At 39.1% G+C, this 144,179-nt stretch overlaps 5 protein-coding genes and 2 long non-coding RNA genes across 11 annotated transcripts; 5 read left to right on the forward strand and 2 right to left on the reverse strand.

Moving 5' to 3' along the window:
* Positions 1 to 5,134: 5,134 nt before the first annotated feature.
* LOC123729332 (uncharacterized) lies at positions 5,135 to 6,341 on the reverse strand. Its single transcript, XR_006761099.1, has 2 exons — positions 6,043 to 6,341; positions 5,135 to 5,853 (listed from the first exon to the last, which is right to left on the reverse strand). It is a non-coding gene; the product is annotated as an uncharacterized lncRNA (long non-coding RNA).
* A 6,183-nt stretch (positions 6,342 to 12,524) lies between these two features.
* Positions 12,525 to 37,790, forward strand: LOC106581166 (serine/threonine-protein kinase TAO1). Of its 2 annotated transcripts, none has more exons than XM_014163039.2 (20): positions 12,525 to 13,053; positions 17,387 to 17,643; positions 17,748 to 17,819; positions 21,918 to 22,019; positions 22,136 to 22,181; positions 22,294 to 22,390; positions 22,526 to 22,639; positions 22,793 to 22,884; positions 23,155 to 23,248; positions 23,372 to 23,453; positions 26,273 to 26,443; positions 26,962 to 27,162; positions 28,369 to 28,509; positions 29,047 to 29,283; positions 29,421 to 29,549; positions 30,039 to 30,242; positions 30,492 to 30,731; positions 31,061 to 31,273; positions 31,675 to 31,857; positions 32,136 to 37,790. In XM_014163039.2, exons 2-20 carry the CDS (start codon positions 17,512 to 17,514, stop codon positions 32,667 to 32,669), a joined length of 3,084 nt encoding a protein of 1,027 aa, XP_014018514.2. In that variant the 5' UTR covers positions 12,525 to 13,053; positions 17,387 to 17,511; the 3' UTR covers positions 32,670 to 37,790. The 2 variants fall into 2 exon arrangements, with proteins under 2 accessions (XP_014018514.2, XP_014018515.2); XM_014163040.2 differs by having other exon boundaries at positions 12,525 to 12,939.
* A 667-nt stretch (positions 37,791 to 38,457) lies between these two features.
* LOC106581165 (uncharacterized) lies at positions 38,458 to 40,836 on the forward strand. Its single transcript, XR_001323026.2, has 4 exons — positions 38,458 to 38,852; positions 39,216 to 39,353; positions 39,467 to 39,511; positions 39,728 to 40,836. It is a non-coding gene; the product is annotated as an uncharacterized lncRNA (long non-coding RNA).
* Positions 40,837 to 40,983: 147 nt separating this feature from the next.
* LOC106581163 (RNA polymerase II-associated factor 1 homolog) lies at positions 40,984 to 46,411 on the forward strand. 2 transcript variants are annotated; one of them, XM_014163035.2, is made up of 14 exons: positions 40,984 to 41,377; positions 41,574 to 41,609; positions 42,105 to 42,197; positions 42,378 to 42,499; positions 42,615 to 42,681; positions 42,796 to 42,897; positions 43,013 to 43,118; positions 43,531 to 43,599; positions 43,806 to 43,909; positions 44,022 to 44,138; positions 44,377 to 44,505; positions 44,739 to 44,844; positions 45,080 to 45,161; positions 45,282 to 46,411. In XM_014163035.2, exons 1-14 carry the CDS (start codon positions 41,328 to 41,330, stop codon positions 45,713 to 45,715), a joined length of 1,617 nt encoding a protein of 538 aa, XP_014018510.2. In that variant the 5' UTR covers positions 40,984 to 41,327; the 3' UTR covers positions 45,716 to 46,411. The 2 variants fall into 2 exon arrangements, with proteins under 2 accessions (XP_014018510.2, XP_014018512.2); XM_014163037.2 differs by having other exon boundaries at positions 41,580 to 41,609.
* Positions 46,412 to 46,677: 266 nt separating this feature from the next.
* On the reverse strand, positions 46,678 to 48,658 carry LOC106581164 (glia maturation factor gamma). The gene is made up of 7 exons (XM_014163038.2): positions 48,374 to 48,658; positions 47,823 to 47,919; positions 47,643 to 47,692; positions 47,476 to 47,525; positions 47,269 to 47,351; positions 46,982 to 47,055; positions 46,678 to 46,828 (listed from the first exon to the last, which is right to left on the reverse strand). Exons 1-7 carry the CDS (start codon positions 48,374 to 48,376, stop codon positions 46,757 to 46,759), a joined length of 429 nt encoding a protein of 142 aa, XP_014018513.1. The 5' UTR covers positions 48,377 to 48,658; the 3' UTR covers positions 46,678 to 46,756.
* Positions 48,659 to 49,518: 860 nt separating this feature from the next.
* On the forward strand, positions 49,519 to 75,258 carry LOC106581162 (protein Smaug homolog 2). Of its 3 annotated transcripts, XM_045703795.1 has the most exons (14): positions 49,519 to 50,272; positions 53,509 to 53,651; positions 56,014 to 56,490; positions 56,667 to 57,143; positions 57,412 to 57,642; positions 59,107 to 59,237; positions 59,528 to 59,614; positions 59,916 to 60,180; positions 69,490 to 69,575; positions 69,902 to 70,017; positions 70,199 to 70,400; positions 70,851 to 70,977; positions 71,439 to 71,522; positions 71,741 to 75,258. In XM_045703795.1, exons 3-14 carry the CDS (start codon positions 56,295 to 56,297, stop codon positions 71,767 to 71,769), a joined length of 2,031 nt encoding a protein of 676 aa, XP_045559751.1. In that variant the 5' UTR covers positions 49,519 to 50,272; positions 53,509 to 53,651; positions 56,014 to 56,294; the 3' UTR covers positions 71,770 to 75,258. The 3 variants fall into 3 exon arrangements, with proteins under 3 accessions (XP_045559751.1, XP_014018507.1, XP_014018509.1); XM_014163032.2 differs by lacking the exon at positions 53,509 to 53,651; XM_014163034.2 differs by lacking the exon at positions 53,509 to 53,651 and having other exon boundaries at positions 59,107 to 59,216.
* A 1,540-nt stretch (positions 75,259 to 76,798) lies between these two features.
* LOC106581160 (suppressor of cytokine signaling 5) lies at positions 76,799 to 83,540 on the forward strand. Its single transcript, XM_014163031.2, has 2 exons — positions 76,799 to 77,075; positions 81,427 to 83,540. Exon 2 carries the CDS (start codon positions 81,595 to 81,597, stop codon positions 83,248 to 83,250), a length of 1,656 nt encoding a protein of 551 aa, XP_014018506.1. The 5' UTR covers positions 76,799 to 77,075; positions 81,427 to 81,594; the 3' UTR covers positions 83,251 to 83,540.
* Positions 83,541 to 144,179: the final 60,639 nt, after the last annotated feature.

Below are 144,179 nucleotides of genomic sequence, written 5' to 3' on the forward strand. Positions count from 1 at the left end.
TGATTGATTGCTTCTGTGGACAGGTGTCTTTTTTACAGGTAACAAGCTGCGGTTAGGAGCACTCCCTTTAAGAGTGTGCTCCTAATCTCAGCTCGTTACCTGTATAAAAGACACCTGGGAGCCAGAAATCTTTCTGATTGAGAGGGGGTCAAATACTTATTTCCCTCATTAAAATGCAAATCAATTTATAACATTTTTGACATGCGTTTTTCTGGATATTTTTGTTGTTATTCTGTCTCTCACTGTTCAAATAAACCTACCATTAAAATTATAGACTGATCCTTTCTTTATCAGTGGGCAAACGTACAAAATCAGCAGGGGATCAAATACTTTTTTCCCCCACTGTATGTGCACACTGCCCACAAAATGAGGTGGAAATTGAACTGCATTTCCTAACCTCCTGCCAAATGTATGACCATATTAGAGACACATATTTCCCTCAGATTACACAGATCCACAAAGAGTTCGAAAACAAACCCAATTTTGATAAACTCCCATATCTACTGGGTGAAAACTACAGCGTGCCATCACAGCAGCAAGACGTGTGACCTGTTGCCACAATAAAAGGGCAACCAGTGAAGAACAAACACCATTGTAAATACAACCCATATTTATGTTTATTTATTTTCCCTTTTGCACTTTAACTATTTGCACATCGTTACAACACTGTATATAGACATAATATGACTTTTGAACTCTGTACTGTTTACTTGTAATTTTTATTGTTTATTTCACTATCATTTATTATCTACTTCACTTGCTTTGGAAATGTTAACATATGTTTCCCATGCCAATAAAGCCCTTAAATAGGGCAGAGGCAGCCCACTCAGACCTATATCAGGAAATGCCTAGAGGCAGAGATAGGACGAAGGAAGTTCTAGGCAGGATAGCACTTCTGAGCTCACAGTTTTCTTCTTCTTAGCAAACACTTGAACAGCTTTGGGATAGGCTACATCTAGCGCCCTATCATCCAGCCTCTTTCTAAATGGTGTCCTCTTGTAAAAGGGTACATTTAATAGGATTATCTTTCAAAATCCTCTTTATCTTAATCTGGATGCACCTTTCATATACAGCATTGTATTCTTCATGATCACCTTTTTTTCTTTGGCATCAGAATTTTTACTTGCAGTAGCAATACAGCACTTTTGTATCTCCCATTCATGATATGGCCTGAAAGGCTTCCTGTTCATTTTCATAAAGAGATGCTGCAGCCTTATTGGTAGGGCTGGCCATCTGGTTGGGAGCCAATCAAGAGTATAAACTGCTTATCTGGAGCACCGATTGGTTCACTGTAGTTTAGAAGAGAAAGTTGTCACCAGCTTTTTTTACTGTTTCACATTCCGTATAATCATGAATTAGTCAAAGGTTTTCTTAATGTAGGATAAACTGGATTAGCCTGTAATGCAATTAATTCTAATTTGCTATGTTATAACTAGTGTGATTACAGTGTTATTACACAAGTCCCTAATACTCCATTAGGGTTTTTTCTTGTAAAATATTACAGACATTGACTTCACTTTACAAACCTAATTTGTGAAGGCTGATGTTCAAGGATGGAATAATGTGTTATAATATGGTCATATGATCATAACTCATTATAAGTTGTTGTAGACATGTATAATCATGATATGCCCTACACATGAATAAAAATGCTTCAAGAGCAGCAAACCAAGAAAAAATCTTAGCCTAGATCTGATCAAATCAAATCAAATTGTATTGGTCACATACACATGGTTAGCAGATGTTAATGCGAGTGTAGTGAAATGCTTGTGCTTCTAGTTTTGACCGTGCAGTAATATCTAACAAGTAATCTGACAATTTCACAACAACTACCTTATACACACAGGTGAACGGCATAGGCAAGATGCAGTAGATGGTATAGAGTACAGTATATTCATATGAGTTGAGTAATGTAGGATATGTAAACATCATATAAAGTGGCATTGTTTAAAGTGACTAGTGATACATTTTTTACATCAAATTTTCTATTATTAAAGTGGCTAGAGATTTGAGTCAGTATGTTGGCAGCAGCCACTCAATGTTAGTGATGGTAGTTTGCCCCGGGTAATGCGTTGTGCAGACCTCACTACCCTCTGGAGAGCCTTACGGTTGTGGGTGGAGCAGTTGCCATACCAGGCGGTGATACAGCCCGACAGAATGCTCTCGGTTGTGCATCTGTAAAGGTTTGTGAGTGTTTTTGGTGACAAGCCAAATTTCTTCAGCCTCCTGAGGTTGAAGAGGCACCTTCTTCACCACGCTGTCTGTGTGGGTGGACCATTTCAGTTTGTCCGTGATGTGTACGCCAAGGAACTTCAAACTTTCCACCTTCTCCACTACTGTCCCGTCAATGTGGATAGGGGGGTGCTCCCTCTACTGTTTCCTGAAGTCCACGATCATTTCCTTTGTTTTGTTGATGTTGAGTGTGAGGTTATTTTCCTGACACCACACTCCGAGGGCCCTCACCTCCTCCCTGTAGGCCGTCTCGTCATTGTTGGTAATCAGGCCTACCACTGTAGTGTCGTCTGCAAACTTAATGATTGAGTTGGAGGCGTGCATGGCAACACAGTCATGGGTGAACAGGGAGTACAGGAGAGGGCTGAGAACGCACCCTTGTGGGGCCCCAGTGTTGAGGATCAGCGGGGTGGAGATGTTGTTTTCTACCCTCACCACCTGGGGGTGGCCCGTCAGAAAGTCCAGGACCGGGGGCGGAGCTAGCATGTTGGAGTGAACGGCTGTGTGTGAGAGGCTCCTGCAACTTTTTTGCAAATAATCTAACCTAACCTACTTTATAGCACTTTTTACAACAAACGTTTCTTTCTAATACAATATTGTAACTTTCTATGTGAAAATGCCGAGTAATAAGCGACCAAAGGACAATAAATCCACTTCGGAGGCCTACTCCCCGCCAAACAACGAGACAGACATGGCGGAAGGCACAGGTAACAACGTGACACTTACAGAACTTACCCGGGCTTTGGGAGAACTACGTGTTGCTATAGCTGAGGATCTTAAGGCTACTATCGCTGAACTGGACACTAAAATTGAGAGCACCATTCGAACGGTCGCCTCGCAGGGCCAGAGTATTGTGGACCTTGAGAAAGCTTCTGAATTCAACGCTGGTAGGATCGACGAGTTGGAGAAGCTATGCACGTCATTGCAGGATAGTGTGCAGAGGCTTTCTGTGAAAGTGGTCGACCTGGAGGGCCGATCCAGACGTCATAACCTTCGCGTTGTTGGTCTGGCAGAGGGGGTAGAGGCTGGCTCTCGCCCCACCGACCCCTTTGCCAAGCTATTGAAGGATGCAATGGGATCAGATGTTTTGGCTTCAGATCCCCAACTGGACCGTGCACATCGCGCCCTTGTCCCAGTGCCTCGACCGGGCCAACGTCCTCGCCCAGTAATCATCTGTTGTCACAGTTTCAAGACCAAGGATCTTATCCTGCGCGAGGCTCGAATGAGGGGCAACCTGTTACATAAAGGGCACCCCTTACGTGTCTATGAGGATTATGCGCCCGATGTGGCAAAGCACCGCGCCGGCTACAGAGATGTCATGACCAAACTCTACAAACTCCATCTTTGCCCAGCCTTGCTCTTCCCTGCAAGACTAAGAATTACCCCGCCTTCCGGAGAGAAGATTTGGCTCTCCTCGGTTTTGGACGCAGAGAAGTTTATCCGGGAATATACGCCAATCCCCCGTACAGGTTAGAGTGCCTTGTCATTGTGTGTTAGGGTCTGCTCATGGACTTGAACCCATACTATACCATAACGGGTGAAACCGTACTAAACGGTCTCAACAAGGCCTGCCGAACATGTAACACGCTGAGCTGACCAATGGAGGGCGGTTAGAGCTCTCATTTAACGTCAATTTCACTTTAATTCCGACTGGGTTCGGGGTGGTGCCTGTTTGGGAGGCCTTCCAGGTCTGATCATTGACACTTTCGGATGGATATACTTATATTCCCCCATTTTTGTTTTGTTTCGTTATTTATTTTTCAATTCTTACATTATTCCTTTTACCATACCAGTTATTTATTGCTTGCGGGGGTCTGGGGGTGATGGCTCGGAAGGGGCAGACGCAGACACCTGGATAGCAAGTTCATGTTTTGTGCTGTTCTGCCTTTGTCATAGCCTGGCCCGCCCTCACGATTAGATTCCCACCAGACCTCCGTGGTGCTTGTGTCTGTGTAGGTGTGCGTACATGTAATTACTATGTGTACTTTATTATTATTTTCTCTTAGCATTTTAGTATTAGGTATGTGTATATTTTAAATTAGTGTAGATTACTTTTCTGGGGTGTGTATGTAGATTTTTTGGGATGTGTGTGTATGTGTACGTAGATGTGTATGTGCGTAAGTGTGTGTATGTGTATGCACGTGTGTACGTATGTGGGTATGCGTGTATATACTTGCGCGTGGGTGTGTGTAGGTAGGTATGCACATGGGTGTGTATATATGTGGATGTGTGTGCACGTGTGTGTATGTATGTATATGTACATGTGTGTATGTGTATGGATGTGTGTGCGTATGTATATGTACATGTGTGTATGTGTATGTATGTGTGTATGTGTATGTATGTGTGTATGTGTGTGTATATATATGTATATATATGTGTATGTGTGTGTATATATATATATATATATATATATATATCTCACTATTGTTTTTTTAGTTATTAAAAAGATAATTTGTTCAATTTTCTTTTTTTCTTTTTTTTTTTCTTCACAAGAAAAACTATATATTTTTTTATTTTTTTTATTTTTAATTGTATTTTGTTCCCTTGAATCCTTGTTCCCATCTCCTAACCCACAATATGTAATTGTACTGCTGTCTATGTCGGTTGCTGATGGTTTATGTTTAGACCGGAATTGCTTAGCAATGTAATCTTGTGATACTATATCTTGCTTATCTCAGGGATTGACCCAAGATGAAGCTTAAGTGCACAATATGTTTAAGTTGCAACTTATTCTGTTTAGGTTTAATAGATGCTATCTGAACACTTTAAGCGCGGGAGCCTCCTCAGTTCAGATGTTAGTAGAAGTTCTAGGATAGTGAGAGGTGAACGTACAGTTGGGATTTTATTTTTGTTTTACCTCTTGTTCGAGGTGGCGCCGTGCTTTTTTGGCATCGGCCAGACAATGTGTTAAATGTGGGTTGATGGGAGGGGTAAATGTTGGGGAAAGTAGGGGAACAGGGTGGAGAGTAAAGGTGCTTGCAGGGGGGGAGGGGTGGGTTGGATACTGCTCGGGTGTAGGTGCTACATATGCTGATCGTGATGATTTGGTGCGCTTTCTTACCTTTTTAGTAACTTACATGCTATGCAGGCCACCATAGGAACTACAAATGAGAGGAGGGCGGGGCTTACATTCACTTCCTGGAATGTCAAGGGTTTAAATGAACCAATTAAGAGAGGCAAGGTCCTAGCCCACTTGAAAGCACTCTCGTCTGATATTATATTTTTGCAAGAAACCCATCTGAAAAACAATTCTCATAGCAGACTTAAATGTAAGTGGGTGGGGCAAGTGTATCACTCTAACTTCTCTGCCAAAACGAGAGGCACAGCGATTCTGGTACGGAAAGGAATTCCCTTTCAACATAAAACCACTATTGTGGACAAAGAGGGTCGTTATGTGATCGTAATAGGAGAGATCCACTCTACTTCTGTAACTCTACTAAATATCTATGGGCCAAACATTGATAACCCCTCTTTTTTCAAAAGAGTCCTTGCCCTGATTCCAGATATCTCCCATACTAACCTGGTCATTGGAGGGGACGTCAACTGTGTACTAGACCAATATTTGGATAGATCCTCTACCCGGCGAACCCCTACCTCCTATTCAAGCGAATTCTTGAATACCTACATAAAAAATTCGAACTTATTTGATATATGGAGGATCTCTAACCCTACGGGTAGGGAATACTCCTTTTACTCTCATGTTCACAATGTTTATACTCAAATTGACTACTTTTTGGTTGATGCTAAACTCCCCTATACCTGTAATGTGAGATATCATGATATTATAATCTCTGACCACAGTCCACTCACCTTCTCCCTGAGATTGGGTGACATCGTACCAAACGAGAGGGTCTGGAGGTTGAATCCTCAGCTCCTCACAGAACCAACATTCTGTGAACATCTTAAAGACCAAAATACATTTTTCTTTGATACCAACGACAACACAGAGACTTCCCCAGAATTACTGTGGGAAATGCTGAAGGATTATTTGAGAGGCTGTATCATCTCCTTTCAGACTGCCAGGAGTAGGCAAAACAGAAGAGAATTGGTAGAACTGGAGGGACAAATTCACTTACTGGATAGGGAGAATGCTAGACACCCATCTAGGGAGAAACATAAAAAAATGATGTCTTTCAAATTTAAATACAATTACCTTAATTATGCAAAACTTTTTGGAGGACTGTAATCTTCCCGCCCTGAACCAGGAAGACTCTAACTTCCTGAATAAGGAAATATCTCTTGAAGAAATTAGAGAAACAATAAAATCTCTAAAGAGTGGCAAGACCCCGGGCCCAGATGGATACCCGGGTGAATTCTACAAAACATTCAGCAACATGCTCTCTCCCTACCTACACAAAATGCTGGTTCAGGCCAACGAGGATGGAGTGCTCCCATTCACTTTGGATGAGGCGTTTATTACAGTTATACATAAGAAGGGTAAGGATCCGGAAGAGGTAGGGTCATACAGACCAATATCCCTCCTTAATACAGACCAAAAGATTTTAGCAAAAACTTTGGCTAACAGGCTTAGCACTTTAATTGGCAAATTGGTCCATTCAGACCAGACTGGCTTTATCCCTAACAGAAACTCATTCTTCAATCTCAGGCGCCTATTCAACATTATGTATTCTCAGAGGTTACCTAACGTGGACCTTGCCGTTATATCTCTTGACGCTGAAAAGGCCTTTGACCAAGTTGAGTGGCCCTATCTATTCAAGGTCCTACAGAAATGTAATATTGGGGATGGGTTCATAAAGTGGATCCAGCTTTTATATAGGAACCCCTGTGCGAGAATATTACATTACATTTAAGTCATTTAGCAGACGCTCTTATCCAGAGCGACTTACAAAATGGTGCATTCACCTTATGATATCCAGTGGAACAACCACTTTACAATAGTGCATCTAAATCTTTTAAGGAGGGGGGGGTTAGAAGGATTACTTTATCCTATCCTAGGTATTCCTTAAAGAGGTGGGGTTTCAGGTGTCTCCGGAAGGTGGTGATTGACTCCGCTGTCCTGGCGTCGTGAGGGAGCTTGTTCCACCATTGGGGTGCCAGGGCAGCGAACAGTTTTGACTGGGCTGAGCGGGAACTGTGCTTCCTCAGAGGTAGGGGGGCCAGCAGGCCAGTGGTGGATGAACGCAGTGCCCTTGTTTGGGTGTAGGGCCTGATCAGAGCCTGAAGGTATGGAGGTGCCGTTCCCTTCACAGCTCCGTAGGCAATCACCATGGTCTTGTAGCGGATGCGAGCTTCAACTGGAAGCCAGTGGAGAGAGCGGAGGAGCGGGGTGACGTGAGAGAACTTGGGAAGGTTGAACACCAGACGGGCTGCGGCGTTCTGGATGAGTTGTAGGGGTTTAATGGCACAGGCAGGGAGCCCAGCCAACAGCGAGTTGCAGTAATCCAGACGGGAGATGACAAGTGCCTGGATTAGGACCTGCGCCGCTTCCTGTGTGAGGCAGGGTCGTACTCTGTGAATGTTGTAGAGCATGAACCTACAGGATCGGGTCACCGCCTTGATGTTAGTGGAGAACGACAGGGTGTTGTCCAGGATCACGCCAAGGTTCTTAGCACTCTGAGAGGAGGACACAAGGGAGTTGTCAACCGTGATGGCGAGATCATGGAACGGGCAGTCCTTCCCCGGGAGGAAGAGCAGCTCCGTCTTGCCAAGGTTCAGCTTGAGCTGGTGATCCGTCATCCACACTGATATGTCTGACAGACATGCAGAGATGCGATTCGCCGCCTGGTTATCAGAAGGGGGAAAGGAGAAGATTAATTGTGTGTCGTCTGCATAGCAATGATAGGAGAGACCATGTGAGGATATGACAGAGCCAAGTGACTTGGTGTATAGCGAGAATAGGAGAGGGCCTAGAACAGAGCCCTGGGGGACACCAGTGGTGAGAGCGCATGGTGCGGAGACAGATTCTCGCCACGCCACCTGGTAGGAGCGACCTGTCAGGTAGGACGCAATCCAAGCGTGGGCCGCGCCGGAGATGCCCAACTCGGAGAGGGTGGAGAGGAGGATCTGATGGTTCACAGTATCAAAGGCAGCAGATAGGTCTAGAAGGATGAGAGCAGAGGAGAGAGAGTTAGCTTTAGCAGTGCGGAGAGCCTCCGTGACACAGAGAAGAGCAGTCTCAGTTGAATGCCCAGTCTTGAAACCTGACTGATTAGGATCAAGAAGGTCATTCCGAGAGAGATAGCAGGAGAGCTGGCCAAGGACGGCACGTTCAAGAGTTTTGGAGAGAAAAGAAAGAAGGGATACTGGTCTGTAGTTGTTGACATCGGAGGGATCGAGTGTAGGTTTTTTCAGAAGGGGTGCAACTCTCGCTCTCTTGAAGACGGAAGGGACGTAGCCAGCGGTCAAGGATGAGTTGATGAGCGAGGTGAGGAAGGGGAGAAGGTCTCCGGAAATGGTCTGGAGAAGGTTGGGTCAAGTGGGCAGGTTGTTGGGCGGCCGGCCGTCACAAGACGCGAGATTTCATCTGGAGAGAGAGGGGAGAAAGAGGTCAAAGCACAGGGTAGGGCAGTGTGAGCAGGACCAGCGGTGTCGTTTGACTTAGCAAACGAGGATCGGATATCGTCAACCTTCTTTTCAAAATGGTTGACGAAGTCATCCGCAGAGAGGGAGGAGGGGGGAGGGGGAGGAGGATTCAGGAGGGAGGAGAAGGTAGCAAAGAGCTTCCTAGGGTTAGAGGCAGATGCTTGGAATTTAGAGTGGTAGAAAGTGGCTTTAGCAGCAGAGACAGAAGAGGAGAATGTAGAGAGGAGTGAGTGAAAGGATGCCAGGTCCGCAGGGAGGCGAGTTTTCCTCCATTTCCGCTCGGCTGCCCGGAGCCTTGTTCTGTGAGCTCGTAGTGAGTCGTCGAGCCACGGTGCAGGAGGGGAGGACCGAGCCGGCCTGGAGGATAGGGGACAGAGAAAATCAAAGGATGCAGAAAGGGAGGAGAGGAGGGTTGAGGAGGCAGAATCAGGAGATAGGTTGGAGAAGGTTTGAGCAGAGGGAAGAGATGATAGGATGGAAGAGGAGAGAGTAACGGGAGAATACTCACTAACCAATCATTGTCGCCCCGATTTAACCTTTACAGAGGGACAAGGCAGGGTTGTGCGCTGTCGCCTATGCTCTTCGCCCTAATTATTGAACCTCTCGCTCAAGCGATCAGATCTCACGCAGCAATACACGGCTATAATACTAAAGATACTCTAAATAAGATTTCCCTATACGCAGATGACATTCTCCTCTATGTAACAGAACCCCAAGATAGTATTCCAGCTATTCTGGAGGTGATTAATTTGTTTGGTACCTTCTCGGGATACAGAATAAATTGGAACAAGAGTGAATTAATGCCCATACGGTTGCAATAAACCTCCTGGCTAGAACATCTTCCAGTTAAGCTATCTTCAGATGAATTTACCTACCTTGGAATTGTAGTTACCAAACAATACTCCTTACTATTTAAAGAGAATTTCCCCTCTCTGATGCAAAAACTTAAGGCAAACATACAATTTTGGAGAACTCTCCCAATTTCTCTGCTCGGAAGAATTAATGCCATTAAAATGGTCTTCCTCCCACAACTGCTCTACCTATACCAGAACATCCCAATATTCATACCTAAATCCTTTCATAAACAACTGGACTCTATTATCAATCCTTTCATCTGGGATTATAAAACACACAGGATAGGTAAAAAACACCTCTGTAAATCCAAGATGGAAGGAGGATTGTCTCTCCCAAACTTTATATTTTACTACTGGGCCGCCAACCTCCTCGCTGTTACGTTTTTGCTGGATGACGCACACCCGCCACCCAGCTGGCTTAGTATGGAGCGTGAGGAGTGTCACCCCTTCTCTATTGGTGCTGTGATTTTGTCACCTGTCAATCTGGAGATGTCACTTTACCGTAACAATCCTATTATACATAGCACAGTCCGAATCTGGAAGCAAATTAAAGTCCACTTTGAGCTTAGACCAATATCATTCATGCTTCCTGTTGCCAGGAATCCCTCCTTTGCCCCCTCTAACCTTGATAACACCTTTGAGCGGTGGGGAGAGTTGGGGATAAGTACCATAGGTGATTTATATATAGGGGGAACCTTTGCTTCCTTTGAATCGCTGAGGGAAACTTATAATCTTCCCAGAAGTAACTTTTTCAGATACCTACAGATTAGAGACTATGTTAGAAAACACCTCCCAACATTTGGGAATGCTAAACCTTCCATGTTTGACGGATGCATAAAAATATGCCCCACCTCAGACAAACTGATATCTCGTATATATGACGCTTTTCAATCTGTTAGCGCATCCTCTACTGATGCCATTAAGGCAAAATGGGAGGAAGAACTAGGGACTGATATTTCGGTGGCAGACTGGGAGGACAGCTTGGAGTATATCCACACATGCTCCATCAACTCCAGACATCGTCTCATACAATTCAAGGTATTACACAGATTACACTATTCCAAAACCAAACTACATAGGATATTTCCTGGTACATCCCCTATGTGTGATAAATGTCAGGCTGAGCAGGGTACACTACTCCACTGCTTTCCCTATGCTCTAACTTGTATGGGTATTGGTGTGGAATTTTTGGGGTCCTCTCTGAAGTTCTGGAGACTTCAATAGACCCAGACCCGCTTCTGATAATCCTGGGAGTGTCCGATTCCCTAAACGGATTAACCAACTCCCAAAAACAACTCATCTCTTACAGTCTCATTTCGGCAAAAAAACGAATCTTGTTGTTTTGGAAAAAGAGGGAAGCGCCCTCTACCAAATTATGGCTCAGCGAATTGGCAAACACTGTACACTTAGAAAGAATTAGATATATTCTGAACAATAAATTATCAACATTTGAACAAATCTGGCAGCCTTTCCTCTCTTACTTGGACCAGGCGGTGCTGTGAATTTGCACTTCATAACGCACTCTCAATTGTCATATGGTAATCTACCTTTGGGCAGCATGTGTTGGCCCCGCCACCCGAGCAGATGGGAGGGGTATAGGGTGGAAGAAGGGGGGGATAAAGTGGGGGGGCTACATCGACCCTTTTTTCTTTCTACCTGTCCTTGTTTTGTATGTCTTGTTTTGTAATATTTGTTTTGTGCCCAGAACTCTGGGTCTTTTGATTAATGTCTGTTCTCTTATGTTTAGATAAGAACTGTAAACTTGTCTTTTATACCTATACACCATTCTTGAGTATGTGTTCAATAAAAAAAATATTTGAACAAGAAAGTCCAGGACCCAGTTGCATAGGGCGGAGGCCTGACCCAGGGTCTCGAGCTTAATGACGAGTTTGGAGGGTACTATGGTGTTAAATGCTGAGCTGTAATCGATGAACAGCATTCTTACATAGGTATTCCTCTTGTCCAGATGGGTTAGGGCAGTGTGCAGTGTGATTGCAATTGCGTCGTCTGTGGACCTATTGGGGTGGTAAGGAAATTGGACTGGGTCTAGGGTGTCAGGTAGGGTGGAGGTGATATGATCCTTGACTAGTCTCTCAAAGCACTTCATATTAGGCCTACTAATATCACTGATACAATACATGGTCTGTTTTCCTTTTCTTTGGGGTGTTGACATAGAATAGTAGGACTCACAATTGGTCAATCTGTAATAGCTTAGTTATGACCCTCGGCATAATTTGTTAGATATTCCAATAATGTATCTGTCTGAAACTAAATTGCACTAATTGAACCCAACTTCAGTGATGTTCGTGGAAATGCTTTGCCCTTATCATGACTCCAACTGCATCGCATTTGGGACCGGCTGTAAACCACCTTTGGTCTGCTTGGGTTCTCGAGAGCTATGCTATGTTGTTGTCTTAGGTCTCTTTATGTAGTGTTGTGGTGTCTCTTTTTTAATTTTATTTAACCTTTATTTAACTAGGCAAGTCAATTAAGAACAAATTCTTATTTACAATGACGGCCTACCAAAAGGCAGTCTCTCTTGTCATTTTTATTTTTAATCCCAGCCCCCTTCCCCGCAGGAAGTCTTTTGCCTTTTGGTAGGCCGTCATTGTAAATAAGAATTTTTTTATAAAGATGAAATAAAATACAATTTTAAAAGAGCTACATCATGCTAAGCAATACTGGGGAAAAGTTGTTAAAAATAATGTCCATAGCTTCAGTAACTTGTTATGCTATGGGCATGCCATTTTATTTTGTCCATGGTAATTAGAGAAACTATTTAGTCTGCAGACCAGTAACTGCATTGTCACCGCTCATTGGGTTTTGGTAGCTTTGCTGTTTCATGCGTTTAGGTCAGAGTATTGGGTCAGAGCGATGACTGTATAATTATGAATGGGTCAGAGGGAGTTTACAGCGATAGGGCGGAACTGGCGTTCCAGGAACAGACTGAATTGAAAGAGGACGGGAGAGAATCCCAACATAAACACTGTGAAATATTGAACATATTCCTACTCTCATTCAAAGAAAAGGCCTCTCCAATTTTCCGACGATATCAAGGGTGCGGTCGCTTTCAGTGTAGTTGTTTTCGTGGTGTTCCCTGAGCTTCCCTCACATTTTTCCCCGCCGTATTTGTCACGGAGGGAGGCGGTGGAAAGCACGGCCGCCATCTTTGGGATCTGCCTGTAGTACGGGATTCGACAATCTGGGCCCCCGTTAGTCCAAGGCAAGGGTGGAGATTTTTTGCCAACTCTACACAGCCAACCTAAATCAACAAATCGGTTGGCAACTTTGAAAAACATCAGAAATCAGTGTAAGGAAAATATAATACAGGAAAAAACACACGTCCAGTACTCTTCCTGTCCACAATTGGTTGAACCACACGACATTCTCTGCTCGGCTCAAACCAGCCAGGCCCGTCGGAAGGGTGAGTTTAAACTGGCTAGCAGCAGCTAACGATAGCTAGCCTCACATTTTTAACGGGTTAAAATGTGAATGATACGGTGGTAAACAGTACTTGCAACGTTGCCCTAAAATGCACTTATACCTACGACACTTGTCATATCACCATGTATTGCTTGCTCACCACATAAGAAAGTTGGCTTCTATGGCTAGCTAACGTTACTAGTAACATCAAGTTAGCTAACAGTAGTACTAGTTAGCTGCTTCACGTTTTCTTGGCTGCATCGACCAAACTACTCGAATGGGGTGTAGGTAACTAGCTAGCGGTAACTTCCAGTTTGTTGACATTAGTAAAGCAACTAGCTAGCTGGCTACTAAAGTTGGCTGCATTGTCTCGTAGTAACGTTAAATGTTTTGTCGATTGGATTTTGGGGAGTTCTGACAGAACTTTGAGCAATGTCTTGGCTATAGCTAGCTAGGTATGTGTTAGCTATGCCACTACTAGCCTTGGCTGGGCAGCTTGCCAGCGAGTAAGCAAATGGTTAGGGAGTCTAGGGACGTTTCTCAATGATGAGTTTGCCTTGAACGTCATTCGTCAATTTACAATCTTTCTACTGTACTGTCACATTAACTAGGGTACATATTAGGTGTATGTTGCATCTCTCGCAAAGATCAGATGGTAAACAATAGTCTGTTTTGTTATGTTATCTGTTTCTTTGATCCACACAACATTTGTTTACAAATGCTGGGTGTTCCAGTCCTTATGCAATAGGTACACATCATTAATAAGAACAGAACACTACTAAATGCATTTGAATAAACCTAAAATTGCACAAGCCTGGCAATTATTATTTTTAAGAATGAGACAACACTTGGCAATAGCTTGCATTCCCATCCAGCTGCTATGACCCTAGTTTAGACCCCTCTATGATTGGATTTGTTAGCTGTGACATTCATATGCCCCAATCCATTAACGTTGGCCTAAAAGGCTCCATAAATGCTGGAAGGCACATTAAATCTGATGTCCTCCTTGCATATTGATTAATAATTGTCATTTCCCTGGTTTAGTTTGTGTGTGTGTGTGTGGTGTTTTGGTCAATTAAATGGGTGCCACTTTACCTTGTGAACTGAAATGAGTTGGCTATGTGTTCATACTCATTTCATTTGTTTATGGGGCTCTTACATAATCATGAAAATAAAGGGGTTGGGTCAATTCAGTTTTCAAATCAGCAAGTTAATTGAATATTGCTAATTGTTTTCTACTATGATGATCAATTCATGAATTGGATTTCAATTCACTTCGCAAACAGTGTACTGCATACTCCAGAGAGAGACACAAATAGGTCCCAGGGATAGGCAATAAGGATGGCCATGTTTGTATCCACACCCTTGCATTGTCAATACATGACATGATTGATTAGCCTATCACAGACCACATTACACTTACACAGATAATACAATACAGTTTTCCCCTCTAAGAGCTCCAAAGCAACACCATTGCTAGGGCTGTATAAGCTACGATAGAATAGTCTTACTGCCTGAAACAATTCCCAGCAGGGCCTATAGCTGAGCGAACAGGAAATGCTGAGAAATGCAGTGCCGTGACAGTATGCAGAGGGAATTCCATCCCTCCAGCTTGTTGTCCTGTTCGGCTGTCTTCTTGCTGCCTCTCTCTGTGTGTGTGTGTGTGGCACGCCGAAGTGTTTCATTAAATGTATCAGTTACCATCGCTGTTACTGCTCTCACATGCATCCTGCCGTTCAAAACGTCATCATCATGAGAGATAGGCTACAACAACAAGGCTCATTCATGAACAACAATGTAGTAAACAACAATGGCAATAACTCCACAGTCCCATGCCGTTAATGAGACTTTATTTCAGGGCTGTGGCTGCATCTGTACAGCAGGGTAGTGAGTCGTCCAGTGGGACAAAGGATGTCTGCCTGCTGTGCCTGAGGGACTGGAGTCCGGCTGTGCTGTTCCTCCCAGGCCAAGAAGGAGAGGAACAGTCTTGTGACTCTGGCGTCAGAGAGGGAGAGTGTTGCTCAGTGTGTCTGTGTGCAGCTGATCATCTGAGCTGGCTGGGCACAGTCAACCTTCCTCAGATAACTAGTTAGCTATCAACAATTACATCATGTTTAAGATCCAGCGATAAGTTACATGTTTATTGAGGCATACAGACAGTGACATATTGTGTTACTGCCAGAAATGTTTTTGAATTACAAAAAAAAATTGGCACTGTAGCCGACTCAATTTTCTGGTGTTGTCGAGGAGTGGCTATGCAGCTATAGGAGCAACATGTTACTACCACACTTGTTGGTCTTCCTCTGGCAATGTTGGAATAGGCCTAGTAAAAAACAGAGTTTTGTTTTTTTATTTGAGGATGGAAAATACCCCCTAAATATATATTTGAATCAATTGACTGAGGAAATGTCTGTCTTGGCCGTACAGGTCTAACAACTAGCCAGTTTTATGTTATGGATGGTATGGTGCATAGCTCATATCATCCATTCCTTAGTCACCTACTGTGTTGTAATGTTGGGTTTTCTTTGTGTGAGGTTATCAGCTGCAGGGCTATTTTCTTTGTTTCCTCCTTACATCTGTCTGTCTGCATACCTCTGTCTATCAGCCAGGACACAGCCCACTGGCTTTCTTACAGTAGTTGCTGTTTCTATGGAAACAGGAGACTGTGGTCTCTTCCTACTTCGTTTGCCAGAATGGACCAAGAGCTATAACTGGCCACTCTCCAGAGCTCAGCCTGACGTCACTGGCCAATGTGCCCATCCCTCGCTCCTATTATTAGGCTCTCCTGTGGCAGCCAGGGATGCTCAGAGGGCCATGATCCTACAGTAATGGGCTGGACATGGCAGGCACACTAGTTTCTTTCTCATCGTCTGCCTAAAGCAGCCCATGGCGTGCGTCATATCCGAGGGAGAGAACACTAGACTGAGCCAAAAAGTTGAAAGCACAGCACTGGTGTTTTTTTTTCTCTCAAACCATTGATGACACAACTGAATTTGTACACCTGAGGAAACCCTTCAGACCGAAGACTGCACACAACTCTGCCACTCGAGGGTGTCTCCTTTGCACTTCCTCTCCCTGATGCATAAATAATAATGACATGAACCATGTTTCCATCTACAGTTTTTATGCGAGTAAAGTCATACCATATATATAATTATATATTTTTTACGACAGCTGTGATGGGAACAGGAAGTTTCGGTACAATTTTATAAATGCAGACATAATTTGTTCGTTTGACATGGTGGGATCTTTTTGTGTCTGTAAAATATATTATGTGAGAAATGGTGGTGGAAACACCTTTATGGGCAATATTAACCATCATATCGAAGTAATCTTGGAGTTTGGCGATGATATGGTGTCGAGTCGTAGATTTTATTAAGCTACAGATGAAAAAATGTATGAACTTCACAGGGTCATGAAAGTGCACAATGATCTTGATGCTCCTTTCCAATAAGTATCGAGGGTCTGATTCTGGTGACATGATGATCGATGCATGACTGCAATTTGACTAATAAATATTCTTGCTCGTATCCATAATAATCTTATGTAGACTAGCCTACCCGCACTGTATCTGCGAGCTGTTGGCTTAAGCACAAGTGACAAGACCAGAGTAACACAACTATTGGTAGAGTTGAAAATGTGATGGAAACACATTCAACTTTAGATTTTTATTCGGTACATGAAAACTTAAGTGGAAAAAGTACATTTTGTGTGCATTATGTCATCACGCTGATTTTTATCCTCAATAAGTCAGTTTGATGGAGACACCACTGGTGGGAAAATGCATATTTTCTTTATGCCGATTTTAGAATATTCGCATGAAAATCTGTCGCCAATTGGATGGAAACCTAGCTAGAGACAGTGTTTTTTTTTTTTCTCCGAATAGTGCCTCTTTAGTTATCATGGTTACATGGACCGATGCTGACTGTGCAGGAAAAGGGTTGAAAGGAGGCTTACTCTGAGTGTAGGGCTGCCCCGTCCCCCATGTAGGCTTTTCAGCATTAGATAATCAGTATTAAAAGTCCTATTCACTCTCTCTGTTTATGCTGTTGTATCTTCTGTGTTCCGGAGAATCAATTTCACCATTCACCCCCTCTCAATATCATAACTTGATTGATTTTGGGTCCCAGTTGGTAGAGCATGTTGCAATGCCAGGGTTGTGGGTTCGATTCCCACTGGGAAAAATAATGAAAAATGCATGCACTCACTAGTGTAAATCATTCTGAATAAGAGCATCTGCTAAATAACTAAAGCGGGGAAAAAGTATGATATTAATGTGCTCGCTTAGTGCTACTTTGCTAGTTCTCACTCTCTGTCCTCTCCATCCCCCCCAGGTGTGTACACGTATGAGGCCACTGTCCTGCAGATGAACCGTCGGTGGGGGCTGTCACGTCGCTGTCGCATATCCAGATAATCCCTGGCCGCGGCGGTGGCGGCACTGGCACGTCCCCCCCTCAGCATGCCCAACACTAGTCGGGCGGGGAGCCTGAAAGACCCCGATGTTGCTGAGCTCTTCTTCAAGGAGGACCCTGAGAAACTGTTCTCAGACCTGCGAGAGATCGGACATGGCAGCTTCGGTGCAGTCTACTTTGTGAGTACTTGGACCCGCCACTCTGTGCTCAGTAACAGAGCTGGACTTCCATTCAGAACTGTTTAAGATATAGGGCAGGGTGTTGACTTTGTGTTTTTCTTCAGGCACGAGATGTGCGGACCACTGAGGTGGTGGCCATCAAGAAGATGTCGTACAGTGGAAAACAATCCAACGAGGTAAGAGAGTGACTGTGCATCAAATGCCGTTGATGTTACAACAAACAGTTATAACCAGTGTTGTACGGTATACCGGTACTATGATAATATCACTGCACCAAAACGTTATGATACCTCATTTTAGAATACCGTAGTACTGTTTCATATGATACTACTGGTCCAATGATATCCACTTCACTTTCATGCGCATATCACGTAGCAGCTGTAATCAGCCAGCCACATCCTCTACCAGCCCTGTCACCTGCTTCTCTCCGTCCGCCCTCCATGCACATCTATTCCTCCGTAAGGATTTTGAAATATAATTTAGCCGTGATGGCAAGCGGGGATGCTGACCCAGACCCTGATGAGTCTTTTGTTAGATTTGTACATTTGTTACATTGGAGCAGCATGCAACGCAAGCAATGTTGGTACATTCTATAATTTCATCCCTTGTTATGACCAAGAGCACACAGACCAGTCTGAGTAGACTTTGCAAGTTCACTGTCATGCAGCCTCTGAGTGTCAGAGGGGAATGGAGCAGCGCTTCGCCCCAGGCATGCTTGCAGCTTTACAGCAACGAATACGGCTTGTCTCTAGCCTAAATGGTTCAAAAATATCACCCATATTACCGGTTTTTCTTTCTATCAGGATTCACGCGCATTTAAAATTATTTCACAAACCATGTCGCGGGCTGTTGTTAACTAATCCTGGGTTTCTAATTATTGGTTTGATAACAAACAACGTTGTTCAGTCATGTTACCTAGCTAGCTAATAACCTGGTAACTTGACTGTAGGTTTAAGCTCATTTGATTGGCACAGGAAGAAAGCAAAAGGTTCTGCTACTCATGAGGTGTGCTTCAAAGGTAGGATTCATATAGGCCTAATGTAAGAATAAACTATATCAACAACCTATTTCTTTCTGGTGCTCCTTAAATTCTGCTTAGTGCCTAATGTTTTAAAAGTTGGGAGAGAGAGAGAGTGGTGTGTGTTTTGTTTGGGCTTCCAAGTGGCGCAGCAGTCTATGGCACTGTATCTCAGTGCTAGAGGCATCACTACAGACACCCTGGTTCGAATCCAGGCTGTATCACAACCGGCTGTGATTGGGAGTCCCATAGGGCGTTGTCTGGGTTTGGCTGGTGTTTGCCGTCATTGTAAATAAGAATTTGTTCTTAACTGACTTGCCTAGTTAAATAAAACAATTATGAGAGTAAGGGGGAGAGAGTGTGTGTTTATGAGAGTGAGGGAGACTGTGAGGAAGGGAGAGAGAGAGAGTGTGTGTCTGTGTTAACTGAAGAGTAAAGAAGGTTTCGTGCAGTGTTTTCCCCGTACTGACACAGTGACATGCAGATCATTATGCAGTGTTTTCCCCGTACTGACACAGTGACATGCAGATCATTATGCAGTGTTTTCCCCTTACTGACACAGTGACATGCAGATCATTATGCAGTGTTTTCCCCTTACTGACACAGTGACATGCAGATCATTATGCAGTGTTTTCCCCTTACTGACACAGTGACATGCAGATCATTATGCAGTGTTTTCCCCTTACTGACACAGTGACATGCAGATCATTATGCAGTGTTTTCCCCTTACTGACACAGTGACATGCAGATCATTATGCAGTGTTTTCCCCTTACTGACACAGTGACATGCAGATCATTATGCAGTGTTTTCCCCTTACTGACACAGTGACATGCAGATCATTATGCAGTGTTTTCCCCGTACTGACACAGTGACATGCAGATCATTATGCAGTGTTTTCCCCGTACTGACACAGTGACATGCAGATCATTATGCAGTGTTTTCCCCGTACTGACACAGTGACATGCAGATCATTATGCAGTGTTTTCCCCTTACTGACACAGTGACATGCAGATCATTATGCAGTGTTTTCCCCTTACTGACACAGTGACATGCAGATCATTATGCAGTGTTTTCCCCTTACTGACACAGTGACATGCAGATCATTATGCAGTGTTTTCCCCTTACTGACACAGTGACATGCAGATCATTATGCAGTGTTTTCCCCTTACTGACACAGTGACATGCAGATCATTATGCAGTGTTTTCCCCTTACTGACACAGTGACATGCAGATCATTATGCAGTGTTTTCCCCTTACTGACACAGTGACATGCAGATCATTATGCAGTGTTTTCCCCTTACTGACACAGTGACATGCAGATCATTATGCAGTGTTTTCCCATTACTGACACAGTGACATGCAGATCATTATGCAGTGTTTTCCCATTCCTGACACAGTGACATGCAGATCATTATGCAGTGTTTTCCCCTTACTGACACAGTGACATGCAGATCATTATGCAGTGTTTTCCCCTTACTGACACAGTGACATGCAGATCATTATGCAGTGTTTTCCCCTTACTGACACAGTGACATGCAGATCATTATGCAGTGTTTTCCCCTTACTGACACAGTGACATGCAGATCATTATGCAGTGTTTTCCCCTTACTGACACAGTGACATGCAGATCATTATGCAGTGTTTTCCCCTTACTGACACAGTGACATGCAGATCATTATGCAGTGTTTTCCCCTTACTGACACAGTGACATGCAGATCATTATGCAGTGTTTTCCCCTTACTGACACAGTGACATGCAGATCATTATGCAGTGTTTTCTCCTTACTGACACAGTGACATGCAGATCATTATGCAGTGTTTTCCCCTTACTGACACAGTGACATGCAGATCATTATGCATTTGTATTCCTTCCTCCCATTCCTCCAGCCAAATCACAGGTAGGCCTTTGCAAATATGAGCTAATCAGCCAGTCTATGCAGTATTCTATTATACACTGAAAGTGTGAAGTTAAATTCAATATGTGTTGTATTGAGTAGAAGTGTGAATTTCAGTGAAAACGTGAACAAGGGGTTGGGGTACATGGGGAAACGGGATGCTAGGCCACAGATTTTTTTTTTTCTCCACATGGTATCGTCACAACACTAGTTATAACACAACAGATTCAGCCAAAAATGTCACACTTGTTATCAGTTACCAGGTGAAGCTTACTTTGTTATAGATATAATCCAGCACCTTTCATAATTCTAGTTTTGTTAGTAAGCATCTCTCACTTACTTGCAAACAGCATAATTTTTTTCTGAAAAGTGCACAGTTAGCTAAAAAATATGTAAATCAACTAATTGTGTGACAATGTCGGCACGGAGTACAAACAATATGATCTATTAATCCCATGACATTGTATTTAATCAGTGGTGTGATGACACATCGTGTTCTCCAGGAAACAGTTGCCTCGTTTTAAAGGTTACGCAACTTCAATGAGTTGAGACAGTGCAGGGCTGTTACAGATGTTTTGTTTGTTGTCTCAATATCGGTTTACCGTGAAAAGGCTCAATAGCATCTAATCTAACAAGACCTATTCCTTCAAGATCCTTTCCTCAGTGAGTTTGGAGCTTTAGGCCTATAGTTTCTCTAAATTTTGGTCTTCAAAGGGATTTGTTGTGTTTCTCAGCAGTTTCGAATTAAAACATCTAGCTTATTTGCTTAAAGTAGTGGAACTGCAAACCTGTTCCCTGAAGCGCAGTCTAAAAACAGTTGATAATCAGATTTGAATCTGGCAAAATGACTGGATTGGGTAATTCATTAACCCAAAGAAGTGGAGTGGAACTCAAAGGGAAGTAACTAAAGTTCAATGTAGAACACCTAATAGTTCCAGCCTGCGTCTCTGTCCTTATTGTTGAAATGGGCAATCTGCAGTTGCTACATCCATTTTTGGACTTATAAATGAATGATATACCTATTGATTCTTGAAGAATATAACTTTTATGAATACTTAATGAGCTTAGTTAAACTGTCGTACCCCATTAGAACCCCAAATATAACCTTGTTTTTCTCCAGTATTTGTAAGCATTGTAATTTTAAACAAACTGTATAGCGTCGAAACATTCTTAAAACTATAGATGTGATATCTTGGATGGTCAGACTATGAATTTGAGTGGTTACATTTCTCCAGGCGCATCCCTCAGCTTTTTACCAAAACAAGAGGATGGGTGACTGCTAATTGCCTGAACTGCAGATTGGCCCTTTTAGAGCTTGTTACGCAAGCATGATGTAATCGTTCCACTGTTTTACCTTACAGAAATGGCAAGACATAATTAAGGAGGTGAAGTTTCTGCAGAGAATACAGCACCCAAACAGCATAGAGTATAAAGGATGCTATCTGCGAGAGCACACTGCCTGGGTAAGAGTGTTATCTGAATGGAAAATATAAACAATAGGTCAAAATGCTATGTTGAATACTCTGAAACAGGTACATTAATTAACCCTGTATAACACTCTCTCTTTCTGTCTCTGTAGCTGGTGATGGAGTACTGTCTAGGCTCTGCCTCTGATGTCCTGGAAGGTAAGATGGGAGTTTTTATGACACTGTGATGATTTATAAGATGAGTTCTTCTTTGTGGTTTTCACCATGATTTGCAGCACTCTCATCCCCTCTATCTCTACATCTTCTGTAGTTCACAAGAAACCTCTACAAGAAATGGAAATAGCAGCGATTACCCACGGTGCTCTACAGGGGTTGGCTTACCTTCATTCCCACAACATGATTCACCGGTGAGTAGTGCTAGTAGCTGTATGTGTGAACGTGCTAGACTGACTTCTTTGTGCCCTTAGGGAGAGAGTGTGCCTGTGCCAGTGGAACAAAGCTCTAATGCCATAATCACTCTCCTCTGTTTGTCTGTCTGACAGAGATATTAAGGCAGGGAATGTCTTGCTGACAGAGCCTGGCCAGGTGAAACTTGCAGATTTTGGTTCTGCCTCCATTGTCTCTCCAGCCAACTCTTTTGTGGGGACGCCATATTGGTGAGTGGCAGAATTCCAATGTACAAGAAAAATGGATGGTGTTTGAAATATGGGGAAGAATTTAGAAATGGTTCACCCTCTATAGTCTCATTCAATATTTTCCATCAAATCAAAAGCGATGTAACGGTCATTAACATGGCTATGTTTCCTCAGGATGGCCCCAGAGGTAATCCTGGCTATGGACGAGGGTCAATACGATGGGAAGATTGACATCTGGTCTCTGGGAATAACCTGCATTGAATTAGGTAAACTCTCTAGTCCATGTACTCTGCTCTGGTTCAACTCTAGCTCTCCTGTTGTTTTAATGTTCTCCTTTGTTCATTCCATATCTCAAACCAATATCTGGCCAGTAAAGAAAGTATACCTATTTTTATTTTTTTCATACTGGTTGAAATAATACATGTGCTAGGTTTTGTCTGTCTTCCTAGTTCTTCTCCTCCCCACTGTCCTCCTTGTTATGTTTGGCTTTTAGTGGATCCTGGTAACCTATTGTTTTCTCTGATCTTTTTTTCTAGCTGAGAGAAAACCTCCACTGTTCAATATGAATGCGATGAGTGCCTTGTATCACATAGCGCAGAATGAAAGCCCCACACTGCAGTCAAGTGAATGGTACGTCATGTAGCTTCGTCGGAGTTAACTTACTCTTTAGGAGAAGGCATTTGTCCGCTTTTAAAGTGTGTCATGGTGAGAACGAAACTAACTCTTCCCTCTTTTCCACATCTCTCACTTCAGGACGGATTACTTCCGAAACTTTGTAGATTCTTGCCTTCAGAAATTCCCCCAAGACAGGCCCAACTCTGAGGAACTTTTAAATGTAAGACCTCTGATGTACACTACATGATCAAAAGTATCTGGACACCTGCTCGTCGAACATCTCATTGTAGAAATCATGGGCATTAATATGGACTTGGTCCACCTTTTGCTGCTTAAACAGCCTGCACTCTTCTGGGAAGGCTTTCAACTACATGTTGGAACATTGCGGCGGGGACTTGCTTCCATTCAGCCACAAGAGCATTAGTGAGGTTGGGCACTGATGTTGGGCGATTAGGCCTGGCTTGCAGTTGGTATTCCAATTCATCCCAAAGGTGTTTGATGGGATTGAAGTCAGGGCTCTGTGCAGGCCAGTCAAGTACTTCCACACTGCTCTCGACAAACCATTTCTGTATGGACCTCGCATTGTGCACGGGGGCATTGTCATGCTGAAACGGGAAACGGCCTTCCCCAAACTGTTTCCACAAAGTTGGAAGCACAGAACCGTCTAGTATGTAATTGTATGCTGTAGCGTTAATATTTCCCTTCATTGGAACTAAGGGGCCTAGCCCGAACAATTATTCCTCTTCCACCAGACTTTACAGTTGGCACTATGCATTGGGGCTGGTAGCGTTCTCCTGGCATCAGCCAAACCCAGATTAGTCATTCGGACTGACAAAGACCGCGTTTCCACTGCTCCAGAGTCCAATGGCGGTGAGCTTTATGCCACTTCAGCCGACGCTTGGCATTGCACATGGGGAGGTTGGGCTTGTGTGCAGCTGTTTGGCCATGGAAACCCATTTCGTGAAGCTACCGACGAACAGTTATCGTGCTGAAGATGCTTCCAGAGGCAGTTTAGAACTCGGTAGTGAGTGTTGCAACCGATGACAGACAATCTTTACGCGCTACAGCACGTGGCAGTTCCGTTCTGTGAGCTTGTGTGGCCTACCACTTCGCGGCTGACTCGTTGTTGCTCCTAGACGTTTCCACTTCACAATAACTGCACTTATAGTTGACCGGGGCTGCTCTAGCAGGGCAGACATTTGACAAACTGACTTGTTGGAAAGGTAGCATCCTATGTTGGTGCCATGTTGAAAGTCACGGAGCTCTTCAGTGAAGCCATTCTATTGCCAATGTTTGTCTATGAATTTTGCATGGCTGTGTGCTCAATTTTATACACCTGTCAGCAACGAGTGTGTCTGAAATGGCCAAATCCACTAATTTGAAGGGGTGTCCCCATACTTTTGTGTATACAATGCATTCGGAAACTATTCAGACCCCATGACGTTTTCCAAATTTCGTTACGTTACAGCCTTATTCTGAAATAGATTCAATTGTTTTTTTTCCCTCATCAATCTACATACAATACCCCATAAAGATGAAGCGAATAGTTTTTTTTCTGCATTTTTACTAACTTATACAAAATTAAAAACAGAAATACCCTATTTACATAAGTATTCAGACTCTTTGCTTGGAGTCTAGAAACTGAACTCAGGTGCATCCTGTTTCCATTGATCATTTGGGGCGGCGGGTAGCCTAGTGGTTAGAGCATCGGACCAGTAACCGAAAGGTTGCTAGATCGAATCCCCGAGATGGAATCCCCGAGCTGACAAGGTAAGAATCTGTCATTCTGCCCCTGAACAGGGAAAACCCACTGTTCCTAGGCCGTCATTGTAAATAAGGATTTGTTCTTAACTGACTTGCCTAATTAAATATAGGTAAAAAAAAAAAAAAATTTATCCTTGATGTTACTACAACTTGATTCGTCCCCAAGAACCCAATGGTCACTATGACAGAGCTCCAGAATTCCTCTGTGGCGATAGGAGAACCTTCCAGAAGTACAACCATCTCTGCATCACTCCACCAATCAGGCTTTTATGTTAGAGTGCCCAGATGGAAACCACTCCTCAGTAAAATGACACTCCTCAGGCACATGACAGCCCGCTTGGAGTTTGCCAAAAGTCACCTAAAGACTCTCAGACCATGAGAAACAAGATTATCTGTTCTGATGAAACCAAAATTGAACTTTGGCCTGAATGCCAAGCGTCATGTCTGGAGGAAACCTGACACCATCCCTCCGGTGAAGCATGGTGGTGGCAGCATCATGCTGTGGGGATGTTTGGAAAGATGAACAGAGCAAAGTACAGAGAGATCCTTGGTGAAAACCTGCTCCACAGCGCTCAGGACCTCAGACTGGGGCGAAGGTTCACCTTCCAACAGGACAATGACCCTAAGCACACAGCCAAGACAACGCAGGAGTGGCTTCGGGACACGTCTCTGAATGTCCTTGAGTGGCCCAGCCAGAGCCCGGACTTGAACCCGATCGAACATCTCTGGAGAGACCTGAAAATAGCTGTTCATCAACGCCATCCATCCAACCTGACAAAGCTTGAGATGATCTGCAGAGAAGAATCAGAGAAACTCCCCAAATACTGGTGTGCCAAGCTTGTAGTGTCATACCCAAGCAGACTCGAGGCTGTAATAGCTTCCAAAGCTGCTTCACCAAAGCACTGCGTAAAGGGTCTGAATACTTATGTAAAAGCGATATTTCTGGGTTTTTAAAAAATTAATTAGCAAAAATTTCTTACTCTGTTTTTTCTTTGTCATTATGGGGCTTTGTGTGTAGATTGATTAAATAGATTTTTTTCTCAACAATTTTAGAATAATGCTGTAATGTAACACAATGTGGAAAAGCGGTCTAAATACTTCCCGACTGCTTTGTATAGTGTGTCTATCTTATTTATGATTATCATGATCTACCAATGCCAAGACCGATACAGAGCTCTGTTCACTTGATTTTGAGTTTACCTTAAATTAACATGAATCATACCCACCCTCAACTCAAAAGAAAATGATTGGTCCCTCTGCCTCCCTCTTTTTTAGCATGCGTTTGTGCAGCGGGAGCGGCCCGACTCTGTCCTGATGGACCTGATCCTGAGGACCAAGGTTGCGGTGCGGGAGCTAGACAACCTGCAGTACCGCAAGATGAAGAAGATCCTCTTCCAGGAGGCTCACAACGGCCCTGCAGCTGAGGCACAGGACGGAGACGAGGAGGTCAGTCGCCCAATCTGGCTCTGCTCTCCTGTGGAGCTTAGTTTGAGAGCATGGTTTATACCAGAACCATCGTAGTCTTTTGAAAAAAGCCTAGGTAGGACAATAATGATATTAATAATAATATTTCATTTGTAAACGATTATTTCCTCAATAAGGTGGAAAACAAGACACTCAAAAAATTCAGCAACCGTACATCAACAAGTAGAAAAAACAATCACAAATCATCAAACCACTTTAAGCGATCAAACATTAAAAGCTAGCTTGAATAGGTAGGTCTTCAGTTGTGTTTAAAACAAGGAAATTATTTAATAGAAGTTCCTCTAAATGCACTCTTAACCTTATAATATTACGGTTAATTATTATTATATTAAGGTAGGCCTGGTGGGTCTTAAAGATTCTCTCAATATTCAGTTGTTCCTTTTTTATCTTCTGCTCATAACCTGCTGTAGTTGACACACTGTCATTCAGAAAGTATTTCACTCACCTGTGTCTTGCTGTTGTTATGGTGTTGTCCCCAGGAACCGGAGAACAGTGGCAGGACAGGCACAGTGAGCAGCGTTGGCAGTAACCAGTCTATCCCCAGTATGTCGATCAGCGCCAGCTCCCAGAGCAGCTCTGTCAACAGCCTGACCGACGCCGGAGATGACAAGAGTGAACTGGACATGATGGAGGGAGACCACACGGTCATGTCTAACAGCTCCGTCATTCACCTCAAACCGGTGGGTAGAGATGATCTTAGAGCTGGACCCGCAGGCAATGTTCCCTCAATTTATCTGTTCCCTCAATTTATCTGGGGTACTAAGCAGATTTCTGGTCTGCTGGGTGCAAACTTGAACGTTGTGAGAAGTCTGTGCAACTTCTGGCACGCGTTTACTGTGAACACTGAGACTGTACCCGCATTTAGTTACAGTGACCAAGTAGGCTACTGTGGCTGTTTATCATAATGTAAGCCTATCAGAGTGGCCTACCATTAAAAAACAATGGAGAAAATGCATCTTATAACATTTTAACATGGAAATAGCTGTTCCATCATTCAGCCTACAGTAGCAGCCAATGTGTGGTGTTCAATGTAGGCCTACATTCCATGAGATTTATGAAAAAAACATGTAAGGATTGACAACCTGTTTATCCACTTGTCCTTCACGCAAGGAGGTGATTGAAAATGTTGTTTGATGCAGGAAACCACTTGCCTCAAACAATGCATTATTATTCCCATACCATTATTACAGAGAATCAGACAAATTATACTACCCTCTGCCTATTGGCTACTTAGCTTATTCAAGCCTGTCTCAAAATACAACACTGCCCCTTTAACTCCCGAGTGGTGCAGCGGTCTAAGGCACTGCATATCAGTGCTAGAGGCGTCACTACAGACACTGGTACGATCCACCGGCCGTGATTGGTAGTTCCATAGGGCGGCGCACAATTGGCCCAGCGTCGTCCGGGTTAGGGGAGGGTTTGGCCAGGGTAGGCCATCATTGTAAATAAGAATTTGTTCTTAACTGACTTGCCTAGTTAAATACAAATAATTTGCAAATAGGGATACTGCAGCTCTGATTGGTTATGGTGCACTGGTCTGTGTAGAGTATCTCTTACATAGTTTGTTTTGTTTCGGGAATGTTGCATTGATTTGATCACATTTCGCACAATAGTGGGAAACATTGATAGTGCCAACATAAGGGGAACACTAGAAAATTGAGTGAAGTTCAATCTCGTGCTTCTCTGCGCGGGCTGATATTTCTTCTGCGCTGCAGTCCCGGGGGAACTTAGAGGGAACATTGCTCGCAGGATAACTGGACACTGCGTTTAATAATAGTGAGATGATTCAGTGATATACAAGACAGTGTTTCCTGGTGCCTTTCACAGATTATGTGTAAGCGGTATTTTTCTGCTGTTGATGTGCTGCGTTGTATTTGTTTCTTCAGGAGGAGGAGACGACTTATCGCGAAGAGTCGGAACCTAACAGCCGGCCGCCCACTGAGCCCCAGTCTCCCCCTGCACACACTCCACGGCCAAAACACCACCGCAACCGCGAGCACTTTGCCACAATACGCACAGCCTCCCTGGTAAGAGCCCTAGAAATACAATGATACTGTATATAACATGATTTTAAAATGGACCCTTAAAGGCCCAGTGCAGTCAAAACTTGATTTTTCCTATGAAGTTGGAATAATACTGTAAAATTTGAATAATGCTTATAATGCCCTTTTAGTGTAAGAGCTGTTTGAAAAGACGGGTGGGATGGAGTTTTGGCATGCCTGGTGACATCACCAGGCGGTAAATTGATTAATAGACCAATAAGAAAGAGTTCCAAACGTCTCTGCCAATAACAGCTAGTTTTTATTTTTCCTCTCCCCACTCAGACCACTCCCAGACAGTCCTAGCAAAATTCTTGCTTGAGAAATTGCTCTTTGCTAAGAAGCTGTTTTATTTTTCTTTGGGTATTTTAATTGAAAACAATTACGGTAAGGTACTTAATTGTTACCCAGAAATCATTTGATATTGAGATGAAGGCCCAATTCAGCTGTTTTTTAAGTGTCTGTTCCTGTAGGATATAATAAGCTGAACCTAGAGTTCTATGATAAGCCCTATGTTTCCCCCAGGTGACCCGTCAGATGAAGGAGCACGAGCAGGACAGTGAGCTGAGAGAGCAGATGTCAGGCTATAAGAGGATGAGGAGGCAGCACCAGAAGCACCTGATGGCCCTGGAGAACAAGCTGAAGGCTGAGATGGACGAACACCGGCTCCGTCTGGACAAAGAGCTGGAGAACCAGAGGAACAGCTTCGCTCAGGAGATGGAGAAACTCATTAAGAAGCACCAGGCCGCCATGGAGAAAGATGTACGGTCATTTGCTCACTTACGCCATACTTACTTCATAATTCATACTTTGTCTAGATTCTACTACTGTTCCCTAGGTCTCTGTTGAATATTCTTGTTTGAAATTTTCAAATGTTTAATTTGTGTGTATTTCTGCAGGCGAAGACCTTTTCCAATGATGAGAAGAAGTTCCAGCAGCACATCCAGAGCCAGCAGAAGAAAGAGCTGAACAGCTTCCTAGAGTCCCAGAAACGAGAGTACAAACTCCGCAAGGAGCAGCTCAAAGAGGTAGAGAATCACACGCAGTCATACAGATGAACACACATTATACAAAGGCTTCAATCATTGCTATATCATTTCAAGAAAAAACACGACTTGCACCATTGCTCGCCTACATACTCCTCTCAGCATGTCAGACGGACTCAATGAATGACTAAGCCTCTACAGAAAATGTGCAAATGTGGACAGCAAGCTCCCATGTCGACTTGCTTAAAGCGGCAATCCGCAGTTGAAACGATAACAAAGCATACTCCCACTGAGGTTGAGGGATGTGTCTGGAAAAAGTGTAACCACACTTAAGTTCATAGACAGAGTTATGGATGCAAGGACTGACCATCCATGATATCTAAATTATAGTTTTAACCGTGTTTTGAGGCTATACAGCGTTTGTTTACATTTACGTTGTTTGCAAACATTGGAAAAACAAGCTTATATTTTGGCTAATGATGGGGTACGACAGTTGAACTAAACTAATGTCCGCCCTTGTTCTTCCCCCAGGAGTTGAATGAGAACCAGTCGACCCCTAAGAAGGAGAAGCAGGAGTGGCTGTCCAAGCAGAAGGAGAACTTCCAGCACTTCCAGGCTGAGGAGGAGGCCAACCTGCTGAGGAGACAGAGACAATACCTAGAGCTGGAGTGTCGACGCTTCAAGAGGAGGATCCTCATCGCTCGCCACAACGTGGAGCAGGACCTAGTGAGAGAGGTCAGCTGTAATCACTCAGCTCTCCTCATTCATACAGTCCCTTGTTCCTCTCACTCTCCTCAAAAGAGGGTCCCCTTGCCTGCTCTCGGTCTTGGTTTTGTAACCATGGCTCAGCTGTGGGTTCTGCTCATTTTCTTACTTCCATACATAGTTCCAACATTCCTTTCGAATACTGCCCTTTGTCTTATAAAATGCACTTTTCTCCTAACCTGTATGGTTGTTCCTCCCTGCCTGTCCGTCTGTGTGTAGGAGCTGAATAAGCGTCAGACGCAGAAGGACCTGGAGCATGCCATGCTGCTGCGGCACCATGAGTCCATGCAGGAGCTGGAGTTCCGCCAGGTCAACACCATCCAGAAGATGAGGGCTGAGCTGATCCGCCTGCAGCACCAGACAGAACTCACCAACCAGCAGGAGTACAACAAGAGGAGGGAGAGAGAGCTCCGACGCAAACACGTCATGGAGGTCCGACAGCAGCCCAAGAGCCTCAAGGTGAGCACACATTGTATTCTAACAGACAAATTGTTGTTTTCTGTTACTGTCAACGATGTAGGAACCTGTAGGATGTAGGAACCTGACCCCTCACTGTTTTGTTTGTCCTCCCTCCTCTGTCCCAGTCCAAAGAGCTCCAGACCTGACCCCTCACTGTTCTGTTTGTCCTCTCTTCCTCCCTCCTCTGTCCCAGTCCAAAGAGCTCCAGACCTGACCCCTCACTGTTCTGTTTGTCCTCTCTTCCTCCCTCCTCTGTCCCAGTCCAAAGAGCTCCAGACCTGACCCCTCACTGTTCTGTTTGTCCTCTCTTCCTCCCTCCTCTGTCCCAGTCCAAAGAGCTCCAGATTAAGAAACAGTTCCAAGACACATGTAAGATCCAGACCAGACAGTACAAGGCCTTGAGAAACCACCTACTGGAGAGCACACCAAAGTCTGACCACAAGGCTGTCCTGAAGCGTCTAAAGGAGGAGCAGACCCGCAAGCTGGCCATCCTGGCTGAGCAGTACGACCACTCTATCAACGAAATGCTCTCCACACAGGCTGTGAGTCACACAGGGACCTTAAAAACACTGCAGGAAGGGAGGCAGGAGAGGGATAAGTTTCTAAAAGCTGACTACTGATGATGGGCCTTTTTGCAATGAGGTCCTTTATCTACTTCCCCAGAGTCATATGAACTCATGGATAACATTTTTATGTCTCTGCGTGCAGTTTGAAGGAAGTTGCTAACTAGCACGCTAGCAGATACCCATAGGCTTCCAGTCATTGTGCTAATGCTCGTTAGCGAAACTACCTCTAACTTCCTTCATACTGGACACAGAGACATACAAATGGTATCCACAAGTTCATCTGACTCTGGGGAAGTAGATAAGGGCCTCGTTGCCAAAATCCCGAAGTATCACTTTAATATTGTGCTGACTCCCTGTCTGGCTCCCCTCGTCTCTAGCTGCGTCTGGATGAGGCTCAGGAGGCTCAGTGCCAGGTGCTGAGGATGCAGCTGCAGCAGGAGCTGGAGCTGCTCAATGCCTACCAGAGCAAGATCAAGATGCAGACGGATGCCCAGCACGACCGTGAGAGGAAGGACCTGGAGCAGAGAGTGTCCCTCCGGAGGGCCCTACTGGAGCAGAAGGTCTGATCTTCCATACTGGGAACATTTTTTACATAAATGACTCAAATGGCACCCTATTCCCTGTATAGTGCACTGTGGTCAAAAGTAGTGCATTGTAAGTGGATAGGGTGCCATTTGGGATGTAGTAATGGTGTATTAGTGGAAAAAAGCTTCAATTGAAATGTAGGCTTTATTTCATTTCAAGCTCCAGAGTTTGCTCTTATCATTGCTAAACCAGTGCTATTTTGACACGAAAATATTATGATACTGAGCAGCTGTGTGTATGTTTGTATCTTCAGATTGAGGAGGAGATGCTGGCCCTTCAGAACGAGCGTTCGGAGAGGATCCGTAGCCTGCTGGAGCGCCAGGCCAGGGAGATCGAAGCGTTCGACTCAGAGAGCATGCGTCTAGGCTTCAACAACATGGTGCTCTCCAACCTCTCCCCAGAGGCCTTTAGCCACAGCTTCCCAGGGGCCCCAGGCAGCTGGGCCCACCCCCAGACACAGCACCACTCTGGGGGCTCTCAAGGGCCACACTGGGGCAGTGGAGGGTCAGGGCACCAAGGCAGCCATCACCAACACCACTACCACTCTGGTCAAGGAGGGTCCCCCATGCAGCAAGCCTGGGGCCAAGGCATGCAGGGAGGCGGGGGTCCTCAGCCGTGGGGCCACCCCTCGGCAGTGCCCCTGGGGGCCAGAGGCAGTGGAGGAGTGCAGAACAGCCCCCAGGCACTGAGCAGGACAGCCTCAGGGGGGCGCAGTGAGCAGGCTATGAGCAGGAGCACCAGCGTCAACTCTCAGATATCCAACGGGTCGCACCTGTCCTACACATAGACTCCCAGAGTCAGAGTAGGATGCTGCCAAGTCCACAGAGCAGAGTGGGACAGTATGGGCTGAGCTCTACTACACCTCCACCTCTCTTTCACACATTTGTCATCCCCTCTCTCCTATTCCTCTCCTGTCCTGTGTACAGATGTGAATGCGTGTGGAAATAAATGTTGCTCAGGTCAAAAGGGCTGAAAGAGGCACACCCCCTCTACACAGCAGTTTATTAGCACACATACAGATCAGTTCTTCTGTTTCTATAGAAACCTTTCAGTGTCAACACTAAATACTTATTATTTAGTGTTCTCTCTCTTAGAAATCATTTTCATGTACATATATATGTGTTATCCATAGCCACTGCTCTCCTTTTTCACCACTGAGACCACTGTCAAAAAGCCTTTTGACATCTGCTAACTGCTTTTAATTTAAAAGTTGCTTAGTGTCTACCAATCACAGCAAACTAAGACAGCCCAGGAAATGCCCCTGCTCCAAATTTGATAATACATTGGCCCATCTATCTATCCAGTTACTTTATTATTATTTATTTGTTTACTCTCCTTATGCTAGCCTGCTTTTATGGTCATTTTAAATCACAGAGATTGTTTCTCTTTCCAAATCTGAAGAAAGTTTTGCGTTCTAAAATGTTTTAACAGGGAGAGGTTTAATAAACTGCTCAGATACCGTATAGAGCTGCTTGACAATATCTGAAACAAATTAGAGTTGGTTTGACATTATCTTTTAGGTTTGAGATTGTGAGGGACACTGGGACACAATGTTGTTGGCTTGTATTTTGGTCAGCTTCCATAAAACTGGCTTTTGTTGTTGTAGCCAAAGCTACTTTAAGCCAGGCAGTTGTTATTAAACATCTCACAAACTTAGTTACTATCGACCCCCGTTGCAGGAATGTGGTGACATTTTGTGAATAGGATTTTTTTAATAAGTTTTTACATACAAGAATCTGAGAGTTTTGTAGAATTAGATCAATTATATTTTGGCTGTTCTTATTTGTCTGTTTTTTATTAAGAAAGAAAGATAATAGTTTTTTGGAATTGCAGCTCGTAAGAGCAAGAGAAGTTGTGTTTTTAGCAATGTCATATCATCGAGGTAGGATTTTTGTTGTGAATTTCACAGTTACACTTGCAGTTTGAAAGATTTAAATGTTTACATTTAATATATTGAAGAAGCAGTAACAGACAGTGAACCTTTTTATATCAATGAGCATTTTGCCAACATTTAGTGATCTGCATTTTATTTTACACCTCCCTGTGGGAGTTTAAGCTGCTAATTTATCCATTTGCCAATAAGAACACTAAAGCAGAATATGAATGTTTTAGATGCTATTCTTTCTATTTGTCTGTTTCGGATGCAATGCTAGGGGTCCAGGCTGACCATAGCTTCAACTATGGCCATATTCAGCTGTTCTGTATACTGTAGTGTGTGGCACTGGCCACTAGGCAGCAGTCTTCAACCGTTCCTTAGGCCATAATAGCCCACCTACAGTAGATCCAAATCTTCACTGTTGTTTAGGGTTTCCAAGTGGGTGGGTGGGTGTGTCTCATAGCATTACTACATCAGCCAAAACCAGAGGGACATGGCAGAGCCATAATAAACTATAGGCTTAGCTAACAGCTAAAAGTTTATATGTATGTTAATACTCAGTAAGGTGGTGCCTTTGTATGCCATGATACTGATGATTTATTCTCAGTGTAAAACTGGCATATTTGTTTACGTTTTAGTTCAGCTCAGATTGATTAAATAGTTTACCAAGTTTGTATTACATTTGGCATCATTCAATGAAAATTGTGTACTTCAGGAAGAGAGGATCCTAACATCTGTCCTCATGTACCTATGAAAATGATGTCCATATCATGAGTTTTGTGAAGTGATCAATTGAGCAGAAGTTCTAAAGGTGATAATATCATGCATACAGGTACTTGAGGGCTGGTTCTGGGTGTCTGCTGTGCGGAGGATGACAGATTGTGAGTTCCATCTTAGTTGGCTGAATGATCGAGGAGGGGGATCAGTATAATTATTACATGATTGTCCGATACAAGAGCCAAGACTCTAATACCTTTAATAAGAACCCTGACATTTATCATTTGATTTTATTTTAGTGCCTTTAAATACTGCTGTCTTGTCAAAGCACTTTATACAGTACATACAATGTATACAGTAAAACAGATGGTAGTTTGACTTTATTTTAGGCACAGCAACCTGAGGGATGAATATAGTGTGTCTGTATTATGTGGTTGAGGTGGGGAAGTTGAAAAGTAGCTAATAGTTGACCTTAAAGTCAGATACGTAGTCAGGATTTGATTACCTGGGGTTAATTACAAGTGAGTTAGCAGAGTCATACCAGTATGTAGACGTATTTCTATGGCGCTGTGGAGGATTCATGTTGGACAAGAACGAACCAGATTATGGAGTATGGTGACAGGGATAGTTAAAGGACTTATATTGTATGCTTGGTTAAAAAACACCTTTTGCACAAAATGTTGCAGGCCAGGTTTAACATAAAATAAGTGGGCACAGTAGAGCAGAGCTTCCATAAGTAGGAATAAAATATGATTTCAGAATGTGTTTGAAAGGGAAAGATTTAATCTCAATGTAATGGCTGTTTTTGACCATGACAGCAGGCTTGGCAAGGAGTTCATGTTGTGGGAGCTGGTTAATGTAATGCAGTCAAAGTGTTTAAAATGATAATGGTCCACAACTTGAGCAACACTAAACACTGCAATCAGGAAAAAAGAGACCATCTCATCAACCTAAAAGTAACAATGGCAGATAAATGAAGCGCATATACTTGTTAGTTACTGGTGTTCGGCATGTAAATATAACACTCGCACTAAATTATCATTCTACACTTATGTTGCTGAGTGGTTAAAAAGTGGTTAAAGCTGGAATCCTTAATGGTGAAACTGCCACGTCCGTTTGGGATGTTACAACAACAGAAGTTACTGCAAACAATGAACACTGTTTTTTTTCCTATCGGACATCAATGCACGCGCTTTTTTTTTACCACACTGCTCAACGCACCTCTCCTGTTTCGTCCACACGTTAATAACCAAGGTGCTGGGGTGGACAGTGGCACTGTTTCCCCTAATTGCAGATTCCATCTTTTAAAGGTGGCAAAGCACTTATGTAGTTATTTACTCGGACACCCACAGTGGGTTCTATCCGTGAGCGCGTTCTCTCACCCATGAAACTGTTTCTTTCATGGGTGAGTTTATGCCATTGTGGTTCCCCTCTTTATTTTCTCAACCTCCATTCCCTCAATCACCAAGTCTGCATTTACTATGAGGGTAACTATCTCTGTATGGAAAACACTTTAAAAACATTCTATTGAAAAGGCCACAAGGCTTAAAAATACCTAATGTTGCAGATATCTTAGGAAATTAAAGTGGGGTGAAATGTTCATATTGTGTATATCAACAATTTAAGAGATTAAACGTTTTAACTAAACTTGCGTTGTGACGAAGAACATTTAAAAAAAAATAATCTATAAGACTAACATTATTTAACTTGATAGACACTAACCAAATATTAAACAACGTTGAGATTGGTATGGAGGTCTGTAAAAGTAACTGATGAAAAGTGAGCTTGGTTGTGTGTACACTGACTCTTACTGCTTTCTGTGCATGCATAGCCTACACTGTCATTTTCCTTTACTGTCACACACTTTGTTAGTCATTGCACCCTTCATGACACCTGTCATTGCAGTGAGTCTGTACCTCCTGTGTTTCCTTCTACTCCACCCTCTCTACATTCACATCCACCAGATTAGTACCTATTCTGAAGTTTGTTCTTGTTGAATGTGATGCTACAATTGTTCAGTAAAACCTTGTTTGATTTTAGGGGCACAAAGAGATGCAGGAGAAGTTTGTTTTAAATGGTTGCAGACTCTAATCCCCAAATACAATTCTCCAATATCTGCCTCAGAATCATATCCAACTGTCCTTTCCAAAAAGCAGGCATGGGTTTCATTATGTTACAGTACATAGGGCTGCGAGTGTGTCCCAATACTCTCCAAAACCTTCCACCTCATGTTTCCTTTCATTTGTAACCACAGAGAGTTGAAACGCCTCAATAGGTTAATTTACCACTATAATGCTTATACCCACCAAGTCTTCTATGATCAGTGGTCAGGGGAAAAAAGGTATTTCTGATTATTGGGACCTAGCCCATGTTCAGGTCAACAGCTTCTTAGGTCAATGGTTCATTCACATGTCAGGCCAATGAAAGGTCCTTGCTATCTGTGGTCCTTGGGACGTCCCTACCCCATTGGAGTTGACATTTTAAAATGCTTAGGGTTCAGGGTAGGAATGTCCCAAGGATCCCGGATAGCACTAACCGCCAATGAAACCTCATCTCATACGAGATCGATTACCAACCCGTCACACCTTTTTGTTCATGTTTTTTTAATATTTTTTTTTGTGAGGGAGACTACTTAGATATTTGTATTCGTATTCGTTTTAATCATGGTCAAGGCTTCTCCACCAACCTGGATAATGTTTTTAATTATAATTTAACATTGATGGTGTCAACTTTTGTTCTACTGACTGAAAGTATGGGATACTGAGTAAGAAACAGGCTAAAGAAAAATGGAGGTCCTCCCTCTGGTCAAACACTGTGCCATCCCAGAGCTGCCAAGCCCAGACACCACTGCATTGTTTCATCTCCAGAGTTCCCTTTGGCTTGGGCTGATGGCATGATTTTTTTTTTTTAATAGCATGATGTGAGCCATTTGGTTCTGGTCAGATGGCCAATGTAGAGGCTTGAAAAGATTGAGTGGTGATAGGCTACTTATGAAAAAAGAGGGTCCATTTCTATGAGGATGTCAGTATTCTTCCTTGGCACAGCATTACCACTACAACTCATATATATAACCTGTATTAAAATGTATAAATTGTGAAACCTGTTATTGAATGTCTGAAAGATTATGAAGATTATACATACATTTTCACCAAAACAATATACAAAAAAGTGAATTGAAATGTGTAAAAAGATTCATGAAACAGAAGAATAAAACTAGGATCAAATGTACTATTTTGTTTGTATTATAATGACTATTGTGCTGGCAGAGGGATATTGAACAGAAATCAGCTGTAATAAAGTAATTTTAGTATATAACTTGTGTCCTGTCTTTTCAATTTGGAGCATAAGACATTTGAACATTGTGTTAGAAAATGTTCACTTTGTACAGAATCATTGAGCCTGGTTTGCCATTCTTTGTTCAGTTACTACATTCCACTACCTGTACTCTGTCATTTGCCAAATTTGGCATATGTATCATGCAATTTCAGTGCCAACAGACATTGTATTTTAATTCCATAATTTTTGAATTTATATTAGGATATTGCATTTGAATGTAATATTTTTAGAATTTGTAATGCAAAAATGTAAAATTTGAATTCATAATTTGATTTGAATCAATTGAATGAATATTGCGTTCTGTTTTTTTATTCCATTTAAATGTAATTCCAGTTCAATATTGATATATTAAATTGCAATATGGTACACTATATATACAAAAGTATGTGGACACCCCTTCAAATGAGTGGATTTGGTTATTCCAGCCACACCCGTTGCTGACAGGTGTATAAAATTGACCACAACGCCATGCAATCTCTATTAACAAACATTGGCAGTAGAATGGCCTTATTGAATAACTCCGTGACTTTAAACGTAGCACCGTCATAGGATGCCACCTTTCTAACAAATCAGTTTGTCAAATTTCTGCCCTGCTAGAGCTGTTCTTGTCAACTGTAAGGGCTGTTATTGTGAAGTGGAAACGTCTAGGAGCAACAACGGGCTTTTCGGCACAACACCGGAAACTCACTGGTAGCGCAGTAACTTTGCTGGTGCATGCAGGCAATCAGGCAAAGCTGCCCCTGAACAATGAAAACATGCATGTTAGCTGGCTAAATAGCTATACAATGTTATATTTGATAAAGTAAAATCATATTAACTTCTCAAATAAGTTATTAAGCAAGCTAGCTAAATGTTCTAGCTTGCCAACAATACAAAAAAACTCAGTCAGCTGGTGCTAATTGCAATCTAGCTGTAGCATTGCGTATAGCTAACGTTAGCTAGCTAGACCAACCAAGTTTAGCTAAACATCTTGCCTCCATGAATGTTATTGATATTCACGGACTTGGATACCATTAAATCTGCTCCCATCACGATTAAAAGGTAAGATACTTTATTTCCAATGTTTCTTGTTAGCTGGCAATGATGCATGTCACCAAGATTGAGAGGCAGCTAGCTACCCTCTCACTGAACACAGCTGATCAACGTTCCTCCCTAGACCAACATTCTACTTATTTGGTTTGGGCTTGAGTTCATGTGCTAGTGTTAATAATCCCCGAAATGTCCTTGCTTTCAACCAAAAAAACACCCTGTTTGCAATCAAGATCTAAAATTGGCATTGCTTAATATTGTTATCTTTCTTCAGGACTAGCAGTTCTCATGTTGCTCCCACCAGTACCTTCACTATTTGTCTGTATAGGACTGTAGCGTTGGTTTAACTCTCCTCTCTGCTCTGTCTCATTGTAGAAGCCCCAGGATGGTGTGTGAGCTGCTAGTCTCCTCACTATGGTTCCTTTTTGTAATATTTTGGGTGGAGACCATAAGCGTGTGGCTGTTCCTATGTATCTTCTACCAGGACCAGGCATTTTATCACTGGGGAGATGGGTATGAGTATCTAATCATATTTTACACACAGGCAACTTGCTGATTTTCAATCGTCTTACATATATCCAGATGAAGTATCAAACAGACCTTCCTTTCTCATTGTGTTACTACAGGGTATTTGCAGATGACCCTGGCCAAATGCTGTACATGTTGAGCAGGTGAGTCCTAATTTTGATTTCAATCTGTTCTTAGGTGTGATCAGATTAAATACAGTACTATAACTTGTATCTGAAATGGGGAAACTATACTGTTAATAGCTATTACCATGTAGCATGTCACAAGAATGTGTTTACAGATACTGGCAAGTGAATAGGCATCATCCGGTTGAGTTTTTGACACTCATGAATAAAGTCTCCATTGTTCTCTTTCCACAGAGTGGATCCCTCTGGACAGATGCAGACCTGAGATAGGGAAAGAATGAGGAACAGCACATCATGGATTGTTGGATGGATCTCATGGATCTCTCCAGATATAAAATGATAGGAGCTGTATGTTTGAGCCACTCCTATAAAATAATGAGAACAAGTAGTTGTTTTCTACCTCCCTGCTACTGGTTCCCTCTTAGATTTAGCGCATGGTCTTTGTCAACATGAACAAACTGCATTGAATGCAGTTGGATTGTTGTTGGATATGGGTAGAGACACCCAGCTTGGCAGGAAGAACCAGGAAGGGGGTCCTGCAGTAACTGGAATTGATGCATAGTGAGGCTGCTAAGTGTTCCCCACCAAAGCATGAACCATCATACATATGTTCTATTTCTATTGTCTGTGTTAATATGTGATAGGTCAAACAATGTGAAAAACACTTGGCAGATGCTTTGAAAAAATATTTTTAACTGAGGTTTAGTCCATAGTCAATGTCATTTTTGTGGATTTCAGCAGACTTGCGCATTTTCATGGTTGTACACCTTTGTTTGTTTTCACAAATCTGTCTATATACATAATCTGCTTCAATCTGGGCACTTACATGACAGTGTCACTGGATTGTTTTGTTATGTAAAACACTAACATTATTGACATGACACACATATTTAATGAAAAGCTTTACTCTTGGAAATGTTACAACATGAAAATATAATTTGCACTCATCAGTGTTTTCTAATTTGCTCTCAAACTAAAATGTTGAATGTAGCTTTTTTGATGAAGACCATAGATCTGGGTTTTCTTGTTTTTTGTTGCTGTTGTAAAGCTCACACCTCAATAATAATGTCATGAATGCTCTAATAGCAAATGAGGAAAATTATTAGAATCCATAGATTAATTCCACATTTAGATTTGTATCTGTTCATAACATGTAAATTGTCTTAATTGAACGATTGTCCTTCTGTAATGTCAGGCATAGCCTAACACAAGTATTGTCTTTAATGTCGACTTCTTGTTTAGGAAAGTGACATGTCAGGTGTTAAACTGGGCAGTGACATCAATGGTACGTTTGTTTTTATTTCTTTGCATCCGAAGACAGAATAAATTCTAACATTTCCCAAGCTTGTTGTTGCACTTCTATTTCAAACAGTTTTTTTGCTACAGATTGGTTGTCAGTATGTCATTTCACCATTTTATATTCCAATACAGTAGAGGGCGATGATATTTTATTTTTGTAGCTTGCTTTCCGACGGAGAATCGTATAAATTGATACTGGCCAGTTTAAGGTACAACTGCCTACCACAAATCCACATACGATATATAGCAACAACTAACGGTAGATCTGCTACGCAATTATATTCAGGCCGCTCCGAAGCTACCCATGAAAATATTAGGGGTCCTACTAGTAGTAAGATGCCGCCAGCCAAGACAGAAAAGCAAAAAGAGCACAAGCTCTGAGTACTTTGGAGTAAATAGCTAGCTAGCTAGTTAGCTAGGTAGTCGACGGAGTTTCTTATTCTTTCAGGTAAAGTGTTTTAGTAAGGAGTTACTTGATCGGTTGTCTGGATTTACGTGAAGCTGTGCTTCCAGTCGTGATCATTATTTTAAGATAATGGCTCCAACTATACAGACACAAGCCCAGCGAGACTCAGAGGGTCACAGGTAAATATTCTCTCCGATGTATTTGCTTTTCCGCAACCTAGCTAATGACGGCATGGCTAGTTAGCGATCATCATAGTTTACATATGTTCTGACTGTGCCATCATAAGTTACTATTGAAATGGGGGCTGTGTTACTTCCTATTTATTCAGTCTCAGCTGAGTGTGTAGCTAACAACACTTGCTTTTTCTATCAACATGTCTAGGAGTTCATCACACAGAACTGTTCCAGAGAGGTATGCTTGCAGTTTGATGTTTCAACAAAAGAGATTCAGTTACAATTCAAGTTATTGTGTTTTTTAAATGCAAAGGGGGTTGGAGATCTCTATTTTTGAACCTTTACTTAACTAGGCAAGTCAGATAAGAACAAATTCTTATTTACATTGACTGCCTACCAGGGAACAGTGGGTTAACTGCCTTGTTCAGGGGCAGAACGACAGATTTCTACCTTGTCAGCTTGGGGATTTTATCCAGCAACCTTTCGGTTACTAGCTCAACGCTCTAACCACTAGGCTGCCTGCCGCCCACCCCGTCATTGACAGATCAAAACCCATATGACCATTAGGTGGTTATCTTTATCTTTAGGTTATGAGGATCTTTAGGTTATGAGGATCTTTAGGTTATGAGGATATGCGGCATCAGTGGTTGATAGAACATGTATTTGATGATGACTTCTTCTCTGTACATTTTTTAAATGTGTGCTTCCATGTTTGTCCCAACCATTCTCCCAGGTCTGGCGTGGTCTGTCGGGTAAAGTACTGCAATAGCCTGCCTGACATCCCATTTGATCCCAAATTCATCACATATCCATTTGACCAGCACAGGTAAACACCCTTGTTCCTACCAAGTTTCCTCTGCTATTAAGGTCAGTCCAGATGTTGCTATGTCTATTAAATGTATTGTTGTTGGACCCACAGTGTGCAGCTTTTCTTTTCTAAGCCTTCTCCCATAAATACCGATCTGCCTCTGATGTGACTGGATGTTGCGCTGTCTGGTGTTAACAGGTTTGTGCAGTACAAGGCTACATCGTTAGAGAAGCAACACAAACATGAGCTGCTGACTGAGCCTGACCTTGGCGTCACCATCGACCTCATTAACCCAGACACCTACCGTGTCGACCCCAGCAGTACGTTTCTGAACGACATACACACTGTTATACCACACAGTCAGTATATTTTTGTGGTGGTTGCTTAAAGCTTGTGTAGTATTGAATTAGAATCTTCCCATCCTTATTTTTCTAGTTCTTCTGGATCCAGCTGATGAGAAGTTATTGGAAGAAGACATCACAGCTCCATCCAGCTCGAAAAGGTTTGGATACAAACTGTGTACCAGTCAATACAGTATCTGTGTGACAAAATTCAGCTAAAATGTTAAGAATGACTTGGAATCTGTGTTATGAGCTCTTTGTTTGTTTTCCTGTAGATCTCAGCAGCACGCCAAGGTGGTCCCGTGGATGAGGAAGACTGAGTACATCTCTACAGAGTTCAACAGATATGGTGTCTCCAATGAGAAAGTGGAAGTCAAGTAAGTGTGACCTAACAGGCTACCTAACCACCAAATTCAGCATACACACTTCCCATTTTGTAGTGTTTTCCCTGTTTGTCCCACCCCTTCTATAACCTATGTGTTCTGTCCTTAGGATCGGTGTGTCTGTCAAACAGCAGTTCACAGAGGAGGAGATATACAAGGATAGGGACAGCCAGATTGCTGCTATTGAAAAGACCTTTGAGGATGCACAGAAACCGGTGAGAGTGCCCCGTTTTTGGCTCTGCACAATTTACTGTGCGATATTCAGTTCAAATAGGTTTTTCAGTAACAATTTCAAAGTCAGTGTCCAGCTACACAGAGATGACACAGTTCATTGTATGCTCCTTCTAATATGATTAATTCCATCACAAACAAAGTTAATGTTGGATCTTATTTGTACCTAAATTGTCGCAGCAAAATAATCCTGCAGCAACAGGATTTTAATGTTTAGTCCATAATGTTGCTTGATTGGTGGTTAGGCTATTAGCTGGTCAAAATGAGGCTACATGAAAAGTGGTACACTGTTAATATATCTGTATAATATAACAGGAAAATTCTCAGCAACAAAAGTGATCAAATTAAGATCCTAGTATCTGTACATCACACGCTGTGTACCTCCTCTTCCCCCAGATTGCCCAGCACTACAGTAAACCCAGAGTCACTCCTGTGGAGGTGATGCCTGTGTTCCCTGACTTCAAGGTGAGCACCCATAACACTCAACAGGATATACAGTATCATTGTACTGGTCTTGGCTACCTATCTGCATTATGCCCATGGTCTTTGTTCCTGGGGAGTCATTGGTTCCTTTATCTGTTTCAAGCTGAATGTGTTTAACTCTTGTTGTCTTGCCCAAGTGTGTTGTGGTAAAGAGTCAGCATTAGTATGTTCTGTTCTCTGCTCCCCAGATGTGGATCAACCCGTGTGCTCAGGTAATCTTCGACTCTGATCCTGCTCCTAAAGACATGTCAGCACCCCAGGGTGTGGAGATGATGTCACAGGCCATGATTAGGTGAGGAGAAAACATTGCCACATTGTGTGCGTGTGTCTGTGATTTTCTGTGACCGTCCTGCACTATGACAATTTACATCAGGTTCTGAATTGTTTATTGTTGTGACCTGCAGAGGTATGATGGATGAGGAAGGAAACCAGTTTGTGGCCTACTTCCTGCCCAATGAGGAAACAATTCGCAAGCGCAAGAGAGACGTGGATGAGGAGCTGGACTACATGCCTGATGATCTGTGAGTAATCCAACAAGCATTTACACACTTGAGTAGACAGGACACCAACAATTCTACTGATATGTTAACTATACTATCTCAATAATATTCAGTTTTCATGTTGTCATTGTCTACTTCCTCACACCTACTTGGTTCACCTTGTCCAAGTACAGAACCTTTATGGTGTTGGAATCTCTGAAACACACTTACTGTAACATTGAACTAGATGTGATGAGTATGGTGGCTTTGTGTGTTCTAGGTATGACTATAAGATAGCCAGGGAGTACAATTGGAACGTGAAGAACAAAGCCAGCAAGGGCTACGAGGAGAACTACTTCTTCATCTTCAGAGACGGTGATGGAGTCTACTACAACGAGCTGGAGACCAGGTAACCACTGGCCTGAGTGGGGGGGGTCTCAAAGTGGGGGTCTGTTGGGTTTACTGTAACAGGAGGTGACGTGGGTTTCTCTTGGAAGAGAGAATCACATGATTCTGGTAGATTTGTATTTTCTAGGGTGGGTTTAGTTAGTTTGTTTTGGCCTGAGGACACCACCTGTGAAGGTTATTGTTCTGACTGTGTTGTTCTGACTGTTGTTCTAACTGTGTTGTCCTGGATTGCAGAGTGAGGCTGAGTAAGAGGAGAGCTAAGGCTGGAGCCCAGTCTACTACAAACGCTGTGCTGGTGTGTAAGCACAGAGACATGAACGACAAGGAGCTGGAAGCACAGGTGAAACTGCTAGTCAGGCCCTCCTTTGGGGTGGGGGGGTCACCTTCCTTTGATTACTTCTGTTTTCTACACTGAGCATTACTTTCAATCTGTGGGAACTACTGTGTTTACTTAATAAGTGGACCTCAACGCTGATAGAGATGAACAGGTAGTGCTGGACATAAGCAGAAAAGTGTACATTTGCAAACATCTAAATAATCAGAGCAATAACGACATCTGTCTTTGTGACCATTAGGATGCGCGTAAGGCTCAGCTGGAGAACCATGAACCAGAGGATGAAGAAGAGGACATGGACTTGGGTAAACTGCAGGACTCTGGTCAGTCTCCCCCCTCTGTCCTCCCCAATGTTTACTACTGTGTCTGCAGAGTCTCTGTTTACCACTGCTTCTTAGATCCTTATGAACTAATTATCTGTATCTGTTTGTTTCCAATCCCAGGTGATGAGAAGGAGAAGGGCAGCGAGAGTGACGCAGACAACTCTGACAGTGACTCTGACAGGGAGGATGAGGATGGAAAGCGGAGTGGAGCTGAGAATGATGACGAGGAGGGAGCGAAACGGAGGAGGAAGGCCAGTGGTAGCGGCAGTGAGAGTGGCGAGGAGGAGGTCAAGCTGGCGGATGAGGTGGAGATATTCGGTAGCGATGACGACAGTGATAACGATGATAACGAGCCCAAGAATGGAGCAGCCCGGAGCAGTGGGGAGGAGGGCAGTGGGAGTGAGGAGGAGGAGAAGGAGAGCCATAGGGAGAGGAGTAGGAGTGGCAGCGTGTCTCCGGCCCACAGTAGTGGGAGTGACCACTCAGAGGGTGGCCGTGCCCAGAGCGGGAGTGGCAGTGAGCAGGCCTCAGATTCTAGCGATGACAGTGAATAAGAGCCTAGGCCTTCTTACTGTGACAACGCTGGCACTCCATGCCTCACCCCCGAGCTCCAGCCAGCCCAGGCTCACAAGCCCCACCCTCAGAACAGCCCTGTCTTTACAGAGGCCAGCATCTCATTCCTGTTGAGTTAGTCTGCTACTTTTCTTTAGGAGAGACACAATCTCTAAGGGACTTCTACGAGGCTTTTGGGTACCTGTAAATGCCAGTTACTCAAATGTCAGACTTTTGCTCATAGATATAGTTGGAGCCACTATCTTAGTAGTTTTGTGTACAGGACATGCTTCATTGAATACAATTATTTCCTACCAACAACATATTTAGTTTGTTCTTTTAAGCCTGAGTTTCTTTTCTTTTTTGTCTCACTCAATATGAGGCACTTAGTGGTGTGAAGCAGATAAAAAAAAAAATTTCTTGTGCATAAATCTATTACATTTTTTTTTTTGTCCTTTGCATTTGAGGATTCAATGCATTATAAATGTAATTGGAACAGTCAATAAAATGTGGGATAGTTTTGTAAGGAAATGTGTTTTTTCTTTAAATGTTTGAGTTAACTTTCAAAAGAACATTCTTTTTCTGCGCATTTCTTGTTTCCCCCCCAGAAACTATTACAATGAACCTGTATAAGTTCAGTTGTGACGGAAACTTATTAAGATTTAGACATTGTAAATAAATGGTAGTAGCAGACTTTACAACATTTATGCCTGTATGTTTCTTATACTGCTAACAGTTACCCTCTCCATAGTCCCCTGTTTTTAGATGAAAATGCATTCCTGGAAACATTTTCCTTCTGATGTAGTAATAATGTAGCCTGGTCCTAGATCTGTTTGGCCTCTCATCAACTCCTTGTCACTCATTGGCATGACAATTCCACGAGGAGTTGTTAAGAGAGCAGAAACTGGCAACCAGGCTAGTAGTACTGGTTTGAGTATAACTAAGGAATAAGAATGCAATAACATAAGTGACAAAAGCAATTTATTGCAAACTGGTAATGAAGTTCATGTTGCACTTCTGCCAACATGAACACACGTGTCTGTTCAGCGAAAGAAAGACAGTTTGTTTATCAGCCACTCTTCAGACAAGTCATCTATGTTTCGCGTCTCAAAAACCTATTGAGATAAAAAGGGGTAGGAGGATCAGGATTAACATGCTTATTTTCTGAACATTTTCTATTAGAACTTCTCTATTTTGTGAGTTTAGGTTTGGGCTTATGTTCAGATCATTATTATCAGTCAATACTCGAAACGGACAATAGTCCTGACCTTTGTGAGCTCTGCTGCGGAGACCAGTTGGTTCTTGCTTCCTGCGTACATCATTTGCTGCTCAGGCTTGCACCCTGTTGAGATGAGGAGGGTGTATAAGCTAAAGATGTCTGTCCACTGAACCTTTTTGATCTCCATATGGTAAACACTGATTGTATCTCATTTCTACTTTCTATTATCAACCCTTATTACCTTCAAAAAGTATTTTGTGCACAGGGATGTTGCAGTACAGTAATGCTAATCCTTCACTCAATTGCCTGTTCACTGAATTAGGGTGGTTTACTCACCAACTGGACTTGAGAATATGAAACACAGCGGGTAGGACACCCTGCCATCTGTATGGACGTATTTGTAGCTGTAAACAATGAATGTACACTATATTGTCAAGGAGATCCAATCACTGGTCAATGATACAACTGTAACACTGGCAGTTCTGGTGAATATGAGGTTAAAAGATTTCTGCTGTATCATTCTGACATGTTATAAAAGGATATCTTGGCTGCCGCTCGGGAAGTTCATTCCTCAGGTCATCCAGGGAGATGTCCTGAAATGTGAGAGCATGTTTTGAGTTTAACTGGTATTGATACAGGTGTGGATGGATTTGAGTAATTATTAACTCAGTATGGGATATTCAACATCTCAGGTAGACATTGTGACTTGCCTCATACTCTTCCTCCAGGATCACAAGCTGTTTTGCCATGTCAATTTTCACTGAGGGAATAGGATATGTATTCTATATTGAGTCTTTAACATATGTTTTTCTGTTTCTGGGTTTCTGTTTTTTTTAAATGAGGTGAAACAGATGACAATTGGAACACGCTTTCGATTAAGTCTTACTCACTCAAAATGGCTGCATTGTTGGTCTCTTTTCGAAATCTGAACTTCTTTAGTTTTTCTTTCAGACTCTCATCCACCTCGCACACAACCAGAGAGCTTGACTAGAATATAAATGTGAAACAAGTTCATCACCCATGGGAAGTTTTGACACATTGTAATTGTATATGTTGGTCATATTGCTACTGTCAGGCTATATCATTGAAAGTTCTGTCATATTTCACTCAGAGAGAGAGAGAGAATAGAGAAAGAGGGAGGGAGGGAACCGGAGAAAGAGGTTTTAGAGCAACTTGATATCTGAAGTGCAAGTTTCCATGAACGCATAGCTCATAACAAAATCTTAAAGTGACATATTGAGGCCATGAAGTACTTTTGTTGCATCATGGAACGACACAGCTTCCTGTGTCAAGATGGTATGGGGGGAAGGGAGGGAAGTAGCAAAAATACATTTACGCCAGCCTAAAAAGCTTTACAACATAAACTAGGACATCACCGTCCATGCCGAAATACATTTTCCAGGTAAAGTGCAATATCGTAAAAATAAACGGTCTCTCATACCATTCTAGAAGAGGTCTTGTTTTGGTTTCTTGTCTGCAAAGATATTGTCTTCTTGTTGAGCTAGTTACTCCTCTGCCAACTGCTTGTGACAGGATGCTGTCTTACTATCAAGATCCTCCTTTTATGTAGTAGCACATACAGTAGGGGAGGGCAGACATGTACACATATGACCATCCCAAGTACCCCCTACCCGCACTGTGTCAGATCTAGTCTTTTTGTTAGGGATATCGTTAGTTCTATCTGCAATCCTTTGTCACTGTATCCGACAGGAAATCGTGCATTTTTAATAATACAATGTTGTATACAGGGCGGCAGGTAGCCTAGTGGTTAGAGCGTTGGGCTAGTAACCAAAAGGTTGTTAGATCAAATCCCTGAGCTGACAAGGTAAAAGTCCGGTGTTCTGCTCCTGAACAAGGCAGTTAACCCACTGTTCCTAGGCTATCACTGAAAATAAAAATGTGTTCTTAACTGACTTGCCTAGTTAAATAACAAATAACCAGAATACTTAGTGTTGCAACAAGATAAAATAACAAAGTGATATTCTCTTTTCACATTTGTTTAATGGGTGCAGTCAGAGAAAGCGGAGCATTTTTTGATATTGTGATTAATTCTACATGAGTGTTTTCAGCCTTTATTTCAAGAAACGGCCAATTTGCCAAGGAACTGTCTGTGTGTGCCCTCTTGTCATTTCTATCTTCATTCCTCAAACGTTAATCTAACAGATCAAATGCAATCAATCCAAATATGTTTGAGACTAAGGAGTTGAATTTGAATGAACAGGGTGCTTGGTTTGACAGCAGCTATGCATCACATCAAAGAGGAAGAGAAGAAGCGAGAGGGATAATTGGGCCCAAAATCTCTCTTCTCCCGCAGGTGGTGTTTTTGTATGGAGGTCATGAGGGTGTTGAATTTGGGCAACAAACATTGCATGGCTTATTTGCTACGTGTGGCTTATTTGATCGAATAGAAGTTTCTTAATGCTTAGATTGATACAACTGTACTGATATAGGTAGGACACGTGATATGCCGGCAACTTTGAGAAAAAACACTTTATATCGGAGTTGTGCCCGTTGTTCATACGCGTCTGCCCTCTCATTGGCTAGAATCGTCCCACCTGATCTTGCCTCCTCCGGTCTGCCTTCCATTTTTTAAGACATTTATTTCCATTGTTAGAGTGGCCACTTGAGTATCTGGTCAATATAATGGATACTCTGTGATCATATCGATCAAGTTCAGTTTAGTAGTGGTGTGGGTGTTTGCGTTTAATCCACTAGATGGGGAACTTTTGTCTTTGTTTACCCCTCCCAAACGCCTTACGTTCGTCTCCGACGTTGCGTCAACTCTGAATCGAAGTTGGCTAGCTAGATTGAGCCAAGCGTACTTTCCCTATTTCTCTGTGTTCAAATAAACATGTTGTACATAGCTAGACTGTTTTAAATGTTACCTTTGAAATAATCAGAAAATCATTATTTTCAAAGCAACCAACGACAACTGTTGGATCGAAATCTTCGTCTCATCCAGCGTTTATAAATGAAGCAATAGCTACCTGCTACGTTAGCTAGCTAACAAGTGACAATTTACAAAGAAGGTAAACAAACCAACCGCTAGAGGTTGGAGGGTGGGATGTGGATATAATGTATGTAATCTGACGTGTTTTTTGCTAAATGGACCATGGAGGACCTTTGCAACGCGAGGACTCAAATGTCGTTTAACGAGATGAAAAATAGAGAGACATTCCAACATCGCTACTGAAAAACAGTAACGTTACCATTCCTGAATCCCTCATCTATTTACACGGTGAAGGCCTGGTGCTAGTTTTTAGCTAGCTAACTGGCCCCTAGCCCATCAAATCCACCCTGGCAACAGCCGTACCCTGGAAACGTCACCGTTGTCACACAGGTTTGTTTTTACGTTTTCTGACTAACTAGCATAGCTAACTACATGTATGACCTGGTGAAACGTAGCTAGCAAGCTAACTTGCACAGCTAAGGCTGCGAGTTAACGTTAGCTAGCTACGTTTGACATAGTTACTGGCAAACTTGCTACGTCTACCAACAAACTAGCTAACGTAAATGAGTAACGTTAGCTATGTAGATAGGCCCTTGTTTCTGGACTGTCTTACGCGAACGTTAGCCTAGTTAGAATAACATACCCCTCCTATTTGTTAGCTACTTACTACTAATACAGACCATCCTGGCCAGAATTTAGATACTAACGTTAAGTTCTGTTATTAAAAACTTGGACAAATATCTATAGGTTGCTGGCTGGTCTCAGAGCGTTTCGTATTATTCTGTACGTAAATCCGAGACACTCCATTTCGTGTGATATGTCACGTTTCGTATGGTATGTATTAATTTGTGGATGTCCAACACCCATTTCGTATGATACGTTACGAATTACAATTCGTATATATGTTACGAATTTGCAAAAACGTACAATATGTTATGAATTCTGGTTAGGTGGCTAACGTTAGCTAGGGGTTAGAATTAGGGGTTAAGGTTAAGTTTAGGAGTTAGGTTAAAGGGTTAGGGGAAGGGTTACAAAGTAGCTAAAAAGTAATTTGTTGAAAAGTTACTTAAAGTTGTCCGTGAAGAGATTCCAACTCGCAACCTTTGGGTTGCTAGAAGTTCTCGTTATACGCCCACCCTACGACCAACCACCCTACTTTCGTTTTTACCATAAGTTAACACCTGTCTTGTGTAACCATACCAAACGTAACATATTATAGTTTGAGCGCCCGGACTTACATTTACCATGTTACGTCTAGCCTATGAGGCCAGGCTGGTTCTAATTATGTAAATGAAACATAGCTACATAACAACTAGGCATTGCAAGTTCTATACCCACAAGTCAGGTGGTCATTGCAATACTGGGAGGGTTGGATGACTGTTTCAGATTTGATTGATCAGGCCTATTGGCAACCTGTGACGCCATTACTTTACCCTGTAGCAAGCTGTATTGCAAGTCATCACATAGTATTTATTGTTCTAAGAATACATGACAGCCATGGAGATAATGTACTCTTTGTTTTTAGCTTCAAGTCAAACAAACTCATGCATTGACTCGGCAGTTAGGCCTAGATGTTGGCTTTATCAAACATTCACAGATGTTGGCTGAATGGTCAATAGAAATGTGCATGCATACTGCATGGAAGTTCTCTGTGTTGATGCTGAAGTGATGATGCTGGCAATAATGTGCTCTACTTTCACTGCACCATGAAGCTGATTATCCTGCATTATGATTAGCTGGCCTAAATATTAGCGTGTTGTACAGAGACCATCTTTACTCTGGCAATTCCACCGTAACAGAGTGACACTAGCTAGGTTTCCATCCAATTGGCAAAAGTTTCATGTGAATATTCTAAAATGAGCATAAAAACTATATGCACATTTTACCAGAGATGTTTCTATCAAATTGACTTGTTGCAGATCAAAAGCAGTACGTGATGAGGTAGTGCACATCATTTTACCACAAAAGGTATTTATTTTCATGTAAGGAATAAAAAATACAAGATAAATGGGTTTCCATCATATTTTCAACTCTACTGATTATTTTCAGTCAAATTTGTTATGCTTTATATAGCATGTGCCCACTCTGGTATTGGCACGTGCACTCTAGCTAATAGCGCCTTCCTCGAGCTGTTGGCTTGAGCACACGTGTAGCCTAGATCAGGGATGGACAACTGGCGCGCATGGCCCCCCTGTTTGTAGGCCCGCAGACCAATTTAAATTAAAACAATTATTACAAAAAATTAGTTACTCAGTCGGGGTCTCAACTTACTGTTGAAAGAATAATATAATGCACAAGGTGCCATTTTGAATTTGGTTGTGCATCACAGCAGTTACTCAATTAGCCCGCCCATGTCAACAAAATGTTTTTAGATTGGTAAATTAGTCTAGCGGCTAGCTATCTAAACTTGTAGTAAGCGTTGTCGAAATACCGACCAGGGTAGGGCCCATTAGTTATATTAAAAACTGCAAACATTTGCCTACACCCTATGGCAACATGTGTAGAATTGCAGTGAGTTAGCTGTAAAACTGCTATTTTTTCTCTCCGCCCTAAGGCAAAATAAGTTCAATTGCATGACATGAGTTATAAAATTGCTAAACCTTCTTTGTGCCCCATGGCAAAATGTGTAGAATTGCAACAAACTTGCTTTAAAATGGCATCTTTTTCTCTATGCCCCATGGGAAAATGAACAGAATTGCAGGCAATGTACTTTTCAACTTCTTTCTTTTTTTTTTATCTTCGCTGTCACGAGAGGGACGCAATTTCTTTTGATGAAGAACTGTGCATATGCAAAATATGTTAACATAATGTCTGTGCCGTCATTCTATTCTCCAAGTAAATGTGTTTTGGTGAAATGTTCAGTGTAAATTGTTAAAAGTAGTCATTGTGCATAGAGTTGTATGGTTTGTTTTACTTTGCAATCATTGTTTTTTGTTTGACATACATTTTAAAGCGAACAGTAGCTAGGTTTCCATCCAATTTGTGACAGATTTTCATGCGAATATTATAAATTATGCATAAAAAATATGCACTTTTTCCCACCGGTTTGTTTCCATCAAAACTGACTTGTGAGTGAAAGGCTGTGCGTGATGACTTAGTGCACATGAACACTTTTGCGCAATAATTCTCATGTACTGAATAAAAAAAACATACATTTTACACTCTATCAATGATTTATTTTAAGTAATAATAAATAAAAAAAGAAAGTTTGTCACACAAGCAAACTTTTACCATAAATGGCAAAAAACGTATTTCCGTGCATGCTCTCTAGACAACAGTTCGCTGATAAATTGAACTGGTTAGGTTATATTATGAGAGGGATATGAGCAAGATCATTCTTATTTGTTAATTGGTAGCTAAGCGCCGATCATTATTTCACAGCATACACTACCGGTCAAAGGTTTTAGAACACCTACTCATTAAGGGTTTTTCTTTATTTTTAGTATTTTCTACATTGTAGAATAATAGTGAAGACATCAAAAATATGAAATCATGTAGTAAGCAAAAAGGTTTTAAAAAATCAAAATATTTGAGATTCTTCAAATAGCCACACTTTGCCTTGATGACAGCTTTGCACACTCTTGGCATTCTCGAAACCAGCTTCACATTGAATGCTTTTCCAACAGGGTTCCCACATATGCTGAGCACTTGTTGGCTGCTTTTCCTTCACTCTGCATTCCGACTCATCCCAAACCATCACAATTTGATAGAGGTCGGAGGATTGTGGAGGCTGGTCATCTGATGCTGCACTCCATCACTCTCCTTCTCGGTAAAATAGCTCTTACCCAGCCTGGATGTGTGTTGGGTCAATGTCCTGTTGAAAAACAAATGATAGTGTCACTAAACCCAAACCAACTGGGATGGCGTATCGCTGCAGAATTCTGTGGTAGCCATGCTGGTTAAGTGTGCCTTGAATTCTAAATAAATCACAGACAGTGTCACCAGCAAAGCAAACCATAACACCACCTCCATGCTTTACGGTGGGAAATACACATGCAGAGATTATCCGTTCACCCACTCCGCGTCTCAGAAAGACACGATGGTTGGAACCAAAAATCTCCAATTTGGACAAATTTCCACTGGTCTTATGTCCATTGCTAGTGTTTCTTGGCCCAAGCAAGTCTCTTCTTATTATTGGTGTCCTTTAGTAGTGGTTTCTTTGCAGTAATTTGGCCATGAAGGCCTGTTTCACACAGTCTCCTCTGAACAATTGATGTTGAGATGTGTCTGTTACTTGAACTCTGTGAAGCATTTATTTGGGCTGAAATTTCTGAGGCTGGTATCTCTAATGAACTTATCCTCTGCAGCAGAGTTAACGCTGGGTCTTCCATTCCTATGGTGGTCTTCATGAGAGCCAGTTTCATCATGTATGGACTTGGTATTTTACCAAATAGGGCTATCTTCTGTATACCACCCCTACCTTGTCACAACACAACTGATTGGTGCAAATGCATTAAGAAAGAAATTCCACAAATTAACTTTGAGCAAGGCACACCTGTTAATTTAAATGCATTCCAGGTCTCAGGAAGCTGGTTGAGAGAATGCCAAGAGTGTGCAAAGCTGTCATCAAGGCAAAGGGTGTCTACTTTAAAGTATCTGAAATATAATTTCATTTAACACTTTTTTTGGTTACTACATGATTCCATATGTGTTATTTCATAGTTTTGATGTCTTCACTATTATTGTATAATGTAGAAAATAGTAAAAATAAAGAAAAACCCTTGAATGAGTAGTTCTAAAACTTTGGACCGGTAGTGTACAAATGAAGACCCTCCATATTTATTGAAAAGGAGCTTCAAGCTCACCACCGTGCACTTTCACCACCCCGTTAAGTTCATTATAACTTATTGCATCTGTAGCCTAATAAACTGAATGCTTTTTTAAGTAGTAGTGGGAAGATCACACAACATAGCATCGCGTGACTGCAAATATACCTTGACATGGTTGTTCAATCAACAAATGCGCAATAAATAGTTTCCACCGCAATTTGTCCCATTAATTTTACAGACACAGAAAGATCCCACCATGCCGAACAAACATTCTGTCAACATTTCTGAAACTGTATGGAAACGTTGTCAGATTTCGTGATTGGCCCCTGTTGTAAGTTTGTGTTTGCCTCACATTATGGTTATTATATTGGAGCCACAGTATATTGAAATAACCACAAAAAATGTGTTTTGTAGACTGCCCTGACTTAAGCCTGTGGTCTGTGGTAGTCATGCCACCATGTTGATATTGGTTAGTTCAATTTATTGCATGAGCAGCATTTCTGGTATTGGGATTTCATCGTCATGATCAGGGTTCAGTACTAGCATCAAATTCCTGGTTAAATTATGCTGAACAAAAATAGAAACGCAACATGCAATTTCTAAGATTTTACTGAGTTACAGTTCATATGAGGAAATCAGTCAATTGAAATACAATTATTAGGGTCTAATCTATGGATTTCACAGCGTATTTAGATGGGCATCTGTTGGTCACAGATACCTTAAAAAAAATGGGCCTCAGGATCTCATTACTGTATTTTTTTAGCATTATGTTCGTTGTCCGTAGCTAATGCCAGCCCATACCATAACCCCACCGCCACCATGGGGCACTCTGTTCACAATGTTGACATCAGCAAACTGCTTGCCCACAAGACACCATACATGTGGTCTGCAGTTGTGAGGCTGGTTGGACGTACTGCCAAATTCTCTAAAACAACGTTGGAGGCGGCTTATGGTAGAGAAATGAACATTCAATTCTCTGGCACCAACAGCTCTGGTGGACATTCCTGCAGTCCGCATGTCAATCAACTTGAGACATCTGTGGCATTGTGTTGTGACAACTGCACATTTTTAGTGGCCTTTCATTGTCCCCAGCACAAGGTGCACCTGTGTAATGATCATGCTGTTTAATCAGCTTCTTGATATGCCACACCTGTCAGGTGGGTGGATTATCTTGGCAAGGACAAATGCTCACTAACAGGAATGTAAACAAATTTGTGCGCAATCTGAGAGAAATACTATTTTTGTGAGTATGAATTTCTGGGATCTTTTATTTCAGCTCATGAAACATGGGACCAACATTTTACATGTTTATATTTTTGTTCAGTGTATCTTATGTAGTTTTCCTTTCCGTTGATTTGTTAGGATTTGGATGATGCTGATACTGATGTACCTGAGAGAGAACCCTCCTGTCTAAGACACAGCCAGCTGGATTTAACACACCCTCTCCCAGCCCTCCCCTCAGCACCCCCATCTCCTGCACCTGAACCATGTGAGGGCCCCTCGCTCCACTTTGAGGGGATCCCAGGACTGTTGTGTAAAAGCAGCCGCTGAGCGGGGCCAGAGTGAACCTGTGTGTGAGCAAGCAGTCTTCCCCCTAACCCCCACCCACATATACCCGCCCCCCTTCCCGTTGGGAACGCGCCATGATGTTCCGAGACCAGGTGGGCATCCTGACGGACTGGTTCAAGGGCTGGAACGAGTGTGAGCAGACGGTGGCGCTGTTGTCCCTGCTGAAGAGAGCATCTCGTACCCAGGCCCGCTTCCTGCACATCTGCCTGGAGCACTGGCTGGCAGACTGCACTGAGATCCACATCCTGGAGGCAGAGGCAAACAATGCAGGTAGCTAATAACTGCAGATTTCTGAAGAACACATTTGAAACCCTATTGGATTAGTCATATTGTATTACCGGTACACCCTATCTTATCGTTTAAAAACCATGTAACAGATAGACCTACAACCTGTAAAAATGTAATTTACTTGTAAACAATTGCCCCTCTGTCCTTCACCTCTCCAGACATTGTGAGCCAGTGGCACCTGGAGCCCATGGAAAAGGCGGTGTCCCTGCTGCTGTCCCACCTGCCCCTGCTGCAGCCCCGCAACAGCGAGGCCAAGTGTGAGTACATGAAGCTGCTGCAGAAAGTGCTGAGCCACACCATCGAGAGCAGTCTGTTTGTGGAGGAGAGCAGACAGCTGCTGTCCTACGCCCTCATCCACCCGGCCACCACCCTGGACGACCGCACCTCGCTGGCCATGTGGCTCAACCACCTGGAGGAGCACCTCTCCAGCGGCTACCCAGCGCCCTCCCGGCCCCCCTCTGGCCCCTACCACCCCCGCCAGGGCTCAGATGAGTGGCCGGGCTCCGCAGAGGTCCTGGACCCTGGCCATGGCTGGCTGGACAAGCCCCCCTCCTCTAGCTCCTCCCCTGCAGGGCAGAACGGACACATGTCTTTCCAGGGTGGGATGCCCTCGCCCATCAACAGCAACAACGCAGGTCAGTGGCTCACATCTCCTACCAAGACAGACTGAGTGAGAGTAAGGACATGTTTGGGTGAAGAGGAATATGCTAAACATAACCAAGATACAATACAACTTTTTCTTCATGTGGTTATGTAATCATGCTATTAATCAACTATTTAGTCCGTGATCTTTTTAATGATTGTCCCATCTAAAGAATCTCTCTGTTTAGGCCTAGCCTTCATTAAAGGGATGCTTTACTGTGATTGTCTCTAACATCCTGACCCTACTGTGTCCCCTGCCAGGCATGGGTCAGATGGGCCAGCCCAGTCCTCTGAAGAGGTCTTCGTCCCTAATCCCCTCCAGTTCCCAGGTCTGTGGCGCAGATTGGCTGAGCCAGGATGACCTGGGGGGGCGACAGGCCTTTGACCACGCCCCCCTGTCCCCCCAGAGTAGTGTGGCATCCTCAGGCAGCGAGCAGACTGAGGACCAGGGCTCCAGAAACACCTTCCAGGAGGATGGCAGTGGCATGAAAGGTCAGGAGGTCAACCATAATACGCCAGGGGTTCAAAGCTAACAACAGGCCACACTGTTGTTGGTATTTCACTCTGGCAAAAGTCATGACATGCCAACAGCTACTGCACTTGGCAATGGTTGAATTGCCCAGTCAGTGGGATGTTATTTTTTTGTCTCCCCTCGTGTTTCAGTTTTTTTTGTTTGCGTGTGCTCCAGATGTCCATGACAATGAAGTAGGACAGCGTTCTCCAACTAATAGATCTGAAGTGTTTATTTTGACATGCACTGCACGGATGCGTCAAGCATTCCACAGCAGTATCTATTTAAGTGATACCTGAGAAGCCGGTGTTTGGAGGATATATTGGCACAGGTGTTGTTAGTCTCCAAACACCAGCTTCGAGGGCATTATCACTTTTATACAACGTGTTACCAACATATTCAAATAATGACTGACATATTTTCATGACGAAACATTATTTTGATTAATTTATTCATACTATTTCATCCTTCCACAATATATAGACCCGACACAAATCTATGGTTGCTGAAGACGCGACCCAGTCATTGTCTTTTTGTTCTGTATCAATGGACGCGACCCAGTCGTTCGTTCTAAGTGTTCCATTGCCATACTGGCTGTCAACGTTCTTATCCCTTGCTTGCTAGCTAGCCAACTACGGCTAACGTAGTCAGCCAGAGTAACAGCAAAGTATTTGCATTTGTTTAAGCTGTTTTCTAGTGACATTTATTTGGATACATCCATAACAATGAGCTAATGAGGCGCAATTTCACCTGGCATAGATAATGTGCTCACTCGTCAGGACACTGTTGTTCAGAGGAGCTAGCCAACAACACAGCTACAGCAACACAATCCCTTCAAACTGAAGCTGGAAAGACTGCAAATTAGCTGCTTTTTGTTGTACCTTTTTTCAATTTACATTTTTTTGTATATATCCATAAAGATTATGCCAGCTAATTCATAATTTCGACTGGCTGAGAAACTCTGCCTGCCTGTCTGTCTCGTCGACTCCCGACTCGTTCATTACTATGGGACAACAGGAGATTCAGTTTGAATATTGAAACAATGTTGCAAATGTCGGAGAGACAGACAGCAAGGTTTATACAAATCTCCGCTGTTGAAAACGAAATGTTAGTCTAAAAGAAATGTGAGAATATCTTGACGCTTTTTATAGTGGAGATCAAGTTTCTAAGTTGCCTGGCTGGGCCGATGACAGTGGATTGCACAGTCAGGTGGAACAGAGTAAATAGGCATTTTGATGTCATAGATTTTAGCCGGTGGCGACTTGTGGAATAGACACCGTCTGGAATTCAGTTTTAACCAGTCAGCATTCAGGATTAGACGCACCCGTTGTATAATATTCGTTAGAGCTCTATCCTTCTCATTGTTTATGGACTAGAGTTACAAGGACTCAGCAGGAGAACAATAACAACTTCTGAGCATGTTGTTTTTCTACTTTCTGTTTCAGATGTGCCCATGTGGCTGAAGAGCCTCCGTCTTCATAAGTACGCAGCACTTTTCTCCCAGATGACTTATGAGGAGATGATGATTCTGACAGAGCACCACCTGGAGTCACAGGTTTGTCATCGTTTGTCACAGGTTGGTCAGCTTCTCTCGTTAGTCCTCTCTTTCCCCTGCCCTCCTCATCAGTGTTACGGCCAGCTTTTTTTCCAGCATAGTGATGCCTCAATGAGCCATGAAATTAATAATCGCTGCACCCTACAGTTATACACAGCCTCCCAGCACAGATAAATGTCTTGGCTCTGCTCCATAGCTTTAATGAAACAGATGGTGATCAGAAGTGTTATTTAGTAACTGGATATCTGGATGTCCATGTTTCTGTGAGCAATGATTCCTCCTTTTGTTAACTCTTTGTCGTCTTCTTCCAGAATGTGACCAAAGGTGCGCGGCACAAGATAGCCCTGAGTGTCCAGAAGCTACGAGAGAGGCCAAGCGTTCTCAAGTCTTTAGAGAAGGTAAATCACATGCTGTCATCACTATTATTTTAAAAGCATTTCAGATTCATTTTTATCTTATGATAGGCATGCTGTTCTGAACAACTTAACTGTTAGTTTCCATTTGGATCCCTGTGGCTTATATGGAGAAATCCAATTAAATGTGAATGAAAATATCCACTATAATAATCACCAATATTTTAGATATGATACGACTCACATTTTTTTTCAATTAAAAGTTAACCAGCAAGTTCCGTGAAAATTTCCTGTCATACTTCAAGACCGCTTTGCTAATAAGATAATGCTATGATTGATCCAACAGGATATATTGGAGGGGGGCAACCTGCGTAACGCCCTACAGGAACTACAGCAGATTATCATCACCCCTATCAAGGTCTACAGCTACAGTCCTCCCAGTGTTTCCCACAGAGGATCCCCCTCAGACCACACCAACCCTGGAGAGGACAAGGACCTGGCCCAGGAGGGCTTCCAGCCCCACAACCCCCCTCCCTGCGACGGAGAGTCCTCAGCCACACCCATCTCAGACGGCGACATTGCTGGCCAGTTCACGCGTGTCATGGGTAAAGGTAAGAGAGGACAAGGCTTTTACAGGGCTGAGTAGGTTTACATGTACATTCATGGCCAAAAGTTTTGAGAATGACACAAATATTAATTTCCACAAAGTTTACTGCTTCAGTGTCAAATTGTACTATGGAATACTGAAGTATAATTACAAGCATTTCACAAGTGTCAAAGGCTTTTATTGACAATTACATGAAGTTGATGCAAAGAGTCAATATTTGCAGTGTTGACCCTTCTTTTTCAAGACCTTTGCAATCCGCCCTGGCATGCTGTCAATTAACTTCTGGGCCACATCCTGACTGATGGCAGCCCATTCTTGCATAATCAATGCTTGGAGTTTGTCAGAATTTGTGGGTTTTAGTTTGTCTACCCGCCTCTTGAGGATTGACCACAAGTTCTCAATGGGATTAAGGTCTGGGGAGTTTCCTGGCCATGGACCCAAAATATTGATGTTTTGTTCCCCGAGCCACTTAGTTATCACTTTTGCCTTATGGCAAGGTGCTCCGTCATGCTGGAAAATACATTGTTTGTCACCAAACTGTTCCTGGATGGTTGGGAGAAGTTGCTCTCTGAGGATGTGTTGGTACCATTCTTTATTCATAGCTCACTCACAAAAGTGTGAGTGAGCCCACTCCCTTGGCTGAGAAGCAACCCCACACATGAATGGTCTCAGGATGCTTTACTGTTGGCATGACACAGGACTGATGGTAGCGCTCACCTTGTCTTCTACGGACAAGCTTTTTTCCGGATGCCCCAAGCAATCGGAAAGGGGATTCATCAGAGAAAATGACTACCCCAGTTCTCAGCAGTCCAATCCCTGTACCTTTTGCAGAATATCAGTCTGTCCCTGATGTTTTTCCTGGAGAGAAGTGGCTTACATTTACATTTTAGTCATTTAGCAGACGCTCTTATCCAGAGCGACTTACAGTAATGAATGCATACATTTCATGCATTTTTTTGTACTGGCCCCCCGTGGGAATCGAACCCACAACCCTGGCGTTGCACACACCATGCTCTACCAACTGAGCCACAGGGAAGGCTTCTTTGCTGCCCTTCTTGTCACCAGGCCATCCTCCAAAAGTCTTTGCCTCACTGTGCGTGCCCTCTGCTTACACCTGCCTGCTGCCATTCCTGAGCAAGCTCTGTACTGGTGGTGCCCAGATCCCGCAGCTGAACCAACTTTAGGAGACGGTCCTGGCGCTTGCTGGACTTTCTTGTGCGCCCTGAAGCCTTCTTCCCAACAATTGAACCGCTCTCCTTGAAGTTCTTGATGATCCGATAAATGGTTGATTTAGGTGCAATCTTACTGGCAGCAATATCCTTGCCTGTGAAGCCCTTTTTCTGCAAAGCAATGATGATGGCACGTGTTTCCTTGCAGGTAACCATGGTTGACAGAGGAAGAACAATGATTCCAAGCACCACCCTCCTTTTAAAGCTTCCAGTCTGTTATTTGAACTCAATCAGCATGACAGAGTGATCTCCAGCCTTGTCCTCGTCAACACTCACACCTGTGTTAACGAGAGAATCACTGACATGATGTCAGCTGGTCCTTTTGTGGCAGGACTTAAATGCAGTGGACATGTTTTTTGGGGATTCAGTTCATTGGCATGGCAAAGAGGGACTTTGCAATTAATTGCAATTCATCTGATCACTCTTCATAACATTCTGGAGTATATGCAAATTGCCATCATACAAACTGAGGCAGCAGACGTTACGTTACATCCTTATTCTAAAATTGATGATATAAAAATGTTCCTCATCAATCTACACACAATACCCCAAAGCAAAAATAGGTTTTTATAAGTTTTAGCAAATGTATTAAAAATAAAAAAACATATACCATATTTACATCAGTATTCAGACCCTTTATGAGACTCGAAATTGAGCTCAGGTGCATCCTGTTGCCATTGATCATCCTTGAGATGTTTCTACAGCTTGATTGGTAAATTGAATTGATTGAACATGATTTGGAAAGGCACACACCTGTCTGTATAAGGTCCCACAGTTGAGAGTGTATGTCAGAGCAAAAACTAAGCCATGAGGTCGAAGGAATTGTCCATAGAGCTCTGAGACAGGATTGTTTCGAGGCACAGATCTGGAGAAGGGTTCCAAAAAAATGTCTGCCGCATTGAAGGTTCCCAAGAACACATTGGCTTCCATCATTCTTAAATGGAAGAAGTGTAGAACAACCAAGACTCTTCCTAGAGCTGGCAGCCACCATGGTGGTGGCAGCATCATGCTGTGGCAATGTTTTTCAGCGGCAGGGACTGGGAGACTAGTCAGGATTGAGGGGGAAAATGAACGGAGCAAAGTACAGAGATCCTTGATGAAAACCTGCTCAAGACCTCAGACTGGGGCGAAGGTTCACCTTCCAACAGGACAACAACCCTAAGCACACAGCCAAGACAACGCAGGAGTGGCTTCGGGACAAGTCTCTGAATGTCCTTGAGTGGCCCAGCCAGAGCCCGGACTTGTGCCCGATCGAACATCTGGAGAGACCTGAAAATAGTTTTGCAGCGACGCTTCCCATCCAACCTGACAGAGCTTGGGAGGATCTGCAGGGAAGAATTGAAGAAACTCCCCAAATACAGGTGTGCCAGGCTTGTAGCGTCATACCCAAGAAGACTCGAGGCTGTAATCGCTGCCAAAGGTGCTTCAACAAAGTACTGAGGAAAGGGTTTGACTACTTACAGTTGAAGTCGGAAGTTTACATACACCTTGGCCAAATACATTTAAACTCAGTTTTTCACAATTCCTGACGTTTAATCCTAGTAAAAATTCCCTGTCTTAGGTCAGCTAGGATCACCAATTTATTTTAAGAATGTGAAATGTCAGAATAATAGTAGAGAGAATTATTTATTTCAGCTTTTATTTCTTTCATCACATTCCCAGTGTGTCAGAAGTTTACATACACTCAATTAGTATTTGGTAGCATTGCCTTTTAAATTGTTTAACTTAGGTCAAATGTTTTGGGTAGCCTTCCACAAGCTTCCCACAATAAGTTGGCTGAATTTTGGCCCATTCCTCCTGACAGAGCAGGTGTAACTGAGTCAGGTTTGTAGGCCTCCTTGCTCGCACACACTTTTTCAGTTCTGCCCACAAATCTTATATAGGATTGAGGTCAGGGCTTTGTGATGGCCACCCCAATACCTTGACTTTGTTGTCCGTAAGCCATTTTGCCATAACTTTGTGAGTATGCTTGGGATCATTGTCCATTTGGAAGACCTTTTTGCGACCAAGCTTTAACTTCCTGACTGTTGTCATGAGGTGTTTCTTCAATATATCCACATAATTTTCTTCCCTCATGATGCCATCTATTTTGTGAAGTGCACCAGTCCCTCCTGCAGCAAAGCACCCCCACAACATGATGCTGCCACCCCCGTGCTTCACGGTTGGGATGTTGTTCCTCGGCTTGCAAGTCTCCCCTTTTTTACTCCAAACATAACGATGGTCATTATGGCCAAACAGTTCTATTTTTGTTTCATCAGACCAGAGGACATTTCTCCAAAAAGTACGATCTTTGTCCCCATGTGCAGTTTCAAACCGTAGTCTGGCTTTTTTAGGGCGGTTTTGGAGCAGTGGCTTCTTCCTTGCTGAGCGGCCTTTCAGGTTATGTCAATATAGGACCCGTTTTACTGTGGATATAGATACTTTTGTACCGGTTCCTTCGAGCATCGTCACAAGGTCCTTTGCTGTTGTTCTGGGATTGATTTGCACTTTTCGCACCAAAGTACGTTCATCTCTAGGAGACAGAACGCGTCTCCTTCCTTAGCGGTATGACGGCTGCGTGGTCCCATGGTGTTTATACTTGCGCACTATTGTTTGTACAGATGAACGTGGTACCTTCAGGCGTTTGGTTCATCCTTGGGAGCAATTTCCAGACTTGTGGAGGTCTACAATTTTTTTCTGAGGTCTTGGCTGATTTCTTTAGATTTTTCAATGATGTCAAGCAAGGAGGCACTGAGTTTTTAAGGTAGGCCTTGAAATACATTCACAGGTACACCTCCAATTGACTCAAATTATGTCAATTAGCCTATCAGAAGCTTCTAAAGCCATGACATCCTTTTCTGGAATTTTCCAAGCTGTTTAAAGGCACAGTCAAGTTAGTGTATGTAAACTTCTGACCCACTGGATTTGTGATAGTGAAATAATCTGTCTGTAAACAATTGTTCAATTGTTTGAAAAATTACTTGTGTCATGCACAAACTAGATGTCCTAACCAACTTGCCAAGACTATAGATTGTTAACCTCTTGGGGCTAGGTGGGACGCTAGCGTGCCACCCGTGGTGCACTCCATCAACAGCAGGTGCATTTCAAGAGCGGCAAATTTGAATCCAAATAAATGTCAAAATTCAAATTTTTCAAAAAATACAACTATTTTACACCATTTGAAAGATAAACATCTCCTTAATCTAACCACGTTTTACGATTTCAAAAAGGTTTTACGGCGAAAGCATAAATTTAGAGTATGTTAGGACAGTACATTTACAAGAGTTGTGTGTAATGTTTTGTCAAGTCAGACAGGGTCACCAAAACCATAAAACCAGCTAAAATTATGCACTAACCTTTTACAATCTCCATCAGATGACACTCCTAGGACATTATGTTAGACAATGCATGCATTTTTAGTTCTATCAAGTTCATATTTATATCCAAAAACAGCGTTTTACTATGGCATTGATGTTGAGGAAATCGTTTCCCTCCAATAACCGGCAGTCAAGTCAGCGTCACAAATTAAATAATTAAAATTAGAAAACATTGGTAAAATATTATATTGTCATTTAAAGAATTATAGATTTACATCTCTTGAACTCAATCAACTTGCCAGATTTAAAAATAACCTTACTGGGAAATCACACTTTGCAATAATCTGAGCACTGCGCCCAGAAAAATACGCGTTGCGATACAGACTAGACGTCATGTTGGGGAGATCTAAAATCGAAAATACTATGTAAATAATCCATTACCTTTGATTCTCTTCATCAGATGTCACTTCCAGGTATCACAGGTCCATAACGAATGTAGTTTTGTTCAAAAAAGCTCATCATTTATGTCCAAAAATCTCCGTCTCGTTAGCACATGATGTAAGCCAGCCGGACTTCTCGTCATGAACGAGGGGAAAAAATATATTTCCGTTCGTTCAAACATGTCAAACGTTGTATAGCATAAATCATTAGGGCCTTTTTTAACCAGAACATGAATAATATTCAAGGTGGATGAATGCATACTCTTTTATAACGTATTGGAACGAGGGTACCCAACATGAACTCGCGCGCCAGGTGTCTAATGGGACATCATCGTTCCATGGCTCTTGTTCGGTCAGATCTCCCTCCAGAAGACTCAAAACACTTTGTAAAGGCTGGTGACATCTAGTGGAAGCAATAGGAAGTGCCAAAATATTCCTAAGCCCCTGTGTTTTTCAATGGGATAGGTTTAAAGTCAATACAACACATCAGGTATCCACTTCCTGTCAGAAAATGTCTCAGGGTTTTGCCTGCCAAATGAGTTCTGTTATACTCACAGACACCATTCAAACAGTTTTAGAAACTTTAGAGTGTTTTCTATCCATATATAATAAGTATATGCATATTCTAGTTACTGGGTAGGATTAGTAACCAGATTAAATCGGGTACATTTTTTTTATCCAGACGTGCAAATGCTGCCCCCTAGACCCAACAGGTTAACAAGAAATTTGTGGAGTGATTGAAAAACGAGTTTTTGACTCCAACCTAAGTGTATGTATTCTTCTGACTTCAACTGTATGTAAATGTAATATTGTTTTTTGGGGGGGGGCTTCATAGTAGAGGTCGACCGATTTATGATTTTTCAACACCGATACCGATTATTGGAGGACCAAAAAAAAGCCGATGCCGATTAATCTGACAATTTTTCCTTTTTTTTTTTTTTTTTTGTAATAATGACAGTTACAACAATACTGAATCAACACTTATTTTAACTTAATATAATACATCAATAAAATCTATTTAGCCTCAAATAAATAATGAAACATGTTCAATTTGGTTTAAATAATGCAAAAACAAAGTGTTGGAGAAGAAAGTAAAAGTGCAATATGTGCCATGTAAAAAAGCTAACGTTTAAGTTCCTTGCTCAAAACATGACAACATATGAAAGCTGATGGTTCCTTTTAACATGAGTCTTCAATATTCCTAGGTAAGAAGTTTTAGGTTGTAGTTATTATAGGAATTATCGGACTATTTCTCTCTATACGATTTGTATTTCATATGCATTTGACTATTGGATGTTCTTATAGGCACTTTAGTATTACCAGTATAGCTTCCGTCCCTCTCCTCGCTCCTACCTGGGCTCGAACCAGGAACACATCGACAACAGCCACCCTCTAAGCAGCGTTACCCATGTAGAGCAAGGGGAACAACTACTCCAAGTCTCAGAGCGAGTGACGTTTGAAACGCTATTAGCGCGCACCCACTAACTAGCTAGCCATTTCACATCAGTTACACCAGCCTAATCTTGGGAGTTGACAGGCTTGAAGTCATAAACGGCGCAATGCATTGTGAAGAGCTGCTGGCAAACCGCACGAAAGTGCTGTTTGAATGAATGCTTACTAGCCTGCTGGTGCCTACCACCGCTCAGTCAGACTGCTCTATCAAATCATAGACTTAATTATAATATAATAAACACACAGAAATACGAGCCTTAGGTTATTAATATGGGCGAATCCAGAAACTATCATCTCGAAAACAAAACCGGTCCGTATTTTATCTAACGGGTGACATCCCTAAGTCTAAATATTCCTGTTACATTGCACAACCTTCAATGTTATGTCATAATTACGTAAAATTCTGGCAAATTAGTTCGCAACGAGCCAGGCAATGAACACAAGAGCAGTGACACAATTTCATGTTAGCAGGCAATATTAACTAAATAAGCAGGTTTAAAAATATATACTTGTGTATTGATTTTAAAGAAAGGCATTGATGTTTATGGTTAGGTACATTGGTGCAACGACAGTGCTTTTTTCGCAAATGCGCTTGTTAAATCACCACCCGTTTATCGAAGTATGCTGTGATTTGATGAGAAATTAACAGGCACCGCATCGATTATATGCAACGCAGGACACGTTAGATAAACTAGTAATATCATCAACCATGTGTAGTTAAATAGTGATTATGTTAAGATTGATAGTTTTTTTATAAGATAAGTTTAATGCTAGCTAGCAACTTATCTTGGCTTCTTGCTGCCCTCGCGTAACAGGTAGTCAGCCTGCCATGCAGGCTCCTCGTGGAGTGCAATGTAAGGCAGGTGGTTAGAGCGTTGGACTAGTAACCAGAAGGTTGCAAAAACAAATCCCCGAATCCCCCCTGAACAAGGCAGTTAACCTCTATGGGCTAGGTGGGACGCTTGCGTCCCACCTACTCAACAGCCAGTGGAATCCCGTGGCGCGATATTCAAATACCTTAGAAATGCTATTACTTCAATTTCTCAAACATATGACTATTTTACACCATTTTAAAGACAAGACTCTCGTTAATCTAACCACACTGTCCGATTTCAAAAAGGCTTTACAACGAAAGCAAAACATTAGATTATGTCAGCAGAGTACCCAGCCAGAAATAATCAGACACCCATTTTTCAAGCTAGCATATAATGTCACAAAAACCAAAACCACAGCTAAATGCAGCAGTAACCTTTGATGATCTTCATCAGATGACACTCCTAGGACATTATATGCATGTTTTGTTAAATCAAGTTCATATTTATATCAAAAACCAGCTTTTTACATTAGCATGTGACTAGCATGTGACTAGCATTCCCACCGAACACTTCCGGTGAATTTACTAAATTACTCACGATAAACGTTCACAAAAAACATAACAATTATTTTAAGAATTATAGATACAGAACTCCTTTATGCAATCGCTATGTCCGATTTTAAAATAGCTTTTCGGTGAAAGCACATTTTGCAATATTCTGAGTAGATAGCCCGGCCATCACAGGCTAGCTATTTTGACACCCACCAAGTGTGGTACTCACCAAACTCAGAATTACTATTAGAAAAATTGGATTACCTTTGCTGTTCTTCGTCAGAATGCACTCCCAGGACTTCTACTTCAATAACAAATGTTGGTTTGGTTCCAAATAATCCATAGTTATATCCAAATAGCGGCGTTTTGTTCGTGCGTTCAAGACACTATCCGAAGGGTGACGCGCCCGACGCGTTTCGTGAGCAAAAAATTCAAAATATTCCATTACCGTACATCGAAGCATGTCAAACGCTGTTTAAAATCAATTTTTATGCGATTTTATTATTTATTTTTTTCTCGTAAAAAAGCGATAATATTCCGACCGGGAAACCCTGTTTTCGTTCAAAGACGAAAGAATAAAAACATGGTGTCGGCTCGTGCACGCGCCCCAGTCTCATTGTTCTCAGATCGACCACTATCCAAATGCGCTACTGTTTTTTAGCCTGGCCCTGCAAAGGCATCATTCACCGTTCTGCCGCCTTCTGAGAGCCTATGGGAGCGTTAGAAAATGTCACGTTATGCCAGAGATCCCCTGTTTTGGTTAGAGATGATCAAGAAGGCCAAGAAATAGTCAGAGAGAGCGCTTCCTGTTTGGAATCTTCTCAGGTTTTGGCCTGCCAAATGAGTTCTGTTATACTCACAGACACCATTCAAACAGTTTTAGAAACTTTAGGGTGTTTTCTATCCAAATCAAACAATTATATGCATTTTCTAGTTACTGGGCAGGAGTAGTAACCAGATTAAATCCGGTACGTTTTTTATCCGGCCGTGCAAATACTGCCCCCTATCCCCAACAGGTTAACCCCCGTTCCTAGGCCGTCATTGAAAATAATAATTAATTCATTAATTAATATTAATCTGACTCGCCTAGTTGACTTGTGCTTCTAGTTACTAAAAAATAAAAAAACGGCAAATCGGTGGCCAAAAATACCAATTACCGATTGTTATGAAAACTTGAAATCGGCCCTAATTAATCGGCCATTCCGATTAATCGGCCGACCTCTACTTCATAATTTTGCTTAGATTTCTAAACCTGTTTTTGCTTTGTCATTATGGGATATTTTGTTTAGATTGAGGGGGGAAAAAACATGTTATCCATTTTAGAATAAGGCTGTAACGTAACAAAATGTGGAAAAAGTAAAGGAGTCTGAATACTTTCCGAATGCACTGTATATCGTGCATTTGGACAATTGTTGCACTTGGTTGTTGTGGATGGGAGATGTGTGTTTTGTTTGGAATGAGTTTTGGAAGGTTTGTGTGTGTTTGTTGTGTAGCATTGTGTGAACCTCCTGTCCTGTCCATGTGTTGCAGTGTGCACTCAGCTACTGGTGTCCAGGCCGGACGAGGAGAATATCAGCTGTTACCTGCAGCTCATTGAGAAATGTCTGACACATGAGGTGAGATCGCGCAAAACCACATCTATAAAATAAATACATTTAAACTTTTTCACATTCAGCCAGCTGGTGGTTTAAAATGTGACAAGGCTGCAAACGACGTGTAACAACATGTAATGCTCCTCTCAACTGTATGTTGTAAAGATAACTTTCACTGCACTTAGAAAGTAATGGAATTGTTTTTTGTTTGTTTTTTTGCTGCTATGTGCTCTCTACCGCTCACTCTCTCTTACCTCTCCCTCTTTTACCTCTCTCTCTCGCTCACCATCTCTCACCCTCTCTCTATCACTATCTCTGTCTGTCTCTTACCATTTTCTCTTGTCTCTCAGGCTTTCACAGAGACTCAGAGGAAGAGGCTGGTCTCCTGGAAGCAGCAGGTTCTCAAGCTGCTCCGCTTGTTCCCAAGGAAAGCCATGCTGGACATGCCTGTGTACCGACAGAAAGGGTGAGACCACTGAACTTCTCTTCTCCTTTTGATCTATCACTCTCCTGTCATGGCAGCTGAGTTTTTGTGCCATGCTCTCTCTGCTACTTTAGTATGCAGTTTGTCCAGGTTCTCTCTCTCTGCCTCCTCTAGCTGCATTTCCCCCAGGGCTCTGTCTGACAACTGTTCTCTCTGCCTCTAGCTGGGCATATGGTTCCAACTCCCTCCCCACAGCAGGCTCTGTGAGTGCTGGGGGTCTGGCACGTAGGGGGCAGAGGGCATTCCAGATGCCCCCTCGTGGCCTCCCTGCCGGGCGCATGGGGCTCCTGAGTCCAGGTGGCATCGGGGTTGCCTCCCCACGCCACACCCTCACCAGCCCCACACTGCCAGGCCAGGGCAGACAGGTCAGTCATAGAATGGGATCATATGTCATATAGCCTGTTGGCATGGGATTCACCCACTGAAGTTAATTTATAGGAAAGTCAGATTCATTCACAAGATAAATTATTTTCTAAGAAGTATTTTTCATTGAGGGTTTCAGCTAGTTAGCCAACATTAGATTTAACATTGTTCTATTGAACTACACATTATTATACCCACAGGGTGATGAACTATCCTTAGACAACATTTGTTTTGACAGATTTACAAGTGCAACCACAGGAAGTGCTGACAGTTTAATCAATGCAATACCCAGGGCAACACGTGGGTTAAGCACTGCATTTTGATATGCATTGGTTCATTATCATAGCTGGAAAAGTCTCTTTGTAGTCATCGTGCTGGGAAGACTAACATGGTGTAGAACATATAGGATGAGTGGCATGTTTGTGATGAGAGATGTTCTGTTGTCCCTGTAGAACCTGTGGTTTGCCAACCCTGGGGGCAGCAACAGCATGCCAAGCCAGAGTCGCAGCTCCGTGCAACGGACCCACTCACTCCCTGTCCACACCTCCCCGCAAACCATGCTCCTGTTCCAGCAGCAAGGTAAGATCCTAGCACCCCCTTCCCCCAAACATTACCCCAACCACTTGTAAACATCATATACACTGTCTTACACATACCATCCACACCTTGCTCCAATCTCTATTCCCACTGTCTTTTTACACATACTAGCCACACCTTGCTCCAATCTCTATTCCCACTGTCTTTTTACACATACACGTGCATGTCTCACTACAACCTTCATTCACATTTCCTTTTATATCCCAGCGATATCTCCTTCCAAACCCAATCATACATGGTCTTTATGCATTTCACCCACATAGCCTTCTAAACCCAATTTTACAGCAGCTTACACATCCCACACACATCGCCCTACAAAAACCGCATTCACACGGCTCCATATCTAATGCATCTGTCAGTGTTTTTAAAAGTGTGATTTATGGTCCAGATATGGTACACACACAAGCGGGATAACTGAGTGACCTGTGTCTCGTCTCTCCCAGAATGCCAAGTTCCAGGTGCAGACCTGGAGATCAACCCCACGCTGGAGTCACTGTGCCTCAGTATGACAGAGCATGCCTTAGGAGGTGAGTCAAAACACACGCTTTACACTCCCACATCCAACTTCTTGGAAGTGTTATGACACTGATATTTAAAACCACATTTAGGTTAACTGGAATTTTCTGATGTTGTTGAATAGTTTAATTTGGCAGAGAGTGAAATAAAGTTACGATATGAAATCAAAATGAAAAAATAATACATTTTGTATTTATTAATCATTTCTTCCCAATCCTCCTTCCTGTAGATGGAATTGACCGAACATCAACAATTTGAAAATAAAAGCAGTGAAAAGAAGAAACCAAACCGACACTTCACTTCAACTGAGGCCTGTTCAGTTTCTCTTGCCCAGCACAAAAATATATGCTTAAAAAACAAAGCAAAATGGTCACTACAAAACGACAACTGTATATGTTCTCTGATATTTTTCTACTTTATTATACTTAACTAAGTTTATTATAAATGGAATACAGATGACTATTATATTACAGGAGGGAGAAGAGGTTACTTGTGCAACATGCTCAATGTCTTCTGCAGGACTGTGACATTAAAACGAGCAGAATGAGGCTCAGATTGTTGAGCTTTGAGAGAAAAATGGAGGATTGGTGCTGTCTTAAGGGCGTTCTATCTTACATGTTTCTCCCCTTTTCCTCCCAGAGACACGCCTCTCACCCCCAGATACTGTAGGGCCAGGGTGTCCCGACTAGGAGTAAGGCACTTGGCCTCCCACACACTCTGTGGAATTGGGAACTAGAACAGCGATTAATCACACACAACCAGCCTGTAGCGCTGTTCTGATCCTAAAACACAACTACAGCTGTCTACACAACCACCCTACCCAGCTACAGCCAGAGCTAGTTAAGCCCTATACGTAGAGACACCCAACACCCTGGCTAATTCCCCTCACGTACCCAGCATGGGTTGACCCCCAACATGGGTATTACTGGCTCTGACACCTCTCCACCTCTACTAGGCCAAAGAGAAGGGCTCTGTGTGAATCCCTATGTTAGAATGATTTTTGGAGTGGCCAATGCAACAGTATACATGGTAATTGTTAAAAGAATGGCGGTTTGACGGTAAGGTGTCGGCTGGAACTTGTCTGCATTGATATTTTGTTCCCTACTACAAAAATGATGATGAATCTCATTTGCAAGTTAAGCGCCGAGGCAAACCCCATAGGGTTGAATAAGGGCTGATGAGGTTTGTTCTATGTGGGGCCTGAGTGAGAAATTGCATTGGTAATGAAAGAAACAATTCCAAGAGGGGAGCTGTTGGTGCATCTGTTTTCAAGTAGTTACCTCACTATGTTATGCTGTGTGAGGAACCTTAATGAATTCCGTTTCTACCCTGAGGTCCCATTTATGATTGGCTCTGAAAAATGCAAAAGAAGCGCTGTCTCTGCCTCTCAGAATGAACCAGTACCCACCTCCTCACCCTGCCCTCTCCTCAACATGGCCAGTGTAGAGATTTGATGAATCATAATTTTTAAGTAGCCAGAATAGATTCGGCCCTACGCTTACTTACAGTTTAAGATTACAGATTAAGACATCGTGAGCTATGGCTCGGAAAACGTACCTCAATCCAGGGATGAGAAATGCGTTTGTACTACGAATTGGCCCATTATCTCAAATGTTACAGCTAGAATATTGAACGACTGCTAGTTTTTAAGTAAACTGCCGTTTTCGCCCTCAATAGCCACAACAGCCATTATGGACTGGCATGTCGCGTTGAACAACAATGGAGCTGATTGGCTGACACTGCCATTCCAAAATGGCTGATGTGGCTTCTGCTACCTACCACGAGGACAAAACTAGCAGTGGTTCAATATTCTCGTTGTAACAGTTGGGATAATGGGACAATTCGGTGTACAACGCATTTCTCATCCCTGGATTGAGGTACGTTTTCTGAGCAACATCTCACACCGGCTCCGCAGTGTCTTCATCTAAACAGGAAGCCTGTCCCACCCCAGTGCAGCTGTAAGAAAGCGTAGGGTGGGAATGTATTCTGGCTAACTTTCTAAGGTGCTTGAAATATGTCCTGTTTGGATCTCTTTGTGTTCCAATTGTAAAACCCTAACATTTATTTAGTGGTATCAGTGTTGAATCAGAAACTCCTATACAACCTCTGTCTTTGAATGTGGCAGAGCGGAGGTGCATGTATGTATATGGTCTTAACGTTTGGATCACCTTTTGGTTGCATCACGAGGCAGGGATATCCATTCGCATTTTATTTCTGCAGAGCCATGGCTGGTCTATTTGTTTAGTAAACATGGTTATTTACAAGCTTAACTTTTCCACTTTTTTTTACTACTCTCCCTTCATATTAATAACTTGTCCTTTTTTCCTATAATTGCATGTTTTCCCCCACACTAATTGAACGATTGTTGTAGATATTGAGAGAGGGCAGTGTTGCACAGTCACAGTAGTGCTCAATGTCTCCAAATCCACCAGAGAGCAGAGATGATGGGACTGGAGTTCAATGTTGATACCTCCTAATAGCACTGTTTACCTCCCTCTGGGAGTGCCCATTTCATGTTCTGTGATGTCTAATGATGGGTCTGAAAATGACTGTTGGCACTTCAGTGCTCATTAATATACTGTCTCCTCAATATGTAAGGCCTAAAGCGCGTAGCTAAGCCTTCTAACACGAGCTAGCTGGGTAGAGAATGACAGATGCCTTTTACCCCCTCAGCTGCTTATCTACTTGCTGTAATCATCATTCTCACTAGACTAGATACTGTCTAGTGAGTGAGACCTGTATGAGGGTATGTTGTGTACCCTCTGCTCTGTGCTCCTGAAGTTTTTGAGTGACAAGAGAAGACTGATATAGCCTGGCCTTGTGTATTTGAACTGTCAGATGCAACAGGCTGATAGACCGTTGATGTCACCTGAAATGCACAGTGACAGCTTCCGCTCTCTCTCTCTGATTGGCTATTGAGCCAGAGTAGTGTCCTAGTCGTCATGGTTTTCCTCTGAGCTGGCTCTTGGATAGATCTGACTTTATGAATAGATTCATGCTCACTAAGAGAGTCAAATGGTTTAAAAAATGTTCACAAATTTCAGATTCAGATAGGCAACCAATGATCTCAATCTAAGCTATTAAACTGATAATACATTCATACTAGCATGACATGTAATATGGCTCAGGTTGTAATTTCTCTCAATGCATACAATGGCACCTGAAGTAAGTCCTCCATGTAGGAGGTAGCCAGTCCACTTGTAGAAAAGGCTTAGTTCTTTAGGCCAGGCTAAACTGAGTCTGTTCATGCCAGGGTTTTAGGATGCAGAGGGGGATGAAATGGCCAATCTGAGCCATAATGTGTGAGTTTGAGTCTAGCCTAACACTAACAACTGGCCAAGGAATATGTTTACCCCCATGTTTACATTCCAGTGAAATGGGTTAGAAAGTGCACTTCATGAGTCTGGCATTATTTTCACATGCCAAGCAGAATTATGAGGTACATAGCCAGCCTGTCATACATGAGACTCCTCCTCTCCAGTGGTCTGTCAGATGTGGTCAATGTCCCTGCCTGGCATAATAAATAAGCAGTACGTTGTAGGCTTTTTTTTTGCATCTCTGTCTTGTACAATTTATATTTAATTCTGACTCCCCAAACATTTTTCTAATGTTTTATGAATGAACATTTTGCATCCCATGCTTACACACTCTACTTTTTTACTGTCACACATTGTTTGAATCATCTGAACTACAACATTGATCAGATAGACAGTCCAAATAAAGGAGTTACATTTTTTTGCTACGTGACTCATGTTTGTGGTATCATCAGTGTTTTCTTTTATTCACAGTATTGCATATATATATATATATATATATAATCACATACAGTTTAAGTCGGAAGTTTACATACACTTAGGTCAGAGTCATTAAAATTCATTTTTCAACCACTCCACAAATTTCTTCATTAACTATATCAAAAGAAATCAGCCAAGACCTCAGAAAAAAATGTAGACCTCCACAAGTCTGGAAATTGCTCCCAAGGATGAACCAAACGCCTGAAGGTACCACGTTCATCTGTACAAACAATAGTACGCAAGTATAAACACCATGGGACCACGCAGCCGTCATACCGCTCAGGAAGGAGACGCGTTCTGTCCAAGAGATGAATGTACTTTGGTGCGAAAAGTACAAATCAATCCCAGAACAGCCAAGGACCTTGTGAAGATGCTGGAGGAAACAGGTACAAAAGTATCTATATCCACAGTAAAACGAGTCCTATATTGACAACCTGAGAGGCCGCTCAGCAAGGAAGAAGCCACTGGTCCAAAACCGCCATAAAAAAGCCACACTACGGTTTGCAACTGCACATGGGGACAAAGATCGTACTTTTTGGAGAAATGTCCTCTGGTCTGATGAAACAAAAATAGAACTGTTTGGCCATAATGACTATTGTTATGTTTGGATGAAAAATGGGGAGACTTGCAAGCTGAAGAACACCATCCCAACCGTGAAGCACGGGGGTGGCAGCATCATGTTGTGGGTGCGCTTTGCTGCAGGAAGGACTGGTGCACTTCACAAAATAGATGGCATCATGAGGGAGGATAATGATGTAGATATATTGAAGCAACATCTTAAGACATCAGTCAGGAAGTTAAAGCTTGGTCGCAAATGGGTCTTCCAAATGGACAATGACCCCAAGCATACTTCCAAAGTTGTGGCAAAATGGCTTAAGGACAACAAAGCCAAGGTATTGGGGTGGCCATCACAAAGCCCTGACCTCAAATCTATAGAAAATTTGTGGGCAGAACTGAAAAGGCGTGTGCGAGCAAGGAGGCCTACAAACCTGACTCCGTTACACCTGCTCTGTCAGGAGGAATGGGCCAAAATTCACCCAACTTATTGTGGGAAGCTTGTGGAAGGCTACCCGAAACGTTTGACCCAAGTTAAACCATTTAAAGGCAATGCTACCAAATACTAATTGAGTGTATGTAAACTTCTGACCCACTGGGAATGTGATGAAAGAAATAAAAGCTGAAATAAGTCATTCTCTCTACTATTATTTTGACATTTCACATTCTTAAAATAAAGTGGTGATCCTAGCTGACCCAAAACAGGGAATTTTTACTAGGATTAAATGTCAGGAATTGTGAAAACTGAGTTTAAATGTATTTGGCTAAGGTGTATGTAAACTTCTGACTTCAACTGTATTATATAAGAAACTTTGCAACAGTTACATACAGTCTTATCATAGGTCATTCTGATGTATCATACCTATGAGTATGGATTACAAGTGTGTATGTTTTGCATGTAATGGTGCCATCAGTACATTCCATTCCAGTACACCACTACATGCCTTGTCAGTTAGTCAACAACATCAGGAGACTCAGTAAGTCAATATTTACAAACTACAATATATGAACTGTCTGTACATTCATACATTTCGTCTGGATAATCCACCTATACATTTTTAATAAGTTTGCTTTGAAATGTCGTATGTTCTAGATTACATCGAGTTACTTTGATTTTTTTTTGTTGTTGATTTTTTTTACTTCCGGGTTGTGAACGTTTCCTTTTCCTGGTTTTATTCGCTAGCTTTTGGAGAGAGCAACAACGAAGTTTTTATGGTAAGTAAATTGATCTGATCAACATTATATCACATTTCCATTACAGTATAAGAGTACGGTCAAATAAGGAGAGACTTCACGAACATTCCTGTGTAATACTTTTGAGTGACAACCTTTTTTTCCCCTTTGATGTTGCCTTCTGTGTTAGCTCAACTAGCAAACGTGCTTCCGTTATCATTAACCAGTTTAGTTCGTTTTTAGCACATTGTCAAAGGGTTTTTGTTATGAAACAAATATATGATATTGTTTTTGTGTAAGGTTTAAGTAAGCTAACGCATCTTGCTAAAGAAAAGAGTGATTCCTTAGATGTTTCAGGAGATGCTAGGCTAATGCTACATAGCCATTTAGCTAGCTAATGTTAACTGGCTAGCTAGAGGTACCGCTTCAATCGCATCCAGCTATAAAAGAACGTTTGCGTCATCTCCGTTAGGAAGGAAGGAAGGAAGGAAGGAAGGATGGATGGATGGATGGATGGATGGATGGATGGAAGGAAGGGAGGAAGGGAGTAAGTCAGTTAGTTATCTACTTGGGTTCTCAAGCATTTTGGAGCCGGGAACCCCATTTGTGATAGCAAATTCATCAGGAACCGCCACATAATCAGAACACAACTGGAGTGAGAAAAAATAGCATACTATGGGTTTTACTTTGACTTTGGCATTGTATGTTCGGACGAACCAAGTCTCGGCCCCTGGGAAGGAACTTTTTTTAGCAGTTTTATTTTTAAACATTAACACGTTTTCCATGCTTAAAGCACATTTTCTGCAATCCTACATATTTTGTCATAGAGCGGAGCGACTTTTTGTTGTTGCAGCTTTAAACCTCAAATCCAGAAATTCTACACATTTTGCCAGGAGGCAGTCTCATGGCAAAAGTTGCAGTTTTAAAGCTTGAATTACAATGTACATTTTATTGGTCACATACACATATTTAGCAGATGTTATTGCAGGTGTAGCGAAATGCTTCTGTTCCTAGCTCCAACAGTGGTGTATCTAACAATACACATAAATCTAAAAGTAAAATAATGGAATTAAGAAATATATAAATATTAGGATGAGCAATGTCAGAGTGACTGACTAAAATACAGTATATACATATGAAATTAGTAAAACAGTATCTAAACATTATTAAAGTGATAAGTGATTCTATGTACATAGAGCAGCAGCCTCTAAGGTGAAGTGTTGAGTAATCGGGTGGCAGCTGGCTAGTGATGGCTATTTAACAGTCTGATGGCCTTGAGATAGAAGCTGTTTTTCAGTCTCTCGGTCTCAGCTTTGATGCACCTATATGGACCTCGACCCCTGGATGATAGCGGGGTGAACAGGCCGTGGCTCGGTGGTTGATGTCCTTGATGATCTTTGTGGCCTTCCTGTGATATCGGGTGCTGTAGGTGTCCTAGAGGGCAGGCAGTGTGCCCCCGGGGATGCGTTGGGCAGACCGCACCACCCTCTGGAGAGTCCTGCGGTTGCAGGTGATGCAGTTGCCGTACCAGGCAGTGATACAGCCCGACAGGATGCTCTCAATTGTGCATCTATAAAAGTTTGTGAGGGTCTTAGGAGCCAAGCTGAATTTCTTCAGCCTCCTAAGGTTGAAGAAGCACTATTGTGCCTTCTTCACCACACTGTGTGGGTGGACCATTTCAGATTGTCAGTGATGTGTACACAGAGGAACTTGAAGCATTTCACCTTCTCCACTGCGGTCTCGTCGATCTGGATAGGGGTGTGCTCCCTCTGCTGTCCACGATCAGCTCTTTCGTTTTGTTGAGGGAGAGATTATTTTCCTGGCACCACTCCGTCAGGGACCTTACCTCCTCGCTGTTGGCTGTCTCGTCATTGTTGATAATCGGGCTACTACTTTTGTCGTCTGCAAAGTTGATCAGGATCAGCATAGTGGAGATGTTGTTTCCTACCTTCACCACCTGGGGGCAGCCCGTCAGGAAGTCCAGAACCCAGTTGCACAGGGCGGGGGTCAGACCCAGGGCCCAAGCTTAATGATTGAGCTTGCAGGGTACATTGGTGTTGAAGGCTGAGCTATAGTCAAAGAACAGCATTTTTACATAGGTATTCCTCTTGTCCAGATGGGATAGGGCAGTGTGCAGTACGATGGTGATTGCATCATCTGTGGCTCTATTGGGGTGCAAATTGCAGTGAGTCTAGGGTGTCAGGTAAAGTGGAGGTCAAATGATCCTTAGCTAGTCTCTCAAAGCACTTCATGATGACAGATGTGAGTGCTACAATGTGATAGTCATTTAGTTCAGTTACCTTTGCTTTCTTGGGTACAGGAACAATGGTGGACATCTTAAAGCAAGTGGGGACAGCAGACTGCGATAGGGAGAGATTGAATATGTCCGTAAACGCTCCACCCAGCTGTTCTTCGCATGCTCTGAGGACGTGGCTAGGGATGCCGTCTGGGCCGGGAGCCTTGCAAGGGTTAACGCTTAAATGTTTTACTCACGTCGGCCACGGAGAACGAGAGCCCACAGTCCTTGGGAGTGGGTCGCGTCGGTGGCACTGTGTTATCCTCAATGCGGGCGTGATTGCCTTACAGAGGGAATAACCACACTGTTTGTATTCAACCATATTCCCAGCACCTTGCCGTGGTTAATGCAGCGGTTCGCATTTGCGCGAATGCTGCCATCTATCCACAGTTTTTGGTTTGGGTAGGTTTTAATAGTCACAGTGAGACCAACGTTCCCTATACACTTCCTGATGAACTCAGTGTCCGTGTATACGTCAATGTTATTCTCAGAGGCAACCCGGAACATATCCCAGTCCGCGGTTGCATGACGTCGGTGTCCGCAGCGTGGCTGGTTTTCCCTTTGTAATCCGTGATTGTCTGTAGACCCTACCACATATGTCTCATGTCTAAGCCGTTGAAATGCGACTCGACTTTGTCTCTGTACTGACGTTTTGCCAGTTTGATTGCCTTACAGAGGGAATAACCACACTGTTTGTATTCAACCTTATTCCCAGTCACCTTGCCGTGGTTAAATGCGGCAGTTCGCATTTGCACGAATGCTGCCATCTATCCAAGGTTTTTGGTTTGGGTAGGTTTTAATAGTCACAGTGGGAACAACATCCCATATACACTTCCTGATGAACTCAGTGTCAATGTAATTCTCAGAGGCAACCGGAACATATCCCAGCCGCGTGATCAAAACAATATTGAAGCGTGGATTTCGATTGGTCAGACGAGCATTGATAGACCTTAGCACGGGTACTTCCTGTTGGAGTTTCTGCCTTTAGGAAGGGAGGAGCAGAATGGAGTCCTGATCTGATTTGCCGACGGGAGGGCGAGGGAGGGCCTTGTAGCCATCCCGGAAGGTAGAGTAACAATGGTCTAGAGTTTTTGAAGCGCGATTTCTACGGACAATGTGTTGATAGGACTTCGGTAGCGTTTTCCTTCAATTTGATTTGTTAAAATCCCCAGCTACAATAAATGTGGCCTCAGGATTTGTGGTTTCTTGTTAGCACAAAGTCCAGTGTAGTTCCTTGAATGCCGTCACGGTATTGGCTTGAGGGGGAATATACACGGCTGTGGCTATAACCGAAGAGAATTCTCTTGGGACAGTCGGCATTTGAGTGTGAGGTATTCTAGTGCGTTTATGTTCAAAAACATTTTTCAAAAACATTTTAAGGGGAATACAAGAAGTGTTGAAAAATGTATAAATGGTGGAGTACTGTGGATACCAATATCCCTGTGAGCCTTCCAGGCCCATGTTGCCCAACGTTAAGAACATAAATTGTAGATTAAAGGAGCTAAATGTAAACATTTTGCATTGTAGTTCCAGGAAATGACCTTATACTAAATCTACAGTAATAGTGGAATGAAATTACAAAGCAAAAAATATCACACCCTCTCAACTTATTCCACTGATCCTTGGCCAAATGTATTTAATCTGTGAGTAATATTCATTTCAGATCTGGTCCCGGACCCCACTTTGAGAACCCCTGATCTACTAGATGGGTTATTGACAATGAATATAGTTTATTGACTGTACCAATCGATAGTCTTTGCTGTCAGGGTGCAGCAAAAATACTTTTTCAATGTTTGAAAAAAGTTGACATCATGTTTTGTTAATTTAAAGACATTTTCTGAATTTTATCCTAGTTTAAAGAAAAATGACATCCCCTCATTCTTGTAGAAATCAGTTGACAAGTCTAGTGTGATCAAAAAATTGTGTTGTATAACGTTGTCTTATGGTTTATTATCCTCTATATAATGTATTGTTTTCTGGCATGCTTTAAAACAATCTTGCTTATAGGCCTTAGTTATATTTAATGTATATATATGATCGTTTGCCCCTAATTGCTGCAGCTAAGAGAAACTCTGTTTTTTATTTTTTATCTTGTAGCCCCAAGTGACTGTGTCAGTGATTCATGGGACATGCTATTGACAGCCTTTGGGAAGATTCTGAATGGGAGGGCTTGCTGCTGAGAACTGACTACAGCCACAAATCACCTTTTCCCTGCAGCTGACCCCGACTGCAACTACCATTATTCCAGCCCATAATTAACCTGTCATGTCTGAACCGAAGGAGTCGGGTGATCGTGGGAAAGACAGGGAGCGGGGCGCCCGTCCCAAGGTGAGACACAGCCGGTCTGAGGAGAGAAGAGATGCCGGCGGGGGGCAAAAGGGACGAAGAGGAAAAAAGAAAGGCCAGACGTCCCATGAGCAAGCTGGGGAGCGGCCTGTCAGCGATGGGTTTGAGTATGGGGACCTACTGACTGGTCTGGAGCCCAGGGACCGCTGCTCCTCCTCTCCCCTGAAGGAGGGCAGGAGATGGCAGGGCCTGGAGGGGGTCACTTCACTCAGCCAGGACAGGGGGACAGCCAGGCTGGCACAGGGGACAGCTGAGCCATCAACCAGTGAGGCTGAGGGCAGGGGGGCAGGTGGCAGTCGCACACTCCGCCAAAAGATCCAGGATGCAATGGGGCAGTGTTTCCCCATAAAGACCAACACTCCATCGTCGTCCAGTTCCACTCAGCAGGTCTTTATGCCACAAGCTGCTGCTGCCGGGGCTGGGTCCTCCTCGCGCCGCAAGATCCACCTTACTGAACTCATGCTGGACGACTGTCCCTTCGCTGCAGGCACCGAGCTGGCTCAGAAGTGGTACCTCATCAAGCAGCACACAGCCCCCATCTCCACACCTCCCGTAGTGGACACCTTGGTGGTCAGCACTAGTGCCTCTGCCTCAAACATGGCCGCCGTGGTGGAGGATGTGGATGACCGGTTGCGAGAGCGCAGGCGCATCAGCATCGAGCAAGGCGTGGAGCCGCCACCCAACGCAGAGATCCACACGTTTGAGGTGACGGCCCAGATCAACCCTCTGTACAAGCTGGGGCCCAAACTGGCCCATGGTATGAATGAGCTGGCAGGGGACGACAGGGCTACCATTCACCAGCAACAGCAGCTGCTTCTCCAGAGGCAGCAGCAGCACCAGCTCCTGCTGCAGAGCTGTCTGGACACTCTGGATGAGGTGGTGGCCGTGGCCGCCTCCTCTTCTGCCTCAGCATCTGCCTTGGTCCCTGTCTGTGAGGCTACTTCTGTGCCTGACCCCATGGTTGACCCTGAGGTCACAGCCAGTCTCCAGCCAACCGAAATTGTTGTGTCCCAGGCTGAGGGTCCCCCTACTCAGGACGGCTATCGCATCCACACCCAGATCGACTACATCCACTGTCTGGTGCCTGACCTGCTGCAGATCACTAACCTACCCTGCTACTGGGGTGTGATGGACCGCTATGAGGCCGAGACTCTGCTGGAGGGCAAGCCAGAGGGCACCTTCCTCCTCCGCGACTCAGCCCAGGAAGACTACCTCTTCTCCGTCAGCTTCCGCCGCTACGGCCGCTCGCTGCACGCCCGCATCGAGCAGTGGAACCACAACTTCAGCTTCGACGTGCACGACCCCAGTGTTTTCCATGCACCCACCGTCACAGGGCTGCTGGAGCACTACAAGGACCCCAACTCCTGCATGTTCTTCGAGCCTCTGCTGTCCAACCCCATCCACCGCACCCTGCCCTTCAGCCTGCAGCACGTGTGCAGGGCGGTGATCAGCAGCTGCACAACCTACGACGGCATCAACGTGCTGCCCATCCCCCACACCCTGAAGAAACACCTGAAGGAGTACCATTACAAGCAGAGGGTGAGGGTACGGAGGATGGACACCTGGTGGGAATAACAAAGACCTGGTGGAAGTGAACCACAACTAGGTTACTAACTAAACACTATGGAGGCGGGCCTCGCTCAGTGGACAACCAGTTGACTCACTCCATTTCCTTCCATTTGTCTTTATTAACATATACCTACCTACTGCATTCACTGTATACCTAGCTACCTGTTTTATCTATTTATTATTTACGGTATAAGACCAATGTCTTAAACTCTGTGGATACTATGTTAATTCAATTCTGATGCACATTCACACATTTTTCTCTGCTCACAATAAACTTCGGATTCATCGTAATGATACACCATGTGTGTAGAGATGTATCAATTCTTTGGGTTGAAGTGAACAGAGTCAAGGCTGGTTTGGTGGATGTCTTATGGAACACGTACAGGTTTAATAATGGGTCAATGAATTACCATTGCCAAATGTAGGCTACTGGAGATGAACAGATGTGACTTCTAGTAGATAATGTGGATGGCAACCTGCTGGCAAGCTGCTGAGGACCTAGCCGGTGGTATAAACCATTTACAAATTCATTTTTTATATATTTTGTGTCATTCCTTTGAAGGCGAAAGAAAGGTACTTGAAAGGGAATTTTTGACTCGTCCTAATTACTTGAATAATCCAATACTTTCCTGTATTGCCTATAGTTTTCAGAGGTAACTAAAACTATGGGGTGTAAGGCAGGTAAATGTCTCAAGCTTCTATCCATGTGAGATGTTACCGTTGTGTTACTTCCTATCAAATTAGAGAACACTGAAGCCATTGCTGAATGCCTAACACAAAATGAATCCAATTGCATGCGAATTGAAGCCGTTTGTCAGTGTTAGAGCAAACAGACAGTGAGTGACGATAATAGAGCTGTTTTTTTATGGTGCTGAGAACAGAACATGAAGCGGCACCTGCTGAGAAGAGCTCTATCTCTGTCTAGCTTTGGTCTATTGATCTTCTCAGCCTACCACTGAGCCTGTGTTGGAATCAGAGTAATGATGATGGAAGCACATTTAGGCTACCCTTACGTTTTGATTATTGAGTCATTGTGCCTTGTGCTTCGAGGCTATTGCTTTAGCCTGGTCCAATATACACATTCCAGCATGATGGTGATTTTAGGAAGGCCTCCATTTTGTATTGCGAAGTGATCTCAATATCATGTTTCAGTACTGGCTATATCAAAGAGAGCAGTGTATTATCAATGAGCTTTAAAAAAATAAAACTCCCTTTTTAGTACCTTGTCCTCATGACCTGACCTGAAAACCTTGCCATGCTGTTGTTGAATTTATGCCATCTCTCTGTTGATGATGTTTAGGCCTGAAAGGCTGATGAAACGATACAGTTAGTTATTTGTACATTTACACATCCCTTCTGCTGCGACTAAAAGCAGATCTGGAAGAATTCAATAAAGCAGACCTCTAACATGACAGACAGGAAATTGTATTTGCATATATAAATAGAAACTATCCCTTTAGTAAATTAAATAAATACATTTTTGTATTTATTTAACCTTTATTTAACTAGGCAAGTTAAAGCAATGAATGCCCTCGTAAATGTTCCCAAACAAGACATAGAGGACAAAAAACATTTAATGCAAGGACTTTCATTTGACGTTTTTTTTGGGGACCCATTCATGGATTAATTGCATAATTTACCTATGCAGTGAAGTGATTGACCACTTTGTGTGAACACAATTTGGTATTAATGGAAACACACAAAGAGAGGCCTCTGTGCTAATTGATGTGTGCAGTGTGCAATAATTACAGTGGACAGCCGTCCTGATATTAATGAGTGAGCATGGAGAATGCACTTCTGTCAGCAGCCATCTTAAGTATCATCACTGTGGTATGTCTTCAGATGGATGCTTTGATTTAATCTAGAGCATTTATTTTATTATGCTACTGTTTGTATTTAACCTTTTATCACTGAGGAGGATGTCACCCTACTTTATGAAAAGTTCAATGTCAGCACTCAAAATGCAGTGTTAGGGAGACATCCCACTGGGCACAGACTTCATTTCAATGACTAGTTTTGATTTATATTTGGTTGTTGTCAACAACCGTGAAAACCACAAAAAATATAATGTAATTGGGTTTAGGTTAAAAGTTGGGTTAAAAAAAGACAAAATTCCCTTATGTTTATGGCTTTTTTCAAATCCAGTCAGTTTTCCACATTGATGCAACATCATCACATAGAATTTTTTTGTTGACATGACGTGGAAACAATGTTGATTCAACCAGTTTTTGCTCAGTGGGATGGCCTTGTATATTTCCATAAGACTAATGTTAAAATGTTTTCTATGTTGGAGGACACATTTAACCTACAAAACCATTCTTGGGCACATATAACTATTAAAGTGTAGTGTTGGAAAGTAACAATGGAAGTGCTCATCTTGACATAATGGTGTCTACAACGTGTATGCCTTTGCCTGGCTAGAGATTCCTCCAGCTTCATATGCATACAGTAAACTCATTCAACATTCAACTTTAGAGTTTTTTTTCTTGAGTACTCTCTCTGTAGCTCTCCTCTTTAGAGTTGATCGACGTTGGCTATAGGAGGCTGCAGGGTTGGGCATTGCCCACCCAAAATGTCATGTTGCCCACCCAATGGATTATGCCTGAGTTAATGTTAAACATATACAATTGCAGTAAGCAAGCTTTGAAACAGCCAAAACATTTGTGACTGCCCACTAAGGCATAATCTTAGAACTTGCCCTGGAGTTGATCTCCAAGTCCTGTATGTCTTACTACCTTTGCCCTTCCTCTGACTTGTTACATTTTCCACCAACTGTTTTTATGATGTGTGATTGATATAATCAGTTTCCACAGTGGGAACTACAGTATCACATCACGCTATTAGGGAGGGATGATTGCTCACTGTGCTGCTGTGAAGAAGAGCATTGCTTTCCATTGGGATAACTATCTTGTTTGGCTGAGTACCAACTATGTTTTTGCATAGTACATTTTCTATTCAGATATCTGTCCAAACAACCTTAATTGGATTTAGAGTGCTGAACAAAGAGTGCTGTTCTGGTTGATTAGGTTTAGATGTTGTTGTGGGAAACTGGGAATACTTTCATTGAGTTTCCCAGAATCAGCAATCCTCTCAGACACGGTAACAATTGCCTTTGTACCCAAAATACACTGAAGTGGACACATCAATGGTTTCAAATGAGTGAGGAAAGTAACACTTTTTGGTTTATGACCAGGTCTAAAATTAGTCACCATACTATGTTCAGCTTCAGTCTAATTAGAATCATCCCATCTGCCAAAGTGTTTATTAGATACCTCAATCAACTCCTACGATTGCAATCTCTCATGTTGTTCTAAACATCACACTCAGTACAACCCACAGAGCAGAGGAGCAGTAGTAACGCTGCTGTACAGCCAGGAATGCAGTAGGTGGCTCTAAAGAGCTTCAGCAGACTGTGTGTGTGCAGTAGATGGGAGGGTGATTGGGGGTGGGGTGCTGTGGGGGGAGTGTGACTGCTGCTGCTGCCAGCGCCCTGGCTCTCATCATGCAGGTATTACAGGCGTCGGGGGAGAAGGAGGACTTCACTACGCCTGGATCAACGTGCCCAGAGGGACACGAGGCACAGCAAGGCACAAAGTTGATTGGCCACACATACTTAGTCTGTTTGGGTCTTTCCCGTCTTCCTTTGAGGGAGAATATTTTCCCTCTCAGCCTAATCTGTAGATTAAGAAATCAGGGGGGTGGAGAACATGCTTGGAGTGTTCACAACACCTGAAGACAATATGTTCCCAAATAATATGTGGTTTAGAATCATAAAAAACTGTGAAATGGCTCATCGTTGGGGAATGAGTCTCTCAGGGGTGGTAATGTTGTCTGTGTCTGTATGTATTGGGTCCTGAGCAGGAAAATAATCATGAGAATCATCCACTCTGTATCTAGGACATGAATTCAGAGGAGGGTGTATCCAACTGATTCCAGATTCATGCCGGATGGATAAGGCTTGACGAGAGATTCCTCTTGTCCACCCAGGGAGTAGGAATACATTTCAGAGGGCAAGCAGGAGTTGTGCTGGCAGAGGAAACTCTGCAGCTGACAAGTTCTTTCACTCTTACTAAATTAATGCCACAGGAGGCCGGTGGCACCTGAATTGGGGAGAATGGGCTCATAGTAATGGCTGGAATGGAATAAAAAAATAATGTAATTTTTTTATTTATTTCACCTTTATTTAACCAGGTAGGCTAGTTGAGAACAAGTTCTCATTTGCGGCCTGGCCAAGATAAAGCATAGCAATTCGACACATACAACAACACAGGGTTACACATGGCATAAAGAAAACATACAGTCAATAATACAGTAGAACAAAAGAAAACAAAAAGTCTATATACAGTGAGTGCAAATGAGGTAAGTTAAGGCAATAAATAGGCCATGGTGGCAAAGTAATTACAATATATCAATTAAACACCGGAATGGTAGATGTGCAGAAGATGAATGTGCAAGTAGAGATACTGGGGTGCAAAGGAGCAAAATAAATAAATAAATACAGTATGGGGATGAGGTAGGTAGATAGATGGGCTGTTTACAGATGGGCTATGTACAGGTGCAGTGATCTGTGAGCTGCTCTGACAGCTGGTGCTTAAAGCTAGTGAGGGACATATGAGTCTCCAGCTTCAGAGATTTTTGCAGTTCGTTCCAGTCATTGGCAGCAGAGAACTGGAAGGAAAGACGACCAAAGGAGCAATTGGCTTTGGGGGTGACCAGTGAGATATACCTGCTGGAGCGCGTGCTACGAGTGGGTGCTACTATGGTGACCAGTGAGCTGAGATAAGGCGGGGCTTTACCTAGCAGAGACTTGTAGATAACCTGTAGCCAGTGGGTTTGGCGACGAGTATGAAGCGAGGGCCAATCGGCAGACTCGATAGCCTTGGCTTTTCTAATGACTGCCTCGCCTGGTTCACCAACTACTTTGCAGACAGAGTTCAGTGTGTCAAATCGGAGGGCATGTTGTCCGGACCTCTGGCAGTCTCTATGGGGTTACCACAGGGTTCAATTATTGGGCCAACTCTTTTCTCTGTATATATCAATGATGTCGCTCTTGCTGCGGGCGATTCCCTGATCCACCTCTACGCAGACGACACCATTCTGTATACTTCTGGCCCTTCCTTGGACACTGTGCTAACAAACCTCCAGACGAGCTTCAATGCCATACAACACTCCTTCCGTGGCCTCCAACTGCTCTTAAATGCTAATAAAACCAAATGCATGCTTTTCAACCATTCGCTGCCCGCACCTGCCTGCCCGACTAGCATCACCACCCTGGATGGTTCCGACCTAGAATATGTGGACAACTATAAATACCTAGTTGTCTGGCTAGACTGTAAACTCTCCTTCCAGACTCATATTAAACATCTCCAATCCAAAATCAAATCTAGAATCGGCTTTCTATTTCACAACAAAGCCTCCTTCACTCACTCGCCGCCAAACTTACCCTAGTAAAACTGACTATCCTACCGATCCTCGACTTCGGCGATGTCATCTACAAAATAGCTTCCATTACTCTACTCAGCAAACTGGATGCAGTCTATCACAGTGCCATCTTTTGTTACCAAATCACCTTATACCACCCACCACTGCGACCTGTATGCTCTAGTCGGCTGGCCCTCGCTTCATATTCGTCGCCAGACCCACTGGCTCTAGGTCATCTATAAGTCAATGCTAGGTAAAGATCCGCCTTATCTCAGTTCACTGGTCACGATAACAACACGCACCCGTAGCACACGTTCCAGCAGGTATAGCTCACTGATCATCCCCAAAGCCAACACCTCATTTGGCCGCCTTTCCTTCCAGTTCTCTGCTGCCAGTGACTGGAACGAATTGCAAAAATCGCTGAAGTTGGAGACTTTTATTTCCCTTGCCAACTTTAAACATCAGCTACCTGAGCTGCTAACCGATCGCTGCAGCTGTACATAGTCCATCTGTAAATTGCACACCCAATCTACCTACCTCATCCCCATACTATTTTTATTTTATTTACTCTTCTGCTCTTTTGCACACCAGTATTTCTACTTGCACATCATCATATGCTCATTTATAGCAGTGTTAATCTGCTAAATTGTAATTATACGCTCCTATGGCCTATTTATTGCCTACCTATTCATGCCTTTTGCACACACTGTTTATAGACTTTCTTTTTTCTACTGTGTCATTGACTTGTTTTTTGTGTTATTGGCTTGTTTATTGTTTACTCCATGTGTAACTCTGTGTTGTTGGCTGTGTCACGCTGCTTTGCTTTATCTTGGCCAGGTCGCAGTTGTAAATGAGAACTTGTTCTCAACTAGTCTACCTGGTTAAATAAAGGTGAAGAAAAAAAAAACAACGAGAGCGTATAGGTCGCAATGGTGGGTAGTATATGGGGCTTTGGTGACAAAACGGATGGCACTGTGATAGACTGCATCCAGTTTGTTGAGTAGAGTGTTGGAGGCTATTTTATAGATGACATCACCGAAGTCGAGGTTCGGTAGGATGGTCAGTTTTACGAGGGTATGTTTGGCAACATGAGTGAAGGATGCTTTGTTGCGATATTAGGAAGCCGATTCTAGATTTAATTTTGGATTGGAGATGCTTAATGTGAGTCTTAAAGGAGAGTTTACAGTCTAACCAGACACCCAGGTATTTGTAGTTGTGCACGTATTCTAAGTCAGAGCCGTCCAGAGTAGTGATGCTGGACGGGCGAGCAGGTGCGGGCAGTGATCGATTGAATAGCATGCATTTAGTTTTACTTGCGTTTAAGAGCAGTTGCAGGCCACGAAGGAGAGTTGTATGGCATTGAAGCTTGTCTGGAGGTTAGTTAACACAGTGTCCAAAGAGGGGCCAGAAGTATACAGAATGGTGTCGTCTGCGTAGAGGTGGATCAGGGAATCACCAGCAGCAAGAACAACATCATTGATGTATACAGAGAAGAGAGTCGGCCCGAGAATTGAACCCTGTGGCACACCCATAGAGACTGCCAGAGGTCCGGACAACATGCCCTCCGATTTGACACACTGAACTCTATCAGAGAAGTAGTTGGTAAACCAGGCGAGGCAATCATTTGAGAAACCAAGGCTGTCGAGTCTGCCAATAAGAATGTGGTGATTGACAGAGTCGAAAGCCTTGGCCAGGTCGATGAATACGGCTGCACAGTAATGTCTCTTATCGATGGCGGTTATGATGTTGTTTAGGACCTTGAACTTGGCTGAGGTGCACCCATGACCAGCTCTGAAACCAGATTGCATAGCAGAGAAGGTACGGTGGGATTCGAAATAGTCAGTAATCTGTTTGTTAACTTGGCTTTTGAAGACCTTAGAAAGACAGGGTAGGATAGATATAGTTCTGTAGCAGTTTGGGTCAAGAGTGTCACCCCCTTTGAAGAGGGGGATGACCGCGGCAGCTTTCCAATCTTTGGGAATCTCAGACGATACGAAAGAGAGGTTGAACAGGCTAGTAATAGGGGTTGCAACGATTTCGGCAGATACTTTTAGAACGAGAGGGTCCAGATTATCTAGCCCGGCTGATTTGTATGGGTCCAGATTTTGCAGCTCTTTCAGAACATCAGCTATCTGGATTTGGGTGAAGGAGAAATGGTGGGGGCTTTGGCGGTTTGCTGTGGAGGGTGCCGGGCAGTTGACCGGGGTAGGGGTAGCCAGGTGGAAAGTATGGCCATTCGTAGAGATATGCTTATTGAAATTCTCAATTATAGTGGATTTATCGATGGTAACAGTGTTTCCTAGCCTCAGAGCAGTGGGCAGCTGGGAGGAGGTGCTCTTATTCTCCATGGACTTTACAGTGTCCCAGAACTTTTTTGAGTTAGTTCTACACGATGCAAATTTCTGTTTGAAAAAGCTAGCCTTAGCTTTTCTAACTGCCTGTGTATATTTGTTCCTAACTTCCCTGAAAAGTTGCATATCACTGGGGCTATTCGATGCTAATGCAGAACGCCACAGGATGTTTTTGTGCTGGTCAAGGGCAGACAGGTCTGGAGTGAACCAAGGACTATATCTATTCCTAGTTCTAATTTTTTTGAGTGGGGCATGCTTATTTAATATGGTGAGGAAGGCACTTTTAAAGAATAGCCAGGCATCATCTACTGACGGGATGAGGTCAATGTCATTCCAGGATACCCCGGCCAGGTCGATTAGAAAGGCCTGCTCGCAGAAGTGTTTTAGGGAGCGTTTGACAGTGATGAGGGGTGGTTGTTTGGTCGCACACCCATTACAGATGCAGGCAATGAGGCAGTGATTGCTGAGATCTTGATTGAAAACAGCAGAGGTGTATTTGGAGGGCGAGGTAGTTAGAATGACATCTATGAGGTTGCCCGTGTTTACGGATTTAGGGTTGTATCTGGTAGGTTCATTGATAATTTGTGTGAGATTGAGGGCATCAAGCTTAGATTGTAGAATGGCCGAGGTGTTAAGCATGTCCCAGTTTAGGTCACCTAGTAGCACGAGCTCAGAAGATAGATGGGGGCAATCAATTCACATATGGTATCGAGGGCACAGCTGGGGGCAGAGGGAGGTCTAAAGCAAGCGGCAACAGTGAGAGACTTGTTTCTGGAAAGGTGAATTTTTAGAAGTAGAAGCTCAAATTATTTGGGTACAGACTTGGATAGTAATACAGAACTCTGCAGGCTATCTTTGCAGTAGATTGCAACACCGCCCCCTTCGGCAGTTCTATCTTGGCGGAAAATGTTATAGTTAGCGATGGAGATTTCAGGGTTTTTGGTGGTTTTCCTAAGCCAGGATTCAGACACGGCTAAGACATCTGGGTTGGCAGAATGTGCTAAAGCAGTGAGTAAAACAAACTTAGGGAGTAGGCTTCTAATGTTAACATGCATGAAACCAAGGCTTTTACGGTTACAGAAGTCAACAAATGAGAGCACCTGGGGAGTGGGAGTGGAGCTAGGCACTGCAGGACCTGGATTAACCTCCACATCACCAGAGGAGAGGTAGGATAAGGGTACAGCTAAAGGCTATACGAACTGGCCGTCTAGCACGTTCTGAACAGAGAGTAAAAGGAGCAGGTTTCTGGGCACGATAGCATAGATTCAAGGCATAGTGAACAGACAAAGGTAAGGTAGGATGTGAGTACATTGGATGTAAACCTAGGCATTGAGTAATGATGAGAGAGATATAGTCTCTAGAGAAGTTTAAACCAGGTGATGTCATCGCATATGTAGGACGTGGAAAAAAATGGTTGGTTAAGGCATATTGAGCAGGGCTTGAGGCTCTACAGTGAAATAAGACAGTAGTCACTAACCAGGACAGTAATGGACGAGGCATATTGATATTATAGAGAGGCATGCGTAGCCAAGTGAACATATGGGTCCAGTGAGTGATTGGGCTGACTGGGGACACAGTGATTCAGACAGTTAGCAGGCCGATGCTAACAGTTAGTAGGCCGGGGCTAAACAAGCTAGCAGTTAGCAGACCGGGGCTGGCAAGCTAGCAGTTAGCAGACCGGGGCTGGCAAGCTAGCAGTTAGCAGACCAGGTTAGCAAGCAAGCAGTTGGCAGACCGGGGCAAGCAGTTAGCAGACCGGGGCAGGCAAGCTAGCAGTTAGCAGACCGGGGCAAGCAAGATAGCAGTTAGCAGACCGGGGCTAGCAAGTTAGCCTTTGGGGGACGTCGCGATGGGGGTAAGTCTGTTTTTGCCGCTTCGTGCGGTGACGTTGATAGACCAGTCGTGGAATTAGTAGGGTTCCAAGTAGCTCTAGGTAGCTAGTAGGCCGCGGTTAGCAGAATGGGCCTTCAGCGGACGTCGCGCCTGAGGGGCCTGTTGGAATCCTCGGGCAGATTATGTCGGTATTCCAGTCGTAGAGGACCGGCGGGGTTCCGTGCCCCGTACCGTCAGTAGAAGGGGTCCAGATATTGTAGCCCAGGAGTGGGCTTCGGTGGTAGCACAGGAGCCCTGGCCGGGCTACCTTCAGGCTAATTGGTGCTTGCTCCGGGATGGAAACGCTAGCCAGGAGTAGTCACCCGGGATTGCGGTTAGCTAGTTGCGAAGATCCAGATGAAAATGTTCAGAGTTTGCGGTAGGAATCCGGGGATATGGGAAAAAAAATTAATAATAATAGGTCCGTTATGCTCTGGTTTGAGTCACGTTGTTCGAACTGGCGAGAGCTTTCCGAGCTAAAGGTTAGCTGATGACCGCTAGCAATGGTTTGCTGATAGCTGGTAGGTAGTTATGGAATGGCATTGAACACCTTAAACACATGGTTTCTATGTGTTTGATACCATTCCATTTACTTCAACCCAGCTGTTATTATGAGCCGTCCTCCCCTCTGCAGCCTCCTGTGAATGAATCCCACTGAAATTCAGCCTTGAGTATGGATTGCATTATGAATCATGTTCCTTTCACCAAATAAATACACTTAATTGTGTCGTTAAAGCAGTACGAATAACAGTTTTGAAATATTGCCGAATTGGGTAACTTGTCTTCCCTGCGAACAGCATTTGGTGAATATATTGGATATCACTATCAGTGATAAGCTCACAGTATCCTACTGTAGATATTTCCCTGTATACAAGCTTTAACTTAATACATGCACACAGCTTATTTTTTGTCATCCAATATTTTCTTGTTTGCTTAGGGCTTTTTGTATGTCCTTACACCACAAAGAAACAGTACGTTGTATTTACAGTGCATTACTTATTCTATGTACTTCTGTTTTCCCTGTGGCATACTGTATCTTCATGGCAGAGAGTTTCCTGCCTGACTCATAACCCCTCCCTCTCTCCTGCAGTGGCAAATCCTTGTTGCCACAATGGGAGGCGTGTACAAGAGCCAGCGGATGGCGCACACATTTGATGGAAAGGCATAGCAAAGAACGCCAGACACAGCCCAGAAATGCATTTGCCACAAATTACATATGTATGTTAGAGCCAAGGACTCCTAGCAGTGTTATTATTTTACTTTGACTTTATCAATTCATATGACATCTACTAGCATGTAACGTGTGGATTATGACAGTATCTTAAGGAAGTGATTTGAATGTGCTAATTAATGATGTTGTGATATGGTACTTCAGAGAAAGTGCAGCTCAATCTCCAGAACTAATTAGAAACATCGCTCTCCTTGATGAATAGGCTATAATCAACTATGTAGAACTATTAAAGCTTTCCTTGATTCACCTGGAAATAGAAAACAAACCAGACTCAAAGTAAACAATCTATTTTGTTTGTCTTCTTCTATTATAAAAGTGAAAGGTATGAGCCACGTAAATATAATCTTCTCTCTTCTGCAATCTTTCCTCTTATAACAAATCCAAAATATCTATATGGTCCAAAAAAACCCCCATCAAAATCAAATCAAACGTTTTGGTCGCATACATGTGTTTAGCATATGTTATTATGGGTGTAGCGAAATGCTTGTGTTTCTAGCTCCGACATTACAGTAATATCTAACAAGTATTATCTATCAATTTCACAACATATACCCAATACACACAAATCTAAGTAAAGGAATGGAATTAACAATATATAAATATATGGACGAGCAATGTCAGAGCAGCATAGACTAAGATACAGTAGAATAGAATAGAATACCGTACATACTCATATGAGATGAGTAATGGAAGATAGGTAAACATTATTTAAGTGACTAGTGTTCCATTTATTAAAGTGGCCAGTGATTTCAAGTCTATGTATATAGGCAGCTGCCTCTAATGTGTTAGTGATGGCTATTTAACAGTCTGATGGCCTTGAGATAGAAGCTGTTTTTCAGTCTCTCGGTCCCAGCTTTGATGCACCTGTACTGACCTCGCCTTCTGGATGGTAGCGGGTGAACAGGCAGTGACTCGGGTGGTTGTTGTCCTTGATGATCTTTTTGACCTTCCTGTGACATCTTCATGTGACCCATTGTTTGTGGTTCAAAATGTTTAATGCATATACAGTATCCCCACACTACAGTACTGTACACTGAGTGAACAAACATTAGGAACACCTCATAGACTGACCAGGTGAATCCAGCTGAAATGCTATGATCCCTTATTGATGTCACTTGTTAAATCAACTTCAATCAGTGTAGATGAAGGGGAGGAGACAGGTTAAATAATACTTTTTAAGCCTTGAGACAATTGAGACATGGATTGTGTATGTGTGCCATTCATAGGGTGAATGGGCAAGACAAGATATTTAAGTGCTTTTCAACAGGGTATGGTAGTAGGTACCAGGCGCACCGGTTTCAGTGTGTCAAGAACTGCAACGCTGCTAGGTACTTTATGCTCAACAGTTTCCTGTGTGTATCAAGAATGGTCCACCACCCAAAGGACATCTAGCCAACTTGACACAACTGTGGGAAGCATTGGAGTCAACATGGGCCAGCATCCCTGTGGAACACTTTCAACACCTTGTAGATTCCATGCCCCGACAAACATTTTGCTGTTCTGAGGGCAAAAGTTGGTGCAACTCAATATTAGGAGGGTGTTCCTAATGTTTTCTACACTAGGTGTATATCAAACACTTGTTCTCATTAAAGTATAGCTTTAATTAACAATATTGTCTCCATACAAATGTCATGATGTGACTCACAGATCAAATCATAAACATGGACACTGACAATATGCCATTTCACTGCCTGCTAACTGTCTTGTGCAATGATGCTGGAATTAAGATACAGTTTAATTTAGACGGAAAGGGAGCGTGTCTGTCAAATGGACATGTTGAACTTAGAATCAGTGCTCAACAGTGGAAGCCATTATCTCCACAGAAACACAGTTGAGGGGCTTGTAGCTTTGGTCACTTTCAATATTATTAACGACAGAAGATTTGGTTGTCGGTGCAGCACCAAGCAGCTGCAATCAGGAGCACTGCTCTTACACGCTCTTGCTCAATAATTAGAAACAGGGTGGATGGAGGGAAGAGAATGTGTTTAACCTTCATGTCTCCTTGTTTTCTTCTCAGTGAATTTGCTACCTCTTCCAATGTTCCTTCCTGTTTTCTGTTAGCATCCTGTTTTTGGTGCAAACCACAGTAGTCCAGATGTTTATGAATATATTTGTAGTCCCCTTTTTTTTGTCATGTGTGTTTCAGATGACCAGTGCAGTAAATGTTGTAACTGCAATGGTTTTTATTTCATTTTAAATGTATAATGGTATAAACTTTGGCTCTAATTGTGACATTTTAGTGCTCCTTCTCTTGGCATTTAATGCACAAAGACACCTTGGCGTCCTGCAGGCAAGCTATTTTTACCTTTTGTAAATTGCTTTCTCTGCTTAGGAGGGTAGAAGGAGAAACCTTTCACAGGTAGGGATTTGGGATCTTATTTCTCAAAAAGGTGCTTTTCCATGCTTATCCAAAAAATAGACAAAATCCTGAAATGGTGAATTGCAAAAGGAGTGTAGGATTAGGAGTTGTGAGGACATGCTTTGCTCTGCATCCATAGCTCATTTTGCATTCCAACCAGGATGCTTGGCTTTCAGCCCCTGACTGCCAGAGTAGAGGCGATCCCAAATTCCTGTCAGAAAAGCACAGGAAGCTGTGACCTCCTTTGAAAGCCTATGAATCATCCTGTTATCTTCAGCACTTCACCAAGAGGAACTCTCATTTGAACATATCAGAGTCCAGTCATGACTGGGTAAATGAACGGTGCAGGGGATTATTCACACCACAGTTTAAATCTGGGAATCAAATTGGAATGGCTTTTGGAAATACCATTTCTCTAATGCACCAACACCAGATTAAAAAACAGTTACTTTTGGATAGTGAGAGTGATTGAGAATAGATGTGAGAGAGAGAGATTTATTGAATTATACTCCTTCAGCACTGCAAGAGCAGACTAAGGTAATGAAGCAGGAAAGCCATTAGTATGGCCTATGTGTGTCTATTCAAATTAACTCTCGGCCTTGCAACTGCGACTCAAAAAAACACCTCTTCAAGTCCACTGATTAAATGCAGTGCATCCCAACACTTGCTGATTTCCCTCTTATTACCAGTGAAAGCTCAGGTAACCCAAGTCAAGTTCATGGTCTAAAATTCTTTCTTGGGTTGCCCATTCAAAGTGTACAGTATATCCTGTCAGCAGGGACCTCATTTGTTCATGAATTATTTTCAATTAAATGGGAAATCGTGGGAGGCCATTGCAAATGAAATGGGCTCCATGCAGTTTCCAGGGCAGGCAGGTGGAGTGGTTCCCTTCATTCATGTTTATAGTTCAGAGCAAACTGGGACAAATATCACTGTGGAACTAAAACATGTATTGTCGATTTGTGCTAAAAAATAACATCATATGTTTGGCTTTGTCCATTTTGTCATACACATTAAATTCAGCTGTTTGAATCCAATGCTCTTTTGTTCACTGGACATCTTGGTAACTTCAAATGCATATACTGCAGTTGAGATGTTTTAGATAATAGTATTTACTCTTGGGATTAATTATAATGTGGTTAACTTTTTAGATCAGTTATTAAAGGCTTATGAATATGAATTTTAGGGCAGATCATTGTGCTATTGTGATGCTGGGGATGGAGCAGTTACATTAGTGAAGACCTAGATGGATTTATTGGTATTGCATTGTGCCATTAATCCCCTAGTCCCATTATGCAGCTCAGAGTGTGTGAGAGAGAGAGAGCATTCACTAATGCAAAGGACTTACTCTATGAGTTGATAAGAGATGGACTCCCGCTTGTTGTTGTGGCTTGGCAGAGTTTGCCAGACAACATTGTAGACAACATTGTGTTTTTAAAGGTCACTACTTCCCCCACACACAGACTTGATGATGAATATGTTGTCGCAACATCATCATATCTCCTGGGAGCTTGGAGACCACAGCGACGTCCGTCGCCCCACCCACTGGTTTCACATACGGTAGCTGTGACGTTGTAATCCTGACAATAGTTGCCCTCTGACAATTTGAGAGATGTGTAGTCGTGGAAGGGGAGGTGAGAGAACGGTGGGGAACACCACTGATGGTTGATTGCGTCAGCAGGGGAGAGTGAATGCTGCTCTGTTCTTATTTGCCTGTCTTACAATAGCTCTAAATTAAATCAACAATCAGCAATAGAGCACAATGTTATGCTCACGGGCAGAAATGTAACCAATGAGCCCCAATTGCAGGTATAAATGATGGTGTTCATGCCAAATTGAATGATTCAGTGTAAATACAGTGCCTTTCCACCTGAATTTAAAATGGATTGAATTGGCGTACAATTTTTACAAATTAATACATAATGAAAAGCTGAAATGGCTTGAGTCAATAAGTAATCAACCTCTTTGTTGTAGCAAGCCTAAATAAATTCAGGAGTAAACATTTGCTTAACAAGTCACATAATAAGTTGCATGGTCTCCCTCTGTGTACAATACTAGTGTTTAACATGATTTTTTAAAATTATTTTCATTTATGTACGCCACACATACAATTATCTGTAAGGTCCCTCAGTCGGGCAGTGCATTTTAAACACAGATTCAACCACAAAGACCAGTGAGGTTTTCCAATGTCTTGCAAAAAAGGGCACCTATTGGTAGATGGGGGATGGGGGGGGGGGAACAGACATTGAATATCCTTTTGAGCATGGTGAAGTTATTAATTACACTTTGGATGGTGTATCAATATACCCAGTTACTGCAAAGATACAGGCCCCCTTCCTAACTCATTTGCCGGAGAGGAAGGAATTGGCTTAAGGATTTTACCATGGTGACTTTATGGCTGTGATAGGAGGAAATTGAGGATGGATCAACAACATTGTAGTTACTCCACAATCAGTGGCGATTTTAGCATGTCAATCTTGCGGGCCCAAAAAATAATTTGTGGGATGCATGTCAGCTAAGCCACAACACTAAATAATACATGAATTGCACTATAACTGTCACGCCTGCTCCTGCTCCCCCTCACTAATGCTCAAGGGCGCCAGACTGCCCATCATTACGCACACCTGTCACCCTCATTATGCGCATCAGCGCAATATTGGACTCACCTGGACTCTATCACTTTGTTGATTTCCCCTTCTATATCTGTGTGTTCCTCAGTTTGTTCCCCGTGTCAGCACTAATGTTGTTTTTGTTTCGCCTGTCCAGGCACTGTCTGTGTTCTGTTTCATGTCCGTATTCATGAAATGTTCACTCCCTGTACTTGCTTCTCGTCTCCCAGCATCTGTCCTTACAGAATGCTGACACCACAATTTGAACCATCAGGGAGATTTTAGTTTTTGTTAGTGATGTCGGGTCCTGGTGCCACTGCTGGAGGAACCGGGGGTGCCTCAGCTGGCTCGTTGGGCTTCCACGTCTTAGCTGGCTAGAGAGGTTTCTTTGCCTCGGTTGGCTCGGCAGGCTCTGATCCCACGTCATGCCTCAGCCGGTTCGTCAGACAGCAGAAAATATGGAGTGTAGCGCTGTGATTGGCTCAGTGTTCTGTCACTCATGGGGACACTATTTCACCGCCAAGTCTAAGGGTAGAGCTTGAAAATTCATACCAGACATTGTTGAATACCAGACATTGTTGGACTCTGTGCTCACTTGGACAGGAAGGTGGCATGGTGGTCCTTCGTGGGCAAATGTTGTCATCATAGTCTGGCATTCTCTGGATTTATGGTGCTTTCAAGACAACTGGGAACTCAGAAAAAAAAGGTTGAATCATCATGATGTCAGTGATCTTCAGGTCATAGATTTGATGTCATTTTATCTGTGGCCAGTGACCTTGAGCCTTCTTGGATGGGCACTTCTAATGTAACTCTTTGGCAGCACCCAAGGGGCTTGAATTTTCAAGCTCTACCTTTAAACTTGTCGGTGAAATAGTGTCCCCATGAGTGAAAGAACACTGAGCCAATCACAGCGCTTCACTCCATATTTTCTGCTGGTTTCCCCCAACACCACAGAAAGCACTGAGCTAGGCTGAAACACCTGCATTTTGGAGCTGCCTAACGCTTACTGTTTGTATGCGACTTTATTAACTAAATTATATATATATTTTATTTTTAATTATTTATTTATTTTTGCATTGTTTTCAAACTGATATGTGACACGTATTGCCAAAAATTACATGCAAAACAGGGGAGCCCCCAAAACAATTTATTTTAAAAAAAAAAATCTAAAAATGTGGGGTTTAAAACAGGAGGGGTTTTCCTGTAAAAACAATTGCCTGTAAAAAAAACTAAAAGAAAATTGGCAAGCAATTAACTTTTTGTTCTGAATACAAATCCAATACAACACATTACTGAGTACCACTCTCCATATCTTTAAGCATAGTGGTGGCTGCAACATGTTATGAGTATGCTTGTAATCGTTTAGGACTTGGGAGTTTTTCAGGATAAAAAAGAAACGGAATGGAGCTAAGCGCAGACAAAATTCTAGAAGAAAACCTGCTTCAGTCTGCTTTCCATCAGACACTGGAGTTACTTACTAAGAAGACAGTGAATGTTGCTGAGTGGTCGAGTTACAATTTTGACTTAAATCTGCTTGAAAATATATGGCAAGACCTGAAAATGGTTGTCTAGCAATGATCAACAACTAATTTGACAGAGCTTGAATAATTTTGAAAATAATAATGGGCAAATCTTGTGTGTGCAAAGCTCTTAGAGACTTATCCAGAAAGACTCACAGCTGTACTCACTACCAAAGGTGATTCTAACATGTATTGATTGATAAATTACTTTTATTTTTCATAGATCTTTTTTTTACAAATGTTAGAATTGTTGTTCCACTTTTACATGAAATAGTATTTTGTGTAGATCGCTGTCATGTTCTGACCATAGAAAGCTTTTATTTCTATGGTAGAGTAGGTCAGGGCGTGACAGGGGGTTTTGTCTAGTTTATTTATTTCTATGTTGGTGGGGTTCTAGTTTCTGTATTTCTATGTTTTTTTGAGGGGGGATGATCTCCAATTAGAGGCAGCTGATCATCGTTGTCTCTAATTGAGGATCATATTTAAGTTGTTGGTTTTCCCACTAGGTTTTGTGGGAGATTATTTTGAGTAAGTGTATGTTGCACCTCTTCGTCATGGTTTGTTGTGTTGTTCATTAGTTTATTTGTATGTCTTGCATAGTTTCACAGTTATAATAAAATGTGGAATGATACACATGCTGCGCTTTGGTCCCATTCTTCAGACATCTGTGACAGAATCTCCCACCACCAACGGACCAAGCAGCGTGGTCAGGAGGACTGGACCTGGGAGGAAATCCTGTATGGGGCAGGACCCTGGACAAGGCCTGGGGAGTATCGCCATTCAAAGGTGGAGATTGAAACTGCGAGAGCAGAACGGCGATATTACGAGGCGTTATACCATCAAGGCAAGCAGGCGGAGACGGCGAGAGACGAACGGCGACAATACGAGGAACTAGCACGGCAACGACGAAAGCCCGAGAGGCAGCTCCCCCCCAAAAAATTTGGGGGGCACACGGGGAGTTTGGTGGAGTCAGGTTTGGGACCTGAGCCAACCCCTCGTGCTTACCGTGGAGAGCTGAGGGGTGAAACAGAGCCAGTCATGGAGACGAGTGAGGAACTCAACGCAAGATTCCGGAGAGAGGTGTTAGCATTGAGCGCGCTGCAGAGCAGGCGTGCTGAGGAGCGTGACACCAGTCCGGTGTCATATGCACCAGTTTCACGCATCTGGCCTTCAGTGCGCCTCCCCAGTCTGGTACTTCTTGTGTCTCCTCCACGCACTCGCTTGAGGGAGTGTGTGACTTGTGCGGGACGCACGGTGTCTCCAGTGTGCGTTCACAGCCCAGTGCATCCTGTACCTGCGCCCCGCCCTTGCTGGGCTAAAGTGAGCATCCAGCCAGGACGGATTGTGCCAGCCCTACACTCCAGACCTCCAGTGCGCCTCCACAGCCCAGTACGCCCTGTGCCTGCTCCTCGTACTCGCCCTGAAGTGCGTGTCACCAGTCGGGCGCCACCTGTGCCAGCCCCACGCATCAGGCCTCCAGTGCGCCTGCCCAGTCCGGGGTGTCCTGTTCCTGCTCCCCGCACTCGCGTGGTGCGTGTTACCAGTCTGGCGCCACCTGTGCCAGCCCCATGCATCAGGCCTCCAGTGCGCATTCCCAGTCCAGAGCTTCCGGCGACAGTTCCCAGTCCAGAGCTTCCGGCGACAGTTCCCAGTCCGGAGCTTCAGCTGGGGGAGCGGGGGCTATGCCCCGAACCGGAGCCACCTCCTATGCTGGGGGATAAGCAGGATGGGAGGGTTCTTCGTCCCGCACCAGAACCGCCTCCGATGCAGAAGGATCCGCGGGATCAGAAGGTTCTTCGTCCTGCACCAGAGCCGCCACCAACATTAGACACCCACCCTAACCCTCCCTGTTTTTTTTTGTTATTTAGGATTTTGCGTTTGGAGTCCACACCTTTGGGGGGGTACTGTCACGTTCTGACCATAGAAAGCTTTTATTTTCTATGGTAGAGTAGGTCAGGGCGTGACAGGGGGTTATGTCAAGTTTATTTATTTCTATGTTGGTTCTAGTTTCTTTTTTCTATGTTGGTGGTTTTGTCTAGTTTTTGTATTTCTATGTGGGGTTCTAGTTTCTGTATTTCTATATTGTTGTTTTTTGGGATGATCTCCAATTAGAGGCAGCTGATCATCGTTGTCTCTAATTGGGGATCATATTTAAGTTGTTGGTTTTCCCATTAGGTTTTGTGGGAGATTATTTTGAGTAAGTGTATGTTGCACCTCTTCGTCACGGTTTGTTGTGTTGTTCATTAGTTTATTTGTATGTCTTGCATAGTTTCACAGTTATAATAAAATGTGGAACAATACACACGCTGCGCTTTGGTCCCATTCTTCAGACATCCGTGACAATCGCTGACAAAAAATGACAATTAAATCCATTTTAAACCCACTTTGTAACACAACATAATGTGGAAAAAGTCAAGGTGTGTGAATACTTTCTGAAGGCACTGTAGGTTTAAGATGGCAGGCAGCCAGGAACTCTGTGTGAAGCATGCTCAGGCTCTATTACAGCTGCATCTGAGCCGACTTTGTATGGCTTATGTTGTGTAAAGATGGCTAATAATCGCTATTACACATACATACATAAGGAGTTTGAGGGTTATCAGTTAGCTAGGGGAATTTTTTGAGCTACAGATACTATAATGACCTCTCATTGTGCAGGGCAACTCATTTAATTCCAGGTTAGGGATGCTTTTTGACTGTTAATGCCTGTGACATTTCTAAATGTCTAGTTACATAAGGTACAGGGCTGCTAGCCCCAGAGAGGGAGACAGCGGACCCCGGGTGAGCAAGCAGAGGCCAGGGGCCCAAGAGGTGGAAAAAAGGATAACCTTTTAAAATAAAAGTAGATTAGGTCATTCATCCTTGTCAGTGTTTTCACTGTTTCCGCCGGAGAGAAACCGTATAGCCATGCTGGTACAATCTGAGAACTTCACATACAGCCTGATCAATCGAAAAGCATTCCATTGTACATCCTTGTGTCTCCTGGAAATGTCCCCCACATGACTGCTGGAATAATAGCACAGTTGGCTAAATACAGGACTTTATAGCCAGTTCAATGGAATTAATATTTAATGTGTAACTGTGGGATATGACTGTTATAACTGATATGACTTAAGTCTATAGCCATTCATTTTCACCTGCACAATTACATGAGGTCACTGTTCATAAGTTTCACATAGAAGACATGAGCCTTGGGGTAAATTTGATTTACTTTGAGGTACATTTGGTTTGCTTTGAGATACATTTAGGAGATTTAATGGCCGGTCTAATGCATGACATTGGAATTGTCTGTTATATATAAAGGCTTTATTAAGGCTTAATAAGTAGTAAATTAACAACCAAAGCATATAATTAGTAAATAACTTTATTTTTGAAAATGCACTTGCATTTTTCAGAGGTTCTGCTCTGCTGTTCATTGAACATCAAACAGCATTGAGCCACACCTGTTTAGCTACAACATCAAAAAATAATATACACTACCGTTCAAACGTTTGGGGTCACTTATGAATGTCCTTGTTTTTGAAAGAAAAGCAAAAAAATAATTGTCCATTAAAATAACACCAAATTGATCAGAAATACAGTGTAGACATTGTTAATGTTGTAAATGACTATTGTAGCTGGAAGCAGCTGGTTTTTAAATGGAATGTCTACATAGGTGTACAGAGGCCCATTATCAGCAACCATCACTCCTGTGTTCCAATGGCACATTGTGTTAGCTAATCCAAATGTATAATTTTAACCTCTAGAGGACCCCTTCGAGATAAAATCCCGTTAACGGGTTTGGTGGGACAACAACTAGTGAGATAGCACGGCGCGAAAAAAAAAAAATCATCTCAAAATTAAAATTCAAGTACTATACGGCATTTTAAAGATACTCTACTCGTTAATCCAATCACATTGTCCGATTTCAAAAAGGCTTTACGGTGAAAGCAAAACATTAGATTATTTTAGGATAGCACATTAGCAAAAGAAAAAATAAAGCCATTTTCCAAGCACGGATAGCCGTCACAAAACCAGATATACAGCTATAATTAAGCACTAACCTTTGACAATCTTCATCAGATGACACTCCTAGGACATCATGTTAGACAATACATGCATTTTTTGTTCGATCAAGTTCATATTTATATCCAAAAACCCAATTTTTACATTGGCGCGTGACGTTCAAAAAATGTTTTCTCCCCATAACCTCCGGTGAATAGGCACATACATTTACAGAATAACTCATAAACGTTGACATAATTTATAACAATTATTTAAAGAATTAGAGATAATCTACTCCTTTATGCAACCACTTTGTCAGATTTCAAAATAACTTTACGGAAAAAGCACATTGTTCAATATTCTGAGTACAGAACTTAGCCTTCAATGCTAAGCTATACAGTTAGCCTACAACCACGGCGTCGACAAATCTCAAAAAATATGTTCGAAATATTTTCTTACCTTTGCTGATCTTCGGCGGAATGCACTCGGAAGGGCACCCACTTCCACAAGAAATGTTCATTTGTTCTGCAAAGTCCATCATTTATGTCCAAATACGTTGTTGACCCATCCAGAACACTTTACAATGCCATGTGGCATGGACGCAAATCCATAGACGAAATGGTCAAAAGTTCCATTACCATTTGTAGAAACACGTCAAACGATGTTTACAATCAATCCTTTAGGGTATTTTTTAACGTAAAATGGCGATAATTTTACAACCGGGCAATAGGTATTCATCCCAGAAGAAAAATAAAAAACAACGAAGTCACGTGCACGCGCGTCATAAGACACCTGTCCTCAGACTGGCCAGTGATTGACTGAGCCACAATTTTCTGCCCGGTAACAGGTGACGGATGAAACCAGTTCCTAAAGATTGTTGACAGCCAATGGAAGAGTTAGGAGGTGCAACGTAAATCCTATGTCACTGTAGTTTTTCAAGGGATTCAAAAGAAAAACTACATTTCTAATTTCTCCCACTTCCTGATTCAATTTGTCTCAGATTTTTGCCTGCCATATGAGTTCTGTTATAGTCACAGACACCATTCAAACAGTTTTAGAAACTTCAGAGTGTTTTCTATCCAAATCTACTAATAATATGCATATTCTATTTTCTGGGCTAGAGTAGTTTAAATTGGGTACGTTTTTCATCCGGCCATGAAAATACTGCCCCCTAGCCCCAAGAGGTTTTAAGAGGCTAGTTGATCATTACAAAACCCTTTTGCAATTATGTTATTATGTTAGCACAGCTGAAACTGTTGTTCTGATTAAAGAAGCAATAAAACTGGCCTTCTTTAGACTAGTTGAGTATCTGGAGCATCAGCATTTGTGGGTTCGAATACAGGCTCAAAATGGACAGAAACAAAGGACTTTCTTCTGAAACTCGTCAGTCTATTCTTGTTCTGAGAAATGAAGGCTATTCCATGCGAGAAATTGCCAAAAAACTGAGGATCTCGTACAACGCTGTGTACTACTCCCTTCACAGAACAGTGCAAACGGTCTCTAACCAGAAAAGAAAGAGGAGTGGGAGGCCCCGGTGCACAACTGAGCAAGAGTACATTAGAGTGTCTAGTTTGAGAAACAGACTCCTCACAAGTCCTCAGCTGGCAGCTTAATTAAATAGTATCTGCAAAACAGCAGTCTCAAAGTCAACAGTGAAGAGGTGACTCCGGGATGCTGGCTTTCAAGCCCTCAGTCCAGCCTCTCTCAGCCTATTGCGGGATTGTGCGTTCCTGGCGTAACTCGGGCAGTTGTTGTTGCCATCCTATACCTGTCCCGCAGGTGTGATGTTCAGATGTACCGATCCTGTGCAGGTGTTGTTACACGTGGTCTGCCACTCGAGGACGATGTCCGTTCTGTCTCCCTGTAGCGCTGTCTTAGGCATCTCACAGTACGGACATTGCAATTTATTGCCCTGGCCACATCTGCAGTCCTCATGCCTCCTTGCAGCATGCCTAAGGCACATTCACGCAGATGAGCAGGGACCCTGGGCATCTTTTTTGGGGTGTTTTTCAGTAGAAAGGCCTCTTTAGTGTCCTAAGTATTCAGAACTGTGACCTTAATTGCCTACCGTCTGAAGCAAGCACCAGCTAGCCTTGAGCTAGCCTCGAGCTGGGCAGGGGTGCAGCCATTGGTGAGCCTGGGAGGGCATAGGCCCACCCGCTTGGGAGCCAGGTCCACCCACTGGGCAGCCAGGCCCAGCTAATTAGAACATTTTATTTCTTCCACAAAAGGGCTTTATTAAATACAGAAACCCTCCTCAGAAGGTCCTGAGCTGGTGTGGTTACACATGGCCGGTTGGATGTACTGCCAAATTCTCTAAAACGACGTTGGATGCGGCTTATGGTCGAGAAATTAACATTCAATTATCTGGCAACAGCTGTGTTGGACATTCCTGCAGTCAGCATGCCAATTGCACTTCCCCCTTTAAAACTTGAGACATCTGTGGCATTGTGTTGTGTGACAAAACTGCACATTTTAGGAGTTGCCTTATATTTTACCCAGCACAAGGTGCACCTGTTTTTTTATTTAACTAGGCAAGTCAGTTAAGAACAAATTCTTATTTAAAATGACAGCCTAGGAACAGTGGGTTAACTGCCTTGTTCAGGGGCAGAACGACAGACTTTTACCTTCGCCTCAGGGATTCGATCTAGCAGCCTTTCGGTTACTGGCCCAACGCTCTAACCACTAGGCTACCTGTCGCCTCAATTATTTAATGATCATGCTGTTTAATCAGCTTCTTGATATGCCACCCCTGTCAGGTGGATGGATTATCTTGGAAAAGGAGAAATGCTCACTAACAGGGAAGTAAACACATTTTAGCACAACATTTGAGAGAAATAAACTTTTTGTGCATATGGAACATTTCTGGGGTCTTTTATTTCAACTCATGAAAAATGGGTGCCAACAATTTTGTTGCGTTCATATTTTTGATCAGTATACATTTTGGGTCATTTAGCAGACATTCTTTTCCAGAGTGACTTACAGTCAGTGCATTTAACTAAGGTAGATAAACAACAACATATCACACTCATAGCAAGTAAAACATTTCTGTAATTGTTTTCTGAGAATGTTGTTGCTGTTCGGGTCAGCTACTTGCAAGTGTATTTCTGTATTTTAAAATACAAAATACATGTATTTTAATTAAATATATATATAGTTTATTTTGATACATTGATCTTTATGGTATTTGTATTTTGTCATTGTATTTTGTCATTTTTTCCCATCCCTGGCTGCAGGGAGTCGGAGCCCTTTACCACCCAACATCCATTGGTGTGGTAGAGAGGCAACGCTCAGCCCGCAGCTCCAGAGCTCTTGTCACTTCTCCTTAATAATTTAATTAAAGTGATTATACACAACCCTTTTGTTTTAGCTCTTGTCATTGTTGTGGCAAATATAACTTACTGCACCAAGGAAATTAATTGGCTGGCGTTAACCTGTGGGGTGACAAAGACAAATCCTCTGACTTATAGGATACTTAGTCAGCATGCCCTAAAGGACCCTCATCATCATACTGAAATAGAGTGAAGAGGTCTTGAGTGCTACTAAAATAGTCTCTCTTTAGTATGTGGTACTTCAGGCCTTTCCTCTATATTCTGTTCACTCACACAGCATGGCCTGCTGCTAGGGCAGAAGGCATGTCTCCGGCTGAAGGATCAAAAGCACCAGCCTGATTTAGTTAGTGGAGAACATCCAAGGCACTTTCGTACAGCGGCTATATGATCAGTCAGATCACGATTGCTGGTTTCGAAGATGTTTTGCAATCTGAACATTAGTTTTACAATGATGCAGCATCAGCACCGTCCTCTCAATATATCCCCTTCCACTTCATTGGAAAAGTTTATTATGGCTGGGAATGACTTCCTGGCAATATTCCTTTAAACTGTGTGTTGTATGTAAAATGTTTCCTCTGTGGCTTCCTCTAGGAGACAACAGCAGTGTGCAAGCTGCCTAATCATGAAAATAGGGATAGTGGTGGTGACAACCTTCCTTGCACACATTGTTTCTTCTATTCCGGCACAACACAAATTGGTGACATCATTACAGAGTAAGTCATGACACTTCATTCTTCAAATCTGAATGGATCAATAGTTTTATGAAGCTAGCTACACTGGTATATTGACCTTGTTCTAACTTTGAATGACACTACAGTGAGGGAAAAAAGTATTTGATCCCCTGCTGATTTTGTACGTTTGCCAACTGATAAAGAAAGGATCAGTCTATAATTTTAATGGTAGGTTTATTTGAACAGTGAGAGACAGAATAACAACAAAAATATCCAGAAAAACGTATGTCAAAAATGTTATAAATTGATTTGCATTTTAATGAGGGAAATAAGTATTTGACCCCCTCTCAATCAGAAGGATTTCTGGCTCCCAGGTGTCTTTTATACAGGTAACGAGCTGAGATTAGGAGCACACTCTTAAAGGGAGTGCTTCTAACTGCAGCTTGTTACCTGTAAAAAAGACACATGTCCACAAAAGCAATCAATCAATCAGATTCCAAACTCTCCACCATGGCCAAGACCAAAGAGCTCTCCAAGGATGTCAGGGACAAGATTGTAGACCTACACAAGGCTGGAATGGGCTACAAGACCATCGCCAAGCAGCTTGGTGAGAAGGTGACAACATTTGGTGCGATTATTCTCAAATGGAAGAAACACAAAAAAACGGTCAATCTCCCTCGGCCTGGGGCTCCATGCAAGATCTCACCTCGTGGGGTTGCAATGATCATGAGAACGGTGAGGAATCAGCCCAGAACTACACGGGAGGATCTTGTCAATGATCTCAAGGCAGCTGGGACCATTGTCACCAAGAAAACAATTGGTAACACACTACGCCGGGAAGGACTGAAATCCTGCAGTGCCCGCAAGGTCCCACTGCTCAAGAATACATAAACATGCCCGTCTGAAGTTTTCCAATGAACATCTGAATGATTCAGAGGACAACTGGTGAAAGTGTTGTGGTTAGATGAGACCAAAATGGAGCTCTTTGGCATCAACTCAACTCGCCGTGTTTGGATGAGGAGGAATGATGCCTATGACCCCAAGAACACCATCTCCACCGTCAAACACGGAGGTGGAAACATTATGCTTTGGGGTGTTTTTCTGCTAAGGGGACAGGACAACTTCACCGCATCATTTGACGGGGCCATGTACTGTCAAATCTTGGGTGAGAACCTCCTTCCCTCAGCCAGGGCATTGAAAATGGGTCGTGGATGGGTATTCCAGCATGACAATGACCCAAAACACACGGCCAAGGCAACAAAGGAGTAGCTCAAGAAGAAGCACATTAAGGTCCTGGAGTGGCCTAGCCAGTCTCCAGACCTCAATCCCATAGAAAATCTGTGGAGGGAGCTGAAGGTTCGAGTTGCCAAACGTCAGCCTCGAAACCTTAATGACTTGGAGAAGATCTGCAAAGAGGAGTGGGACAAAATCCCTCCTGAGATGTGTGCAAACCTGGTGGCCAACTACAAGAAACGTCTGTCCTCTGTGATTGTCAACAAGGGTTTTGCCACCAAGTACTAAGTCATGTTTTGCAAAGGGGTCAAATACTTATTTCCCTCATTAAAATGGAAATCCTTTTATAACATTTTTGACATGTGTTTTTCTGGATATTTTTGTTGGTATTCTGTCTCTCACTGTTCATATAAACCTACAATTAAAATTATAGACTGATAATTTCTTTGTAAGTGGGCAAACGTACAAAATCAGCAGGGGATCAAATACATTTTTCCCCCACTGTAGTTATATTAACCTTGTTTTAGCTTTGTATGAGACTAGTTATATTACCTTGTTCTAACTTTGTATGACACTAGTTATATTAACCTTGTTTTAGCTTTGTATGAGACTAGTTATATTACCTTGTTCTAACTTTGTATGACACTAGTTATATTAACCTTGTTTTAGCTTTGTATGAGACTAGTTATATTACCTTGTTCTAACTTTGTATGACACTAGTTATATTAACCTTGTTTTAGCTTTGTATGAGACTAGTTATATTACCTTGTTCTAACTTTGTATGACACTAGTTATATTAACCTTGTTTTAACTTTGTATGTGTAACGGTTGTCGTCGGATAAAGCGGACCAAGACGCAGCGGGGAAATGTGCACTCATCTTTTTTTATTTAGTTATTAACAAAGAAGGTGAACCAAAAATAAACACGTACACAAAAAGAAATAATGACGAATAACAGTCCTGTAAGGCTTGAAGCAATACACAAAAACAATCTCCCACAAAGCACTAACAAAACACATACCTATATATTGGACTCTCAATCAGAGGCAACTAAAAACACCTGCCTCCAATTGAGAGTCCAACACCCAATTACCTAGACTTAGAAATACTAAACCAGAGAGAACATAGAAATACAAAAAACATAGAACATAACCCAAAACCCGGAAATAATAAATCAAACACCTTTCCAAACAAACCACCACCCCTAACCACATAAAACCAATACCCTCTGCCACGTCCTGACCAAACTACAATACAAATAACCCCTATTACTGGTCAGGACGTGACAGTATGAGACTAGTTATATTACCTTGTTCTAACTTTGTATGACACTAGTTATATTAACCTTGTTTTAGTTTTGTATGACACTAGTTATATTAACCTTGTATGACACTAGATATACTAACCTTGTTTTAGTTTTGTATGACACTAGTTATATTAACCTTGTATAACACTAGTTATATTAACCTTGTTTTAGTTTTGTATGACACTAGTTATATTAACCTTGTATGGCACTAGATATACTAACCTTGTTTTAGTTTTGTATAACACTAGTTATATTAACCTTGTATGACACTAGTTATATTAACCTTGTTTTAGTTTTGTATGAGACTAGTTATATTAACCTTGTTTTAGTTTTGTATGACACTAGTTATATTAACCTTGTATGACACTAGATATATTAACCTTGTTTTAGTTTTGTATGACACTAGTTATATTAACCTTGTATGACACTAGTTATATTAACCTTGTTTTAGTTTTGTATAACACTAGTTATATTAACCTTGTATGACACTAGTTATATTAACCTTGTTTTAGTTTTGTATGACACTAGTTATATTAACCTTGTATGACACTAGATATATTAACCTTGTTTTAGTTTTGTATGACACTAGTTATATTAACCTTGTTTTAGTTTTGTATAACACTAGTTATATTAACCTTGTTTTAGCTTTGTATGACACTAGTTATATTAACCTTGTTTTAGCTTTGTATGACACTAGTTATATTAACATTGTTTTAGTTTTGTATGACACTAGATATATTAACCTTGTTTTAGTTTTGTATGACACTAGTTATATTAACCTTGTATGACACTAGATATACTAACCTTGTTTTAGTTTTGTATGACACTAGTTATATTAACCTTGTATAACACTAGTTATATTAACCTTGTTTTAGTTTTGTATGACACTAGTTATATTAACCTTGTTTTAGTTTTGTATGACACTAGTTATATTAACCTTGTATGACACTAGTTATATTAACCTTGTTTTAGTTTTGTATGACACTAGTTATATTAACCTTGTTTTAGTTTTGTATAACACTAGTTATATTAACCTTGTATGACACTAGTTATATTAACCTTGTTTTAGTTTTGTATGACACTAGTTATATTAACCTTGTTTTAGTTTTGTATGACACTAGTTATATTAACCTTGTATGACACTAGTTATATTAACCTTGTATGACACTAGTTATATTAACCTTGTATGACACTAGATATATTAACCTTGTTTTAGTTTTGTATGACACTAGTTATATTAACCTTGTTTTAGCTTTGTATGACACTAGTTATATTAACCTTGTATGACACTAGTTATATTAACCTTGTTTTAGTTTTGTATGACACTAGTTATATTAACCTTGTTTTAGCTTTGTATGACACTAGTTATATTAACCTTGTATGACACTAGTTATATTAACCTTGTATGGCACTAGTTATATTAACCTTGTTTTAGTTTTGTATGACACTAGTTATATTAACCTTGTATGACACTAGTTATATTAACCTTGTTTTAGTTTTGAATGACACTAGTTATATTAACCTTGTATACACTAGTTATATTAACCTTGTTTTAGTTTTGTATGACACTAGTTATATTAACCTTGTATGACACTAGTTATATTAACCTTGTTTTAGTTTTGTATGACACTAGTTATATTAACCTTGTATGACACTAGTTATATTAACCTTGTTTTAGTTTTGTATGACACTAGATATATTAACCTTGTTATAGTTTTGTATAACACTAGTTATATTAACCTTGTATGACACTAGTTATATTAACCTTGTTTTAGTTTTGTATGACACTAGTTATATTAACCTTGTATGACACTAGTTATATTAACCTTGTTTTAGTTTTGTATGACACTAGTTATATTAACCTTGTATGACACTAGTTATATTAACCTTGTTTTAGTTTTGTATGACACTAGTTATATTAACCTTGTTTTAGCTTTGTATGACACTAGTTATATTAACCTTGTATGACACTAGTTATATTAACCTTGTATGGCACTAGTTATATTAACCTTGTTTTAGTTTTGTATGACACTAGTTATATTAACCTTGTTTTAGCTTTGTATGACACTAGTTATATTAACCTTGTTTTAGTTTTGTATGACACTAGTTATATTAACCTTGTATGACACTAGTTATATTAACCTTGTTTTAGTTTTGAATGACACTAGTTATATTAACCTTGTTTTAGTTTTGTATAACACTAGTTATATTAACCTTGTATGACACTAGTTATATTAACCTTGTTTTAGTTTTGTATGACACTAGTTATATTAACCTTGTATGACACTAGTTATATTAACCTTGTTTTAGTTTTGTATGACACTAGTTATATTAACCTTGTTTTAATATGACACTAGTTATATTAACCTTGTTTTAGTTTTGAATGACACTAGTTATATTAACCTTGTATGACACTAGTTATATTAACCTTGTTTTAGTTTTGTATGACACTAGTTATATTAACCTTGTATGACACTAGTTATATTAACCTTGTTTTAGTTTTGTATGACACTAGTTATATTAACCTTGTATGGCACTAGTTATATTAACCTTGTATGACACTAGTTATATTAACCTTGTTTTAGTTTTGTATGACACTAGATATATTAACCTTGTTTTAGTTTTGTATAACACTAGTTATATTAACCTTGTATGACACTAGTTATATTAACCTTGTTTTAGTTTTGTATGAGACTAGTTATAGTAACCTTGTATGACACTAGATATATTAACCTTGTTTTAGTTTTGTATGACACTAGTTATATTAACCTTGTATGACACTAGTTATATTAACCTTGTATGACACTAGTTATATTAACCTTGTTTTAGTTTTGTATGACACTAGTTATATTAACCTTGTATGACACTAGATATATTAACCTTGTTTTAGTTTTGTATGACACTAGTTATATTAACCTTGTTTTAGTTTTGTATAACACTAGTTATATTAACCTTGTATGACACTAGTTATATTAACCTTGTTTTAGTTTTGTATGACACTAGTTATATTAACCTTGTATGACACTAGTTATATTAACCTTGTATGACACTAGTTATATTAACCTTGTTTTAGTTTTGTATGACACTAGTTATATTAACCTTGTTTTAGTTTTGTATGACACTAGTTATATTAACCTTGTATGACACTAGTTATATTAACCTTGTATGACACTAGTTATATTAACCTTGTATGACACTAGATATATTAACCTTGTTTTAGTTTTGTATGACACTAGTTATATTAACCTTGTTTTAGCTTTGTATGACACTAGTTATATTAACCTTGTATGACACTAGTTATATTAACCTTGTTTTAGTTTTGTATGACACTAGTTATATTAACCTTGTTTTAGCTTTGTATGACACTAGTTATATTAACCTTGTATGACACTAGTTATATTAACCTTGTATGGCACTAGTTATATTAACCTTGTTTTAGTTTTGTATGACACTAGTTATATTAACCTTGTATGACACTAGTTATATTAACCTTGTTTTAGTTTTGAATGACACTAGTTATATTAACCTTGTATGACACTAGTTATATTAACCTTGTTTTAGTTTTGTATGACACTAGTTATATTAACCTTGTATGACACTAGTTATATTAACCTTGTTTTAGTTTTGTATGACACTAGTTATATTAACCTTGTATGACACTAGTTATATTAACCTTGTTTTAGTTTTGTATGACACTAGATATATTAACCTTGTTATAGTTTTGTATAACACTAGTTATATTAACCTTGTATGACACTAGTTATATTAACCTTGTTTTAGTTTTGTATGACACTAGTTATATTAACCTTGTATGACACTAGTTATATTAACCTTGTTTTAGTTTTGTATGACACTAGTTATATTAACCTTGTATGACACTAGTTATATTAACCTTGTTTTAGTTTTGTATGACACTAGTTATATTAACCTTGTTTTAGCTTTGTATGACACTAGTTATATTAACCTTGTATGACACTAGTTATATTAACCTTGTATGGCACTAGTTATATTAACCTTGTTTTAGTTTTGTATGACACTAGTTATATTAACCTTGTTTTAGCTTTGTATGACACTAGTTATATTAACCTTGTTTTAGTTTTGTATGACACTAGTTATATTAACCTTGTATGACACTAGTTATATTAACCTTGTTTTAGTTTTGAATGACACTAGTTATATTAACCTTGTTTTAGTTTTGTATAACACTAGTTATATTAACCTTGTATGACACTAGTTATATTAACCTTGTTTTAGTTTTGTATGACACTAGTTATATTAACCTTGTATGACACTAGTTATATTAACCTAGGTTTTAGTTTTGAATGACACTAGTTATATTAACCTTGTTTTAGTTTTGTATAACACTAGTTATATTAACCTTGTATGACACTAGTTATATTAACCTTGTTTTAGTTTTGAATGACACTAGTTATATTAACCTTGTATGACACTAGTTATATTAACCTTGTTTTAGTTTTGTATGACACTAGTTATATTAACCTTGTATGACACTAGTTATATTAACCTTGTTTTAGTTTTGTATGACACTAGTTATATTAACCTTGTATGGCACTGTTTCCTTTGACACTAGTTATATTAACCTTGTTTTAGTTTTGTATGACACTAGATATATTAACCTTGTTTTAGTTTTGTATAACACTAGTTATATTAACCTTGTATGACACTAGTTATATTAACCTTGTTTTAGTTTTGTATGACACTAGTTATATTAACCTTGTATGACACTAGTTATATTAACCTTGTTTTAGTTTTGTATGACACTAGTTATATTAACCTTGTATGACACTAGTTATATTAACCTTGTTGATGACACTAGTTATATTAACCTTGTTTTAGCTTTGTATGACACTAGTTATATTAACCTTGTATGACACTAGTTATATTAACCTTGTTTTATTTTGTATGACACTAGTTATATTAACCTTGTTTTAGTTTTGTATAACACTAGTTATATTAACCTTGTATGACACTAGTTATATTAACCTTGTTTTAGTTTTGTATGACACTAGTTATATTAACCTTGTATGACACTTGTTATATTAACCTTGTATGACACTAGTTATATTAACCTTGTTTTAGTTTTGTATGACACTAGTTATATTAACCTTGTTTTAGTTTTGTATGACACTAGTTATATTAACCTTGTATGACACTAGTTATATTAACCTTGTATGACACTAGTTATATTAACCTTGTATGACACTAGATATATTAACCTTGTTTTAGTTTTGTATGACACTAGTTATATTAACCTTGTTTTAGCTTTTTATGACACTAGTTATATTAACCTTGTATGACACTAGTTATATTAACCTTGTTTTAGTTTTGTATGACACTAGTTATATTAACCTTGTTTTAGCTTTGTATGACACTAGTTATATTAACCTTGTATGACACTAGTTATATTAACCTTGTATGGCACTAGTTATACTAACCTTGTTTTAGTTTTGTATGACACTAGTTATATTAACCTTGTATGACACTAGTTATATTAACCTTGTTTTAGTTTTGAATGACACTAGTTATATTAACCTTGTATGACACTAGTTATATTAACCTTGTTTTAGTTTTGTATGACACTAGTTATATTAACCTTGTATGACACTAGTTATAAATACCTTGTTTTAGTTTTGAATGACACTAGTTATATTAACCTTGTATGACACTAGTTATATTAACCTTGTTTTAGTTTTGTATGACACTAGTTATATTAACCTTGTATGACACTAGTTATATTAACCTTGTTTTAGTTTTGTATGACACTAGTTATATTAACCTTGTATGACACTAGTTATATTAACCTTGTTTTAGTTTTGTATGACACTAGTTATATTAACCTTGTATGGCACTAGTTATATTAACCTTGTATGACACTAGTTATATTAACCTTGTTTTAGTTTTGTATGACACTAGTTATATTAACCTTGTATGGCACTAGTTATTTACCTTGTATGACACTAGTTATATTAACCTTGTTTTAGTTTTGTATGACACTAGTTATATTAACCTTGTTTTAGTTTTGTATGACACTAGTTATATTAACCTTGTATGACACTAGTTATATTAACCTTGTTTTAGTTTTGTATGACACTAGTTATATTAACCTTGTATGACACTAGTTATATTAACCTTGTTTTAGTTTTGTATGACACTAGTTATATTAACCTTGTTTTAGTTTTGTATGACACTAGTTATATTAACCTTGTATGACACTAGTTATATTAACCTTGTTTTAGTTTTGTATGACACTAGTTATATTAACCTTGTTTTAGTTTTGTATGACACTAGTTATATTAACCTTGTATGACACTAGTTATATTAACCTTGTATGACACTAGTTATATTAACCTTGTTTTAGTTTTGTATGACACTAGTTATATTAACCTTGTATGACACTAGTTATATTAACCTTGTATGACACTAGTTATATTAACCTTGTTTTAGTTTTGTATGACACTAGTTATATTAACCTTGTATGACACTAGATATATTAACCTTGTTTTAGTTTTGTATGACACTAGTTATATTAACCTTGTTTTAGTTTTGTATAACACTAGTTATATTAACCTTGTATGACACTAGTTATATTAACCTTGTTTTAGTTTTGTATGACACTAGTTATATTAACCTTGTATGACACTTGTTATATTAACCTTGTATGACACTAGTTATATTAACCTTGTTTTAGTTTTGTATGACACTAGTTATATTAACCTTGTTTTAGTTTTGTATGACACTAGTTATATTAACCTTGTATGACACTAGTTATATTAACCTTGTATGACACTAGTTATATTAACCTTGTATGACACTAGATATATTAACCTTGTTTTAGTTTTGTATGACACTAGTTATATTAACCTTGTTTTAGCTTTTTATGACACTAGTTATATTAACCTTGTATGACACTAGTTATATTAACCTTGTTTTAGTTTTGTATGACACTAGTTATATTAACCTTGTTTTAGCTTTGTATGACACTAGTTATATTAACCTTGTATGACACTAGTTATATTAACCTTGTATGACACTAGTTATACTAACCTTGTTTTAGTTTTGAATGACACTAGTTATATTAACCTTGTATGACACTAGTTATATTAACCTTGTTTTAGTTTTGTATGACACTAGTTATATTAACCTTGTATGACACTAGTTATAAATACCTTGTTTTAGTTTTGAATGACACTAGTTATATTAACCTTGTATGACACTAGTTATATTAACCTTGTTTTAGTTTTGTATGACACTAGTTATATTAACCTTGTATGACACTAGTTATATTAACCTTGTTTTAGTTTTGTATGACACTAGTTATATTAACCTTGTATGACACTAGTTATATTAACCTTGTTTTAGTTTTGTATGACACTAGTTATATTAACCTTGTATGGCACTAGTTATATTAACCTTGTATGACACTAGTTATATTAACCTTGTTTTAGTTTTGTATGACACTAGTTATATTAACCTTGTATGGCACTAGTTATATTAACCTTGTATGACACTAGTTATATTAACCTTGTTTTAGTTTTGTATGACACTAGTTATATTAACCTTGTTTTAGTTTTGTATGACACTAGTTATATTAACCTTGTATGACACTAGTTATATTAACCTTGTTTTAGTTTTGTATGACACTAGTTATATTAACCTTGTATGACACTAGTTATATTAACCTTGTTTTAGTTTTGTATGACACTAGTTATATTAACCTTGTTTTAGTTTTGTATGACACTAGTTATATTAACCTTGTATGACACTAGTTATATTAACCTTGTTTTAGTTTTGTATGACACTAGTTATATTAACCTTGTTTTAGTTTTGTATGACACTAGTTATATTAACCTTGTATGACACTAGTTATATTAACCTTGTATGACACTAGTTATATTAACCTTGTTTTAGTTTTGTATGACACTAGTTATATTAACCTTGTATGACACTAGTTATATTAACCTTGTTTTAGTTTTGTATAACACTAGTTATATTAACCTTGTATGACACTAGTTATATTAACCTTGTTTTAGTTTTGTATGACGCTAGTTATATTAACCTTGAATGACACTAGTTATATTAACCTTGTATAACACTAGTTATATTAACCTTGTTTTAGTTTTTTATGACACTAGTTATATTAACCGTGTTTTAGTTTTGTATGACACTAGTTATATTAACCTTGTTTTAGTTTTGTATGACACTAGTTATATTAACCTTGTTTTAGCTTTGTATGACACTAGTTATATTAACCTTGTATGACACTAGTTATATTAACCTTGTATGACACTAGTTATATTAACCTTGTTTTATTTTTGTATGACACTAGTTATATTAACCTTGTATGACACTAGTTATATTAACCTTGTTTTAGTTTTGTATGACACTAGTTATATTAACCTTGTATGACACTAGTTATATTAACCTTGTTTTAGTTTTGTATGACACTCGTTATATTAACCTTGTATGACACTAGTTATATTAACCTTGTTTTAGTTTTGTATGACACTAGTTATATTAACCTTGTATGACACTAGATATATTAACCTTGTTTTAGTTTTGTATGACACTAGTTATATTAACCTTGTATGACACTAGATATACTAACCTTGTTTTAGTTTTGTATAACACTAGTTATATTAACCTTGTATGACACTAGTTATATTAACCTTGTTTTAGTTTTGTCTGACACTAGTTATATTAACCTTGTTTTAGTTTTGTATGACACTAGTTATATTAACCTTGTATGACACTAGTTATATTAACCTTGTTTTAGTTTTGTGACACTAGTTATATTAACCTTGTTTTAGTTTTGTATGACACTAGTTATATGAACCTTGTATGACACTAGTTATATTAACCTTGTATGACACTAGTTATATTAACCTTGTATGACACTAGATATATTAACCTTGTTTTAGTTTTGTATGACACTAGTTATATTAACCTTGTATGGCACTAGTTATATTAACCTTGTATGACACTAGTTATATTAACCTTGTTTTAGTTTTGTATGACACTAGATATATTAACCCTGTTTTAGTTTTGTATAACACTAGTTATATTAACCTTGTATGACACTAGATATATTAACCTTGTTTTAGTTTTGTATGACACTAGTTATATTAACCTTGTATGACACTAGTTATATTAACCTTGTTTTAGTTTTGTATGACACTAGTTATATTAACCTTGTATGACACTAGTTATATTAACCTTGTTTTAGTTTTGAATGACACTAGTTATATTAACCTTGTATGACACTAGTTATATTAACCTTGTATGACACTAGTTATATTAACCTTGTTTTAGTTTTGAATGACACTAGTTATATTAACCTTGTTTTAGTTTTGTATGACACTAGTTATATTAACCTTGTATGGCACTAGTTATATTAACCTTGTTTTAGTTTTGTATGACACTAGTTATATTAACCTTGTTTTCACTTTGTATGAGACTAGTTATATTAACCTTGTTTTAGTTTTGTATGACACTAGTTATATTAACCTTGTTTTCACTTTGTATTACACTAGTTATATTAACCTTTTTCTAACTTTGTATGACACGAGTTATAGTAACCTTGTATGAGACTAGTTATATTAACCTTGTATGACACTAGTTATATTAACCTTGTATGACACTAGTTATATTAACCTTGTTTTCACTTTGTATGACACTAGTTATATTAACCTTGTATGACACTAGTTATATTAACCTTGTTTTAGTTTTGTATGACAGTAGTTATATTAACCTTGTTTTAGTTTTGTATGACACTAGTTATATTAACCTTGTTTTAGTTTTGTATGACACTAGTTATATTAACCTTGTATGACACTAGTTATATTAACCTTGTTTTAGTTTTGTATGACACTAGTTATATTAACCTTGTATGACACTAGTTATATTAACCTTGTTTTAGTTTTGAATGACACTAGTTATATTAACCTTGTATGACACTAGTTATATTAACCTTGTTTTAGTTTTGTATGACACTAGTTATATTAACCTTGTATGACACTAGTTATAAATACCTTGTTTTAGTTTTGAATGACACTAGTTATATTAACCTTGTATGACACTAGTTATATTAACCTTGTTTTAGTTTTGTATGACACTAGTTATATTAACCTTGTATGACACTAGTTATATTAACCTTGTTTTAGTTTTGTATGACACTAGTTATATTAACCTTGTATGACACTAGTTATATTAACCTTGTTTTAGTTTTGTATGACACTAGTTATATTAACCTTGTATGGCACTAGTTATATTAACCTTGTATGACACTAGTTATATTAACCTTGTTTTAGTTTTGTATGACACTAGTTATATTAACCTTGTATGGCACTAGTTATATTAACCTTGTATGACACTAGTTATATTAACCTTGTTTTAGTTTTGTATGACACTAGTTATATTAACCTTGTTTTAGTTTTGTATGACACTAGTTATATTAACCTTGTATGACACTAGTTATATTAACCTTGTTTTAGTTTTGTATGACACTAGTTATATTAACCTTGTATGACACTAGTTATATTAACCTTGTTTTAGTTTTGTATGACACTAGTTATATTAACCTTGTTTTAGTTTTGTATGACACTAGTTATATTAACCTTGTATGACACTAGTTATATTAACCTTGTTTTAGTTTTGTATGACACTAGTTATATTAACCTTGTTTTAGTTTTGTATGACACTAGTTATATTAACCTTGTATGACACTAGTTATATTAACCTTGTATGACACTAGTTATATTAACCTTGTTTTAGTTTTGTATGACACTAGTTATATTAACCTTGTATGACACTAGTTATATTAACCTTGTTTTAGTTTTGTATAACACTAGTTATATTAACCTTGTATGACCCTAGTTATATTAACCTTGTTTTAGTTTTGTATGACGCTAGTTATATTAACCTTGAATGACACTAGTTATATTAACCTTGTATAACACTAGTTATATTAACCTTGTTTTAGTTTTGTATGACACTAGTTATATTAACCGTGTTTTAGTTTTGTATGACACTAGTTATATTAACCTTGTTTTAGTTTTGTATGACACTAGTTATATTAACCTTGTTTTAGCTTTGTATGACACTAGTTATATTAACCTTGTATGACACTAGTTATATTAACCTTGTATGACACTAGTTATATTAACCTTGTTTTATTTTTGTATGACACTAGTTATATTAACCTTGTATGACACTAGTTATATTAACCTTGTTTTAGTTTTGTATAACACTAGTTATATTAACCTTGTATGACACTAGTTATATTAACCTTGTTTTAGTTTTGTATGACACTAGTTATATTAACCTTGTATGACACTTGTTATATTAACCTTGTATGACACTAGTTATATTAACCTTTATGACACTAGTTATATTAACCTTGTTTTAGTTTTGTATGACACTAGTTATATTAACCTTGTATCACTAGTTATATAACCTTGTTTTAGTTTTGTATAACACTAGTTATATTAACCTTGTATGACACTAGTTATATTAACCTTGTATGACACTAGTTATATTAACCTTGTATGACACTAGATATATTAACCTTGTTTTAGTTTTGTATGACACTAGTTATATTAACCTTGTATGCCTAGTTATCCTTGTTTTAGCTTTTTATGACACTAGTTATATTAACCTTGTATGACACTAGTTATATTAACCTTGTTTTAGTTTTGTATGACACTAGTTATATTAACCTTGTTTTAGCTTTGTATGACACTAGTTATATTAACCTTGTATGACACTAGTTATATTAACCTTGTATGGACACTAGTTATACTAACCTTGTTTTAGTTTTGTATGACACTAGTTATATTAACCTTGTATGACACTAGTTATATTAACCTTGTTTTAGTTTTGTATGACACTAGTTATATTAACCTTGTTTTATTTGTATGACACTAGTTATATTAACCTTGTTTTAGTTTTGTATGACACTAGTTATATTAACCTTGTATGACACTAGTTATACTAACCTTGTTTTAGTTTTGTATGACACTAGTTATATTAACCTTGTATGACACTAGTTATATTAACCTTGTTTTAGTTTTGTATGACACTAGTTATATTAACCTTGTATGACACTAGTTATATTAACCTTGTTTTAGTTTTGTATGACACTAGTTATATTAACCTTGTATGACACTAGTTATATTAATACCTTGTTTTAGTTTTGAATGACACTAGTTATATTAACCTTGTATGACACTAGTTATATTAACCTTGTTTTATTTTGTATGACACTAGTTATATTAACCTTGTATGACACTAGTTATATTAACCTTGTTTTAGTTTTGTATGACACTAGTTATATTAACCTTGTATGACACTAGTTATATTAACCTTGTTTTAGTTTTGTATGACACTAGTTATATTAACCTTGTTGGAATTGTATGACACTAGTTATATTAACCTTGTTTTAGTTTTGTATGACACTAGTTATATTAACCTTGTATGACACTAGTTATATTAACCTTGTATGACACTAGTTATATTAACCTTGTTTTAGTTTTGTATGACACTAGTTATATTAACCTTGTATGACACTAGTTATATTAACCTTGTTTTAGTTTTGTATGACACTAGTTATATTAACCTTGTATGACACTAGTTATATTAACCTTGTTTTAGTTTTGTATGACACTAGTTATATTAACCTTGTATGACACTAGTTATATTAACCTTGTTTTAGTTTTGTATGACACTAGTTATATTAACCTTGTATGACACTAGTTATATTAACCTTGTTTTAGTTTTGTATGACACTAGTTATATTAACCTTGTATGACACTAGTTATATTAACCTTGTTTTAGTTTTGTATGACACTAGTTATATTAACCTTGTGTATGACACTAGTTATATTAACCTTGTATGACACTAGTTATATTAACCTTGTATGACACTAGTTATATTAACCTTGTTTTAGTTTTGTATGACACTAGTTATATTAACCTTGTATGACACTAGTTATATTAACCTTGTTTTAGTTTTGTATGACACTAGTTATATTAACCTTGTATGACACTAGTTATATTAACCTTGTTTTAGTTTTGTATGACACTAGTTATATTAACCTTGTATGACACTAGTTATATTAACCTTGTATGACACTAGTTATATTAACCTTGTTTTAGTTTTGTATGACACTAGTTATATTAACCTTGTTTTAGCTTTGTATGACACTAGTTATATTAACCTTGTTTTAGTTTTGTATGACACTAGTTATATTAACCTTGTATGACACTAGTTATATTAACCTTGTTTTAGTTTTGTATGACACTAGTTATATTAACCTTGTATGACACTAGTTATATTAACCTTGTATGACACTAGTTATATTAACCTTGTTTTAGTTTTGTATGACACTAGTTATATTAACCTTGTTTTTATGACACTAGTTATATTAACCTTGTATGACACTAGTTATATTAACCTTGTTATAGTTTTGTATGACACTAGTTATATTAACCTTGTTTTAGTTTTGTATGACACTAGTTATATTAACCTTGTTTTAGTTTTCTTGTATGACACTAGTTATATTAACCTTGTTTTAGTTTTGTATGACACTAGTTATATTAACCTTGTTTTTTGTATGACACTAGTTATATTAACCTTGTTTTAGTTTTGTATGACACTAGTTATATTAACCTTGTATGACACTAGTTATATTAACCTTGTTTTAGTTTTGTATGACACTAGTTATATTAACCTTGTATGACACTAGTTATATTAACCTTGTTTTAGTTTTGTATGACACTAGTTATATTAACCTTGTTTATGACACTAGTTATATTAACCTTGTTTTAGTTTTGTATGACACTAGTTATATTAACCTTGTATGACACTAGTTATATTAACCTTGTTTTAGTTTTGTATGACACTAGTTATATTAACCTTGTATGACACTAGTTATATTAACCTTGTTTTAGTTTTGTATGACACTAGTTATATTAACCTTGTATGACACTAGTTATATTAACCTTGTTTTAGTTTTGTATGACACTAGTTATATTAACCTTGTATGACACTAGTTATATTAACCTTGTTTTAGTTTTGTATGACACTAGTTATATTAACCTTGTTTTAGCTTTGTATGACACTAGTTATATTAACCTTGTATGACACTAGTTATATTAACCTTGTATGACACTAGTTATATTAACCTTGTTTTAGTTTTGTATGACACTAGTTATATTAACCTTGTATGACACTAGTTATATTAACCTTGTTTTAGTTTTGTATGACACTAGTTATATTAACCTTGTATGACACTAGTTATATTAACCTTGTTTTAGTTTTGTATGACACTAGTTATATTAACCTTGTATGACACTAGTTATATTAACCTTGTTTTAGTTTTGTATGACACTAGTTATATTAACCTTGTATGACACTAGTTATATTAACCTTGTTTTAGTTTTGTATGACACTAGTTATATTAACCTTGTTTTAGTTTTATGACACTAGTTATATTAACCTTGTATGACACTAGTTATATTAACCTTGTTTTAGTTTTGTATGACACTAGTTATATTAACCTTGTGACACTAGTTATATTAACCTTGTTTTAGTTTTGTATGACACTAGTTATATTAACCTTGTTTGTATGACACTAGTTATATTAACCTTGTTTTAGTTTTGTATGACACTAGTTATATTAACCTTGTATGACACTAGTTATATTAACCTTGTTTTAGTTTTGTATGACACTAGTTATATTAACCTTGTATGACACTAGTTATATTAACCTTGTTTTAGTTTTGTATGACACTAGTTATATTAACCTTGTTTTAGTTTTGTATGACACTAGTTATATTAACCTTGTATGACACTAGTTATATTAACCTTGTTTTTGTATGACACTAGTTATATTAACCTTGTATGACACTAGTTATATTAACCTTGTTTTAGTTTTGTATGACACTAGTTATATTAACCTTGTATGACACTAGTTATATTAACCTTGTTTTAGTTTTGTATGACACTAGTTATATTAACCTTGTATGACACTAGTTATATTAACCTTGTTTTAGTTTTGTATGACACTAGTTATATTAACCTTGTATGACACTAGTTATATTAACCTTGTTTTAGTTTTGTATGACACTAGTTATATTAACCTTGTTTTAGTTTTATGACACTAGTTATATTAACCTTGTATGACACTAGTTATATTAACCTTGTTTTAGTTTTGTATGACACTAGTTATATTAACCTTGTATGACACTAGTTATATTAACCTTGTTTTAGTTTTGTATGACACTAGTTATATTAACCTTGTATGACACTAGTTATATTAACCTTGTTTTTTTTGTATGACACTAGTTATATTAACCTTGTTTTACTTGTATGACACTAGTTATATTAACCTTGTTTTAGTTTTTATGACACTAGTTATATTAACCTTGTTTTAGTTTTGTATGACACTAGTTATATTAACCTTGTATGACACTAGTTATATTAACCTTGTTTTAGTTTTGTATGACACTAGTTATATTAACCTTGTATGACACTAGTTATATTAACCTTGTTTTATTTTGTATGACACTAGTTATATTAACCTTGTATGACACTAGTTATATTAACCTTGTTTTCGCTTTGTATGACACTAGTTATATTAACCTTGTATGACACTAGTTATATTAACCTTGTTTTAGTTTTGTATGACACTAGTTATATTAACCTTGTATGACACTAGTTATATTAACCTTGTTTTTTTTGTATGACACTAGTTATATTAACCTTGTATGACACTAGTTATATTAACCTTGTTTTAGTTTTGTATGACACTAGTTATATTAACCTTGTTTTAGCTTTGTATGACACTAGTTATATTAACCTTGTATGACACTAGTTATAAACCTTGTTTGACACTAGTTATATTAACCTTGTATGACACTAGTTATATTAACCTTGTTTTAGTTTTGTATGACACTAGTTATATTAACCTTGTATGACACTAGTTATATTAACCTTGTGTTTATGACACTAGTTATATTAACCTTGTTTTAGTTTTGTATGACACTAGTTATATTAACCTTGTATGACACTAGTTATATTAACCTTGTATGACACTAGTTATATTAACCTTGTTTTAGTTTTGTATGACACTAGTTATATTAACCTTGTATGACACTAGTTATATTAACCTTGTTTTAGTTTTGAATGACACTAGTTATATTAACCTTGTATGACACTAGTTATATTAACCTTGTTTTAGTTTTGTATGACACTAGTTATATTAACCTTGTATGACACTAGTTATAAATAACCTTGTTTTAGTTTTGAATGACACTAGTTATATTAACCTTGTATGACACTAGTTATATTAACCTTGTTTTAGTTTTGTATGACACTAGTTATATTAACCTTGTTTTAGTTTTGTATGACACTAGTTATATTAACCTTGTATGACACTAGTTATATTAACCTTGTTTTAGTTTTGTATGACACTAGTTATATTAACCTTGTATGGCACTAGTTATATTAACCTTGTATGACACTAGTTATATTAACCTTGTTTTAGTTTTGTATGACACTAGTTATATTAACCTTGTATGGCACTAGTTATATTAACCTTGTATGACACTAGTTATATTAACCTTGTTTTAGTTTTGTATGACACTAGTTATATTAACCTTGTTTTAGTTTTGTATGACACTAGTTATATTAACCTTGTATGACACTAGTTATATTAACCTTGTTTTAGTTTTGTATGACACTAGTTATATTAACCTTGTATGACACTAGTTATATTAACCTTGTTTTAGTTTTGTATGACACTAGTTATATTAACCTTGTTTTAGTTTTGTATGACACTAGTTATATTAACCTTGTATGACACTAGTTATATTAACCTTGTTTTAGTTTTGTATGACACTAGTTATATTAACCTTGTTTTAGTTTTGTATGACACTAGTTATATTAACCTTGTATGACACTAGTTATATTAACCTTGTATGACACTAGTTATATTAACCTTGTTTTAGTTTTGTATGACACTAGTTATATTAACCTTGTATGACACTAGTTATATTAACCTTGTTTTAGTTTTGTATAACACTAGTTATATTAACCTTGTATGACCCTAGTTATATTAACCTTGTTTTAGTTTTGTATGACGCTAGTTATATTAACCTTGAATGACACTAGTTATATTAACCTTGTATAACACTAGTTATATTAACCTTGTTTTAGTTTTTTATGACACTAGTTATATTAACCGTGTTTTAGTTTTGTATGACACTAGTTATATTAACCTTGTTTTAGTTTTGTATGACACTAGTTATATTAACCTTGTTTTAGCTTTGTATGACACTAGTTATATTAACCTTGTATGACACTAGTTATATTAACCTTGTATGACACTAGTTATATTAACCTTGTTTTATTTTTGTATGACACTAGTTATATTAACCTTGTATGACACTAGTTATATTAACCTTGTTTTAGTTTTGTATGACACTAGTTATATTAACCTTGTATGACACTAGTTATATTAACCTTGTTTTAGTTTTGTATGACACTCGTTATATTAACCTTGTATGACACTAGTTATATTAACCTTGTTTTAGTTTTGTATGACACTAGTTATATTAACCTTGTATGACACTAGATATATTAACCTTGTTTTAGTTTTGTATGACACTAGTTATATTAACCTTGTATGACACTAGATATACTAACCTTGTTTTAGTTTTGTATAACACTAGTTATATTAACCTTGTATGACACTAGTTATATTAACCTTGTTTTAGTTTTGTCTGACACTAGTTATATTAACCTTGTTTTAGTTTTGTATGACACTAGTTATATTAACCTTGTATGACACTAGTTATATTAACCTTGTTTTAGTTTTGTGACACTAGTTATATTAACCTTGTTTTAGTTTTGTATGACACTAGTTATATGAACCTTGTATGACACTAGTTATATTAACCTTGTATGACACTAGTTATATTAACCTTGTATGACACTAGATATATTAACCTTGTTTTAGTTTTGTATGACACTAGTTATATTAACCTTGTATGGCACTAGTTATATTAACCTTGTATGACACTAGTTATATTAACCTTGTTTTAGTTTTGTATGACACTAGATATATTAACCCTGTTTTAGTTTTGTATAACACTAGTTATATTAACCTTGTATGACACTAGTTATATTAACCTTGTTTTAGTTTTGTATGACACTAGTTATATTAACCTTGTATGACACTAGATATATTAACCTTGTTTTAGTTTTGTATGACACTAGTTATATTAACCTTGTATGACACTAGTTATATTAACCTTGTTTTAGTTTTGTATGACACTAGTTATATTAACCTTGTATGACACTAGTTATATTAACCTTGTTTTAGTTTTGAATGACACTAGTTATATTAACCTTGTATGACACTAGTTATATTAACCTTGTATGACACTAGTTATATTAACCTTGTTTTAGTTTTGAATGACACTAGTTATATTAACCTTGTTTTAGTTTTGTATGACACTAGTTATATTAACCTTGTATGGCACTAGTTATATTAACCTTGTTTTAGTTTTGTATGACACTAGTTATATTAACCTTGTTTTCACTTTGTATGAGACTAGTTATATTAACCTTGTTTTAGTTTTGTATGACACTAGTTATATTAACCTTGTTTTCACTTTGTATTACACTAGTTATATTAACCTTTTTCTAACTTTGTATGACACGAGTTATAGTAACCTTGTATGAGACTAGTTATATTAACCTTGTATGACACTAGTTATATTAACCTTGTATGACACTAGTTATATTAACCTTGTTTTCACTTTGTATGACACTAGTTATATTAACCTTGTATGACACTAGTTATATTAACCTTGTTTTAGTTTTGTATGACAGTAGTTATATTAACCTTGTTTTAGTTTTGTATGACACTAGTTATATTAACCTTGTTTTAGTTTTGTATGACACTAGTTATATTAACCTTGTATGACACTAGTTATATTAACCTTGTTTTAGTTTTGTATGACACTAGTTATATTAACCTTGTATGACACTAGTTATATTAACCTTGTTTTAGTTTTGAATGACACTAGTTATATTAACCTTGTATGACACTAGTTATATTAACCTTGTTTTAGTTTTGTATGACACTAGTTATATTAACCTTGTATGACACTAGTTATAAATACCTTGTTTTAGTTTTGAATGACACTAGTTATATTAACCTTGTATGACACTAGTTATATTAACCTTGTTTTAGTTTTGTATGACACTAGTTATATTAACCTTGTATGACACTAGTTATATTAACCTTGTTTTAGTTTTGTATGACACTAGTTATATTAACCTTGTATGACACTAGTTATATTAACCTTGTTTTAGTTTTGTATGACACTAGTTATATTAACCTTGTATGGCACTAGTTATATTAACCTTGTATGACACTAGTTATATTAACCTTGTTTTAGTTTTGTATGACACTAGTTATATTAACCTTGTATGGCACTAGTTATATTAACCTTGTATGACACTAGTTATATTAACCTTGTTTTAGTTTTGTATGACACTAGTTATATTAACCTTGTTTTAGTTTTGTATGACACTAGTTATATTAACCTTGTATGACACTAGTTATATTAACCTTGTTTTAGTTTTGTATGACACTAGTTATATTAACCTTGTATGACACTAGTTATATTAACCTTGTTTTAGTTTTGTATGACACTAGTTATATTAACCTTGTTTTAGTTTTGTATGACACTAGTTATATTAACCTTGTATGACACTAGTTATATTAACCTTGTTTTAGTTTTGTATGACACTAGTTATATTAACCTTGTTTTAGTTTTGTATGACACTAGTTATATTAACCTTGTATGACACTAGTTATATTAACCTTGTATGACACTAGTTATATTAACCTTGTTTTAGTTTTGTATGACACTAGTTATATTAACCTTGTATGACACTAGTTATATTAACCTTGTTTTAGTTTTGTATAACACTAGTTATATTAACCTTGTATGACCCTAGTTATATTAACCTTGTTTTAGTTTTGTATGACGCTAGTTATATTAACCTTGAATGACACTAGTTATATTAACCTTGTATAACACTAGTTATATTAACCTTGTTTTAGTTTTGTATGACACTAGTTATATTAACCGTGTTTTAGTTTTGTATGACACTAGTTATATTAACCTTGTTTTAGTTTTGTATGACACTAGTTATATTAACCTTGTTTTAGCTTTGTATGACACTAGTTATATTAACCTTGTATGACACTAGTTATATTAACCTTGTATGACACTAGTTATATTAACCTTGTTTTAGTTTTGTATGACACTAGTTATATTAACCTTGTATGACACTAGTTATATTAACCTTGTTTTAGTTTTGTATGACACTAGTTATATTAACCTTGTATGACACTAGTTATATTAACCTTGTTTTAGTTTTGTATGACACTCGTTATATTAACCTTGTATGACACTAGTTATATTAACCTTGTTTTAGTTTTGTATGACACTAGTTATATTAACCTTGTATGACACTAGATATATTAACCTTGTTTTAGTTTTGTATGACACTAGTTATATTAACCTTGTATGACACTAGATATACTAACCTTGTTTTAGTTTTGTATAACACTAGTTATATTAACCTTGTATGACACTAGTTATATTAACCTTGTTTTAGTTTTGTCTGACACTAGTTATATTAACCTTGTTTTAGTTTTGTATGACACTAGTTATATTAACCTTGTATGACACTAGTTATATTAACCTTGTTTTAGTTTTGTGACACTAGTTATATTAACCTTGTTTTAGTTTTGTATGACACTAGTTATATGAACCTTGTATGACTCTAGTTATATTAACCTTGTATGACACTAGTTATATTAACCTTGTATGACACTAGATATATTAACCTTGTTTTAGTTTTGTATGACACTAGTTATATTAACCTTGTATGGCACTAGTTATATTAACCTTGTATGACACTAGTTATATTAACCTTGTTTTAGTTTTGTATGACACTAGATATATTAACCCTGTTTTAGTTTTGTATAACACTAGTTATATTAACCTTGTATGACACTAGTTATATTAACCTTGTTTTAGTTTTGTATGAGACTAGTTATATTAACCTTGTATGACACTAGATATATTAACCTTGTTTTAGTTTTGTATGACACTAGTTATATTAACCTTGTATGACACTAGTTATATTAACCTTGTTTTAGTTTTGTATGACACTAGTTATATTAACCTTGTATGACACTAGTTATATTAACCTTGTTTTAGTTTTGAATGACACTAGTTATATTAACCTTGTATGACACTAGTTATATTAACCTTGTATGACACTAGTTATATTAACCTTGTTTTAGTTTTGAATGACACTAGTTATATTAACCTTGTTTTAGTTTTGTATGACACTAGTTATATTAACCTTGTATGGCACTAGTTATATTAACCTTGTTTTAGTTTTGTATGACACTAGTTATATTAACCTTGTTTTCACTTTGTATGAGACTAGTTATATTAACCTTGTTTTAGTTTTGTATGACACTAGTTATATTAACCTTGTTTTCACTTTGTATTACACTAGTTATATTAACCTTTTTCTAACTTTGTATGACACGAGTTATAGTAACCTTGTATGAGACTAGTTATATTAACCTTGTATGACACTAGTTATATTAACCTTGTATGACACTAGTTATATTAACCTTGTTTTCACTTTGTATGACACTAGTTATATTAACCTTGTATGACACTAGTTATATTAACCTTGTTTTAGTTTTGTATGACAGTAGTTATATTAACCTTGTTTTAGTTTTGTATGACACTAGTTATATTAACCTTGTTTTAGTTTTGTATGACACTAGTTATATTAACCTTGTATGACACTAGTTATATTAACCTTGTTTTAGTTTTGTATGACACTAGTTATATTAACCTTGTATGACACTAGTTATATTAACCTTGTTTTAGTTTTGTATAACACTAGTTATATTAACCTTGTATAACACTAGTTATATTAACCTTGTTTTAGTTTTGTATGACACTAGTTATATTAACCTTGTATGACACTAGTTATATTAACCTTGTTTTAGTTTTGTATGACACTAGTTATATTAACCTTGTATGACACTAGTTATATTAACCTTGTTTGACACTAGTTATCTTAACCTTGTATGACACTAGTTATATTAACCTTGTTTTAGTTTTGTATGACACTAGTTATATTAACCTTGTTTTAGTTTTGTATGACACTAGTTATATTAACCTTGTTTTAGCTTTGTATGACACTAGTTATATTAACCTTGTATGACACTAGTTATATTAACCTTGTATGACACTAGTTATATTAACCTTGTTTTAGTTTTGTATGACACTAGTTATATTAACCTTGTATGACACTAGTTATATTAACCTTGTTTTAGTTTTGAATGACACTAGTTATATTAACCTTGTTTTAGTTTTGTATGACACTAGTTATATTAACCTTGTATGACACTAGTTATATTAACCTTGTTTTAGTTTTGTATGACACTAGTTATATTAATCTTGTTTTAGTTTTGTATGACACTAGTTATATTAACCTTGTATGACACTAGTTATATTAACCTTGTTTTAGTTTTGTATGACACTAGTTATATTAACCTTGTATGACACTAGTTATATTAACCTTGTTTTAGTTTTGTATGACACTAGTTATATTAACCTTGTTTTAGCTTTGTATGACACTAGTTATATTAACCTTGTTTTAGTTTTGTATGACACTAGTTATATTAACCTTGTATGACACTAGTTATATTAACCTTGTTTTAGTTTTGTATGACACTAGTTATATTAACCTTGTTTTAGTTTTGTATGACACTAGTTATATTAACCTTGTATGACACTAGTTATATTAACCTTGTATGACACTAGTTATATTAACCTTGTTTTAGTTTTGTATGACACTAGTTATATTAACCTTGTATGACACTAGTTATATTAACCTTGTTTTAGTTTTGTATAACACTAGTTATATTAACCTTGTCTGACACTAGTTATATTAACCTTGTTTTAGTTTTGTATGACGCTAGTTATATTAACCTTGAATGACACTAGTTATATTAACCTTGTATAACACTAGTTATATTAACCTTGTTTTAGTTTTGTATGACACTAGTTATATTAAACTTGTATGACACTAGTTATAAATACCTTGTTTTAGTTTTGAATGACACTAGTTATATTAACCTTGTATGACACTAGTTATATTAACCTTGTTTTAGTTTTGTATGACACTAGTTATATTAACCTTGTATGACACTAGTTATATTAACCTTGTTTTAGTTTTGTATGACACTAGTTATATTAACCTTGTATGACACTAGTTATATTAACCTTGTTTTAGTTTTGTATGACACTAGTTATATTAACCTTGTATGGCACTAGTTATATTAACCTTGTATGATACTAGTTATATTAACCTTGTTTTAGTTTTGTATGACACTAGTTATATTAACCTTGTATGGCACTAGTTATATTAACCTTGTATGACACTAGTTATATTAACCTTGTTTTAGTTTTGTATGACACTAGTTATATTAACCTTGTTTTAGTTTTGTATGACACTAGTTATATTAACCTTGTATGACACTAGTTATATTAACCTTGTTTTAGTTTTGTATGACACTAGTTATATTAACCTTGTATGACACTAGTTATATTAACCTTGTTTTAGTTTTGTATGACACTAGTTATATTAACCTTGTATGACACTAGTTATATTAACCTTGTTTTAGTTTTGTATGACACTAGTTATATTAACCTTGTATGACACTAGTTATATTAACCTTGTTTTAGTTTTGTATGACACTCGTTATATTAACCTTTTATGACACTAGTTATATTAACCTTGTTTTAGTTTTGTATGACACTAGTTATATTAACCTTGTATGACACTAGATATATTAACCTTGTTTTAGTTTTGTATGACACTAGTTATATTAACCTTGTTTTAGTTTTGTATGAGACTAGTTATATTAACCTTGTATGACACTAGTTATATTAACCTTGTATGACACTAGTTATATTAACCTTGTTTTAGTTTTGTATGACACTAGTTATATTAACCTTGTATGACACTAGTTATATTAACCTTGTTTTAGTTTTGTATAACACTAGTTATATTAACCTTGTATGACACTAGTTATATTAACCTTGTTTTAGTTTTGTATGACGCTAGTTATATTGACCTTGAATGACACTAGTTATATTAACCTTGTATAACACTAGTTATATTAACCTTGTTTTAGTTTTGTATGACACTAGTTATATTAACCTTGTATGACACTAGTTATAAATACCTTGTTTTAGTTTTGAATGACACTAGTTATATTAACCTTGTATGACACTAGTTATATTAACCTTGTTTTAGTTTTGTATGACACTAGTTATATTAACCTTGTATGACACTAGTTATATTAACCTTGTTTTAGTTTTGTATGACACTAGTTATATTAACCTTGTATGACACTAGTTATATTAACCTTGTTTTAGTTTTGTATGACACTAGTTATATTAACCTTGTATGGCACTAGTTATATTAACCTTGTATGACACTAGTTATATTAACCTTGTTTTAGTTTTGTATGACACTAGTTATATTAACCTTGTATGACACTAGTTATATTAACCTTGTTTTAGTTTTGTATGACACTAGTTATATTAACCTTGTATGACACTAGTTATATTAACCTTGTTTTAGTTTTGTATGACACTAGTTATATTAACCTTGTATGACACTAGTTATATTAACCTTGTTTTAGTTTTGTATGACACTAGTTATATTAACCTTGTATGACACTAGTTATATTAACCTTGTTTTAGTTTTGTATGACACTAGTTATATTAACCTTGTATGACACTAGATATATTAACCTTGTTTTAGTTTTGTATGACACTAGTTATATTAACCTTGTATGACACTAGATATACTAACCTTGTTTTAGTTTTGTATAACACTAGTTATATTAACCTTGTATGACACTAGTTATATTAACCTTGTTTTAGTTTTGTATGACACTAGTTATATTAACCTTGTTTTAGTTTTGTATGACACTAGTTATATTAACCTTGTATGACACTAGTTATATTAACCTTGTTTTAGTTTTGTGACACTAGTTATATTAACCTTGTTTTAGTTTTGTATGACACTAGTTATATGAACCTTGTATGACACTAGTTATATTAACCTTGTATGACACTAGTTATATTAACCTTGTATGACACTAGATATATTAACCTTGTTTTAGTTTTGTATGACACTAGTTATATTAACCTTGTATGGCACTAGTTATATTAACCTTGTATGACACTAGTTATATTAACCTTGTTTTAGTTTTGTATGACACTAGTTATATTAACCTTGTATGACACTAGTTATATTAACCTTGTTTTAGTTTTGTATGAGACTAGTTATATTAACCTTGTATGACACTAGATATATTAACCTTGTTTTAGTTTTGTATGACACTAGTTATATTAACCTTGTATGACACTAGTTATATTAACCTTGTTTTAGTTTTGTATGACACTAGTTATATTAACCTTGTATGACACTAGTTATATTAACCTTGTTTTAGTTTTGAATGACACTAGTTATATTAACCTTGTATGACACTAGTTATATTAACCTTGTATGACACTAGTTATATTAACCTTGTTTTAGTTTTGAATGACACTAGTTATATTAACCTTGTTTTAGTTTTGTATGACACTAGTTATATTAACCTTGTATGGCACTAGTTATATTAACCTTGTTTTAGTTTTGTATGACACTAGTTATATTAACCTTGTTTTCACTTTGTATGAGACTAGTTATATTAACCTTGTTTTAGTTTTGTATGACACTAGTTATATTAACCTTGTTTTCACTTTGTATTACACTAGTTATATTAACCTTGTTCTAACTTTGTATGACACGAGTTATAGTAACCTTGTATGAGACTAGTTATATTAACCTTGTATGACACTAGTTATATTAACCTTGTATGACACTAGTTATATTAACCTTGTTTTCACTTTGTATGACACTAGTTATATTAACCTTGTATGACACTAGTTATATTAACCTTGTTTTAGTTTTGTATGACAGTAGTTATATTAACCTTGTTTTAGTTTTGTATGACACTAGTTATATTAACCTTGTTTTAGTTTTGTATGACACTAGTTATATTAACCTTGTTAGCGTATGACACTAGTTATATTAACCTTGTTTTAGTTTTGTATGACACTAGTTATATTAACCTTGTATGACACTAGTTATATTAACCTTGTTTTAGTTTTATAAATTTTGTATGACACTAGTTATATTAACCTTGTTTTGTATGACACTAGTTATATTAACCTTGTTTTAGTTTTGTATGACACTAGTTATATTAACCTTGTATGACACTAGTTATATTAACCTTGTTTTAGTTTTGTATGACACTAGTTATATTAACCTTGTATGACACTAGTTATATTAACCTTGTTTTAGTTTTGTATGACACTAGTTATATTAACCTTGTTAGCTTTATGACACTAGTTATATTAACCTTGTTTTAGTTTTGTATGACACTAGTTATATTAACCTTGTATGACACTAGTTATATTAACCTTGTTTTAGTTTTGTATGACACTAGTTATATTAACCTTGTTTTAGTTTTGTATGACACTAGTTATATTAACCTTGTATGACACTAGTTATATTAACCTTGTATGACACTAGTTATATTAACCTTGTTTTAGTTTTGTATGACACTAGTTATATTAACCTTGTATGACACTAGTTATATTAACCTTGTTTTAGTTTTGTATGACACTAGTTATATCAACCTTGTATGACACTAGTTATATTAACCTTGTATGACACTAGTTATATTAACCTTGTTTTAGTTTTGTATGACACTAGTTATATTAACCTTGTATGACACTAGTTATATTAACCTTGTTTTAGTTTTGTATGACACTAGTTATATTAACCTTGTATGACACTAGTTATATTAACCTTGTTTTAGTTTTGTATGACACTAGTTATATTAACCTTGTATGGCACTAGTTATATTAACCTTGTTTTAGTTTTGTATGACACTAGTTATATTAACCTTGTAGTTTGATGACACTAGTTATATTAACCTTGTTTTAGTTTTGTATGACACTAGTTATATTAACCTTGTATGACACTAGTTATATTAACCTTGTTTTAGTTTTGTATGACACTAGTTATATTAACCTTGTATGACACTAGTTATATTAACCTTGTTTTAGTTTTGTATGACACTAGTTATATTAACCTTGTGTGACACTAGTTATATTAACCTTGTTTTAGTTTTGTATGACACTAGTTATATTAACCTTGTATGACACTAGTTATATTAACCTTGTTTTAGTTTTGTATGACACTAGTTATATTAACCTTGTATGACACTAGTTATATTAACCTTGTTTTAGTTTTGTATGACACTAGTTATATTAACCTTGTATGACACTAGTTATATTAACCTTGTTTTAGTTTTGTATGACACTAGTTATATTAACCTTGTTTTAGTTTTGTATGACACTAGTTATATTAACCTTGTATGACACTAGTTATATTAACCTTGTTTTAGTTTTGTATGACACTAGTTATATTAACCTTGTATGACACTAGTTATATTAACCTTGTTTTAGTTTTGTATAACACTAGTTATATTAACCTTGTATGACACTAGTTATATTAACCTTGTTTTAGTTTTGTATGACGCTAGTTATATTAACCTTGTATGACACTAGTTATATTAACCTTGTATAACACTAGTTATATTAACCTTGTTTTAGTTTTGTATGACACTAGTTATATTAACCTTGTATGACACTAGTTATAAATACCTTGTTTTAGTTTTGAATGACACTAGTTATATTAACCTTGTATGACACTAGTTATATTAACCTTGTTTTAGTTTTGTATGACACTAGTTATATTAACCTTGTATGACACTAGTTATATTAACCTTGTTTTAGTTTTGTATGACACTAGTTATATTAACCTTGTATGGACACTAGTTATATTAACCTTGTTTTAGTTTTGTATGACACTAGTTATATTAACCTTGTATGGCACTAGTTATATTAACCTTGTATGACACTAGTTATATTAACCTTGTTTTAGTTTTGTATGACACTAGTTATATTAACCTTGTTTTAGTTTCTTGTTGTTATGACACTAGTTATATTAACCTTGTATGACACTAGTTATATTAACCTTGTTTTAGTTTTGTATGACACTAGTTATATTAACCTTGTATGACACTAGTTATATTAACCTTGTTTTAGTTTTGTATGACACTAGTTATATTAACCTTGTATGACACTAGTTATATTAACCTTGTTTTAGTTTTGTATGACACTAGTTATATTAACCTTGTATGACACTAGTTATATTAACCTTGTTTTAGTTTTGTATGACACTCGTTATATTAACCTTGTATGACACTAGTTATATTAACCTTGTTTTAGTTTTGTATGACACTAGTTATATTAACCTTGTATGACACTAGATATATTAACCTTGTTTTAGTTTTGTATGACACTAGTTATATTAACCTTGTATGACACTAGATATACTAACCTTGTTTTAGTTTTGTATAACACTAGTTATATTAACCTTGTATGACACTAGTTATATTAACCTTGTTTTAGTTTTGTATGACACTAGTTATATTAACCTTGTTTTAGTTTTGTATGACACTAGTTATATTAACCTTGTATGACACTAGTTATATTAACCTTGTTTTAGTTTTGTGACACTAGTTATATTAACCTTGTTTTAGTTTTGTATGACACTAGTTATATGAACCTTGTATGACACTAGTTATATTAACCTTGTATGACACTAGTTATATTAACCTTGTATGACACTAGATATATTAACCTTGTTTTAGTTTTGTATGACACTAGTTATATTAACCTTGTATGGAACTAGTTATATTAACCTTGTATGACACTAGTTATATTAACCTTGTTTTAGTTTTGTATGACACTAGTTATATTAACCTTGTATGACACTAGTTATATTAACCTTGTTTTAGTTTTGTATGAGACTAGTTATATTAACCTTGTATGACACTAGATATATTAACCTTGTTTTAGTTTTGTATGACACTAGTTATATTAACCTTGTATGACACTAGTTATATTAACCTTGTTTTAGTTTTGTATGACACTAGTTATATTAACCTTGTATGACACTAGTTATATTAACCTTGTTTTAGTTTTGAATGACACTAGTTATATTAACCTTGTATGACACTAGTTATATTAACCTTGTATGACACTAGTTATATTAACCTTGTTTTAGTTTTGAATGACACTAGTTATATTAACCTTGTTTTAGTTTTGTATGACACTAGTTATATTAACCTTGTATGGCACTAGTTATATTAACCTTGTTTTAGTTTTGTATGACACTAGTTATATTAACCTTGTTTTCACTTTGTATGAGACTAGTTATATTAACCTTGTTTTAGTTTTGTATGACACTAGTTATATTAACCTTGTTTTCACTTTGTATTACACTAGTTATATTAACCTTGTTCTAACTTTGTATGACACGAGTTATAGTAACCTTGTATGAGACTAGTTATATTAACCTTGTATGACACTAGTTATATTAACCTTGTATGACACTAGTTATATTAACCTTGTTTTCACTTTGTATGACACTAGTTATATTAACCTTGTATGACAATAGTTATATTAACCTTGTTTTAGTTTTGTATGACAGTAGTTATATTAACCTTGTTTTAGTTTTGTATGACACTAGTTATATTAACCTTGTTTTAGTTTTGTATGACACTAGTTATATTAACCTTGTATGACACTAGTTATATTAACCTTGTTTTAGTTTTGTATAACACTAGTTATATTAACCTTGTATAACACTAGTTATATTAACCTTGTTTTAGTTTTGTATCACACTAGTTATATTAACCTTGTATGACACTAGTTATATTAACCTTGTTTTAGTTTTGTATGACACTAGTTATATTAACCTTGTATGACACTAGTTATATTAACCTTGTTTGACACTAGTTATCTTAACCTTGTATGACACTAGTTATATTAACCTTGTTTTAGTTTTGTATGACACTAGTTATATTAACCTTGTTTTAGTTTTGTATGACACTAGTTATATTAACCTTGTTTTAGCTTTGTATGACACTAGTTATATTAACCTTGTATGACACTAGTTATATTAACCTTGTATGACACTAGTTATATTAACCTTGTTTTAGTTTTGTATGACACTAGTTATATTAACCTTGTATGACACTAGTTATATTAACCTTGTTTTAGTTTTGTATGACACTCGTTATATTAACCTTGTATGACACTAGTTATATTAACCTTGTTTTAGTTTTGTATGACACTAGTTTATATTAACCTTGTTTTAGTTTTGTATGACACTAGTTATATTAACCTTGTATGACACTAGTTATACTAACCTTGTTTTAGTTTTGTATAACACTAGTTATATTAACCTTGTATGACACTAGTTATATTAACCTTGTTTTAGTTTTGTATGACACTAGTTATATTAACCTTGTTTTAGTTTTGTATGACACTATTTATATTAACCTTGTATGACACTAGTTATATTAACCTTGTTTTAGTTTTGTTGACACTAGTTATATTAACCTTGTTTTAGTTTTGTATGACACTAGTTATATTAACCTTGTATGACACTAGTTATATTAACCTTGTATGACACTAGTTATATTAACCTTGTATGACACTAGTTATATTAACCTTGTTTTAGTTTTGTATGACACTAGTTATATTAACCTTGTATGGCACTAGTTATATTAACCTTGTATGACACTAGTTATATTAACCTTGTTTTAGTTTTGTATGACACTAGATATATTAACCCTGTTTTAGTTTTGTATAACACTAGTTATATTAACCTTGTATGACACTAGTTATATTAACCTTGTATGACACTAGTTATATTAACCTTGTATGACACTAGTTATATTAACCTTGTTTTCACTTTGTATGACACTAGTTATATTAACCTTGTATGGCACTAGTTATATTAACCTTGTTTTTTATGACAGTAGTTATATTAACCTTGTTTTAGTTTTGTATGACACTAGTTATATTAACCTTGTTTTAGTTTTGTATGACACTAGTTATATTAACCTTGTATGACACTAGTTATATTAACCTTGTTTTAGTTTTGTATGACACTAGTTATATTAACCTTGTATGGCACTAGTTATATTAACCTTGTTTTAGTTTTGTATGACACTAGTTATATTAACCTTGTATGACACTAGTTATATTAACCTTGTTTTAGTTTTGTATGACACTAGTTATATTAACCTTGTATGACACTAGTTATATTAACCTTGTTTTAGTTTTGTATGACACTAGTTATATTAACCTTGTATGACACTAGTTATATTAACCTTGTTTTTTTATGACACTAGTTATCTTAACCTTGTATGACACTAGTTATATTAACCTTGTTTTAGTTTTGTATGACACTAGTTATATTAACCTTGTATGACACTAGTTATATTAACCTTGTTTTAGTTTTGTATGACACTAGTTATATTAACCTTGTATGACACTAGATATACTAACCTTGTTTTAGTTTTGTATAACACTAGTTATATTAACCTTGTATGACACTAGTTATATTAACCTTGTTTTAGTTTTGTATGACACTAGTTATATTAACCTTGTTTTAGTTTTGTATGACACTAGTTATATTAACCTTGTATGACACTAGTTATATTAACCTTGTTTTAGTTTTGTGACACTAGTTATATTAACCTTGTTTTAGTTTTGTATGACACTAGTTATATGAACCTTGTATGACACTAGTTATATTAACCTTGTATGACACTAGTTATATTAACCTTGTATGACACTAGATATATTAACCTTGTTTTAGTTTTGTATGACACTAGTTATATTAACCTTGTATGGAACTAGTTATATTAACCTTGTATGACACTAGTTATATTAACCTTGTTTTAGTTTTGTATGACACTAGTTATATTAACCTTGTATGACACTAGTTATATTAACCTTGTTTTAGTTTTGTATGAGACTAGTTATATTAACCTTGTATGACACTAGATATATTAACCTTGTTTTAGTTTTGTATGACACTAGTTATATTAACCTTGTATGACACTAGTTATATTAACCTTGTTTTAGTTTTGTATGACACTAGTTATATTAACCTTGTATGACACTAGTTATATTAACCTTGTTTTAGTTTTGAATGACACTAGTTATATTAACCTTGTATGACACTAGTTATATTAACCTTGTATGACACTAGTTATATTAACCTTGTTTTAGTTTTGAATGACACTAGTTATATTAACCTTGTTTTAGTTTTGTATGACACTAGTTATATTAACCTTGTATGGCACTAGTTATATTAACCTTGTTTTAGTTTTGTATGACACTAGTTATATTAACCTTGTTTTCACTTTGTATGAGACTAGTTATATTAACCTTGTTTTAGTTTTGTATGACACTAGTTATATTAACCTTGTTTTCACTTTGTATTACACTAGTTATATTAACCTTGTTCTAACTTTGTATGACACGAGTTATAGTAACCTTGTATGAGACTAGTTATATTAACCTTGTATGACACTAGTTATATTAACCTTGTATGACACTAGTTATATTAACCTTGTTTTCACTTTGTATGACACTAGTTATATTAACCTTGTATGACAATAGTTATATTAACCTTGTTTTAGTTTTGTATGACAGTAGTTATATTAACCTTGTTTTAGTTTTGTATGACACTAGTTATATTAACCTTGTTTTAGTTTTGTATGACACTAGTTATATTAACCTTGTATGACACTAGTTATATTAACCTTGTTTTAGTTTTGTATAACACTAGTTATATTAACCTTGTATAACACTAGTTATATTAACCTTGTTTTAGTTTTGTATCACACTAGTTA

This window comes from Salmo salar, chromosome ssa20, assembly GCF_905237065.1.
Source record: "Salmo salar chromosome ssa20, Ssal_v3.1, whole genome shotgun sequence".
NCBI classification, from domain to species: Eukaryota; Metazoa; Chordata; class Actinopteri; order Salmoniformes; family Salmonidae; genus Salmo; species Salmo salar.

Excerpts from the sequence above, each read along its gene's own strand:
- LOC106581166 (XM_014163039.2), top strand. The coding sequence starts at position 17,512 with ATGCCCAACACTAGTCGGGCGGGGAGCCTGAAAGACCCCGATGTTGCT. Across the intron at positions 28,510-29,046 it reads CAATACGCACAGCCTCCCTG|GTGACCCGTCAGATGAAGGA; the intron begins GTAAGAGCCCTA and ends TGTTTCCCCCAG. Across the intron at positions 30,243-30,491 it reads AGCAGGACCTAGTGAGAGAG|GAGCTGAATAAGCGTCAGAC; the intron begins GTCAGCTGTAAT and ends GTCTGTGTGTAG.
- LOC106581163 (XM_014163035.2), top strand. The coding sequence starts at position 41,328 with ATGGCTCCAACTATACAGACACAAGCCCAGCGAGACTCAGAGGGTCAC. Across the intron at positions 42,682-42,795 it reads GCTCCATCCAGCTCGAAAAG|ATCTCAGCAGCACGCCAAGG; the intron begins GTTTGGATACAA and ends GTTTTCCTGTAG. Across the intron at positions 43,910-44,021 it reads ATGTCACAGGCCATGATTAG|AGGTATGATGGATGAGGAAG; the intron begins GTGAGGAGAAAA and ends TGTGACCTGCAG.
- LOC106581164 (XM_014163038.2), bottom strand. Across the intron at positions 47,352-47,475 it reads CTTCCCGAGCGGCAGCCAAG|ATTCATTGTTTACAGCTACA; the intron begins ATATCCTTTTAT and ends AATATAGTGTAC. Across the intron at positions 47,056-47,268 it reads CATATTCTCAAGTCCAGTTG|GGTGCAAGCCTGAGCAGCAA; the intron begins GTGAGTAAACCA and ends TCATCTCAACAG.
- LOC106581162 (XM_045703795.1), top strand. The coding sequence starts at position 56,295 with ATGATGTTCCGAGACCAGGTGGGCATCCTGACGGACTGGTTCAAGGGC. Across the intron at positions 57,144-57,411 it reads CATCAACAGCAACAACGCAG|GCATGGGTCAGATGGGCCAG; the intron begins GTCAGTGGCTCA and ends GTCCCCTGCCAG. Across the intron at positions 59,615-59,915 it reads TTCTCAAGTCTTTAGAGAAG|GATATATTGGAGGGGGGCAA; the intron begins GTAAATCACATG and ends TTGATCCAACAG.
- LOC106581160 (XM_014163031.2), top strand. The coding sequence starts at position 81,595 with ATGTCTGAACCGAAGGAGTCGGGTGATCGTGGGAAAGACAGGGAGCGG.